At 41.3% G+C, this 140,747-nt stretch overlaps 2 protein-coding genes across 2 annotated transcripts; one reads left to right on the top strand and one right to left on the bottom strand.

Moving 5' to 3' along the window:
- Positions 1-27,128: 27,128 nt before the first annotated feature.
- On the top strand, positions 27,129-90,627 carry adgrd2 (adhesion G protein-coupled receptor D2). The gene is made up of 25 exons (XM_086030909.1): positions 27,129-27,529; positions 27,723-27,780; positions 27,876-28,115; positions 28,211-28,834; positions 36,668-36,790; positions 39,107-39,201; positions 40,579-40,866; positions 44,159-44,270; positions 60,235-60,369; positions 60,729-60,837; positions 61,586-61,691; positions 61,774-61,829; positions 62,008-62,134; positions 62,261-62,364; positions 62,607-62,709; positions 64,317-64,470; positions 68,406-68,539; positions 68,925-69,040; positions 71,084-71,204; positions 85,021-85,062; positions 85,183-85,236; positions 86,548-86,695; positions 87,185-87,243; positions 87,349-87,379; positions 89,769-90,627. Exons 1-25 carry the CDS (start codon positions 27,485-27,487, stop codon positions 89,774-89,776), a joined length of 3,192 nt encoding a protein of 1,063 aa, XP_085887035.1. The 5' UTR covers positions 27,129-27,484; the 3' UTR covers positions 89,777-90,627.
- Positions 90,628-92,716: 2,089 nt separating this feature from the next.
- Positions 92,717-116,159, bottom strand: nr5a1a (nuclear receptor subfamily 5, group A, member 1a). Its single transcript, XM_086030810.1, has 7 exons — positions 116,009-116,159; positions 114,876-114,994; positions 114,366-114,507; positions 112,995-113,647; positions 101,080-101,199; positions 99,038-99,185; positions 92,717-95,198 (listed from the first exon to the last, which is right to left on the bottom strand). The coding sequence occupies exons 1-7, from the start codon at positions 116,028-116,030 to the stop codon at positions 94,945-94,947; spliced, it is 1,458 nt and encodes a 485-aa protein (XP_085886936.1). The 5' UTR covers positions 116,031-116,159; the 3' UTR covers positions 92,717-94,944.
- Between the last annotated feature and the right edge of the window lie 24,588 nt (positions 116,160-140,747).

Below are 140,747 nucleotides of genomic sequence, written 5' to 3' on the forward strand. Positions count from 1 at the left end.
AAATGTTTTTCTGAAATAAAATACAAATTTCACACATTTTCCAGCTCTGAATTTGAACCAATTCAATAGAATGGCCCATATACAGTGCAGGTCAAACGTTTGAACACACTTCTCATTCAATACTGACAAGACAACGAGGAACACCTGGACAAGACACAAAGGGTTGGAGGGAGCTGATTGGCTAACACTAGGGACTGGAAGGAGGAGAGGTGGACACAAGCTTAACGAGAAACGAAAAAAAAAAACATGAAACGAAAATCCAACCAACAAAACAGTCAGTTCTACAAATTAAGAATTATTGATGTATCTTAATTTCAAAAGCATATACAAAAAACATGTCTGAACCTTATTGTGCTCGCCGTTTGTTCACATATTGTGATGCACAGAATGATGATCAAGCTGGCAATCAGCCAAGACAGATAAAATAAAAGAATAGGGTGTCAAATGAAATGTGGAACCCACATCATTTTTTCTTCGGCAGTCCCATTGTTTTCATTGCAGACCTCCACTTGCCATTAATTAGCCTCCTTGAGCTCATTTGCAAGTCAAACTGTGGCTTTAGGACCGGAGGCTTTGAGTAGCATCCCTGTGATCTCTGGGTCCTACAGCCCCACCACCCCTCACACACTTGTTAGGAACCTTCCTGACAATTAATACAAAAAAAGATTCATCCTCTGTATAGTCAATACATTATTCATATTTCCCCTCACTTAAATAAATCATTATGTTCTTGAGGGTTTTGCTTAAACAACATACTTTCTTTCCTCTTTCCATACTCTGTCTTTGCTCACATATCACTGTAATTTGCCTGCATTGACCTTGCACCATATTTGATTGACTTCCTAAAAGTTGGATCTCACTCTAGCAGCAAATGCTTGTGAAGGTAGTGAATGTTGGATTCGTCAACTTTCCTGATGAATGTTCACAAAAATTGGGGGGGGTGCCTCTGTTATTGGCGACATTTAGCGATACTTAGAGACAACGCGCAAATGTTTGGGAAAGTGCTTGCGAAAGACAGATGGCAACCATTAGAGACAATATTGTGAAGACTAGCAACTACTTGCCACTCCTTTGCCACTGTTTGAGAACCTTTTGGACTCTTTGCCAACTCCTGAAGTAATAAGCAAATTTCAATGATATGGATATACTTACCAGTTGGTGCAGTCTTCAGATTTCTATTTCACAAACTGCACTCTCTTTTCCTGTTGTGTACTTGAACCAACCAAACAGCGGTAATTGCTTTAAATTAACTTGTTTCTTTTAAATAGAAAGACTTCTTTGGCTCTGACTTGCTTCAGTGCCGAATCTGTCTTTGTCAGAAAATTTGCTAGCCTTCATGCATCTCATGTCCTCTGCATTTATCTGTCTGCTGTAAAAGTGAAATTTTTAGACAGGAAATAGGTGTTTTCTCAAACATTTAGCAGTCCTTTGTACCACTATTAATTGAACTAGAGGCAGTCAGTTTCTAGCTGAGGTGGGCTGTTCATTGACAAAAGTACTTAGAGTGGAATTCAAACCTTTAGAAACCCTTGATTGTGCAATAAATGAAAAGGTGTGCCCAAACCTTTGACTGGTACACTATAACCAACAGCCTGTCCCACGTCCTACTGATGTGATTGTGAACTAAATTTAAAAATAGTTTCAATGCAAAAACGCGCATGTTTTTTATTAGTCTGGTAAATCTAATCTTAAAAAAAAAAAAAAAAAAAAAAAACCTAACTGTCACATGAGACTGCAGGTAGCACAATTACCCAGTTAACATGAAGGAGAAGAAGGCAGAAAGAGTGTGGCACTGCCCCATCTGTGTACAATCTATTAGATTATTTTACAATACAGAAAGCTCTCACAAGCACAAAGGATGTGTCGCGTGTGTGTGTGACAGTCTTTCCCCCCTCACCCCCTACTCTTGCCAATTAGCAGAGGAGTCCTCCTTTTCGACATCTATTATACCCATTAAGTATTCTGTATGCTGCTATCAGTTTTCCATAACTAGCTTGCACAAAGACCAAATGCTCCGTTTGGTGTGATTTGTTGCCCCGCTTGACCGCTTCTTTGGCCCAGGCCAGACTGGCTAAGAGCTGTTCAATGGGGCACCCCTGCTGTTTATCAAGTCGACCAAATCTGTAATGAAATAAGTGGGGTTGACAATGACAGCGGAGCGGAGGTATAAGTATAATAATATACAGCCTTATTTGAATCATTTAAGCAAGATGCAATTACAGCTGCACCCGGCATGGCCGATTTAAAGGAAACACAAATCAATGCACAGTGATGGTGATGTGGGTGACAGAAGTGCCTGTTAGTGGTACACAACTGCTCTCGAGCATCATTACACTCACTGTAGACAATATATTACTGCAACAATATATTACTGCCCAAAGAAAGGAATGAAAACAAAAGACTGTGGGGGGTTAGGAGGGTCGACTGGGCCTCACGGATGGAAAATGGCAGCCAATTTCAACGTCTTCAAGGACTCAAAGCTTCAAAGTATTTCTTAAAGTTTGACTTCCTTTGGGTGTAACTTGAAGTTATTATGATGGAATATATATGGAGCCTTCATCAAAAGATATGTTATGAGTTTCATTGCAGGAGTCGTATGCCTATTTCATTGCTGGATTTGTACTGATTAAGTTTTCAGATTTGCAAACCCCAATTCCAATGAAGTCGGGATGTTGTGTAAAACCAATTAAAAACGTAATAGCCTACACTGATTTGCAAATCCTTTTCAACATATATTCAAATGAATACACGATAAGACAAGATTTGTAATGGTCAAACTGATAAACTTTACTGTTTATCACTGTGTTACATCACCATTCCTTTTAACAACAATCGCTAAGCATGTGGGAACTGAGAACACTAATTGTTGAAGTACTTTAGGTGGAATTATTTCCCATTCTTGCTTGATGTACAACTTCAATTGCTCAACATCCCAGGGTCTACGTTGTCATACTCTGTGAAAAATATTGTGAACTTTAACCTACATTTTCATAAAATGAAATGGCCAAAGGGCGGCACGGTGGTCGACCGGTTAGCACGTTCGCCACACAGTTCAGAGGTTGCATGTTCTCCCCGTGCCTGCATGGGTTTTCTCCAGGTTCTCCGGTTTCCTCCCACATTCCAAAAACATGCATGGTGAGTTGATTGGATGCTCTAAATTGCCCCAAAATGTGATTGTGAGTGCGGTTGTTTGTCTCTGTGTGCACTGCGATTGGCTAGCAACCAATTCTGGGTGTCCCCCGCCTACTGCTTGAAGACAGCTGGGATAGGCTCCAGCACGCCCCGCGACCCTTGTGAGGATAAGCGATATCAATAATGGATGGATGAAATAGCCAAAATTTTGTATTAAATTAAAGTACAGTAAGTAAAATTGTCTGTGATTTTGAATGCCTGAGGTTGCTAGATTAAAAATGGGGTCCCAAGATAAAAAAAGTTCTGGAACCACTGTTCTAGGAGCTTGCATTCTAATGGTGACATAAAATACTTCTGTCTGTACTACTGTAATACTGTCTTCACAGAACCATCACAAGTACATTTGATTTGAATTGGCATCAATATTAAAACTGTATAAATAAACGCATGCAAACATAAGAAATACCTGCAATTATTTCTGCATAGAATTGAATAGAACATAATGTTTTTAGTATGAGTTTGAAATCGATTGTTAAATGTAGTGTTTACAGGTACTCAAGTTTTTGTTTAGTTAAAAAAATAAAAATAAATAAATAAAGATTCCGGCACGGTGGTCGACTGGTTAGCACGTCCGCCTCACAGTTCAGAGGTCGTGGGTTTGATCCCGGCTCCGGCCTCCCTGTGTGGAGTTTGCATGTTCTCCCCGTGTCTGCGTGGGTTTCCTCCGGGTACTCCGGTTTCCTCCCACATTCCAAAAACATGCATGGTAAGTTGATTGGACAGCTTTAAATTGCCCCTAGGAGTGATTGTGGGTGCGGATGTTTGTTTGTCTCTGTGTGCCCTGCGATTGGCTGGCAACCAATTCAGGGTGTCCCCCGCCTACTGCCCAAAGACAGCTGGGATAGGCTCCAGTACGCCCGCGACCCTTGTGAGGATAAGCGGTATGGATAATGAATGAATGAATGAATGAATAAATAAAGATTCTCCTGACTAAAACTATACTAAAATGGTGCAGTTGTTCTTCGCTAAAACTAGAAGGATAAAATTACGTTTTCTTGGACTAAAATAATGACAAAAATGTTCAACTTAAAATCAACTAAAACTTGACTAAACAAAAACGCGATGAGGTTGACTAAATGTGATAAAAACTAACAAATGCGATTGAAACTCGACTGAGACTGAGACTAAATTTAAAGATTTGGCTGATAATATTAACGCGAGTGTGGCACAGCAGCTGCTCGGCTGCAGAAAGGAACGCTTTTCAAAGGAAAGTAAAGGCTGCCCAGATGATCATATAGGGACTTCCACCCTCACCCCCTCACCTCAGGCAGGAAGCTGCGGAGCAGCCGGAGCACCACCCTTTTTTTTATTTGTAATACTTTTCCCAAGTACAAAGACCTTGTGAATATCATGTGCAATTCAAGCCTCTTGCATTTTTATTTATGCTGCATCCACAACTTGCTGCTTTTGCACTTGTTCAAACTGTGAATAAGCATTTCCCTTATCTTTTTTCGTATTTATTTTATCTTATTTTGTTTTTGTGTTTTTATTTTCACAAGTCATGAGACGTACTGGTCTAACCTGGGACCTAGGGTATGGAGGTTTATGAAAAGTAAGACAGTATGAATAGTGTCATTCTGCCATTGCACCAAGGCCGAATTATATATGTGTTTGTTGGTCCAAAAATTGTACTCACTGTAAAATCATATTAGTTATCATTACTTTAAAAAAAAGCATGCAAACGGTTGCACTTGAAAAAAAGTAAAGTAAAAGGAAAAAATAGTTAATTTTAGTTGCACCAACTACAACTTAGTTTGTAGAGTACGCTTACAAATTAGTTTAAGCAACTAAAACAATCAAGTAGAGTATATTTGATAACTTACCTTAGAATACTCTTGATTTACTAAAGACTACTCAGAATTACTATTTTAATCTACTAAATGATTGCATGTTAAATTTACTCAGTTCTGTTCATAAATGGCAAATGGGCTGTCACTTGTAGCGCTTTTCTATCTTGAGTACTCAAAGCGCTTCACACTATTACCTCATTTACCCAATAGTGATGGGCATAACAGTTCTTTTAAGTGAACTGAATCATTAGAATCAGTTCATCAAAAAGAATCGTTCAAAAGAATCGTTCACCAAATCATTCAGCCCCGCAACCACCCACCCCCACCCCCGGCGCGGACAGGGTGGATTTATATATATATATATATATATATATATATATATATATATATATATATATAAAATTGTCCACACCTGATGTTCTACTTATTATAATTGGTGCGTTCGGATTGGTGCGTCGTTATCGTACTGTAATCACGTCAGGCAATAGTCGTATTCGTGTTTGGTGATAATGCACCGGACTTTCCAACAAAAAAAACACAGACAAAAAAAAACACTCAAATATTTAAAACCATTATCATAACCATTATAATCGTGGTTATAATAATGGTGATAAATACTAACAACAACAATAATCGCAGTAGACACTATGCCTACATATATAAACATTTGTTATTTTGGAGGACATAACACACGGCCGTCACGCGCCCGGTGTGTTTTTGTTTTCACGTGTTACGAAGTGCAGGCTTGTCAAATGGAGCGGATGACTACATGTCTGGTTAAACGTTCTGTTGCACTGAAATAAAAACAAGGATTAATAAAACACTGGAGCACCAAACAAGATTTGAAATAAAAGTACAATTTAATGGCAAACCAACATTATGATGATCGCACCACATTATAGTTGCAGTAGACAGAGAGGATAATAATATTTAAGTGCACATATGTTTATTGTAATAAATGTTTTCAAAATAAAGTTGTCCCATGTCGACAACAACGTCATTTCCTGGTTGCTGCAGACCCAGGGCGCCTCATCTCGATCTGGCGAGGGACTTTAAGTTTGTCAGAGCTCTTATTTGTTTTCATGCGCTTGCCCCGGTACTTGGATGGGCTTAACATTAGCCGTTAGCTTGGAGAAACAGATGCCAAATAAAGCTTGTCCTCGTGAGCACGAAAGGAGTGGTGTTGGTGAGCGGTTCCTTCCTTGGCGAATCGCGAATCATTCATAGCAAAACTCAGTTCACTCACTGACTGCATGGAGTTCTGATTCGCGTGAACGTGAAATGACATCACTGATCCCCGCAGCGACACGTTCACTCACCGAATCGTTGGTGAATGGAAAATGACATCACTGATTCCCGCAGCGATACGTTCACTCAGTGAATCGTTGTGAACGGGAAATGACATCACTGATTCCCGCAGCGACCCGTTCACGGACCGAATCGTTGGTGAACGGGAAATGACATCACTGATTCCTTCGTGAAGGCCAATATCGTGGCAGTAGTTCAGTAAATCCCGCTTACATCTGACGTTGGCTGCTGATTGGTCGATTGCGAAGATTGACAACATGCGCGTGGCTGAGCTCAAATGAACTGAGAAAAGAACGAAACACTTCAGGAAGTGATCCATTCACTCACGTTCACTGAAAAGATGAGTTCTTTTTGAACGAATTGTTCGCGAACGACCCAACACTATTACCCAATGATGTCACAGCATCAGGAGCAACTGAGGGGTTTCGGTAAAGGATACTTCGGCATGGTCACAACAGCCGAGGATTGAACCCACAACCTCTGGGTTGGGAAATGACCACTCTATCGCTGAGCCATTCCACCACCGCTTATAACCTACTTATCTAAGTTTCACTAACTTATATTACTTCACTTGACTTGTTTACTCGGGGAAAACAAACTGAATTGTTAAAACCATGCAAACTCGTCTTCAGCAATCTATAGTTAAGAATATAAAGGAATGAAAAGCAGAATCCAATTCACTAAAACAATCTGAATTGTAATAAGACATAATCAATCAAGATAACACAGTTGCAAGTTCAATTATAAATTGTTTATTATTTATCTTCCATTTCAACTTTTTTAAGGATTGACTTTAATGGCATCCACAAACATCTAATTTTATTAGCTTTAACATTGCACAAATAATACAGTAAACAGTTTTAAAACTATAATAACAGTTTATAGACCGCAATAAACAATATGTTAACAAGTGCACTTCAATATTCCAAAATAATAATACTCAAAAATATGTAAAAAGGTTCTTATAAAAGTATCCAAGAAAACATTTTCTTCTCCTTATAACACTAACAAAAAAAAGGTTCTGGACATCATCCATTGCAATACCTTCCTCAACAATTGTTAGCAGAGAGGGAGAATGTTTTCTCTCTACTTTGTACAGTTTAACGGCGGTTGGTCACCTTTACAACGACCATTACCGCCACCCGGGTGTGGAATAGATCAGGCCTGAATGAGAGTGTTTGCTGTTGTTGCGATAAGTCATAACCTAGTAAAGTTGCTTGCAAGTCAATGCAGCTCTTGGATTTTACAGTCCTCTATCTTAGCGATGGGCATGGCAGTTCTTTTAAGTGAACGGAATCATTTGAATCGGTTCATCAAAAAGAACCATTGAAAAGATTCGTTGACCGAATCGTTCGAATCGTGATTGGTTGTTCTCAAAGATTAACGACATGCGCGTGGCTGTACTCCAATGAACTAAGAAAAGAACGAATGACTTGAGGAAGTGATCCATTCACTCACGTTCACTGAAAAGATTCCTTCTTTTTGAACGAATCGCTCGCAAAGATACAGTCTATCTGTCAGAAAATCTCGTGTTAGTTAATTTTTGATTGATTTGGATATTTGACCAAATGATTGCTTTCTTTGATATTTATAGCTAGTATTAGTGGTCTAGTTGATGAATAGACATACACGACAAAATTCATTCAAAAAAGTGCTATTTTTAACAAAAGAGAAAAATAGGTACATGGTTTCAAGATGCATTTTAAGCTAACAATCGATTATAATGCTATACGTCCAACATTTGGTTAGTAATAGTCAAGCTTTCAAATGACTTTTTGTCAACTCTTTTATCCATTTGTTAGGCCTTCTTGCAAAGTGCTACTTTGAAGCCAGAAATACACGCTCTCACCTGTCCTGTTTTCCTGCCACTGCAGGAATAAGTGGACAGAGGGCTCTGTTTTCATGCCCAGTGCAAGTCTAGCACAAAGCGCGGTGCCATTGAGCACATGGGTGAAGTTTTGGTATTTTCGCAGACAAGCACAGTTAGAAACGGGCGTTTGCGCCATTGTGGGCGTGGACACAGCGAACAAGCTTCTCAGTCAATGGAAGCGGCTCCTTTCATTCCCTTTAAAATCCGCGTTTGAAAGGCGCAGAGTCTTTAACATTGTGGAAACAGATTTAGAAATGGAGTCCATATAAAAGATTGAAGCACGTAAAGTACTTTGTAAGGAACTGCAAGCAGACCTCTCCATGGGTGGATGATGTAAAGATGTTAAGTTGGCCAAGACAATTACAGATCACTGCTGTGAAGTGGGCACCGTCCAACAGGATTGTCGGTGTCTGTGAATCAAATCAGCCAGCAGCAGGGTGAAAATCTTCTGATCTGATAGTGGCATGTGGTTCGAGTTCTCAAAAGTCTGTCGTAACAATGAAAAAAGTCAAGATTTTACGATTTGCATTTTTGATGGACTTGCTTGAGTTGGCAAAACTGTGTAATTCTCTCACTTGCTCAACCCCTACACACTCTTAACGCAGTTTGTCTGTAACCGTAAACCATTTATTTCACCCTTAGTTGAGCATAACAGCAAATGTGGAGTAACGCCAGGAGTAATATTATCATATCAAAATACACTGTGAGGAAAAATGAGGAAGTTCAGGCACCTTGGATTGGAGAGTAATTGTGAAATATGTTTTGGGATGTTTTTTTCTCTCAGTAATCTTCACCCTGATGACCAGGGTGATTTACCCATTATTGCCTGGACCTCAGTTTCAACAAGGGTACAGTGTATTGTATTTCTCCAAGATATCCCCTATATTCTCAATCTTGTTGTTGTTGTTTTATTTCAAGGCTAGACTTGACTGTGCCTCTTGCCCCTCACTTGCTACTATGGCTCTCTGTAGAGGATTGTGCTGGTCCACCCCTCATCTATCAGTGACACAATCAGCTGACAGAGCACTTATTCATACTCACTCATGAATATTCAATTTACCCCACTTCAAGGGTACATAAGACATATCTATACACAGGAGATAAGAACACTATGTCTCCCACTGTGTTATAGCGTTTCTCTACCTCCCTCCTCTTCTTCTTTCAAGGTTTTCATAAATGCGGTAGCTACATAAACATTGGTAGCAATATGCAGGCATTAATTTCAGGCACATGTTTCACTAGGGGTGTCGACCAGGAGACATTTTTCCCTGACACTTTGTGCAAGCCAACTCAATCCTGCACAGTTTGCGCAACGGGAAAATCCCATTTGTCCTTTGTCAGCACAAACACTTTAATTTGAGGCTTTTCACTCCTGAGTAAGCAGTGAATCTCCTCCGGAGCCAAGTGAGACACAGGAAATACATGCACATGTCTCCCTCATCAACAGGGACATGTCACTCTGCACTCCCCATCCTTTATCTTTCTGGTCATAAAGGTTAAAAAGAAAATGTAATTTTATTCATGTTGTTCAACTGGATGTACAAGGCACGATATAATGATTGTCAAAAATGTCATTGTATGTGAGAAGCTCAGGACAACTTCCAGTTTCCCAAACCTGATTTAACAGTGCCAACCATACTTGGTCAGATTGTAAAATAGATTTATTAGAAACTGATGGTGAAAAGTAATTATTTGTTTACACTTTATAATAAGGGTTGTTCTCATCAAAGAATACGCTGAAAAGGGCATTTTCACATACGATAGTTTGTTTTAGGTGTAATGCGTCGTTGAGTCAGACCTTTGCGCTTCTTTTAAAGGCATTCTAGTGGAACTGCAGATTTGTGGGTTCACACAGTGTGGCACGAGAAATTTTGCATAAATCAATAGAATGGGTTTCATCGCATGTGAGTCAACAAATAAATAACAAACTTTTTTTTTCAAAGCTAACCAAATCGTTGTTTCTCTTCTACAACCAGCAATAAAATAAGTTTTGTGGTTGTGTGTGTGTGTTCACAAAATTGATTCTAGACACATGACTGATAACAAATGGCCTCTGCTACAAAATTAACTAGACAAATATTGTGAAATATTACATTACAAACTGGTAAAAAAAAATAATATATTTTTTTTAAAAACCAACCGCAAGTGAGATTTTGACTCATATTTTTATTTGTTTTAACGAGAAATAAAGTAGACCTCTCTGTGTAATGATGGTTATTGTGGAAGGCAGCAACGAGTGTGCCAATAGTACAAATCCCTGTTACCTTGATTGCACATCTGTTCCCTATTGCTTGCGCCTGTAATTTCCTCCACCTAAGGTGACTTCAGGTGAATCAGGATGAGCAAACCCGTTTGCTCTCTGATCAGTGCTGACATGCAGCGACAACTGAGGCAGATGTTGGGAAATGTCAAGCGGGTATGCACACAACACTGTGCGGAGGGTGGTGAGCTCACATAAGACTTGAACACCACCCAGTGGTCGAAATGAGAAAAGCAGACTCGCTGCAGAGTTGATGGGAGTCGCTCGAAGTTTTCAAACCACATTTGAATGTTCCACAGCACCGTAGCACATTAATAAGCAAATTCAAAAAAACACTAGTTATCATTCAATACTGTTTTTCAACATATAGTTAACTTAGCATGTATTCGTGTCCATAGAAACAATGATTTAAAATGTTCCTTTTTGGCTCCACAGAAATTTTATCTTACTATATACCATGTTTGCTGTAGTGATAAAATGAGTAATTATATTATCCACATCTTAAACTAATATTAGAGTAACACTACCGCGAAAATTATTTTATTTATTTATGTTTGTATTTAAAATAATTAACAACAGTGACATCTGTGGTGTTAGGGGTCAAAACTGACCCTAGAGTTATGGTAGGATAAAGACAAAAAGTAAATTCCTTCTCATAAAAACAACTCTATTTTAATCAGAATTGAAAAAACAAATGAAAATTAAACCATTATCTGAAGCTTAAAAAAACGTGTGTGTGTGTGTGTGTGTATATTGCAAGTGTGCGTGAGTGTGTGTGAGTGTGTGTGTTTCTGTCTCTGTGTAACCCAATAAACTGAACATTGAAAAACAATGTGTTGTGTGTGAACCATAAATTGAACTTTGTGAACAATATTTTTATGTGTGGGTGCGTATGTGTGTGTGTGTGTGTGTGTGTGTGTGTGTGCGTGTGTGTGTGGGTGTGTGTGTGTATGTGTATCTGTCTGTCTGTCTGTCTTTTTGAGTTCAAGCCATATTTGATCCACAGAGCAACCCACAGCTTTAAACAGCCAGAATTTACTGCCGGGTCATATTTGACCCATAACACCACAAATGTCACTTTTTCTTTTTGATTCCATAGCAACCAGCGGCTGCATTGATAAAGGCTGCTGGTCACCATGATCTATACATGTATGTTGAAAAAAAAAAAAAAGCTTTAGAGTACAGGAGGCGTTACATCTGCTTCAAAACATTGATGAGGATGAATTGCTTGGCAGACACATGCACGACTGTGTCCTCCTTAGGGTTGGGCACCAAAACCCCGGATTTGAGTGGAATTAGTCCCATCATTCCGGTTCACTCGGAACCGTTCAGATTTTAGAATGTCGGTGCAAAGTTTCGATTCCTAGTTAGCCGCGTGGAAGAGCTACCAACAAAGTACCACCGATTAAAAAAAAAAAATGTGTTCGCGCATGGCGTGCAGCCTCGGGCTCCTGCCCTTCACGGGGTCGGTCATCCTGCCCGGGCTGGCCCGGCCGGCTCATTCGGCCGACGCCTAGCCATAGGATGACGCGATGCGGCTTATGACCAAAAGTCAGAATCGGCTAAGTACGTCTAATTGCAACATTGAACCAACAAGTTCAACACAGAAATGCACATTTCCAGCTAATATTTAGCTTATATCATACATAACTGCAGCATATACAGAAATATTATACATACAGATACATCCTATGGTTACATAGACTGCTTAGATTAGATAGACTTTCCTTGCTTGCCCTTCAAATGCAGCGTTGTGTTTGTCATATATATTTTTTCTCTAAAGCAAGACAAGGTTAGCCAATCAATTGGTGTTCAGTACCATGCTTTTAGTAACAGCTGAAAGACTGCATATGCATGCGTGTGTGAGTGTATGTGTGTGTGTTTGAAAAGGGCTGAGGGGCTGTTGAATCCAATGCTTGTTTTTTCAATTAAAGGGAAAGTCAACCCAAACTTTTTTTTTTCAAAATTATGTTCTATGCAGGCCCCTAGTTCAAACAAGGCGTTTTGATTGATATTGTGTTTGTGGAATATGAGTTAAGTTGTAAAATCCATCCATTTTTCCCTTCTCAGGGGTCGGCCATTTTATTACTTCTGTTGACTGAAAATGACATCACAGATGCACTGAGAGCTCAAATAACGACCAATCATGGCTCAGTTTCAAAAAACAGGTGAGCTGTGATTGGTCCTTACGTGTGCCCTGAGCAACTGTGATATCATTTTCAGTTGAAAGATGTGACAAAATGGCCGCCCGCAGTGATGACTAAAAACGGGTGGATTAACTCTTATTCCACAAACGCATTATTTATCAGAATGCCTTGTTTCAACTAGTGGGCCTGCATAGAACATATTCTTGAAAAAAAAAAAGTGTGGGTTGACTATATTAGTGCTGTCAAGCGATTAAAATTTTATATATATATATATATGTATATATACATATATATATATATAAGGTCCCTGATAGTGTAGTGGTACACACGCCTGAGTTGTGTGCGGGCAGCGTGGGATCATGGTAAGTTGATTGGACTGTCTAAATTGCCCCTAGGTGTGATTGTGAGTGCGGATGTTTGTCTTTGTGTGCCCTGCGATTGGCTGGCAACCAATTCAGGGTGTCCCCCGCCTACTGCCCAAAGACAGCTGGGATAGGCTCCAGCACGCCCCGCGACCCTTGTGAGGATAAGCGGTATAGATAATGGATGGATGTATATATATATATATATATATATATATATATATATATATATATATATATATATATATATACATATATAGTGATGTGATCAAGACAGGCACCAGCATTGGATAATGAGTACATAGGAGCAGAGGCATGCAGTTTTCTTCCAGGTGGTCCACTTTCTTTTTCTCTTTTTTCAAAAGTGTAAAAATACAAAATAAGTGCAAAGTGACGAAAGTGCATTGGAGGGTTAAAATGGAGGGTGTCTTCTCCAGCAGTAGCTTCAAACTTGATGTTACTTGGTGTCTTACAGCTGAAGTTGTTGTGAAATGCGCTATATAAATAAAATTGTATTGTATTGTATTGTATAAAGCCATTACAACTCCACAGGTGTAAAACATTAAAGGGACAATGTGTAGAATGTTTTGAATTTTGCTCCTGATGCTGCATCATTAGTAGGTAAATGAGGTACAGAGTAAAACGCTTTGAGTACCAAAGGTACAAAAGTGCTATCACCACTATCACCATAAATGTCCACTTCATGTTTCAAGTGGGATTAAATTAAAGTAAAATATAAAGTCAATACTGTTACTCAAAATAACTTTGCCTCCGCCTGCCTGGAGGGCATTTTGGGCTCCGGATGACGTCAATGTTGGATATATGCGACCTGGCCGTTCAGACCGTGGTCGCACTGCAAAAAAAATCGGATACGTATCAGATTTAGGATCACATATGAAAGTGACCCAGGAAGGATTTGAAAAAAATTGAGCCGTTCAGACTGTCATAAAAAAAATCAGGTACAGGTCGCATATGGGCAGAAAAATCCGATCTGGGTCGCATTTGCCTGCGGTATGGACCTAGCTTAAGTTAAAATCCTCCAACACAAAACCATTACCCAAAACTAAAAAATGCCGACAAACTAAAGGCTATACCTCAAACCAAAACCATTTAAACAATAAACAAAACACTAAAATGTGTTCCTCCACTTAGTCAAGGCCCAGTACCTCTTAGCAGTGTCTAGTCACATGGGGAATGTTTTAGCCAGATATCGCCACCCTGAACATATAACATATATAACTTATATAAATCAAATATGCACTCACGCCATACTCTCACCAACACCAAACACTCATAACATTCACTACATGCGTGCAACACCCGAAAGAACAGCCAATTTAAAACATAGCACAAATACTGCACATTCTTGCTTGTTAAGTTGACTTCGCAGGCCAACCCATTGACACCACCATGACTGAACCTATGGGAAACAAGTTTTAATAAACAATTTTGAAAAATCATGTGCAATATCATGTTTTCTGCAAATTAGCCTTCTTTATGTGACATGTTCATTAAGTACCATGTGAAAATTAAAGTGCTAAGTCTAAGAGTGGACGTGACGAACGGAGTGTTTGTTATACTTCCACCTCTCCATGGGGACGCCGCCATCTTCCTTGCTTCTGTAAAACCCCTATCCCACTGAGGGGCGAATTGCGACTGTTGGCAAAGGTAGAAAAATGCGTGTTCACGTCAGAGTTCGTCCAAGGTCGCAAGTGTTTGAAAAACGTTCGTCAACAGTTCGTGATTTTTGTTGTCGCAAGGAAATTTTCGAAATCCTTCGTTGCCATATCTTGTGCTGGACCAACGAAGTGAAGCCTGGAGTCTCCCTAAACAGATCCGGGTCAAGCAGTGGCCGAATGGCTTTCTGCTGAGGTGGAGAGAAGTGGGAGAGTTGCAACTCTTTCCTCTCTACAAGTAGGGGAATATTTTTCTGTCACTTCTTTGTCCTGCACAGCCCGAACGAACAGCTTCTGCGCAGGCTCCTATTGCGGAAACCGTTTGAACAGCTTCACGTAAAAAACTCGATGCTTCTTTCGTCTACCCGGAAATATAAAGTCCATAAGTCACTTTTCCAACTTGCTTAAAAATCCTCATATGGTCCGTACCATCAAGCCAGCAATTTATTATTGCTTGTTGGTAACAGTAACGTTACCTTTTGGCCTGGGCTGAAGACTCTCTCTTGGATTTTGGCCAAATACTACTTTCTGATGCTTGCTTCTGATTGTTTTTAAACAATTTATTTCGATCATGCAGAAAAATAAAAGTACAGTATAAAACAGTGACTTGTGAAAAAAACTGCAAAATTAAGACGATCAAAACAGGTTTGTTTAATTGTTAAATTAAACCATACAATTTACGGTAAAATTTTCAGATATTTTGAACCTGCACCAGTCTACAAAAAACAAACAAAAAGAAAACTCCACCCATGCGTGTACAGTTGGATGGCACTTTGTGCTAGACTTGCGCTGGACGTGAAAATAGTGCTCCCCGAGTGTCTTTTTATTCAATAAACATTGCACAAAAAATAAAGGAATTTTTGTTAGGTAGATGATTTCTTGTTGTAACCATGTTTTGTGAGATTATTATACATTTGGAAATACTGTTTTTTCACCTTTTTAAATGTTGCTACATTTGCAAGGAACATGCATTTTTAGGGTGAACAGCAGAGGTGACTATGTGGAATGCGCCAACAAAAAATTGCCAAATCTTCTCTGCCAATGCCAACTGCTTATTTGACTATTGGCATTGATTCTTGTTTGGTTCTTGATGGATTGTACGTTTGAAGTTTGAAGAAAAAATGCATATTGGTCCTGAAAATTTCACAATTTATTCATTCAACAATCTGGAGCCTCAGTAGCGCGTGTGGAAAACCATCCTACATACCTTTAATCATAAACGGTAGGCGAGAGTGGGGAAATTTGTGCCAAGGGGCAAGTAGTGCCACCCCTGTTATTTAGAAAACCATAGAAGTTAGTCATGTGACCATCCATCCATCCATCCATCCATTATCGATACCACTTATCCTCACAAGGGTCGCGGGGCGTGCTGGAGCCTATCCCAGCTGTCTTTGGGCAGTAGGCGGAGGACACCCTGAATTGGTTGCCAGCCAATCGCAGGGCACACAAAGACAAACATCCGCACTCACAATCACACCGAGGGGCAATTTAGAGAGTCCAATCAACCTACCATGCATGTTTTTGGAATGTGGGAGGAAACCGGAGTACCCGGAGTAAACCCACGCAGGCACGGGGAGAACATGCAAACTCCACACAGGGAGGCCGAAGCCGGGATCAAACCCACGACCTCTGAACTGTGAGGCGGATGTGCTCACCAGTCAACCACCGTGCCGCCCGTCATGTGACCACATATTTTTTAAGAGGCATCCGTTCCGCTCGTCCTGCAAAGAAGGGATACACATGGCTTGATAGGTAAGCACAAGTTAAAAAAAAAACAACACTTTTTTTTATGCCCTCCAAAGTAAAATTTCTACGATTTTTTTTTTCTTTTTGTCTATACAGTTAGAATGATGCTGGGTCAAAACAGCTGGGGATGCATATCTTTCAAAATGGTGGGCTAGGGGCATTTTGTGCCAAAGGACCTGGGTCAAGTTGTGCCAATGGCATAACTGCCCCCAACTTGACTTGATGATTATTTACTATATGTTACATTATTGTATTTTATTGTTATTGTACATTGTATTACATTTGATCACTAAAACTATTCACCATTCTTAATCTTAGACCAAAATCCATCATGCCACGCAGATACAAAAGGAACACAGACAGGGTTTCAACTCCTCTTGAGGAGCTGGAAAGATCAGTGAAAGTAGTACAACAGGAGAAGACCGTATCAATCACAATCAATCACATTTTATTTATATAGCACTTTTCATACATAAAAATGCAACTCAAAGTGCTTTAAAACATTCAAAGCAAAACATAGAATTATCTTCAATCAAAAGAAAAGATAAATTATTTAAAAGTTGTTGAAAGCCAAACTAAAAAGGTGTGTCTTGAGCTTCCTCTTAAAAATATCAACAGTCTCTGCAGACCTGACATCCTCTGGCAGGCTATTCCAAAGGTGAGGACCAAAATGGCTGAATGCAGCCTCGCCATGCATTTTGGTCCTCACCCTTGGAATAAATAAAAGGCCGGCGCCAGAGGACCTCAGGATCCGCGAGGGCTGGTATGATAAAAGCAAATCAGATAAATAAGATGGCCCAAGACCATTAACACATTTATAAACTAATAAAAGTACTTTAAAATCGATCCTGAAACACACAGGGAGCCAATGCAGCAATTTCAAAACTGGCGTAATGTGCTCCCGCCCTCTGGTTCTCGTCAGCACCCGAGCGGCTGAATTCTGCAGTAGTTGCAGTGGTGAAATGCTCTTTTTCGGGAGGCCAGAGAGCAGGGCATTACAGTAATCTAAACGACAGGAAATAAAGGCATGCATCAGCACTTCCGTGTTAGCCTGAGAGAGAAACGGGCGGACTCTGGCGATATTCTTAAGGTGATAAAAACCAATCTTGGTTACATTTTTAATATGAGGAATAAAACTGAGCTCAGAGTCAAAAATGACGCCAAGGTTCTTCACACAGTGTGAGGGATTAAAAATGTGTAGTTTTGGTAAAAGCTTCTCTCTCTGACTTTCGGGACCGATAACTAAGACCTCAGTCTTGTCCTCATTGAGCTGTAGGAAATTATCTGCCATCCATGTCCGGTTATGTCCGGTTAGAAAGGCCGAATCCTTGAAGATATTCATATGCAGTTAGCCGCTCAATTTGGAATATTCATTTTGTTCTGACCATGTGTTTATGTGGCGCTAGGCCTTGTTGAAGCAAACTAGCCTTTTAAGATGTTGAAACTTGAAATAAACATCTAACAAGTTCTTTTGGATAGAATTTGTCTTGCTTTTATATAGCATTATCGTTTGTGAGATTAAAATGATCTTTTTTACATCAGTTTTCAACGGCAAAAATTACCCCAGTGATTTCTGACTAAAGGCACAATTCACCCCGCACTCGGGGCAAGCTGTGCCACAAATGCACAACATGTACATATATTTTAGTTGGAGGCATTCCTGTGATCCCTTAGCGTGAAAGGCACTTTAAAGAAGTCAACCCAAACAATATTTTTCAAGAATATATTCTATGCAAGCCCACTAGTTGAAACAAGGCATTCTTATAAATAATGCGTTTGTGGAATAAGAGTTAATCCACCTGTTTTAGCTACCTCTGGGGGCGGACATTTTGTGACTTCTGTCGACTGAAAATGACATCACAACTGCTTAGGGCTCAGGTAACCAATCACGACTGACCTGCTGACCTGAGCACCTAATTTTCAGTCGACAGAAGTGACAAAATGGCCTGCCCCTGAGATGGTGGAATTGCAAAGGGCTACAAAGGAGTGGATTTTGCTGCTTAACTCATATTCCACAACCACAATATTAATCAGAATGCCGTTTCAACTAGTGGGCGTGCTGGGAACATATTCTTGAAAAAAATGTGTTTGGCGTGATTTCCACTTTAAGTAAAAATTGGCACTACTTACCCCACTCTCCCCTATCAGTGTTCTTGTTAGCACTGTGTGGGATCAAAAACAAGTCCTACGGTAGACAAATGTAGTGGGTCGAATCCCGCTTTTCAAGGTGCCCTTAAGCAACTCACACTAGGATCCGACATACCTCACCCCCACAACCCACCAAACCCCACATGCAGGTCAGGGACACAATATCAGTCTAACGTCTCTGCTTGCCTGCAGTCCTGTGTGGTCTGCTTCTCTGTGTTCTGTATTGCATGTACAAAGTTTCCTTTGTGAAACAAAGTTAGAAATTAAAAACTAAAATGAATAAAACGATTACATTAAGACTGCAAATTGTATTCACGGCCAATTTCCTGAAGCTTGCAACATTACACAGGTTGGAAATGTTATTTAACAATGGCTTTTGTACGTGTTGATGGTAAAGTACCAGTAGGCATATTGGACTAAGCAGCAAACTTAACATAATATTACAGTGGATACTTAACTTTACAGAAAGGACAATATTTAAAGCATCTAAAAGTCAAATAGCCAAAATAACAGTGATTCTAAGGTGTGTATCTTTTTACAGAGCGGAGGGTTGACTCAGGTCAGTATTGTCTTACTCAAACTGAGGACTAATTCTGTCTAAAGACAGCTCACACAGGACCAGCCCAATCCCATCTCCCTCTGTCACTTTTTCTTTGTGTCATGCCAAAAGCCTAGATCATTTATATGGCCGCTTTTAAATGCGGTTTCTGTGGCGACGACGTGACCCCTGTTGCTGTCGACAGGGCCCTGAGTAGCTGAGCTGATTGATGGTGCAGAGGTAGCTATAAAGACTATCTGCTGCTGCCAGATTAGGACAGGCAAACACGGCCCCTGATTGCTGACCAGCCAAGAATGTTACTTTACAAGGCAGCATTCCGCCATTTTCTAACCTCGGATTTACTGGCATACTGTATATCGCGTGAGCGTGGAAGAAACTGCATACTGGTAGACATGCTGTCAGAGTGGAATAGGAGGCTTCAAAGAAGTGACACTGTTAACTATATGGTATACAATGTGTATCCATATGGCCACGATAAATCATGCACAGTAGTAATACAGTTCTTCCATAATGAAACAGAAGTGGAATCATACCAAAAATCCCCTTGTTTGTAGGGTGTGGGATCAAATGGAACCGAGTTCTGATGGGCTGTTTTCAATAGCGCAAGTTGAGGCTAAATTAAGTTGGAGGGGGTGATTTTCTTTCTGTTCTGGTCTAGTGCTTAGCCATTCTGGGAAAAGCCTCCATCCTTGTTCCACATGTAGGTCACTGGTCTTTTGTGTGCAACGATGCAAGCCCACCAAGTGTTTGACGTTTCCATACCATCCTTACAATCGCCAGGTTGTCATGGAAATACACTGGGTGGCAGCGGTAGCAGAGTTACAGTGGAGGAAAGAGAGAGCAAAGGGAGGGAGGTCAATTAGTCTGCTTTCCTTTGTCAGCTCTGGCTTGATGCAGCTAAGTCTGTTGATTAAATGAGCTCTGACCAAAGTTTGTTGACTTCAGGCTAAAAGCAGGACAGATTACTCAAATGGCCGGGAAAAAACACACAGGAGCCTTGTTAAAAGCGCATGTATGTGGTAAAACACATGGGTTTAAAGTTGGTAGATTTATGTGACTTTACTAAGTGTTGGGAACAGTCCCCTAATGCCTGTTAAAGGCAGTAGATCTACTGGACTTAAGTGTGCTGAAAGAAGTGTAAAAACTTAAGGCCAGCGAAAGTGCGCTGAACTGTTGAAAACACTCCAACCTCAGGGCTCATAAGCATATGGTACAAGAATCGTGTGTTAATATTATACCTGAACATATGATGGAGCAGTGCTTCTGAGTCGTGGAGCCATTTTGGGTGGGTTACGGACTCGGGCATTTACGATGGTACTTGCCATACGACATTTAGAGGTTACAGACGGCATGAGAATATGATGATTTCTTGTGTTACAAGAAAGACTCAGCACTGTATTTACTGTTTTTCATTGGATTGTGTGTTCCGTCATGTGTATGCCCTATAAGTGTTTTCCATACACGTATTTAGTATTATTATGGCTTGAATACTGCATTGGGGTAGATTACTAATAGAATATGGTGCGTTTCAACTTGCATACAAATTCGAGTTGGAATACATGCCTTTGTTACATCTCGACTGGATTACTGTAATGCACTTTATTCTGGAGTCAACCAATCCTCCATCAAGCGTCTCCATTTGGTCCAAAATGCTGCTGCTCGCCTCTTGACTGGTACTCGTAAGAGAAAGCTCATAACTCCTACTCTGGCGTCCCTTCACATTTTACATTCTAGAGTTCTCTTTATGATTCTGTTATTTGTTTTCAAATCTTTAAATGGCCTTGCCCCAGTTTACCTCTCTGAGCTCCTCCACCCCAACTCACCACACCTAATTAGGCACCGGCCTTAGGTCTGCGGACCAGATGCTATTTGATGTACCGAGGACGAAGCGAAGGCTCAGAGGGGATCGAGCCTTTTCTGTTACCGGTCCCTCTCTTTGGAATGACCCCTCGATAAACATTAGGCAAGCCCCCTTCGCTTCCCATTTTTAAAAACCGGTCTTGAAACTCATTTTCATTCTTTGGCTTTTAACTCAGCATGAGACTTGGTTTTATTGTTTTATTGTTTGTTCTTGTCTGACTTACTTTTGCTCCATATACAGCACTTTGTATACAGCAGCAGTTGTCTTAAAGTGCTTTTTAATTACAGTAGAGTTGAGTTATGATTCGTGTTTTTTTTTGGGACTTGTATTTGGTTTTGTTTCATGTTTTGTCTTGTTTTCTTGTGGTTAATGTCCTGTTCGTTAGGTATTTTGTATCCTTCTGTGCTCGTCAACCCAGTCCCTTGTATCTTCCAATCAGCTCCCTCTGCCTCTTGTCTAGCTGCTTCTCGTTGTCTCGTCAGTTTGTTTCTATTTAGTTGCCTGCCTCCATTCAGTCTTTGATGGATCATTTGCTTCTGTTGATATTGCTGCTAATTTGTGGTTTGCAACTTTGTCTGTTTTTTCTGGACTTTGTTGATTTTAAATCCCTGTTATGAGTGCAATACTAACTTTCTTCCCTGTTCACGGGTCCTCAACCACACACTCATCTGAAATAGACTTAGGCTAGGTTCACACCGCAGATCTTAATGCTCAATTCTGATTTTTTTTTTTTAATCCAATTTTTTTGTGTAAGTGTTCATATCACATTATAAATACGACCTCGGTCTTGTCTGCTCTATGAACACATGCGTCGCCAAAATGAAGAAGAGACAACATCACATTCGACGTTGTGTTTGCGGAAGTAAATGTGGTCCAGTATGTCGGGGCATTTATATAGTGAAGCGATTAGGTAGGAGGTAGAAATAAATACAGCATTTGGGGGAAATCATGAGGAGAGGCTTTAATATCTCATTTCATGGACACTATTGACTTTATATTTTAATTGAACTTAATCCCACTTGAAACATCAAGCATTAAGTGGACATGTATGGTGATGGTAGTAATTCAGCCACGGTTCGGATCGATTCATTTTTTACGCACGGTTATGACGTGATGTCATCGTTTGTGATGTCTCCATGAAATGAGATGTTAAAGCCTCGCCTCGTAATTCCCCCCAAATACTGTATTTATTTCTACCTCCTACCTAATCGCTTCACTGTAGAATGATTTTTATTTTTTCGCTTCACTGCATGAATGCTCCAACACGCTGGACCACATTTACTTCTGCAACCACAACGTCGGGAGTGACGTCGTCTCTTCTTCTGCGCATGCGGGTCACTTTGGCGACGCATGTGATCATTGAACAGACAAGACTGAGGTCGCATTTATAATGTAATATGAACGCTTACACAAAAAAAGTCGGATTTAAAAAAAAAAATCAGAATTGAGCATTAAGACCTGCGGTGTGAACCTAACCTTAGTCTCAACAATAGGAAAATGAAGGTCCTAGTATGACAGCAGTTGAAAACCAGTATGATATCCCATACATTTTTATGTACATTTTAGTTATGACAAACCCAGGCTGCATTGTTTAATTTATACATCTACAACATAAATCTTCAGATATCTTCCTAACGCTATGAATAAAGTAGGTCAGTACACGTTCACCAAGTTGCGATCCATATTGCTCATGGTTGCGTAGAGAAATGCATGTCTTGCTCTGCATTGCTCTTTTTATGAGTTGATTCACTCAACTGGTTGACTGACTAATGCCCTTTCTTGGTTTCTCCAGCTGTGTTTTGGATTTTACCACAACTGTACTTGCCACCCTTTAACCATGTTGAATGAAAGGAAAATGTCAATAGTCTGTCCTTTAAATCTCTACACGTTTTTAGTGATTGCCATGTAATTTGGGCTGATTAAACAACAAAAACAGGCAATCCTAAGTTACATCAACAAGAACACGAAGCTGGTAAATCATCAAAGGTTGAAAGAGGAGCTAAAAAATGTGTGGAAGGCAATGGCGGCACCTAGGTTACTCACGGTTACTCAAGTGAGCTGCTCCAGCCAGTGAAAGTAAATTATTTCTAAAGATACCAAGGCTGTAATTGTTAAATTGTGGTCGGAGTCATGAACAGAAAACTTGTTACATTGGTTGTAAGGCTTGATAAATACCCGACTTCTCAGAGAAACCATGTAGTGGGGTAACAAATGATGAATCCAGGTTGAAAATCCTCGCATTCAAGAATTTACGAAATAATGCTGGATGATCTTTTTTGACAATAGGTTAAATGAATATGTTAAACATGTCATGTCATGTCATTTTCCAAACCGCTTATCCTATACAGGGTCGCGGGGAGTTGCTGGAGCCTATCCCAGCCGTCAACGGGCGAAGGCAGACTACACCCCGGACTGGTCGCCAGCCAGTCGCAGGGATATGTTAAACAATAAGCAATAAAACTGTAACATAACTAAGCAAATCTGTGTATCGATACATCCAAGAGGCATATTTTAATTTTATTTGAATAACAGACTGAAGAAAAATCTTTTGGTCAAGTGAAGTGGAAACCAGCGAGCCAATCAGAAACCCGAAGGGCTGACCAATGGGCTGACCAAAGATTGACCTCTCTCACGTCCGCTGCGTTGACATATTAACAATGACCGCTGTTCAATGAAGCAGTTACATTCCAACTCTTGACTCGCTCACTTTGCCTCCTTACACACATACAACGTGTGGTGGCACCATGAAGTAAGCCGATTTGAATAGTAAATTAGCCAGATAATGAGCTCTAAATACACCTGTGCCGTTAGCATCTCCCTTGTAGCGTCATGCATGGGCACTTTTTTTTTTTTGGGTGTGGGTGGGGACGGACGTAAGGACGAAACAGCTTTAAAAGGACGAGGACGGATGGGGTTGGAGGACGATCATTTTTATGAATAAGGACGGAGGGACGAGGCCAGAAGGGTACCCAGGTCTTAGACGGAGGACCGACCGTCAAAAAAGGGTCTAGTGCCCGCTCTGGTAATAATTGTGTTGAAACTCTCCAGAGGGTTCAACAACATTTTTCTTTGTGCCTTTGATTGCAACAATAATCACAAGAGTAAAGGCAGAGAGAGTAAAGCCTTATTGCACATACAAGTTGGCCAGACCTCCAAAATTATTCATTTGTTGCATTCCACTTTTATCAGTAGCAAATAACAGCAAGTCACCCCAAAAACAAAAACAAGTGAAAGGAGCAACATCGCCACCAAGTATTGTGGAGGCAGACATACTGTATTTTGGGACAGCCGTGACTCAGAGGTAATACCGGGTGGTCCACTAACGGAAGGTCCACTGTTCAATTCCCGCTCTGTCCGACTCATATGTCGTTGTGTCCTTGGGCAAGAGACTTGCCTCCAGTGCCACACACTGGTGTACAGCTGGGTGCGAATGGTTGGTGGTGGTGGTTGAAGGGGCCGTAGGCGCGCACTGGCACTCACACGCCTGTCCCAAGCCATAGAATGTAGTTTACCGTCACCAGAGTGTGAATGCGTGGTTGTATGAATAATGTATCCACTGTGAGTGCTTTGAGTGTCCCGTTGTCCAGAAAAGCGCCATAACGTCTGATGCATTATTTTAACCAAGTGCATGTAAGCTTATAACTTACAGAGGCATAGTAAAAGGTAAACTACACATTGTGCTGTATCATAATGAAGTCATACATTTAATAAATAACATGTATGTATACATAATGTCGTATTTTGACTAGTGGAGGCTCATAGAACATATTTTTGTCAAGAATATTTTGGGATTTTTGGACTATGACTTCTTGGTTATACCAAGAAACTTAAACATTCACTTTGACAACAACATGGGAAAAAAATACCAAAGAACTCTCTGCTGTGCTGGATACTTTTACTTTTTGTCTGTTAAAACATGTAAACATCTCGAAAGATGTTGACATTTCATCTTTTGACCTTAATGAATTGGTTATCTCATATCACTTGTGTGTGTTCTTTGAATTACAAATAATGCCAAAAGTTCAAGCAAGCGCTGTCAATTAAAAAAAGGTACACACATGAGAACACAAGCACTATGTTTACAGGTATCATGGCTGTGTCACCATTTGTCAATGCAGAGATAGAAAATCTCAAGTGTGCTGGATGGTGTTGCTCCTATTAAAACTAGGACAAACTTACGATGACCTAAGACGCCGTGGAGGTGCACAATGAGGGAAATGACCTTGAAATCAAAATGCAGCAAAGCAGAGCGAAAGTAGAGAACAACTTGAATCCAAATTCACTTTGTCCTGTACAGACGATGTCTGGCTGAATCCTTCATACATATTGTCACTGAGCTGTCCAGAGCTGGGCATTTTACAAAAAAATTGTGGTCCGTTTATCGCCTACCACCTACCGTCTATCCACCCTTTTGCCCGGCCGGGAAAAATAGTAATTGCCTATAGGCCGGTCCGCCTATGATGTTAAAGGGGCTTCCATTAACATTTCAGGCTATCAACTTCGACAAACTACCACTACCACTGCAAAAACAGACAATTAAATAGATCGGTACATTTCTTATGTGCAAAACAAAATGCAATAGCGTGTGTTTTGGACTTGCAAAACACATTGTGTTTGTTTGTGAATTGTTGAGTGTGAGTAAATCATGTTTTGTGAGATTATGGCATGGTTTTAACTCCAGAGTCAACAACCTAAAATTATATATAAATATAGTTTATCTCCAATGATTTTTGTAACATTTATAACATTATTAAACATCATACAAGTCCAAATTTAAAAGAAAATACAAATTGAAGCACATCTTTTTAAAAACATTGTGCTGTAAAAGTGATGTAAAAGTTTGACTTTTTAACATTGAAATACTTTTAATTCTTCTCAAATTCTTTGGCATTTTTCTCTTTTTCAGTGCAAGAGTAGATGCAGAAAGTGTAGTCATATTAGTGCATATTTTTAGTGTATTTGAACTTACTCTAACTTCTAAATAGTTCCACTCACGTTGACTCACTCAGAAGAAAGCAATAGAGTAAAGCTAGTTTCTTTATTGTGTGAAATTCTTGGCACTGAAGGAGAACGCGTTTAGTTGCAAATGTGAGGAGCATGAAGGAGAGGGACATACCAACGTTGAATAAAACAGAAATGGGCTTTCTGTGCTGGGGCCCTGTTTAGTGTATTGAAATTCAAGTGGATACTCAATGGACTACTAATGGTTAGCTTTATTTCAATCGCTTCGTGCCTCAGTTCAGGGTATAATGATATTACAAATTTTTACTATGGCAGTGTCACGACAGTCACTCTGAAGTACATCACTACTTTTAATATCGTTGTTAGTTGTTTTTTTTTTGGTTTGTTTTTTTTCTCCTCAGATTTTGAAATACTTGGCCATGTAAAAATACACAAAGCATGAAAATCACACTAGATGTAGGCCTCTATAGAAATCACCAGGGTTGCCGTCCAATTGAAAATAACTTCTTGATCCCTGTAAAGTAAAGTAAAGTAGCCGCTAAGGACCACATGAGTAGCCTGCAGGTGTGTTCTAAAAATAGCTCACCAGTGAGGGGCCATTGCGATTTCCAATTAATGTTGTAGACATGATCATTTGATAATGTGAACACTGGCAGAGATATATAGAATTGATATTGCATATTGATACTGATATTTATCTGTTTCCATATTATTGTGAGAAATCATTAACATGATACGTGTCTTCACGTACATGCATATGATTAATTAATATTACTAAAGTTAATTGATCAAATTTGTTTTTAGAGGTGTGTCTCAAACTGTTAATCAGTACCCAATAAGTAGCTCTCAGCTTCTTTTTTAAATGCAGCCAAAACATCCCTCAAATGTTAAGTACTTATCTTCTATCGACTATGAAGCATAGCGATAAAGTAGATTTTTTTGATTAACTTGGAGTCCTATAGAAGTAATAAATAAGAGCTATGTGGTAAAAATGTCCGCTCCCCTGCTGCTCTTGATGAAGTCTCTTTGCCAAATGCTTGACACTGCTTGCGTAAGTAGGGTCCTTTGGAGAAAAAAAAATGACTGCATTTGCATGACAAAGCTAGATGGCTTCAGGGTGCGAGAGAAGGAGGGGTATGGTGTCTGGGGAGAGGGAGGAGGAAAGAGAGAAGAGGTTGAATAGATGTCCCTCCCGTCACACAGACGCTGGGATTGCTGATTGTCTGCCAGTCTTGAGACCTCTGCTGGATATGTTGGACGTAGAGGCAGAGGTTCTCAATGACCAGTCTGGATGGATTTACCTTCAGCTGTCCTACACGTGTGGATTTTGTTTCCAGATTACTTAGGGAGTGACATTCAGCTTTCTTTGCTGAAAAACCCGGGTTCAAGTCTTACCTTTCATTTGACCTGATTATTGAAATCAACCTGTTGTTCAGTGGTTTGCTTTGGTCCTGTCATGAGATGAAACATTTCGAATAGCTGTTCCAATACACTTTTTTTTTAAACAGTGTATTAAGACAGCACTTTTGCCCTTCAAGATTTGTGATCCAATACCAAGTTGGACGAGGATTTTGTTTTAACTGGACATTAGACTGATATAGAGATGACTGGAGCCTTGCATGCTGGACTAATACTGTTTTCTGTTGTGGTAATAGGATTCTCATTCTAAACTACGTTATATAAAAGCTTTATCCAAAGATTGTTTGTCTTATAGCTTGCTATGTCCATGTAATCATAAATCAAAGTATTTTGACGGCGTGAAAAAATCAGGATTTTCACATTGATAAGTGATAGCAAAACACAAATTACAAGTTTAACATCAACTTGACTTTTTCCTGTAGGTTGTGTGTGAGACTGAGCCAACGCATGTTGGGACTGACAGAGTGGGCGATTCACATGGTAAGTCACTGTTTAGCACTCCTTCCATCCAACCTCACGTCTTCTAAATCTTCTTGATATATGTGTATGCATAAGCCAAAAATCTGACTCCCCAGGACAGTCCAGATCGGTTCACTTATCCTCGCACTGGGCGTTAGTGCTGGTCAATGACTCACTAGACCTTTCCAGGGCTGAGAGCTTCTGCAGAAGTCAGTTCAGCTCACTTGCCACCTTGGACCAAGTGGAGGTCCGGGAAGGGGCATTGGAGATACTGCGTCAGGCCGGACACCAGTCACACGTCTGGATCAACAATCCCTCCAAATTGCCATCCGAGCCCTTGCCCCTGTCCAAGAAATGTGAGCGAGATCAGTTGGCATAGCACAATCAGTATACCTGCTGCAAATTTACAAACCCTGTAAAACTCAATAATTATTCATTTGCCTTTGTTTAGATTTGCAGTTCTCCGCTCTAAACTTCCCCAAAACATCCAGAGAAGGCTTTGCTCGCGTCAACAGGCCGTTCCCTGCTCTGTCATCAGTCAGTGTGTGTGTTCGCATTCAGTGGGATCCAGAATGGAATGAAGTGTCCACCATCTTCTCCTATGCTGCTCGTGTCTTTACCAATGAATTCCTACTACGAGGTCAGGGTGACATGCAGGGACGCGTCCTCCTGGCGCTCATTGTCCATGGGAAACACCTTCCTTATAAAGCACATTTCCCGAATGATGGTGGATGGCATCACATCTGTGTCACTTGGAGCAGCAGTCTCTGGGTTATCTACGTGGACGGTGAAAGGAAGGACATGGGATCAAGCTCAGACATTTCGAGAGATATCCATGCTGATGGGATACTTATTCTGGGTCAGGACCAGGACTCATTTGGAGGCAATTTCACTGAGCCCTTTTTTGGAAATATCACTGATTTAAATGTTTGGAATATTTCTCTGGAAAGCCGCCACGTCCGTGCTTTGAATGGATGTTCGGCCATGAATCAAGTCATGCTTTTCAGCTGGAACCTTGACCATCTTATCAATCACCCAGCCGTCAAGGAGGTCCAGGTCCTTCTGTTTTGTCCAGGTACGACCACATTTAGTACAGTTGAATGGATTTTCATGGGTCTTTTCATGAACTTTTTTTTTTTTTGCAATTGTCACATCTGTGTGAGCTCAGCGCTGCATTTCCCATCTCTGTGAATCTAAGAGGAAATGGTTGACGGTTTCTTTGTCGACACTAAGATTGTGTGGCGGCAGTCTACGATGACCAGTGTTAATTGGAATTAGGTTTGCCAACTCCCTGAAAAAAAAAAAAAAGGGACACCTCATCGGTAGAGACGGACGATCTGACTGCCTTCCTTGTGTGATTTATTTATTTATTTTTGTAGGTGAAACTATTTTTAACTATTTAAACCCACGTTGGCGGCACGTCCGCCTCACAGTGCAGAGGTTGTGGTTTTAAATCCGGCCCTGGCCTCCCTGTGTGGACTTTGCATGTTCTCCCCACGCCTGCCTGCGTGGGTTTTCTCCGGGTACTCCGGTTTCCTCCGGTTTCATTCCAAAAACATGCATGGTATGTTGATTGAATGCTCTAAAGTGTCCCTAGGTATGATTGTGAGCACGAATGATTTGTTTGTATTGTGTGTGCCCTGTGATTGGCTGGCAACCAGTTCAGAGTGTACACAGCTGGGATGGGCTCCAGCACGATTTGGATAATGGATGGATGAACGCATGAAAAAGTTATTATCCAGAAACATACTTTAACAAAATGTACTGATCAAAATAAATATCTCTCGAATTTCTAGAAACCTTTCCCGTTCAACTCAAAGCTGTATAAATTCATCCATCCATCCATTATCGATACCGCTTATCCTCACAAGGGTCGCGGGGCATGCTGAAGCCTATCCCAGCTGTCTTCGGGCAATAGGCAGGGGACACAGAGACAAACATTCGCACTCACAATCACACCCAGGGGCAATTTAGAGAGTCCAATCATCTTACCATGCATGTTTTTGGAATGTGGGAGGAAACCCACACAGGCACGGGGAGAACATGCAAACTCCACACAGGGAGGCCGGAGCTGGGATCGAACCCACGACCTCTGAACTGTAAGGCGGACGTGCTAACCAGTCGACTACCGTGCCACCCTGTATAAATTCATGTAAAAGAATAAATAATAAGCAGAACATTCATAACAGCTCAATGCCACATTATGTGGAGACAGCCTATTTTTTCCATTTATATTTCTTCTGAGATCTTGCTGCAGCGAGCAGCGGTTTGTCTTTGACTACTGCAGAGTAAAATTCTGAGCAAGATGTCATGTCAAGCCCAAATGAGCTCACCTTTAATAAGTTCAGCAGAATATTTGTTTCGCACATTTATCCACGTATTCTTCATAAAAGAGAACAATATTGTAAACAGGTTTTTACTGTATATATTTATAGTTAAAGTAGTATATCAACGGCCTGTACAGTAAAAATGATGCATATCTGTTTGAACTTGTAATTAATGTAAGGCTGTGTGTGAATTCTTTCATTATTCGTTGTAACTCGTCTGCAAGCGTCTGGGGGGCGTTTACGCATGTTGAATCGGCCTCGCCAGTCGTGACATTTGGTCACTCTGATTGGCTGTTAGCTAGCAAATCAGCACTCAGAGCACTAACGGGAAGTGACAAATGCGGATAAATGATGAGCACGCCTTTGCTGCCTTAATCTTCTTACGAGTACAAGAGCGAGGGTTGACAATTTAAGTATTTTACAATACTGTGTCAACAACGTGAGGGTTTACTTCGTGTGGGAGTTCATCGTGAGCGAAGAGTATAGCTGAATGCATTGTTTACGTTTTTATAATCCGTCCCCGGCCAACAGCTTTCCGGTTGGATTTTTCTAGCAATGAGAAATAGTGACTACCGTCGCCGATGGTATGGAGAGGTATTATATCCTATGCGTCTGCAGAAGGTACTTTAATGGTCAGCGTCACTGTCTGTCGTTGCGGTGTATTCCTCCAGCGTGACGTGCTGGCAGACGGCTGGACGTCACGGGGCTAAGCGTCTGTCACTATTGGCCAACGTCGGGTTGGTCTATCTAGGCCCTAAGACTTTTACTGCAACTGAAGTCATGATGATGTTTTCTGTGAATGAATCAAAACAACTTATATCAACATGAAATACAAGAGCTTTAGAGCCTGAAACCACAACTATCTTAAAATAAGTCGAAACATTTTGTTATTTTTTTCATGTAGACTCTGAAAACGCTTTATTCTGAAAGCAACACACATACACGTTTTCAGTGTTCAGTCTGGGCATGCGCGAGTCAAGTGCATTAAAACGAAAACAATAATGGCTAACCATGGCCCCATTTGTAATCAATCAATCAATCAATCACATTTTATTTATATAGCACTTTTCATACATAAAAATGCAACTCAAAGTGCTTTAAAACATTCAAAGCAAAACATAGAATTATCTTCAATCAAAAGAAAAGATAAATTATTTAAAAGTTGTTGAAAGCCAAACTAAAAAGGTGTGTCTTGAGCTTCCTCTTAAAAATATCAACAGTCTCTGCAGACCTGACGTCCTCTGGCAGGCTATTCCAAAGGTGAGGACCAAAACGGCCGAATGCAGCCTCGCCATGCATTTTGGTCCTCACCCTTGGAATAAATAAAAGGCCGGCGCCAGAGGACCTCAGGATCCGCGAGGGCTGGTATGATAAAAGCAAATCAGATAAATAAGATGGCCCAAGACCATTAACACATTTATAAACTAATAAAAGTACTTTAAAATCGATCCTGAAACACACAGGGAGCCAATGCAGCAATTTCAAAACTGGCGTAATGTGCTCCCGCCCTCTGGTTCTCGTCAGCACCCGAGCGGCTGAATTCTGCAGTAGTTGCATTGGTGAAATGCTCTTTTTCGGGAGGCCAGAGAGCAGGGCATTACAGTAATCTAAACGACAGGAAATAAAAGCATGCATCAGCACTTCCGTGTTAGCCTGAGAGAGAAACGGGCGGACTCTGGCGATATTCTTAAGGTGATAAAAACCAATCTTGGTTACATTTTTAATATGATTAATAAAACTGAGCTCAGAGTCAAAAATGACGCCAAGGTTCTTCACACAATGTGAGGGATTAAAAATGTGTAGTTTTGGTAAAAGCTTCTCTCTCTGACCTTCGGGACCGATAACTAAAACCTCAGTCTTGTCCTGATTAAGCTGTAGGAAATTATCTGCCATCCATGACTTGATATCTAAAATGCAATTTAAAAGGGTATCAATGGGTCCTGTGTCATCAGGAGACACGGCAATATACAGCTGCGTGTCATCAGCATAGCTGTGAAAGCTGATGCCGTGTCCCTTGATGACATCCCCGAGGGGAAGCATATAAAGATTAAAAAGTAGGGGGCCTAAAATCGAACCTTGAGGAACCCCACATTTAATTTCATGGGTTTTGGAGGAACAAGTATCCATACTTATAAAGAAATATCGGTCTGTGAGATAGGAATAAAACCAGTCAAAAACAGTACCAGAGATGCCCACTAGATTTTTAAGTCTATTTAATAGAATTTGGTGATCTACTGTATCAAAAGCAGCGCTTAGATCCAGTAGCACCAAGACTGTGAGTTTTCTCACGTCTGCATGTTGTTCAATAGGCAATATATAATGTTCAAAACAACTTCTTTGGCTCTCCTCCAGCTAACTGTACATGTACTGCACTACTACAGTGACCATTGGTGATGTGTTACTGACCAAAGGATATTTAAAAATCCACAAACCACAAAAGCAATTGATGTACTGTATGTACTGTGAGCATATGGATAGGAACTAATGTGAGATAATACTCGTGCCATGGGACTTATTCATGTTTGCAGACAGACATAATAGTACACTGTATATGCACATAGTGTTTTTTTTGTTGTTTTTTTTAATATTAGTTTTAGTTTCAATTTTTTGCCGGTCTGCGTACATAAGGATCATTTTAACACCTTTCTTATCAGTATTGTATATGAAACTTAAAATACACATTGCTACAAACCTCCGGAAGGTAGTGTGACCAAGAAACATGGGCCACAAGCGGGTTCCTTTTGGAATTACTTGAGGATTACCAGGATGTGACAAATTTAGATCAACAGTGAGGTATGTGGATGTTTATTGCCCCTCACTGACTTTGCCTCAGCCGATGTCTACAGTGGCTTTCCAAAAATCCAAACACGTACATGATAAATACCCTAATCTAAAAGCTGAACGTGTTATAAGTGACATCTCAGTAAATGGATGTGTGTTTTGACACCAACATGGTCAACTGAATCCTTATTGTGTAGTAATATTGTTTTTGAGGCATTACAAGCTTGTGGATATTCTCATTTATCCAGGTATTTTTTTTTCTCAGGGATTTGAATTGATCGCAACTAGACAAACAGTTGCGATCAATTCCCTGAGAAAGGCATTACAAACGTGTCACCCGTAATGCTGTATTGGAAGGGACTAATGATAATTTCTTGGTTATCTTGAAAAAAATTTACACGTTGCGCAATTTCACAAAACTTGATCGATTACAGTAGTGAACACAGACAGTAGTCGAGGGTGGTGTGGCAGTATTTTAGGCTTTGGGGGCTTTATATATAGGGTATATATCATGATATAACTACTATAATCACTTTCAAATAACATAAACTATATATTGCATATTGAAAGTAGGCTTGCCTAACACTGGAAAGAAAATAGGGCTGAACGATTTTGAAAAATAATCAGAATTGTATTCTTTATTTACTTCTTTATTTTTTGCCAGCATAATGAAATTGCGATTTAATATGGGATACAGTTTTTCAAGGTCCTCTTCCCATATATATATATATATATATTTTAAACAAATACAAGCAATACATTAATCTGTATCACAATAAACAATATTCAGATTAATTGTAAATAAATGTTTTGGTCTTACAGGTTAGGTTTATAGTAAATTAAAGAAAACTAAACCATGACTTAATATGCATACCTGTCAACCCCAGGGTGTACTGACTTTTACGAAATGTGTAATTTGCCTTTACATATCTGTATATAATCTCACACATTATTTTCGATATTTGAAACGAAAGACTCACCGTGGCCAGACTAAATGCGTCTCCTTCTAGGACCCAGAAGCTGTCAAAAAGCCTTGGCCACAGCCAATGGCACAGGGAAGCCTCGCCGCGGCCATTGAAGCCTCAAAGTGAAAAAAGACGATTACATAGATGGAAAAAAATGGGCTTCTGACTATGCTTAGTCTGTCTATTTTTTTAATGTTCCTGTCTCTCGTTTATCACCTACAAAATGAACATCCGTCGTAGGCGGATAGACGAACCGGTGCGCCATACAGGTGGAATGCCCAGCTCTGTTGGTTGCCGTTGGCTCAGTTAGTAGAGCAGGTTGCCCAGTGACCCACGCTTCGGCATTTTGAATCTTGGCTGTGTTGTTTAGCGTTACCTGCTGGTCACTAGCAAGACCAGTACAATTTTATTTTTATTTTTTAGCGGAGTCACTGACGAGTGCACTCTTTCTCCATCATCTGTGGTGAATGAAAAATGTCAAACCTATTTTTACGAAGTACACAGTAGAAAGTATAGATATCCATGCACGGGGGCTAGGGGGTGTATAGCCCCATCAGAAATCTGTCTAGCCCCCCTCCAGTCCTTCCAGCAATTATTTATTTGAGTTCAAAAACGTTTTTTCTTTCAAGTTCACAAGTAGGTAACCATTGTGTTCCAATGCAATTCTTGTTTGTGCTGCAGCTATACCCCGTGTGTTTGTGAGGGCAGGGAGGGGCAAGTGAGTCTTTCAGTTACTTGCGCATTAGGGGTGCGTTCGGAAATAAGCTTGAGTGCACACTGGCTCACTCCGACCGTTCAGAAGCTTAATGCGTGTCTCAAATTTGTCGTTCGGCAATTCAGAGTGCACCAAGCAGCTCTCGGCACTAGGCACACCGACTGGGGGACATGTGCGTCAATGCTGGCTGCGTTCAGAAATGAATGGGAGCGGAGCACACTTTACCTCTTCGAACACATACACTCTCAGAGCATTGCACAGGCGCCAGAGCGAATTTCTGAATCTCTGAAAAACACATGACACAACAAAATGTAAATTAAAAATATTTACTTTTTAGTGCAACAACAAATAAACTATGAAATACAAGAATAAACGTTTATCTTTTTTATATGTAACAAATTTAAAGTGAAACACGGGATCCCCGAATAACACACGAAAGACAATTCACTTTTAACAAATTTAGACTGAAAACACAGAACCCCTGAAAAACACCATAAAAATACAAATGAAAATGTGTAAAACAAAAAGAAAAAGATCAGCAGTCTTGAGTAGAGCCACCAATATAATTAAAATGAATCAAAATGTTGCTCCTTTTCCTGCTTTGAGTCATTTATTTTTTTTACTTTCTTTCTTTTTGTCCTCCGTGTGGTCTCTGCTCTCCTCTCTTGACCCGTTCATGTTCTCACTGTTTTGTGTTTTTTCTTGTCCCGGTACTGGTAGCTGGCCGTGTCATATAGCTCGGGATGTCCACAAACCACAACGAAAATGTTTTACTCCATTTTGCGCTCTCTACAAGACCCGCCGAGTGTACAGGACGCTGTGTCTAAACGTAGTATGCCCCGATGCTGATTGGCTGCTGCGAGGCGAAGAGGGAAAAAATTTCATTTGTTTTAGCCGCGCTGAATGGACAAAATGGGTGGCTTTTCCGTGCTTTGCTCCGCGTCCCACCACTCCAAACGCATCATCAGCGCCGCCCTGCACGCAACCGTGCCCTCCTGCCCGAACTACATCAAGTTCAATCGAATCGCGCCGTCAGAAACACCCTCAATGGATTTGGTGTGAATGCAGTATTAATCGATTACAGCGAATGGACGGTAGGGTCGAATTCTCTACCTTCAGGCAAATTCATACCTTATATTGAATACATGTCTCTACCGCGAACCTCTCAAGTAGGTGAAGTCATCCTGGCGCCATGCCTGCATATATCTGTTTTCAAATGTAAGGTGCTAACATTTTTGCTGCAGAGCAACGATCATAAATACAGCGACAACAATGGATATCGTGCCTGCTATAACAAAGCGACCTAGATGACTAGACGATGCATTTAATTGTATTGCGAAAAGGTGGCAGCGAAGGTCCTACGTGCGTGTGTAACTACTTTACACACCCACATACGTGACTTAACACCCACGCCGCAGCCAAACTAGTTTGCATCTCATCAGCAACAAATTGCGTGGGTGACATAACGGACCAATCACGAGAGAGAATGCGCGTGGCGTAGTATACGCGGCAACAGTAGTTGTCGGCTGCGCGGACGCGGGAGCACAACGAAGCCTATATATGCACAATGGGCGGTTGCTGCCGATCAAGGAGTTGCCTGGCCCACTGCAGGGAAAAAATTAGGGTCCAGTGTCTTGCCCAAGGGCGCTTTGCTAGTGGACAGTCGAAGCTAAGACTTGAACTGCCGACCCTTCGGTAATTGTAATTATTCTTAGTCACTACAATAGACAATCTGACTAGACTGAAACTGAAAGTTATGGATTGAGATTTGCAGACGTGAAAATAATTGAGTATAATTCATAATTCATTCAGAATACTCCACTATACCTTACTAAATGTAAAACCCATTTCCCGCCTTTTTTTTTTTATGAAGGACTGTTTTATTAACAATTTAATTGCAAGGTACATCATGCTGGGTCTGAGCATCCAGTCCACCATAGAATTACTCCTGAAAGAATTGTAGAAGGAATTGCATGTTTCGTTTGTCTTGTACTTCTGCGTTGAGATGAACTTGTTTCTGAACACCGACATCCCCCGCCTCCTTCAATTACTAACACATGTTGGAAACTCTTGTCTTTTCTGTCTGACTGCTAATTGGCACTTGTGTGACGTGTGATCAGCAAAACACCAGCAGATGGCGCTGCAAGGCTGCAGAGCGCTGCGGATCCAGTCGGATCAGCACCCACTAATGAGTCTGTTGGACTGCTCTGAGCCACTGCCATTTATCTGCGTGAGTAGCAGAGGTATGCCTTATTTTTTTAACATGCTATTGCAATTCCATAGGTAAATCATAAAGCATAAACTACCATTTTGTCAACAGCTAGTCCCGAATATTCCTTACTTTGGTTTGCAATTGAACCTCGGTCCCCCAGCATAACTTTTGATTAATAAGAGCCTGATTCGATTTGATTCACAATTCATTTCGATTTTCGATTCAGTTGGAGATTTCATGCAGTACCAATTTTCCTTTCATTCGGGAGCCATTCTCAGGAGAACTAATGCTGCAAATTAGCAGAAACTTGTTGCTCTAACTTGGTGCATCAGTAAAAATCTGAATTTTTACATTAAGAATTGAACAGAGTGCGGTTACATTAATCATGTATTGTATGCTATTGAGCATGACCCGATCAAAACAATAATTTAAATCAATTCCAACTACAAGGCAGGCGTGTAAAAAAGTGTCAAAAACACACTGTAAACTAATTACATAAACAGATCTGTCGCACCCTTATCCAAAGCTGATGACACTTACACTTATCTAGGTTCGGAAAGATGGAAACCCTTAATTATCAATATAACTCGCAAGAAGAGCATCATGGGAAGTTAAACAGCATGAAATGAATGCCTCTACAACACAATGTGGCAAACAAACAAAATATATGAAAACGAAAATTTAAATAGAGCTCTTCTATGAAAAGCTAAAAATTGAAAACTGTTGTTGTGCCAATGTGTGTGTACGCTGTTCATATTGTTCTACTAATAACTGGGTAGTTTTTTGTGCTCTTATCTGTTCTATAAGAAGAACAAATTTGAAGTTTGACATCCTGAGGGCAGATGCCAAGCTGGCCGCACAACAGTCCTGTCCTGTCTACTGTCTTTGTCCTGGGCTTTGGCTCGCCACTGAACCACTCCAGGTTCAAAATTCAATATCAATTCTGACCCAAAGAAAAAAACACAATCTACACACAGTGTAGAAAATACTTAATCACTATCAATTGAATATGTTCGTCATATATCCTCAAAACTCAAAGTATCTTTCTATTAAAGTATCTATTTGCAGTGCAACCATCACAGGTAATACAAAATCTAAATCATTACAAAAGGATTTGGTAGACCTACGCAAAATTGTAGTATAGCATTTCACATTCTGTATTTAAAAATTTAAATGAGTCAGTCACTGATGGTGTAGTGGTACACACGCCTGAGTTGTGTGCGGGCAGCGTGGGATCGGTTCCTGCTCAGTGACGGTGTCTGTGTGTGTGCCCTGCGACTGGCTGGCGACCAGTTCGGGGTGTAGTTTGCCTTTCGCCCATAGTCAGCTGGGATAGGCTCCAGCACCTCCCCGCGACCCTGTACAGGATAAGCGGTTTGGAAGATGACATGACAAAAATTTTAATGAATTACTTTCAATGAACTGTGTACATTTTTTTGATTTTATATAACCAAAACAAACTGACTAACATTAATAATAACACTTTAGCTTAACTACCTTCACAATTTCACATCCAACAACGTAGTAGTACATGTTGTATGTGGTGGCATAGCAGTTAGCCACTTGCGATTATCGTTAGCATCTTGCTAATGGCCAGTTAGCATCCTCGTCTACTCATTTAACACAGTGAAATATCATCTCTGTCCTGTGAAATACACAAATGTCCAATTTTGGAATCGCTTTTAATTTTGACATGAAGCCTCATGAGCTGAACGTTTTTGTGAACCAGTTGGATAGAAAGCTATCAGGGTTCAGGTTCATCTGCCTTTCACTATTCAAAAGCAGGGAAGCGGAGGCAAGGCAGGATTGCAGGATGTACTCCAAAACCAAAAGTATTTATTTTCCCAAAATACAAAACAAAAAAATGTGAACAAGACACCGAGAACAAAAAATATTAGAATAAATCCAAAAACCAAGATACAAAGTAGCGAACCAAAACTGGCAACTGACTCAGCACAACAGGCAACACAACGAGACAAGGACAACCAACTGACAAGGCCTCAAATGAAACATGGAACTAAATACAATCAAAGTGAGGAGACCATGAGCAACACCAGGACTAGGCACGAATGGCTGAATTAGCTGATTGGTACACACAAGGGACCAAGCTAAAAGTGGACACACAAACCGAACAAGACAGACACATGGGACACAAGGAAACATGACCAAACTACATCTAATCAAAACCAAATCAACAAAAACAAAGAACCTGAAATCATCTGGGATGTCGAATTAATGTATAATAATTAATTTCATTTTTAACTCCGCTTGATGTAGCCACAGTCAAAACGTTTACACAAATCACACTAACCCCATGTTTTGTTTTTGTTGTTGTTATTTGACCCAGAACGCTACCTGAAGATGAAACAGATTAGTGATTCCCAAAGCTCTCAACCCACTGCCTTTATGAATCATCTGATGAAGCTTTCCAATAGCAGCCAGGTATGCATTTTTTGTTTTCATAGTCTTTTTCCCTCCATGAGTTGATATTTTTTTCTGTTCCTAAGAGTTCCATACTAGACTACAAACCCCAATTCCAATGAAGTAGGGAAGCTGCGTAAAGCATAGTTAAAAACTTAATGCAATGATTTGCAAATCCTTTTCAAACTATATTCAATTGAATACAATACAAAGACGTATGTAATGTCCAAACAGATACATATTTGTATTGATTTGTTTGTTTGAAAATATTCTCTCATTTTGAATTTGATGCCTGCAACACATTTCAAAAGAGCTGTGACAGGGGCAACAGAATACATGGAGAGTGGAGGAAAGCTCAATAAGTCCTGCTTGGATAATTACACAAGTGAACAGGTTCATGTCATGATTGGGCATAAAAAGTGCATTCCCGAAAGGCTCAGTTGTTCACTGAGGAGTGGGTGAGGTTCATCACTTTGGGAACAACTGCGTGAGAAAATAGTCCAACAGTTGGACATCAGTGTGTTGAACAATGCTACCGTGCTGAGTTGAAAAGCCATCAAGGTTTAGAGTAGTAGGAAAAATGGATGGATGAATGGATGTACCAATGCATAAACACTGACAATTAACCTGTGTTATGTAGTCAGATTATAGTGCATCTATTGTAGATATTATTATTTGTACATATTATGCTATATCATACATACATTTGTTTGTCTGTCTACAAAGGATGTAAACTAAATAATAATAATAATGATAAACTAACAGGGGCGTTACCCCGGCAGGGCTGGGCAGAGCCCACCCACGGACACACTCTGCCGACCCAAAGAAAATTGGATGTAGTTCTGATGGCAGTTTGGGCACCGCGCATGTATGGTTGTGTTCTAAGTTTTAACCTTTGTTTGTGTTGTTAACATCGTCTTTCACCTTAAAAAAACAACAAAAAAAACATTGTCACTTGCATGTCCATACTGTTCGGTTATGGATGTCTTCTAAGTTAAATAAAATCAAATCAACTTTTATTTGTTTAGCCCAAATCACAACAACAGTTATCTCAATTAAGGAGAAAACAAAACACGTTTTAAGGTGCAGCAGCCCTACGCTGGATTTCGACCTACTTGAGCATTGGAGCACTATTGGAGCACTTTTTTGCTCCCCCCCAGGTAAGACTAATGCCCACCCACACCTGGCATCCTGGTAACACCACTGTAAACTAATAACTGCTTGTGTATACGTGTTAACATTATGTGTCGACAGAATTCAAAACCTCTAGGAGAAAAAAAACTGCATACCTGTCTGAGTGCAGTCTGTCATGTTATTCGACATTTCCCAGAACTAGCTTTGAACTGCTGTTATTGCAATTGATCTGGAAGAAAACAGCAGGCTGGTTTCTACTCTCAGGTAGTACTGGGACAGCAGTCATCAGGGCTGAGCAGCCTGGCCGAAGCTTCCGCCCTTCTGGACGTGTCTGTCCAAGCTCTGCAGGACACAAGGCAGGAGGGACTTCAGCCAACAGACATGGTTTCCCTCATCCAGTTGCTGTCTCAGGCTGCTGATGTTCCCCCACAGCTTTCTGATTCCACCAACCACACCGAGAAGAGCGTCCAGGAAATAAGCCAGCACTTCATCAGTGTGGCCGACAGTCTCATCAGCCAGGACAATGCCTTTAAGTGGCAGGCCATCAAAGAGGTAGCATAAACTGCTTTCAACCTTCTTATCGCCTCGTTGCCTCACTGCACTTTTGGCTCTCATTTGTACCATTTTAAGTGGTAATTCATATCTGGCTGCTGCCACTGTCACCAGTCAGCTGTACTGTTAGGCAAGTTACTTCCAAAATGTAATATATTTCATGTTGCCAGTTACTTGCATTTGAAAGTAATACGTTTCTTTACAATATTACGATCTGTGTTAAGCACAGGGGGCCAGATCCTGCCCGTAACATCCTTTTATGTGGCCTGTGAAGGCAAATCATGTGTTTTGACTTGACATGTTTCTTTGAAATCGTCTTCACTGTTAACATAACATACCGTATGAGATATTGCAAGCATTTGTTATCATACCCTCCTTTAACTCATTCAGTAACAGACATTTTCAGACCCTTTTTTACCCTAACGTTTGAAAAAAATATAAATACATTCCTGGGATTGAATGGCTGGATTGTGAAAAGACATAATTATGTCTTTTGGATTGAAAAATAGTTGAACAAACTATTGTATTCACTGGCTTCTGATTTCAAAAGAAATTATCCATCAATTTGTTGTGTTTATGTGATAATATAAGACAATCATACATTTATGGGGGTTCAGAGTCGTAAGGGCCCTCGGAAGGACTCCATAACTATGATGTGGCCCATGACAAAAATGAGTTTGTGTAGAGTAATAAGTTCCGTAAGTTTAAGTTACTTTTAAGTTCCTTTTTCTTATATCAGGGTTTCATTGATTTAATAATGATTTGACATTTTAAAAGTAACTTTCACTAAACTGGCACAAACAGGTCAGGCTTAGAATTTCATAAAAATTGTATTTTGGTGCCTTCAACTCAAAAAGTCACTGGCAAAATATTTGAGGCAGCACAGAAAAAATTTCCTGTGACACTGAACAGGCAAATTAAGAAATTGGAACAATACATGCATATTTCAAGTAAAAATTGGTTTGTTTTACCTTTCATTAATGTCTCGGGAACTGTAATGACACATTCCTTTACGACCGAAATGTCTCTTCATGTTCGCATATGTTACCTCCAATTAACAGTAACAGTGGTAAATCAATCCTGCAAATCTCTGAAACAAATGGTTTGATTATGGTCATGCGATCACAAGAGCTACCATAATATAGCTACGGACGGACACAAGCCAGCAGCTCGACAATCCACATCCTTTGCTTGGAGGAAGAGTTCAACCTAGCGTGGTCATCTGCCAGTCACAGAGCACATCTCAACAATTATCATCATTCACTCACATTCACAGTTCAGGTTGAACTCCCTTCTCACCCAAAGCCAGCTGGGATAGGCTGTGGTCCATCCATCCATCCATTATCTATACCGCTTATCCTCACAAGGGTCGCGGGGAATGCTGGAGCCTATCTCAGCAGTCTTCAGGCAGTAGGCGGGGGACACCCTGAATTGGTTGCCAGACAGGGCACACAAAGACAAACATCCGCACTCACAATCACAATCACACCTAGGGGCACTTTAGAGTGTCCAATTAACTTACCAAGCATGTTTTTGGAATGTGCGAGGAAACCGGAGTACCCGGAGAAAACCCACGCAGGCACGGGGAGAACATGCAAACTCCACACAGGGAGGCCGAGGCCGGTATCTAACCCTCGACCTCTGAACTGTGAGGCGGACGTGCTAACCAGTCGAGCACCGTGGTGCCTAGGCTGTGGTATTTTTATTTATTTACTTTTCATCTTCTCAAGTCTAATGATAGTTTGCAGTATGCCCTGCCAAAAGAGAAGAGAGATGTTAAACATAAAGGCAATACAATTACGTGATCATTGCAGTCACTTTTGTAGGCTATTGAAACCAGTGAGTACATTTCCGCTTCTCACCACGAGAGGGCAATGTGTTTTTATTCATGAATTTGTGTACCTTGAGGTTATCAGGGACAAGTGAACAGGGCCATCAATTGCGTTATCAAGCTGCTTATTTCTGGAATAACACATAGCTCAAATATTTTCACACGTGTAGCTTTTGCCTTTCTCTACATGAAACCTACAAGTACATTCAAAATGCCACAGAAGCTCACATTCAGACAGACTGATTGAAGGGATGATGACAGAACCATTCTTTTTTTTTTCCTCAGCATTTTTAAGTATATTGGCAAGCGTTATATAATTGTCATATATCTACTCATTTTCTACACAGCTTGTCCACATTAGTGTGGGCGGTAATTGGAGTCATCTGAGCTAACTTCGGGCAAGAGGGTACCTGGACTGGTCAGTCGCATGGCACATAAACAACTATTCACACTTATGGGCAATTTAATGTCTTCATTTGACAAAAAAAAAAAACATGCCTGAAGTGGGTGGAAGCCAGGAAAACCTGAAGAATAATTAATCTACGCCCAGGGAGAACATGCAAACTCCACACCAAGATGCTGTTTGGGCGATTTGAACCCTGATAACCTGTGAGGCTGCCATGATCAACACTATTCTGTTCAGCCTGTTATTTATAATAATAATAATAATAGTAATAATAATAATAATAATAACCATAATTATTAAAGATAATAATAATCATCATCATCATCATTCTTCTTCTTCTTATTATTATTACAGTACTCGTGCTCATAGAAGCCTAAATTGCATCTTTTTTTTAACCCCTTATTCCACTCTGCAAGTGATGTGCTTGTGGATCCATATGGAAGCAACTCATGGCAAGTGTTGTGTTCGTTTTAGCGCTCGCCTCCCTTCCCCCTGGCCTCTCAACACTCCAAGGCCATCTCAGCCCAGATTCAATGGATGAGCATCTCTTTGACAAACTGTTGCCATGCTCTTTCCCTTAACCGCCTCCTTGCCACACTGCCCCTGCTTGTATCCAAGGCTGAGCTCTCCTGAACATTGTGTTTAGAATGAGAGGTTTCAAAACTGACAATGGAAAAATGCACGATTACCCCTGCATTATAGGCTTAGCCATTGGACTCTGTGAGTGTTATTTAGCCAAACTGTATTTAGGCTCTGCAAACAGTAAACAATGCTGATAACATTTTTGTAAATACTGCGAAACATCTCTTAATACATATATTAATAAATAAGGGACTCGGCCCATCAGTTTCCTTTGGATATTAATTATTAAACTGCTAAAATGTCTTTCTTTGAAGACCGGAAGCCTTTTCAAGATGAGACCAACTTTGACTTCATGTAATTGTCTGGTGTCACAATATTTTGTGTATCTGCATGCTTTCGTATAGCTCGCTAGCTGAGCTTAGTATGCTATAGAAGGGAGTGTGGTTAACGTGCCAGTGTTGCATGTGCTATAGGTGGTGAATGGGCCCATGGACGTAGTGAAGAGTATTGACCGGATGGTGACCAGCTTGAGCTCCAGGTTGATGGCAGAGAGGGATCATCTGACCTTTCACAGCCCCAACATCAGTGAGTGTCACACTCCAGAAGTGGGGGACAGAAGTCATGCAACTTAGATGGTGTCGCCGTTTATTTTATTATTTGGGACTCGCTTGGCTAAAACGTACGAAAGACTGCACTTGAATTTGACTTGGTATTCATAAGACTCAATTAGGCTTACACATATGCCTTGATAAGTCTCTTTGTTGTTTCCAGTTGAAAAATAATTACTTTCAACAAGGTGTGTCATTACTGTATTTTTTTTTCCTGAAAGAAAGTAATATTTTGTCCATGTTAAAAAAACCAATACAGATTTTTTCTGTCTGTTCTATTAATTTGCTGTGTCCCACGCACACAGCCTCGCTGCTCTCGCTCACTCCTTCCGCTTGCGCTCGGCTCGCCCCCTGGCTTTTTCATTAAATCCATAGATGCCAACCCCTATTATCACCTGAGCTAATATACAATATATATATATATATATATATATATATATATATATATATATATATATATATATATATATATATATATATATATATATATATGAATACACTAATTATGTGTGTGTATATATAGTAATATACGCCGAGCACGCCGGGAGAAAACTAATTGTTTGATTTTTATCAAACTTCACAGAAAACAAAATAATAATAGTTCATCACATCGAACTACCTTTCAATTAGGGATGGGAATTTCGACTAATTTTCCCGCCGACTAGTCTAAAATTTTATTGTCGACTAGTCTATAAGAAAGAAAACTTGAAATTTAATACATATTGATTTCAAAGTTTATAATGCAAATGTTTTGTGTATTTACAGTAGGGGCTATTTCAGCCCAAACATTAAGGACAGTTTGTTAATTTAAATTCTATTTGTGTAACAACAAGTGACTGAATAAAAGTGAAGTGAAGAGAAATACATTTCTGATACATTTGCCAATGCAATGAATGGCATTTATTATGAATAATGTAATGAGTTATTGGTACCGACTCCCAGTCCAGCAGGGTCTCATTCGCCATATGTTAGCTGCATTATCACGCACACAGGCGACGGCTTTATTTTCTCTCTCTCTTGGTGCTCAGCTTGTTGACAGAGGCAGAGACGTGAGGAACACAATAATGTGTTCTTAATGCAGCGTTTAACCGACTAGCAAAATACTAAACATTTCATAAATCGTAGACGGTTAAACTTTACATTTTAAATATGAGGTGGTAAAGGGATTTCCCAACAACGTCATTGGCCAATAGAATCAGGGTTTCTTGTTTTGATGGGCCTCCGCTAAATCCGAGTTTGCCAAATCCGGCACAGCAAAAGGGAAAGAAAATGGCGGCTGCCGGACGGTGATCTGGATTTTATAACATTTTATAACGTACCCTCGTGCCTTCGGAAATTCACTCTGCAGCCCAAACACTATGGGCGCGTTTTGGGAATTCACTCTGGGCAATTTCAGAAACACGGTCTGAGCACACACTAGTTCAGACGGTTCGGAAACCCAGAGCGTTGTTTAAATGTGCCGTTCGGTTATTCAGTTGGTTATTCAGTTATTCATTCAGTTAATCGGTTCTTCATTCATCAAAAGTGTAGTGCTGGTGCATGGTCCAACTGGGGACACAGTGTGCCAGTGCGTCAGGCAGTCCAGATGGAAACAGTTCAAGCACGAGCTGCTGATTTGTTTAGAACATAGGCTGCGTTTGGAAATTAACAGGAGGGGAGCATGCTCTGCCTCTTTCAACACACACACACTAAGAGTAGTGCACCGTTTAGAGTGAATTTCGGAATGCGCCCTCTGATGCCGTGCATTGGTAATTGCTCCCTTCAATTAATTTCCGTAGACAGCCTATGTTGTAAACCAATCAGCAGCTTATGCTTGAACTGTTTCCATCTGAACTCCATGACGCATTGGCACACCGTGTCCCCAGTGGAGCAAGCACCGGCACTCCGTTTTTGGTGCACTCTGAATAACCAAGCGGCACATTTCAGCAATCCTCTGAGTTTCCGAACAATCACGTGAAGCAGTGCGCACTCAGAGCATATTTAAAGATAGTTTTGTACCGGTTTAACATGGCTTACTTATTTAACTTCTACTCATCCACCTTTCATCGATCAGAATTGTGGCTTATTCGCCACAATGAAGCGATGATGAGTGACTTTTAGATGGGTGGCTGCTAGCCATCACGCTAGCTAGCCAGCCAAAGCCACGCACAGCTGCCAGCACTGTAGTCACATGCTTGAAGTTGGTTTTTAACATGGCTGATGATGCCATGACATACACAAACTTTATCATAATTGATTGGTACATTTTTATGTCAGCCAATCACAAGTCACAGTACTTTCAGGACCTCGCTCCCTCACACATATTTCGCGCGGCTCTTCCTCTGCTGAACATTCTGCACAACAGCAGAACACACGGCAAATGCAACAAAATACGTCCAAGCTGGTACAGTTAGCATCTCTGCAAATCACAGATCAGGACTCTGACAATATACATCCAGACCATCATAATTTATAAAACTCTTACCACAGTTTCAAATAATGCATAACTATAACAACAGGGTCATGAACACTTTTAAAGACCATTCCTAGAGTCAACACATTAGATAAAATGTTGTAACAGCTACTCTAACTTAACTAGTTTAAAACAGCTCATTAGCTTACATTTTATGTTTGTGTTTTTTTAACGTAGTCACCACCACAGCATATGAAAATAATGTGTCATTTAATAACAAACAGCACAATTTCATTTGATTCTCTTTTAACTGAATCAGTGGTTCTAAACAAACCACCCGTTTAATTGATTGCATTAAAGTAAAGAAGACATACCGCTCACACGAGGAAGAATCAAACCCAATATATTTATAAAGCACATTTAAGTTTAGCAAAGTGCTGTACATATCAGAAGGGTAAAATTACTATTTCAGAGGTACAAGGTTTTGGCCCGACGCCAGCGACATGCACCTATATTTGACCAGAAGAAGACAAAGAAAGTGTGTACATTTTGGAAGACAAGTCTGTATTCTCTGATTTGTCTTTTCGATGTATTACTGTATATGCCATGTATATGCAATATGCTATATCATGCTAAATACATTCAAACTAGGGGTGGGAATCTATGGGTACTTCACGATTCGACCCGATTCCGATTCAGAGGCCCACGATTCAATTCAATTCCGATTCAGATGCCTATGATTCGATTCTGATTCATCACTACATTGGCTTACATTTTATAGTCCATGCAAAACACTGGTACCTTTTAAAAAACAAAAAACTCAAGGAAGAGCAATGATTTATATTTCACACTTTGACTTCGCTGTGCTCGTATGAGGTTTTGCTTGTCCTGCCATCTTGTCATATGTTAGCTTAGCCTAGCACAGACATCTGACGTACAAACGCACTTAATCACTTGCGCATGCTTTTTGTTTGTTAATTTAAACTTTAAATATCGATTATTAATACCTATGAATCGCTTCAGAATCTTTTTAATACGCCGAACGAAGCATTGAGAAAAACGATTATCGTTCCCACCCCTAATTCTAACCCTCTGTAACTTGATAAAAATGTATGAGTAGGGAAGTAAACATAGCATCACTGATGCACCTCACATATCTCAACTGTCACGTACGTATACAATGAAATAGACCCTTCAATATAATTTAGCAGTCTTCATCAAGATCTATAGGGTCAGTGCTCCTTGTCAAATAGTTTTAGATGGAGCTCAAATATCCTGCTCTCTGCGTTGTGTTATGCTGGAACTAGTGACAGGAGACGTGATGGTTGCTCAACTCGTTTACTTCCTTCTGTATAAACACACGACGTGCGGTGGTCAGTTCCAGAAAGCCTTATTGGCACGCTCGGCAGCGACACAAATGGACTGTTGTATATACATTTATATATATTCATGCAATAATAATAATAATAATAATAATAATAATAATAATAATAATATACATTCATACAAAATGTAAAATAAAAGAAATACAGTAAAAATGTACCTGTATAAACACATGACCTGGTCAGCTCCAGAAAGCCTTATCAGCACACTAAGTGGTAAATTGTTAAATTAGCATTTGTGGCTAATTGTCTACTAACAAATGCACTGTGGCACCCAACTCACCTCGGCAGCGACACAAATGGACTGGCGGCAATTGCGACACACCCAGCTATTTATATCCACCGCATGACAGAGAGGGGCGCTGTTGAGCCATTATGTCTAAACAAGTGGAATCACTCCAGTACCAAAGGAAATCTGTTACATACCCCCTCTGTCAAATTCCACACAGAGAAAAAAAAAATCTGACCAGCACACGCCATATAATCCATCCTCATCTTGAACATCACTGGTATAACCAACAGAACAACATCCATACAAAAATACTGTAAATCTCTCCTTTCTTATGAAACTGATGAGGACATACAACCTAAAATTACAGTCATGGTACCCAGTTATTACAACCATTCCAACAAGAATTAGTGTGGGAAAAGGCTGATCAAACCTCATCACCATACACAGGGTGTCAGTCACTGACGGAACAGGATCCGGTGGGACACCAGGCACCTGACTGTCATTCTCTCGCACAGAGACATCTGTCGGAAGCCTAGAGACTTCCTCAGACTGCTTCTCCTCTTCAACGTCCACCAACTCATCAATGAGCTCCAGTTCCTCTCCGGCAGTAGCTTCTGATGGTAGGGCAGACAGCCATACTCTTGTCCGATACTCCACAGAATCCACCTTGCCTTCATCATCCACCTCCGCCTCACTGGTATTCACAGAACTGGATATGGAAGACACATCTACTTCACATGAAGGAACATCTTCAGAGAGTGGAACGAAGTTCACCGGCATAATTAAGTTGCGATGCACAACTTTCTCCCGCCCAGTGTCAGTATGCTGGATCCTGAAGGTGTTCAATGCCATTCAATGCCACCACAACATAGATGGCGTTCTCCCAGCGGTCTGACAACTTCTTCCAACGCTCCCCTTTGTTGGCCAGCAGCACTCTATCTCCCACCTCCACAGATGCTCCACGCACTTTCCGGTTGTTGAGATCTGTGTGCCACTGTAACTGCCCAGAATGCAGACGTCTAGGAAAGCCATAGATACAAAAGTAATTGTGCCAAAGCTGATGTGCAACTGCTTTTGCAGACTGGTTGGGGCACAAGAAGGCCTGTGCCATCTTCGTGAAAAGGTCTGTGACTACGAGCACATCCAAGGACCGATTAGTGGAATCTTCAGCCGACCAGATGTCGATGCACACCAACTCAAGAGGCTCAGAGGTTCTGATGTTTTCCAAAGGCACCCTGGCTTCTGGTTCTGGTGCTTTGATCACTACTTACCGTCTGCAGCACCTCACATACTCCACCACATCCTTGTGTAAGTTGGGCCAGTGAAACCTCTGTCTTGCAAGGTACGATGTCCATTGTTGCCCTTGGTGGCCCGCCTCATCATGGACACCTTGCAGTACTCTGGAGGTAGAGACCACATACAGATATGTATTCTTCTTGGTGACATGGTTCTTTGCTACACGATACAGGTCACCATTCCGCACCACCAACATTGCCCAACTCTTCAACAGTCTCACTGCACCAATTGGTTCTCTGGCACGTTCCCTTCTCAATGGTCATCGGCCCCCCTCTACAAAGAATATCACTCTGATGAGAACACTGTCATCCCTCTGCTTCTCCATCAACAACTCCGGAGAGAGCACTTCTGCCCCGCTAATCTCTAACAGCCTGAGGGCAATGTGCCAGTAAAAATGCATGTGGGCAGGGCTTGGAATCCTGCAGTTCATGTGCCTGGAAAACAGCTTGTACCTCCTGTGATTTCAGAGTGTCCGTCTGAACCACTGATGCACGCTGCAAGGCAATAGGCTGGCACCCATCAGTGTCAACGTCAACTGGATGAACAGACCAGCGGAATGCTTCCTGCACTCCATGAGCACACACTGCCGCCGCCTCCGCAAGCAAATCTTCATAGGGCACTTTGGTCAACCGGTGTAATGCACTAAACTGCACAAACGGTTCCCTGCTTAAAGCATCCACAACTACATTTCTGGGACCAGGAATGTACTTTATATCAAACTGGAACGATGCCAACTTTGCAACCCATCGATCTTCACACGCATCAAGTCGAGTCTTGGACAGAATATACGTGAGAGGATTATTATCCGTCCACACGGTAAACTGATGGCCCCTCAACCAATGTTGAAACTTGTCGCATACTGCCCGCTTTAAGGTGAAAAACTCCAGCCTATGAGCAGAATATCTGGATTGTGCATAACTGAGTGATTTACTCGCAAATGCAATGGGCCTTGCCATCGATCCACCAGCCGGAACTTGAGATAGCACAGCAGCAAGACGCGTCCACTGACAACAAGAATGGCTCGTCGAAGTTTGGATGGGCCAGAGGGACCTGGTCCAACAGTGCCTGCTTCAAAAGCTGAAAAGCCTGCCCACAGATATCGGTACAGTCTTCAACACATAATTTTCTCTGCAACTGTTTGCACTACTTATACCTTCCTTTACCATGCGGACTCTTGTTGCCAGTTGTAAGACTAAACAAAGGCTTGGCAATAGAAGATAAATTTTCAATGAACTGCTGGTAAAACACCACCATTCCAAGGAATGCCCGAATTCTCCGTTGTGAGGGGATCTTCGTGCCAGGCTCCATAACATCTGTTTCAGTTAGAGAGGTTATGGCCACTACTTTGTCCGGATCAGTTTTGATGCCATCAGCGTCGATAGTATGTCCCAAAAATTTCACCCTCACGTCACCAGACTTATTCCACGCCAATACCAACGGTGAGGCAAATTCACTGCTGGAACTTCTGATGATTTCTCGTTCCTCCATATCATCTAAAGCTTGTCTCCCTTTCTCATATTGCGTTGGTGGGATGCGCCGACACGGCAGTCTGAAAGGAGTTTTGTCCACAACTCTAATTCGGTGAAGAAAACAATCGACTTTGCCGCAATCCATCTTGGCCCTGGAAAAAAAGTACTCAAACTCAGCAATAAGGTCGACCAATCGGTCTTTGCAAGCTGAGGAGACATGACAGGAGTCGATGTCAATGTCAGACAGTCCAATGTCAAGCAACACTGAGTGAGACGAATTAGTCAAAGATGGCTCTGCTTGAGGGGGAGAATCAGGTAAGCTGGAGGCTCCAGTGGTTACACTACGCAGGTCATGGTCGTTTAACAGTGCTGTAGATGGTAACTGTACATTTTGCTGGACACTCAATGGTGGATCACTGACATTCTCAAGACTGTCGAAGCATTCTACAGCCATACATGAATGCATATCAGCCAGTTTAGCATTTAGTTTTAAAGTAACAGGCTTGTCCGTGGCATTTATTACCTTTAAAGGCAACCACCCATCATCTGCAAGTAAAGCCACGGTCCTTCCCACCATGACTGATTTAGGTCTCGATCTTGCGGTTGTGGGTTCCATCATGACTATGCTGCCAGCTGGCAAAACACTCACTTGCTGCATCTTGCCCCAGACCAAGTGTTCAGTCATAGGCTCCAGCGTGACAGCTCTCTTCAATTTAACAACACCAACCTTCTTCGAGCCGTCATCAGACAGGCTGTCCATCTTGGCCACCAAACTCAACAGCTCCCTCTGTCGTCCGCCGTCACTTTGCATCTGAGTGGAACCGTCATCAAAAAGACTCCTCTCCAGCCTGAGACGGTGAACCAGATACCTCAGTAGATTTCTGCCGATGATGAAACAATCACTCTGGCCCTCAACCACAAGTATTGGCACGATTACCTTGCAAAAACGGGCCTCTACTTCCAGGTCACGCACACCTGATGGTTTAGCTTTCAAACCACCACATCCTATCAAGACAACATCAGTGGCCTTAAAGGCTGTTTAACTAATCACATTTTGCTCCAACAATTGAGGGACAACGGTGGAGCTCAGGGTACAAGCCATCGAGCCACTGTCTAACATCGCCTTGACTGGAACTTTTCCACCCAAAGTTAGATTTTCGTAAAACAATTCATCATGTGGTTTCAGCCGATGAATGTTTTGGAAAACTGGTCTATGTCCTTGTTCTCTTTCCTCACACATACTTAGATAGATTGATTCCAAATCTAAAATCCAGCCAATTGAGAGGCCTATTCGGGATGCCATCCCTGTCAAAAGTTCTTCAGCCCTATTGGTATCCTCCAATTTCAAAGTCACATGACAAGAAACATCATTATTCTCAAAAACAGGGTCTGATTTAGGAGTAGACGAACCTGGATTGAACAAAAATCCACCCCTTCCCTTGCCTGGCGCTGGCATTGGAGTAAATGGAAACAACCCTCTTCCACTCCCAAAAACATTACTATCAGCCATCATTCACAAAAAAATTAGACCCACAAGTAATGTAAAAAAAATACAAACCCACCACAAGATAAACCCTATTGAAAATACTACCAGAGAAAAAAAATACAGCATTCACCAACACACCGGCATCAATTTAAGCATACTACATAGGCAGTGAACCAGAAAACACTGTTCAATGAAGCAACACCACCACCTAGTGGTCAAAATGTCATAAATCTTACTGCGACCACAGATGATGTCATGAAGAACGCAACATTGGTGTACTGTAATCACGTCAGGCAATAGTCGTATTCGTGTTTGGTGATAATGCACCGGACTTTCGAAAAAAAAAAAAAAACCACTCAAAAAGAAGTTGTGATGTTAACATACGATAAAATTTAAATTTAAAACCATTATTATAACCATTATACAGTAACCATGGTTATAATAATGGTGATAAATACTAACAACAACAATAATCGCAGTAAACACTATGCCTACATATATAAACTTTTGTTATTTTGGAGGACATAGCACACGGCCGTCACGCGCCCGGTGTGTTTTTGTTTTCACGTGTTACGAAGTGCAGGCTTGTCAAATGAAGCGGATGACTACATGTCTGGTTAAACGTTCTGTTGCGCTGAAATAAAAACAATAATTAATAAAGCACTCAAGCACCAAACAAGTTTTGAAATAAAAGTCCAATTTAATGGCAAACCAACATTATGATGATCGCACCACATTATAGTTGCAGAAGACAGAGAGGATAATAATATTTAAGTGCACATATGTTTATTGTAATAAATGTTTTCAAAATAAAGTTGTCCCATGTCGACAACAACGTCATTTCCTAGTTGCTGCAGACCGGGGCGCCTCATCTCGATCTGGCGAGGGACTTTAAGTTTGTCAGAGCTCTTATATGTTTTCATACGCTTGCCCCTGGTACTGGGATGGGCTTAACATTAGCCGTTAGCTTGGAGAAACAGATGCCAAATAAAGCTTGTCCCCGTGAGCACGAAAGGAGTGGTGTTGGTGAGCGGTTCCTTCCTTGGCGAATCGCGAATCATTCATAGCAAAACTCAGTTCACTCACTGACTGCATGGAGTTCTCGTTCGCGTGAAGGAGAAATGGCAGCGACACGTTCACTCACTGAATCGTTGGTGAACGGGAAATGACAACACTGATCCCCGCAGCGACATGTTCACTCACAGAATCGATGGTGACCGGGAAATGACATCACTGATTCCCGCAGCGACACGTTCATTCACTGAATCGTTGGTTAACGGGAAATGAAATCACTGATTCCCGCAACGACACGTTCCCTCACTGAATCGTTGGTGAACGGGAAATGACATCACTGATTCCCGCAGCAACCCGTTCACTCACCGAATCGTTGGTGAATGGGAAATTACATCACTGATTCCTTCGTGAAGGCCAATAGCGTGGCATTATGTTCAGTAAATCCCGCTTACATTCGACGTTGGCTGCTGATTGGTCGATCGCGAAGATTGACAATATGCGCGTGGCTGAGCTCAAATGAACTGAGAAAAGAACGAATCACTTCAGGAAGTGATCCATTCACTCATGTTCACTGAAAAGATTCGTTCTTTTTGAACGAATCGTTCGCGAACGACCCAACACTACGCGGCACCAATGTAACCCTTTTTGTTTGAGATGGAGCTCAAATCTCCTGCTCTCTGCTTTGTGTTATGCTGGAATTAGTGACAGGAGACGTGATGGTTGCTCGACTCGTTTACTTCCTTCTGTATAAACACACGACGTGCGCTGGTCAGTTCCAGAAAGCCTTATCGGCACACTAAGGGGTAAATTGTTAAATTAGCATTTGTGGCTAATTTTCTACTAACAAATGCACAGCGGCACCCAACTCACCTCGGCAACGACACAAATGGACTGGCATCAATTGCGACACACCCAGCTATTTATATCCACCGCATGACAGAGAGGGGCGTTGTTGAGCCATTATATCTAAACAAGTGGAATCACTCCAGTACCAAAGTAACTCTGTTACATAAGCAGCGATGGGGGACTTGAGTCATATGACTGCTATTTTTAGGACTAGCGATTGACTTGCTTGCCAAAAACAGGGGAATGACTTGACTTGGGACTTGGTATCTAAATGACTCGACTTGACTTAGACTTGGACTTCATGACTTGACAATTGATCCTGTTTATAGTTTTACATTTGCATTTGAACAGCAAAAAAGAAAGAAATAAAATTTCTTTTTTTTTTGTTCATTCACGCCAACCTATGGCAACCCGGTCAGCGTCACTTGTTAGTGTGATGTGGCAACGTAAACACCAACAGCAATGGAGCAACTCCGAGGACTAATTTGGATTATTTTGTCCTTAATGTACATTGACGAAAATAGGATGGAAAAACGCATGGTTTACACCTCACGGGATGAAGACACAACAAAGACGTCTAACTTCATTCGTCATTATTACAAAATCCACAGAGATGTAATAGACAACCTTAGCTAGCGATATGAACGCTGGTTTTGGAAAAGTGAAAAAAATGATTTTGAACATTTAAGTACTGCTACATAACATAAATAGGGGTGGGATGATTTGTGAACTGTCCGAACCGTTCGTTTTGACTGTCGCGTTTCCGTTCGCATAAGCAAAGGCCCCCTCTCCATTTAATAACGAGGTGAAGTGCTGTGCAGTGTGCACATCGAAAGTAGCTTCTATTCATCAAAACATAGACACTAGGGGTGGGCGGATCGATCCAAATATCGATATTATCGATATTAAGCAAGTACTTGAATCAGATCGATACTATTGTCCTGGGATCTATACTTCGCTCCTCCACCAATTTCCTCCAAGCACCGCTTCTCTGGCCAAATAGCGCACCCCCCCCTCCCCTCTCTCGCCCAGCACCTCCTGCTACTCTCTCCCAGGCACACTTTTCGCCCCTCCTTGGCAGAGAGGGCGACGGGAGAGTGAGAGAGCGGCTGGAACCTAAAGCAATGGCAGAGCCAAACAAGAAGCGGAGGGAGGCTAGCGCGGTGTGGACTTTTTTTTACAACAACAGAAAAGGAAAGTGTGATTTGTGTAAGAAAGTGCTCCGCTACTGTGGTAACACCACGAATTTACACAAACATATGAAAAAAGCTCACCCTACAGAAAGCAACGAGCTGTAAGCAAAGTTGAGGGAGGAGGAGAAGGGGGGAGATCTCCAAGCCAGAACACTCCCGCGGACACAGAGACAACGTACTCTGGCAGAGGCTATTCAGCCCAAAAAAAATCAACAATAGTTGTTGTAGAAGTACTTTATTTTCTTATAGTGTTAAAGGTTTTTACATTGTATTGTTTACTCCATTTGCACTTTCTGACTTTATTTACAAAATATTGTGCAATGGAAGGTATTATAGTTGTGAACTTGACATTGTTATATTTCGTCGCAAATCAAATACAAATCGTCGCTGTCCTGTGAAAAACACTTTTCTCCATTTTTATTTCATTTTCTTATTTTTATATGAATCATGTTTCCGTGTTACAGACATCACTTTAAAGTGAAAAATAAAAAAGTTCCAAAAATTGGAGATAAGTGTTTTTCACAGGACAGCGACGATTTGTATTTTCGTTACATTGGTGCTTTTTTTGGTTTGACTCTCTTGATTTTTGTTCTGAAACAGTTGTTGTAGTAGAAGCATTTTATTTTTTTATACTGTTAAAGTTTGCATTGTAGTTATTTAAGAAAAAATTCAACATATATATTAGCGATGGGACGAGACAAAAATCCCACGAGACGAGATGTCTCACGAGATTGAGTCCGCGAGAACGAGACAAGACGAGACGAGATTTTTGCTAAATTTTCGAATATTAAAAAAAATACCTAATGTAATTTTTTTCAGTTTTCAAAATGTTTTTTATCGAACAGACTGCAAGAAAATTAATCATCTAGCTCTTAAGTGCAAATGCAAACAGGAGTCACTTTCGATACATGCTCATAAATATTGCTGCAATAACAGCTAAAGCTGAGATCTTTCCTCTTACTGAATACTTTGACAAAATCCAGCTGTGCTCGTGGGGCAGTAACTCAATTGTACATAGTGTTTTATCTTAATTTATTGGCTTTATTCATTTATATTTTTTTAAATATTTTATATGTTTGTTAATATTTATTGATATATTTATTAATAGATGTATCACTGCGTCTTATTGTTTTTTTATTTATTGTATTGTTTTGCTGTTATGAAATGCGCTATATAAATAAAATTGTATTGTATTGTAGAGTTCAACTTGTTTCTCAGTCGATCTTCAACAAGAGGAATGTCACTGCGTCTGTGTCAAGATTTCTGCAACTCGTCGTAGTTCTGGGCTCCTCAGAGCTGCAGATACGGCACCCCACTGCTCTAGATTGCGAGCCATCATGTCCAAAGAGTTGTTCTATGTTTATGTCCATAATTAGTTTGCGGGCAGTTCGAGCTGTCTTTGTTTAGACGTCAAAAGTGCTGCTGCTGTTGAGTATCGGTGAAAAAAAAGAAACTATACGCTTGACAAGTCTAAACAAACATGATACGCGGCCAACTTTGGACCAGCTGCCCTAGCGTTGCGTTCATCGCCTGCACGATAAGCACTTAATGTGTGGCTCAAAGCCAGCCTCACGTATCGCCACAACCATGTTGCGAGCGTTGTCGGTCACAAGTTCCCATTCGGTGACAGCTCCTTTTAGGACATCTGCTATATTTACCCGGACTCCAAAACACCGTCAAATAGATCTCGTGCTGTGCAGGGACGAGAAATCTCGTGGCGTTCTAATCCCGCGAGATCTCTTATATGGGCGGCACGGTGGACGACTGGTTAGCACGTCCGCCTCACAGTTTAGAGGCCGTGGGTTTTCTCCGGGTACTCCGGTTTCCTCCCACATTCCAAAAACATGCATGGTAAGTTGATTGGACTCTCTAAATTGCCCCTAGGTGTGAGTGTGGATGTTTGTTTGTCTCGGTGTGCCCTGCGATTAGCTGGCAACCAATTCATGGTGTCCCCCGCCTACTGCCAGAAGACAGCTGGGATAGGCTCCAGCACGACCGCGACCCTTGTGAGGATAAGCGGTATGGATAATGGATGGATGGATGGATATATATATATATATATATATATATATATATATATATATATATATATATATATATATATATATATATATATATATATATATATATATATATATATATATATATATATAATATACAATATACAATATACAAACTCAAGGGGGATCATAACATTTCCAAGCAAAGTATCGGTATCGTATCGGTATCGGCCGATACTACCCTGTATTTACTTAGTATCGGATCGATACCAAAATTCCCAGTATCCCCCACCCCTAATAGACACCGCTGTCACCGGCATGTTGCTAGCATAGAGCACTATAGAGTGTATGCGGAGTACTTCTCTGGTCGCAAGCGTATTGGCCATATTTGATGTGGCAGCGCCCCCCTAAACTAATGCACATCAACTTCAAAACGCGACAATCTACAAACTGCACAACGTTAATGCTTTTCGTTCACCCATTAACACACACCGATTAGATTTGGGTTACAGATTGGCACCTGAAACAAAGTACTGTATGTCGTGATGATATACAGTACACATTTACGCCCTCATTCAGCATATTTCAGTATTTAACACTGCGTGCCACTAATATCAATGTTAGTATGAAAAAATAACAATGCGTTCTTCTAAATAATTTAAGTGTAGATATTCATTTTATAAGTTCATTGTTTTTCATTTCAATTTTAGAGACATAAATGTTCATTACATTTTTAGAGATAATGTACTTTTTTTAGTAGGATCAGTCATTTCTTTTTTTGTTTGTTTTTTATCACTCCAACATGTTTTACTGAGCAAGATTTTATGACTTAACTTATGACTTGCTTGAACCAAGTAATGACTCGACTTGCTTGATTTTTTTCCACAGTGACTTGGGACTTGCTTAAGACTTGATGATTATAACTCGAGACTTACTTGTAACTTTCACATATGTGAGTTACTCCCACCTCTGGATGAAAGACGTGTGCGTCTACATCTACACGGTTACTGGCGACCATCTCTAAATCTTGCAGCACCAAAAGAGTCAGAATCAACAACAGAGTCAACAAGTGTTGACAAAAGAAACATATTAATGTTTTGGCGCTGGCTGAAATCAAGTTGACCGTGGTGCATTTTTTGGTCACAGGAGTACAATACACTGCACAGGTCGCTGCATACCTGAGGTACACATTATCAAACCTTAGATTTTCTACTTTACAAACTGGCAATTACCTTGATTTCTACAAGGAAAACAAATCTTATGAATGCTTCTTGCATTCTTACACCTCCACAGAAGTATGCTTATGTTGTCCTAGTAACATAATTCCTCCAAATGTTAATCAGTCTTGATTGCAATCCAAAGTAGTTATCTGAATGTGTTTAAACCATGGCATATTTTACTTGGAGTAACTAATTAAAAAAAAAAAAAATTGAAGTAGAAGTACAGAGACTCTGGTGAATGTAGAAGTACTGATTCAACTCTTGTACTAGACGACTTCCAACTCTTTTGAGTTAAAAAGTACAGACTCTTTCTGAAATGTATCTATGTACGAAACATGGAAAAACGTTTTCTTTGCACAAAATACTAACATTGTGCTTGTATTGTTGATCAACATGATCTTATTTAAATGATAAATTAGCTAATGATAACTGAAAAATATACCTCACTTGAATGTACTTTTTTTCCAGATTAAACAGAATTTTTTAATGCCAGAAGCTGGTGGTTTTTAGGATGGACGCAACACATAAATAAGAGCATGGACGGGGAATATCTTGCTCATCTGAATCAGTTGTCATCGGTGCTACCTGGTCCATGTTCCTCCACGTCACTGCTGTCCATATTTTCTCAATCTTAGCTCAATCTGTCAAAAGGTCAACCGGAGTTGACTTTACCTCTCTCCGTTAACATCTTTTTTACATTGTCAGCCTTCAACAGCGGTTGAAAAACGTACCACACCCATTTTGAAAAATGAAGGAGTAGAAAATATAGATACATGTTTTCTATTGTAGGGAGTACAAGTAACAAGTCTAAAGAAAAACAAATACTCAAGTAAAGTGCAGATACATTAACATGTTCCGTAATGCAGCCTCTTAAAGCGCAAGTCAACCCAAAGATATTTTTTTCAAGAATATGTTCCCAGCATGCCCACTAGTTGAAACATGGCATTCTGATTAATTTTGCGGTTGTGGAATATAAGTTAAGCAGCAAAATGCACTCGTTTTTAGCCATCTCCGGGGGCGGCCATTTTGTCTTCTGTCGACTGAAAATGACATCACATCTGCTCGAACAATCACGGCTGATTGGTCGTTGTGAGCAGTTGTGATGTCATTTTCAGTCATATATATATATATATATATATATATATATATATATATATATATATATATATATATATATATATGTCCAACAATTGGTGTATTGTCACTGATGTGGTTTTCGTTAATACATATCTAAAGAAAAATCTCAGTCTCCTGTCCACTCTCTCTTCAAGCAAAACCTAGTAGATCTTCTGTTGATTAGCCTATTGATTGTCACATTGCAATTGTGCCCTGGTTCTTTCATGAACCAGGTTGCTACATACGCAATATTCCACTGTCCAGTGAATCCGCTTTGCTCTATTGTTATTTGCAGAATTAGCCGTGCAGCAGCAGAGGCTTCAGGAATCATCCAAAGGAACCAGTTTCTGTGGGCCTGAGACTGAGAAACACTCTCACTCAGACTGTATTTCAGTCCCACATCAAAAGATCCAGGATCTCCTTAACAAGGGTAGACTGAACACTCCATCAGCCAGTCATTTTCTTTCACTTAAGTCAATCGCACCTTCAGACTTGCCGTATTAGTGACAACACAGTCACATCGCTCGCTTTGTTTGCAAATGAGACACATTCAGTCATACAGGTGAATGCACCGACTATGAACAGATTTGAGAACATGTAGTAGCATTCATATTTTCTCCTTCCAAGGTCGTGCAATAAAGTGTAGATGGAGGCACGCACTTGGGTTTTGCAACAACCATACGTCTTGAACAATAAATGATCTTAAACTAACACTTTCTGAGTATTGTTTTATTTATCTGCTGAAAGCTAGACATATCTTTTGAATCTGTTATTGTGCCTAATGAACAGGATTTCATAAACTCACCCTGGTCAACACCTGGTATGGATCTCTGCGGCCTCTTTTCAATCCTGAAGGAAACATCAGCATGGTTCCGACTGTCACGGATGGCAGCCAAAGGTAGCTATTCTACAAGAATACATTGAGTTGTTTTCTTTTCTTATGTAATCCCTTTTGAGCCGTCAACATTGCAGTCTTACTTGAACAGTTTATCTGCAAATTGAGACTTTCCTTTAATTGTATATCTTAAATCAGGTCCAATATCATTTCAGAACAGTAAAACAAAACATCTGCTTTTGTAGAGTTTACTAACAAGAGTTTAAGACCACACAATGAGGCCCAATAGGTCCTAACACAAGCAATACTTTGACAACAGGGAGAAGGAATTGCTATACAGTAGGGATGGAACGATTCACTCAAGCCCCGATTTGATTTTCGGTTCTCGATTTTCGATTTGATTAGATTTTTTAAAAATTGCTACAATCTTGTCTCTGTGCACTAGTGTGGTTCTATAGCCATCCACAAATGCAATACGCAATGGTTTTTGGCGCAAAAGCATAATTTGATCTACACATTCAAAATGTGCCATGCATCCGGAATGAAAAAAAACGTTTCAAGACATCATTTTCCAGATGAATTTAAGCAACTCGATTTTCGATGAATCGAATCGATTTATCGGGACGAATCGATTTTAAATTGATTTTCGATTAATCATTAGATCCCCACTATACAGTATACTTTATTCATAAATTATATTTATTAGTAAACATTTCCCATTTTATTTGGCAGTGATTTTATTTGTTTTTGTTTTTTCGTTTTTTAGGTGTAAGCATTGTCACAGTATTGAGAGTTGTTGTATGCGCTTTAGGTATTTGGGTACGATCCTGGGCTCCTCTGTCATATCCACCACAGTGTTGGGAGACAACCAGCACGTCAGTAGCCCAGTCCACTTTCAACTGCGTCACAAAATGCAGGTGAGAAGCTCATTTTATTACAGTGTTCACAATTCTTCTTTCAATCATCACATTTATTGTATTGGCTCTATGTATCCAATAGAATCCTGCTGGTGCTGTATATGATCCAGTGTGCGCCTTCTGGGATTTTAATCTCACGTAAGAACACTTTGGAACAAAATAGCAATTTGGAATTTTGGATGCCTTTCCAATACCAAAGTTATCTCACTATAAGATCAAAACAATGACAACGCCCCAAAGTGTTGAAGTTATTTAAATATTTCCATTCTTCCCATTCCATATGGGTTTAGATAACCACATATCTCTGTCTATCTAGTCCAGAGGCCGGTGGATGGTGGAATACCAAAGGGTGCGAGGTCATTTCCAAACAATATGGCTACACTGTGTGCTACTGCAATCACACCACCAATTTTGCATTGCTACTACAGGTCTATGAAGCCCAGGTAACCTTCACTCTGTGTTCAATCTGGCATTTTTTTAAATCAGTGTTTGCTGCTATTTACAGCTCATAGGTTTATTATGTACTGTGTGCGGGGGATGCGCTATGTGTGCGCGTGTGTGTGATTCAGCCGAGCCCAGAAAACAAAAAAGCTTTGCAGGTGCTGACGTTCATTGGCTGTGGAGTGTCTCTGTGTGGCCTCCTCTTCACCTTCATCCTCTTCATTGCTGTGGGGTGAGTCACAAATATCACAGAGCACACCCTTTTAAAGCGCAGAGGTTGAAAAGCATTTCAAAAAACCCTACCAGATTCACATCAGGGAAAAAAAATGGACAGATTTGTTGAGGAGCTTTAGAGAATTTCCTTTTTAAATACTGAACATTCCCACTCGCTGTTTCGATTAGATATTTGATGGCAATGTAATATTGTAATTATAGTCTTAAAATAATATTTATATTCTGTTTGCCTTCATATAGGGTTCCTAAATCGGACCGCACCACTGTCCATAAGAACCTGATTGTTGCTCTCAGCATTGCTGAGTTGCTGTTAATGTGCAGTGACTGGGCGTCTGCCAATGAGGTGAGAATCCACGATGAGTCGATTCTTTCAACGCAAGTAGCACAAGGTTGACAACAGTTGAAGAATACTTGGAGTTTGTTAAAAAAGAAGACAGCATGCACAAAGTACGTGAAGCATAGAAAGAAGATTAACATTTGAATGGGGTACAAATGTTTTTAAACAGGTGAATGAAGTAATCTGACGGATTGCACAGGTGACGCATAACTGGGTAGAACACAAGTGTGTGCTACAATCTTTGCCTGTCTCAAGAGATTAGGTAAAATAGAGGTGAATAGAGAATTAAACTTAAAAACAGACATCAGAATGTCGGAAAACAAGCATGTAATCAACACATTTCTAAAGGTTACTGTGTGTGTGATGGTGCGACAATACGGCAACACACTCTAATCCTGGAAGCAGCACCGTACATACTTGTGATATGAATTACAGCTACTGTATTTGAGCATTTTTCGTCAAAATATGAAAGATCAATTCCAATCATCAGTTGCTTAATGCCCACATTTTTAAGCCTAGCAGCAATGTGCCTGTTTTGAGGAGGCGGTCCTGTCTTCACAAAACGAGCCATTGCTCAGTGAAGCCACTGCCAAGTATGGCTTCTAAAAAGTGACCGCATTGCTTGTTTTTTTTCATTCATGGCAGCGGCACTTGATCACCAAGCCGCTGAATTACACTTAATCATTGAGAGTAGCTGTGCCCTGCGACTGGCTGGCGACCAGTTCGGGGTGTAGTCTGCCTTCGCCCATTGACGGCTGGGATAGGCTCCAGCAACTCCCCGCGACCCTATATAGGATAAGCGGTTTGGAAGATGACATGACATGACATGACATTGAGAGTAGCATCTAGGAACGGGACAATACAACAATGATGTGCATTGACGCTACATAACTTTAGCTGGCTTCAAAGTGCAACTCACAATAAAACGCAGTAAAATGTAAAACCACTTGCACGAGTGGAAGATTCCACAGAAAAAAACTGAAGAGCACTGGCTTCATTCAAATCTCCGTTGTGGATTCATTCCAATTTCACTTTTTAATAAGGGTGTAACGAAAACTGTTTTGAATCGGAAAATTGGTTTGATTTCTAAGATGAGAGAGCATTGAATCGACCAAAATTGTTCCACGTTAAAATATATGAAATATATGTGTGTGTGTATATATTATATATATATATATTATTGTCAGTAAATCTAAAAAAGCTTGAAACCGTTTGAAAAGTTTCAAAGTTTATCCAAATTTGCCTTGCCGGTATTTGGGGACGATAATGGTGTGCAGCTAGTCCCTCAAGTTGCAATATTGGTTTGTGCGCTTTCCTACACAATTCGATGCCAGAAGGAAAGGGCTTTACAAAAAAATAAATAAATAACTGTATGCTGTACCAAAAATAGCATGTTCGTGAGATGTTTACATGAGCTTGCTCCATTGAACAACAGACAGAATATACTGTAAATATGACATGCTCCATTTGAGGTCATGCTTTTCATTGTTTGCCTTTGGGACATTAACCCTTTGGGACTGTCTCCACAGCCAACATGGTCACCACGACATAAAAAATGTAAAAGCACCTGTTGTATTGACGTTATTATTTCTTTCCGCTTTTGATTCCTACAGAGTGCCTGTTTTGTGGTGACTGCGCTGCTCCATCTCTTCTTCATGGCCTCTTTTTCCTGGATGCTGGTTGAAGGTTTGCTATTGTGGAGCAAAGTAGTGTCTGTCAACATCAGTGAAGACCGCAGAATGAAATTGTACTACATCATTGGTTGGGGTAAGCACATAGTCATACTTAAATTCTTACTGCCCATCAGTGTAGTTAACATCAAAACAAATTGATCGTCATGATTTTGGTCGGTCCAGAAAAAAAGACAAAATAGAGGACCAACTGTGGGTAATGCATTTTCCCAAGGTTCCATGAGAGAAACTGCAGTAGTTATTGAGAGTTTAATGCCTTTATATAAAGTAGTAACTTGTATTGTTTCAATCAGCTGATGGTATTTGTTGTTACAATTAGGAAATAAAAAAAAAAAAACATGACATATGAACAGTATGTTGAATGTATATATCCGCCTTGTGTCTTTTATCTTGCCATTCCAACAAAAATTTACAGAAAAATATGGTATATTTTGGAGATATATCGAATTGCGATTAATTACGATCAATTATTTTTTAAGCTGTGATTATCCATCCATTATCGATGGGCGTGCTGGAGCCTATCCCAGCTGTCTTTGGGCAGAAGGCGGGGGAAACCCTGAATTGGTTGCCAGCCAATCGCAGGGCACACAGAGACAAACAACCGCACTCACACTCACACCTAGGGGCAATTTAGAGTGATCAATTAACCTGCCATGCATGTTTTGGGAATGTGGGAGGAAACCGGAGTACCCGGAGAAAACCCACTCAGGCACGGGGAGAACATGCAAACTCCACACAGGGAGGCCGGAGCCAGGATCGAACCCACGACCTCTGAACTGTGAGGCGGATGTGCTAACCAGTCGACCACCGCGCCGCCAAGCTGTGATTAACTTGATTAAAATTTTTGAATATATATATCGCAGTTGCTATTATGGTCCTTTTATGCTTTGTCCTTTATGATGTCATATAGGCCTTAAGTCTTACAGTTTAAAACTTTGAGTTAGACAGTGACACATTGTCAGTGCGTCAAACCATCATTAGTGAGGATGCAAACTCTCTACTAGTCCTGATCTCTGTTGTTACTTTGTATTCTTGATGAATACTTTTTACTCTTCAACTTCTGTGTCATATCTGCAAATGGGTCCAAATCCCGATCCTCACATGACAGAACGTACTGACCAGTCATGGACCCAGCAGACTCAGACACAATCCCTCAAGCCAAAGACATCACCGCCTGCTCCTAACCATCCCTCCACCTCCTATCAGGGAGTGATTGTCTCACCGGGTGCTGCTTTGCCTTTTCACTGGGAACCTCTCGTGTCGCTCCTTCACGATGGGTCGCTTAAGCCGTCGCAAGTCACGGTCTGCCTCCAACCACGCTCAGCCTGCTGACCACCCCTAAACCCTTTGTGTAAGCTCTGTCTTTTCTTCCATGTCTCTCTCATCTTTGCCACCTACTTGTCCTAATTTTTCCTAATTCCGTTGGCCATTTACACGGGGCCCCTGCGGGGTGGCCAACGTGGACGCCCGAGTAGGGGTTCTGGTTCCTCCCGTAAATCCGCTTTTTCCAAGTCGCGTCACTCCGAACCTGTACCCTTAGTATCCACCACTGAACCCTTCCCTTCAGACCCTACTTTGGGTGCCCGGTTAGCCATTTATACGGGACCCCCGCGGGGTGAGTAGAGTTTCTGGTTCCTCCTCAGCTTTTTCCAAGTCACATCATTACGAACCTTTACCCAAGCCACTACACTCCCCACCTTGTTCGACACCTCGTTCACTGTGTACTTCTTCACCTAGTCCCGTTCATCCCGTTTCTTCTAGTTTACATTCCTCACTATCTGTACTCCCAATCCCTCGTGTCTCGTGTGCGTCCCAACCTCTTCCTGGTGCCTCAGCAAATCTGGACCCTCGTCACGATGCCTCAGCAGTGCCAGACCCCCTTCCCGGCACCTCGACAACTACAGGCTCCCATGCCGGCTCCTCTGCAGTGCCAAGCCCTCTGCCCGGCACCTCGGTAACTACAGGCTGCTATGCCGGTTCCTCTGCAGTGCCAGGCCCTCTTCCCATCACCTCAGCAAATGCAGGCCCCCATCCTAGCTCCTTAGCACCACCAGACTCTGACGCTGTTCCGGCGACGCAACTTCTGCGGCTGCCCTTGTATTCTGCTACGACGGCTCCGGCAGCGCAACCTCTGAGGCTGCCCTTGGATTCTGCTACGATGGCGCAAGGCCTTCGACTGCCCTCTGATTCTGCTCCGGTGGTGCAAGGCTGTCGGCTGCCCTCCGACTCGGCTTTGGCAGCGCAACCTCTGCGGCTGCCCTTGGATTCTGCTACGACAGCTCCGGCAGCGCGACCTCTGCGGCTGCACTTGGATTCTGCTACAGCGGCGCAAGGCCTGAAGCTGCCTTCATCCCTTGTGTGGCACCCTCGACGCCCGCAGGACTGGCCCCACCAAGACCCTCTCGTCTGGCCTCTGGGTTGCCCACAAGAATTGTCCAGCCAAGACGTTCTCGTCTGGCCTCCTGGAAGCCCACCGGACTGGCCCCTCCAAGAACCTCTTGTCTGGCCTTCAGGAGGGCCACTAGATTGTCCCTGCCATGACCCTCTCGTCTGGCCTCCGGGTCGCCCACCAGATATATTTTATTTATATTTGATATATTATTTATGACTATATTTATTAATACATGTACCACAGCCTTTTATTGTTTTTGTTTTATTTATTGCATTGTAAAGTGCTTTGTTACAGCCCTAGCTGTTATGAAATGCGGTATATAAATAAAATTGTGTTGTATTGTATTGTATTAGGCGGCACGGTTGTCGACTGGTTAGCACGTCCGCCGCACAGTTCAGAGGTCGGGGGTTCGATCCCAGCTCGGCCTCCCTGTGTGGAGTTTGCATGTTCTCCCCGTGCCTGCGTGGGTTTTCTCCGGGTACTCCAGTTTTCTCCCACATTCCAAAAACATGCATGGTAAGTTGATTGGACTCTCTAAATTGCCCATAGGTGTGATTGTGAGTGTGGATGTTTGTCTCTGTGTGCCCTGCGATTGGCTGGCAACCAATTCCAGGGTGTCCCCCGCCTACTGCCCGAAGACAGCTGGGATAGGTTCCAGCACGCCCGCGACCCTTGTGAGGATAAGCGGTATCGATAATGGATGGATAGATGTATTGTATTAATTGAAGTTTGATGGGGATTAGGACCAGTCAAATTCTTGCACGCAAAACTCAAACCATGCTGAATCCGGCACTGGGCACAATCATGCAGGAACAGAAAAGGGCCTGTGGACTTGGAAAGCCCTTGTGTTGTTCTGTGGGGGTGCCCCAGGAGCGTGGCATCCAGGGGCTCACTACCACAAGCTATTCGCCCATTGTATAATAAGAGCAGAAGCTTGGTTGCCGGCATAAGGTCAAGCCTGTCCACGCTTGACTTTTGACTCCCCCAGAAGAAGAAGTGAAAAGTATTTTCTTCCTCAGCATGTTGAGGCTCGACCGACGAGAGAATGTGAGGACCTTGATCATTCAGGACGGAGTCAGAAGTACTCTTTCACATTGAGAGAAATCGGAGCTGGCTGGAGACAGAAAAGTCTGCTTCACAACTTGCTAGCGCATTAAAATAAAGAAGTGGTTGTAGCTTTTTGATCGTGCTTACGCACACACACCAAATCTATACCATAAAACGTACAATACAAAGTGAGTGTCCTATTAACATGTATTATGCTTTGCTGACCTGAAGATGCATTGCGTTTTAACCTTAACCCAGTTTGTAGCGTTAGTCAAACATCCTGCAGCTGTCCACGTTCATGTCCCTAATTGTGTCACCAAGTGTTATATCGTAGAAGGAGCTGAGAACAGAATGTGAATAAGCACAACAATATTGAGATGTTTCCTGTAGCTCTCCATGCAGATGTGCTGAGTGTTAGACAAAATAGGCTTGGCGATGAAGAACAGACTAAATAGTCCAATCATGAGAAGCCGAAGCAGTCGCTGTTCTGTAAATATGTCTTTAAACATGTTGCATGTTGTATTGTATCACCGCCGCCATTCTTAATGCACTTTTACTGAATTGTTTTGCAGGACTACCCGTTCTAATAGTTGTTGTAACACTGGCAGCGACAGTGAATGAGTACAAGGCCGATGGTCACTGCTGGCTCAATCTGAAGACTGGCACAATCTGGTCTTTTGTGGGACCTGTGATATTTGTTTTGGCGGTATGTGACTCCCATGTCATCTCCAAGAATTGGTGTGTGTGTGTGTGTGGGGGGGGGGGGGGGGGGGGGGGGCTGAAATGATTTTGAGAGGGCTTATACCTTTTCAGTGTGTTGCATTCAAGAGAGACGCTAGGGTGACAGACTGTGGTCATTGTGATGTGTGTTGCGCAACAGCACTTCAACAATTCTCTGCCTCTGACCGCTAGTGCAAAATCTTTGTAGAGTGAGCTTCAATGTCTGTTGGATATAAATTAAAAAAGTGTTCATTGCAGAAGACGAAAAAGATCTGAGAACCTTCTCATGTCTCTCAATGTTGGCTTTTGGCCAAATGGAGCTGTGCTTCCACTTTGTTTGAAACAACACTGATGCTGTCCTCCGCTTGCAGGTCAATTCAGTTGTGTTGTGTCGGGTTGTCATGGTGACTGTTTCCAGCGCCCGTCGTCGTGCTAAGATGCTCAGTCCTAGCTCAGCGTCAAAAATGCAGACCTTTGACCTCACCTGGTAAGCTACAACGCAAATGCTACTCATCCCTGACATTGTTTTCCTTGTGCCACTTTTTGTCCGCGCCGTCTATGTCTTGAGTGAAGAACAAACCCTTACACCCACAGAAATGATGTTTCCTTGTTTTTCCAGCAAACTATGTTCAATAGAGACAGTGGAGAGATTATGAGCTGTGGTTCGGGAGTCTTCTGTGGGAGTTGTTTGGCCTTATCAGTTTAGCACCTGGTCGCAGTGCAACATACTCTTGGTGCATAATGCTTAACGCTTACTTTATTATTTATATTAGGGCCAACCAGAAACACACAAACAGTGTCTTAACTCTGGGTTATGAGGCAAAGAGCGAGTAGAAAGGTCAAGTGATTGTCAGAACTTACTGAATGTTACTCATGTATTTTGTGTGTTCAGTAGTACATGAAAAACTATGGATGTAGCCACACAAAACACGTTTCAGTAGTAATTGTCGTGACGTGATATCAAGAAAAAACAACATCAAAGTACAAGTAGGAAATGTACACGTTTGCTTTGTTCATGATTGGTAGTTTTTTCCAGCTGTGTTTTAGTTAGGCTATAGAAGCTAGGTAGCAGTTTGATTACGGTCTCTCACTCATTTGTGCAATAGTGGTTATTCACAGATCTGGGCATTTTACAAAAATTTCCTGTTACATTTACCTCCTGCAGCCGTAGTACCCTTCCGCCGTCCGTCTATCCGCTTTTTTGTCTGGCTGGACCAAATAGTAATCGCCTATAGGCCGGTCCGCCTAGCCTTTTAAACGGGCTTCCGTTGGCGTTTCCGTCTACCAAGTTTGACCAACTACCCCGAGCACCACCCCCCACTCCCCTGCTGATCAATATTTGAAATGAACGACTCACCGTGGCATGGAAGCCTCACTGCGGCCGGACTAAATGAGTCTCCTTTTAGGACCCAGAAGCCTCAGCCGCGGCCAACGGGAAACGGAAACCTCGCCGCGACAATTGAAGCCTCACTGCGGAAATATACAACAGACAATTACATAGATGGGAAAAATGGGCTTCTACTATGCTTAGTCCTTTTGTTTTTTAAAGTTCCCCGTCTTACCCGTTTATCATCTAGAAAATGGGCGTCCGTCATATAGGCGGAATGCTCAACTCTGGTTATTCATATGTTTTAAAGTCACCTGTGGGAGGTAATTTCAAAACTGACCAGACTAGTTTGTTTTGGACTTAACACAAATGAGCATGTTCTCACAAGAATGAGTATGATTTGTGAATAATTTATAAAGTAGTATGTGAACCATTATTTGCTCGTACGAAACCTTTTGACTTGTATTGTTTGTGGGAACAGTTTGGGATAGCAAGACCTATAAAGGCATGCTTGGAATATTTTGATGCAGAACAACTTACCCAGAGCCCAGGATATAACCCCAATTATTTTTGCATACAACTCCGGACATATTTCTAAGTCTAATGGGTGTGGAGACATTATATTCTGTTCTCCCATTCAGCCAAATGTCCTTCAGCTCAACATGAAACATACCACACCGCCATCCCCACGATTATTGTGTCTCTTCATTCCTTCACAAACAGGCTAAAAGTCTGCCAGCGCTAGAGTGTTATGCGCACTCTGGAGATGGAAACGAATTTTGAACATAAAAGAGAGTAAAGTGAGTTCTGGCTTTGTCCTTGCAGATACAGCGCTATCTGAAAACTCAATCTTCCCCAGGTGCAGCAGCAAAACAACAATTGTGGTTTGAACAAAAGAAACAGTTTTTGCCTCATCCCTTAAAAAGGTTAGGGGATGTATAAGCTCTCCGATTATTGAAAAACTGATTGCAAAAGAAATGTTCAGAGAAGATTTTGAGGGCTTAAAGAGGCATTTCACAAGAAAACTTTCAAAACATGTGTTGTCCTGCTTTCTACAGTATACTGAGATGTGTGTAAAATGGTAAACAAACAGAAATCATCATCGGTACTGAAACATATTGAAAGGCTTTAAAGCTGCTCTTTCATTATTTCATTGTTATAATTATCTGTTCATTATCTGTTCACATTCTACTTTGTTTGCAGGGCTGTGACTCGACCTGTTCTCATTCTCCTGCCCGTCCTGGGCCTAACCTGGCTGTGTGGAGTACTGGTCCACCTGTCTGTTGTAATTGCTTATATCTTCAGTGCTCTCAATGCCTTCCAAGTAAGCAAAGTTTTTTAATTTTTTTTTATTGTTGTTGTTGTTTTGTTCCCCAATCGCAAAATTGATGACCTGTGCCTTCCCATTAAATTTGCAATATGCCTGTTCTGTGATTGTCAGGGGCCTACAAATTTAAAGGTCCATTATTCGTAACTATCCATCCATCCATTATCGATTACCGCTAATCCTCACAAGGGTCGCGGGGCGTGCTGGAGTCTATCCCAGCTGTCTTCGGGCAGTAGGCGTGGGACACCCTGAATTGGTTGCCAGCCAATTGCAGGGCACACAGAGACAAACATCCGCACTCACAATCACACCTAGGGGCAATTTAGAGAGTCCATTCAACTTACCATGCATGTTTTTGGAATGTGGGAGGAAACCGGAGTACCCGGAGAAAACCCACGCAGGCACGGGGAGAACATGCAAACTCCACACAGGGAGGCCGGAGCCGGGACCGAACCCACAACCTCTGAACTGTGAGGCGGCTGTGCTAACCAGTCGACTACCGTGCCGTCCTTTTCTTAACTAATGATACTCCAAATATATTCATGATTCTCTCGTCTATGTGGTCCGTGGCTAGTATGCAGGCAAAGTCAAAACAGGGAAGCCTTTCTATTTATGGACCAAGCCCGAGCACAAGCAATACAAGCAAAAAAAAAAAATCACAATTAAAAGATGCCCTCTCTTTTTTTAATAGCTACCTATATTGATAATTGAAACCCTAAATATACTACAATCTATGATCATGAAACACTTTAATATCATTTGAAACTCAAATAACAACATTCATTCATTCATTCATTCATTATCCATACCGCTTATCCTCACAAGGGTCGCGGGCGTGCTGGAGCCTATCCCAGCTGTCTTTGGGCAGTAGGCGGGGGACACCCTGAATTGGTTGCCAGCCAATCGCAGGGCACACAGAGACAGACATCCGCACTCACAATCACACCTAGGGGCAATTTAGACAGTCCAATCAACTTACCATGCAAATAACAACATAACCCTTCAAAATAAAGAAATTTGATTTAACGAAAACTGGAATGAAAATGTTGCGGCGTTGCAGCTAATCAAATAGCACTTAATATTTTCCTATGAGCCATTTCATTGCGTGTTGACTCAATGATACAGTACATACTGTAGAAACAGTCAACTGTTAACTTCCACCAAAGATAAACTTCAGCCAGACCTTTCTCTGCGTCATCTTTCGAAGTTTACCACCTTGCTTTCTCTTGCTGGCCTTTCAGACCTCTGCTGGAATGTTCTGTCATACATGTGTTTACTTTCAAGCTGGCAAGCTTGGCCAACTGCCTCACTGATAACATGGCACCTCAAAATGGTCAGGGTTTGGGTACCATAGGGCATTACAGGATGTGGAAGTAGGCGGGGTTTTCAGTGATTAGTTGTTGGATAGGTTCAAAAAAAAATTGCGGGTAGGTGCATTTGCGACAGTTGAATCCCCCCCAAATCACCAAGTAGCCCTACCTTATAAATGAATGAAATATAACTTCAAAATAGAGTCGAACATAACTTTTAAATATTGGAGATTTACTTTGTCCTTAAAGCGCAAGTCAACCAAAACATATTTTTTTCAAGAATATGTTCCCAGCAGGCCCACTAGTTGAAGCATTCTGATTAATTTTGCGGTTGTGGAATATAAATTAAGCAGCAAAATGCACACGTTTTTAGCCATCTCTTAGGGCGGCCATTTTGTCTTCTGTCGACTGAAAATGACATCCCAACTGCTCACAACAACCAATCACGGCTGACCTGTTTTCTGAATCTAAACCGTGATTGGTCGTTGTGAGCAGTTGTGATGTCATTTTCAGTCGATAGAAGACAAATTGGCCGCCCCCAGAGATGGCTAAAAACGAGTGGATTAACACTTATTCCACAAATGCAATATTTATCAGAATGCCCTGTTTCAACTAGTGTGCTTGCATAGAACATATTCTTGAAAAAATATGTTTGGGTTGACTTCCGTTTTAACTTCGAGTGTAGAGTCCAAAATGGCAATTTGGATAGGACACTCAGAAGGCCTTTCTTGGTTTTTATTGTTTTTCTTTGTTTTCGTGACCTTACAACAGTCACTCACACATGGAGGGATGTGCCTTCAGGACATCTGCTCTGGCCCTTTTTTGACGTTTCAGAAAACTGCTCTAAATTTTGAGGGACATAATGTCTGGGGGAGCAGCTGCACACTTCTGGGCCTGGTAGAGATTAAGACTATGCCGACGAGGGAAACATGCTGGCATCCTGTTGAAGGTTCGCCATTGGGGATTTCGAACTCCGCTTCCCTGAATTCTCCTGGTTAATCTACGCTCTAGTGTAGTTCAACAAACTAGCTGCTTCTCCTCAACGCACCAACAAGGACTTTGCACTTTCTGCCAGTCTTTGTTTTACTGAAACTTGCTTCACAATCACGGAGCTTTAAGCAAAAACAAAAGCAATGCGCTTGTACATTAACAAAAAATTAAATTTTGTGTGGATGTCACAGCGCTCAGCAAACACTGCAGTTCCGATTTGGAGACGCTGTCCCTCAATTGTAAGATGTTCTACTCACTGCAGGAGTTTTCCTCCTCCATTTGCCAGTGTTTACATTCCACCTCAGGCTAATGCGAACGACGTTCTGCAAACTCTGGCTGTCTGGGTATCTGGATTGGAGCAAAAACACAGAGACTCATTCCGTATTACTCTTGAGGGCCTACTGTAAACAGAGAAAAACTCAACCATTGATTTCCAAAATATAAGCAGGATATTATCTGTCCCAACTAGAGAGAACAACATTCTGGATCACCCTGAAAGATGCTCTGTTCTGATCACTGTATAATCTACTTAATAACAACGTACTGTACTCTACTGGCAAAAACTTGGTGGTGTGGAGTAGTACCCGCCTAGAGTATAGACCATTCCCTCTCTGATTTTAAACGGGCTTCCATCAGCGATTCCGACTGTAAACTTCAATCGCGTGGGTGGTGGCCTGTATGGTGAGCAGAGATCTTGATAGGGTGGGGCCTTGCCTATGAGTGGTCTGTAAGTAAACATGGACCAGTGAATTTGTATGTGTTAGTGAAAAGGTTGTTTGTTTGTCTATATGTGCCCTACTATCGGATGGCTACCCGTTCAGGATGTAAAACCCACCTCGCGACCAGAGTCAACTGGGAGAGGCTCCAGCACATCCATGACCCTCGTGAGGTTAAGAGAATAGATGGAATGGATTGAAGGGAAGGCCAAATAACGTACAGTTCACAGTAGGGGGCGGGGGTTGAAAGGCAGCACCGTTGAAAATGTGTCTAGTTTGTGGAGGAGAGTTTTTGAAGTTGATCAATAGTACCGGTACATCTCTATAATTTGAGATTGGGATACCAGTCATTTTAACAAGAAACAGTTTAGCAGAACAGGATTTATTTCGGTAGATATGATATAAACTGATTCTAAACTTTCAAGAGAAAAGAGTTGATGTGTGTCTCAAATGTAAGTGAACTGTCAAGCCAGATTCCTAAGTATCTGTACCATGTGATGAATTGATATTTTTAATTAATCTAGTGGTTCAAACTCCAATGTTTTGTGCAACTGTAGAGGCCCACCATTTCCCAGTCTTGCACAAATACCAACGGTATGACTTTTAGTACATTCAGTGTATGAGGTTCCTCAAAAGCCTACTCACCCAACCTTATTTTATGAAAGCTCTCTCCAGCTGCACAATAGACAAGGACTTTGTAGCATCAGGATGACTTTTAAAATAGAATATTCTGACTGACTCATAAAACGTTATTTAACATCTCTTGATCAACATAGCCAAAATCAACCAATCACATCATGTTCACAGTGAACCAGGACAAGTTCAGCTGGGAAGTTTATAAACACAAGAGCATTTTACTAAAGTTTGCCGGTCCGTCATCCGTCAGCAGCCTGGGTACCTGTCCGTCATTTGTCAATCCGTCATATTTTCAAGCCGAACCAAACTGAAATCGTCTGTCGGTCAGTCCGCCATGTTATTTTAACCGCGCTTCCGTCATTCAACATCAAAGGTCCGCCAGTCCATCAATCCTCAATCCGGGACGTCCGTCAATGATGGACTGTCAGGTCCATTCATTACACAGACGGATGAAAATCCACTTCTGTCTGTGCTTAATCCGTCTTTTTTTTTAAAGTTTCCCTTATATATCGTCTATCGTCAGCAAAACGGGTGTCTGTCATAGACGGACAGACGGGACCAGTCCGTCGGTCAGACGGAATGCCCACCTCGGAAAAACACGTTGTTTAGCAGGATAAATCTGAATTGTCAAATCAAGAATGCAATAATATTTTAACTAATAAAAATAACAATATCAATAATAAAAACTAATGAATAGTCAAGTGTAAAAATAAAGGCAAAATGCATTTTTTTAACATGGAGGGACAAAAGAAATTCATTGAACATAGAAAAAACAATAATTGGCAACACTGAAACCTGGGATGGAATAAAATCATGTCCCAGCAAGAATTAGGCTCAGCACAGTGTGTGGGCATCAAATGTTCGGACAACAATGCATTCGTGATAATTTGACAGAACATAATATTTCCTTACAGAGCTTTGTAACAGAGTACCTCACACAGGCAGCTGTGGTTGCCAAAAAGCTACCGTTAAATTACACACAAATAACACATTTTCAACATTTACATTACAAAATGTAATGCTACTGTTAATTTTACACTAAAAAAGGTACTTAATTCAAGATTTTACAGTGGCATAAAAAGGTTTTAAATTTTTAAAAAACAATGTTTTACCTGAACCAACCAGCACTTTTCTACCGTTGGTACTCAAAACGCTTCACACAATGTACCTCATTTACCTACTGATGACGCAGCATCAGGAGCAACTGGGGGTTCAGTGTCTTGCTCAAGGATACTTCAACATGATCACAATGGCCGGGGAATGAACCCACAACCTCCGGGGTGGGAAACGACAACGCTACCACTGAGCCATACCGCCCCGACAAATGATAAAATACCGCCAGCTACGGTTGCCAAAACTACGGTTAAATTACAATAAAACATTTCCTACATTTAAGGTACAAAAAGTTGGGGTTTTTTTCACAGAAATAAGTATTTCTGCATATTACCGTATTTCTACATATTAAATAATATAAAGTTTTGTATTATTTCTTGATTTACGGTAATTAAAAATATTTACTACGGTGACATACAATTTTGCATTTTATGGCTTTTGACTGTTGCTATTAGACAGTTTTTTACCGTAATTACTACGAAGTTTTTTTTTTTTTTTTTTTTTACAATGCAGCTTCTCCCTGTCTTTTCACTAACAATTTTTGCCAACCAAGCTTGAAGGGCACCTGTTATGCATACATTTTTCTCCATTTAATGTCACGACTATGCCTTCAACGTTTTTGATCCACAGCATCACTCTCATCCTCCCTTTTTTTTCTATGTATTTTATTCACTGATGTTAAATTCTATTGTCTAACTGATGGTGTAGTGGTACATTTGTCTGACTTTGTTGCAGACAGCATGGGTTCAGGTCCCTCTCTGTGATGGTGGGAATGTGAGTCTGAATGGTGGTCTTTCTCTACGAGCTCTGTGACTGACTGCTGACTAGTTCAGGGTGCAGTCCGCCTTTCCCCTGAACAGGATAAGCCGTGTAGAGAATGGATTGATGAATAAATGGTCTATACTGAAATCAATGCGGCTGGGATGTTTTCGTTACAGAAGCGCTTTGTGCATGAACATGCTGTATATTCGTCATGCATCTACTTTGTTGTGTGTTTAACATACCTTGTTGACACTCATGACACTTTTGGATTCAATGCATGGTATGGGTCCATGACATGAGTTTTATTTGACCCACCCTCACTATACATTCTTGTTGGGGTAGCTCATATAATCATATTACATCAAAATGGGCAATAATAGCGAGTTTAAAGTTTTTTTATTCTCATTAAGAAAGGCGCTTATTTGAGTATAAAAAAAAAGATGAGGATCGAGCAAATCACTGCAAGACATTTGCAGTGCATAATGTATATGTGTGTGAGTGTGTGGGAGACTCTAGTCAGCTCATACCCTATCTACCTTTATAGCTCTCCTCCCCTGATTACATAGCAAGCACTTCCTTTCTCTTCTCAATCGTTGTTTTTTTTCTTCAGTACTCCCGTTTTGCTTTTATTTTGCACAGTCTCTATCTGTCTTTGCTAGATTTTTTTCTTACCTCAACCACCCGTCCACCCTCCTCTGATCTTTAATTAATCAAAAGCTAGCCCCTGCATGACCCCCAGAGAGCTGCTTGTTAATTTAGATTTACGGCATGTGTCCAGCTGAGGGCATGTAACAAGACAGTAGGAGTTCTTCCTCATGTCAGTAGGAGGAGGATGCTAAACCAGTCTGTATTTTCCTTGGTCCAAAACTGTTTCAATCATACACCAAGAAAACAATTCATTATGTCACTACCAATATGTACTGTAGAGTTTTAAAGAGTAGACAATATCATCCAAAAAGAGGTCTAGACTTAAGAAGTTTAAAAAAAAAAAAGCTTTGTCTTTAGCTCCTTGCGACCCTAAACAGGATAAGCAGTGTAGAAAATGGATGGATGGATGGAATTTGCTGTGACAGTCTACCTGGCCGAGGCTATGTCTGCATATTACACAATACAGTATTCCAAATCATAATGCAAATAGGGTTTGTAAAGTAAATATTTGAGTCATTGTTTTGTTATGTCAAATTTGTGCAGATTATTATTTTTGTCCTGGGTATTTATCTTAGCGAGATCAATTTCAGACAGATTTGATTACAGTTTTTCTTCCCGCGATAAACCTTATTAAAGCAAACTCACTTTCAGAGGTGTGTTGAATGTTTTGATTTTTCAATGCTCATTCATTGTAAAAACCCACAATTAATTTCAATAGTACAGGAAGTCCTCAGTTTACGAATGAGTTCCGTTCCTACACTGGCGATGTAACACACATTTCTGCGTATGTCGGATTTCATCGTTAAAGTCAAAATCTACGTCAAAATACTTTGTATAAAAAGACGAAAATACATTCAAATAAAAAGCATAAGCTACTGTACTTAGCAATACTGCTGAGAAGTGGATGGAGAAGGAGGAGAGTAGGGCGAAAAAAAGGCAAAGATACTGAGCAGGTACGGGAGCAGTGCACCTCCAAACAGTAACTCTGGGAGGTAATTCTTACATCCTCAAATGGGATACAGTCAGAAACTATCTATGGAAGAACACTGGGTTAATGTAAGACCAAAAATATGATCAACGACTAATATTTTTTTGTATTACCAACCTATTTTTTTTTTTATTGTTGTGTGTATAAAAATGTGGAACCCTATATTGTGAGTAATTTAGCAAAAAAATACAGTTTTCATCATTACTGATAGCAAATTATGAGAATTTGTATGAAATAATACAATTGGGTTGTTTGCTTTCACACATTAATTTCTTCAGTTTTGGTGAGTGTAAAGTAAAAAAATGTTTTAAAAAAAAAAAGTATGTCAAGACACCAAGAAGCTTAAAGAGGAATTCAACCCAAACACATTTTTTTCAAGAATATGTTCCTAGCAGGCCCACTAGTTGAAACACTACAGTCTGATTACTATTGTGCTTTCGGAATATGAGTTAAGCAGCAACATCACCCCTTTTTGGCTATCTCAGGGGGCGGCCAGTTTGTCGCATCTGTCGACTGAAGATGACATTACAACTGCTCAGGGTTCAGGTAACAACCAATTGCGGCTCAGTTTCAGAAAACAGGTCAGCCGTGATTGGTCGTTACCTGAGCCCTGAGCAGTTGTGATGTCATCTTCAGTCAACAGAAGTGACAAAATGGCCGGCCCCAAAGATGGCTAAAAACGGGTGGATTAACTCTTATTCCAAAAATGCTATATTTATTAGAATGCTTTGTTTCAACTAGTGGTCCTGCATAGAACATATTCTTGAAAAGAATATGTGTGGGTTGAGTTCCGCTTTAATGTAGTTTTTACGTACAAGTGCCATGAGAAATCTGGAGGAAATGAAATCTTTGGGTTTTCAAACCTGACTGACTTTAATAACTTTGAACATTGAGACTGTGAACAGTCAAAGGAAAGATTCAATTGTATCACCAGAGGTGGGCATTCCGTCAGACTGACAGAAGGTCCGTTAGTCCACCACTGTTTCCATCAGTATTTCAGGACAACCCACGTGGGCCCAGTCCGTCCCTCATAGGCGACAGCCAATCTGCGTCGAGAGCGTAATTTCCACACCACACACGGGCGCCGCATAAGATGATACGCAGTCTGGTAAATACATTCTCGATGTCGTTTGGCTGCCGGCCTAAAATTCTGACGGCAGCTCACCAACGGAGGGACTCACCGGACTCACAATGCCCACCTGTGTGTATCACTCCCACCACGATATCAGGTCTCTTTTAATCCACCTATAGATACGTTTTTTCGTTAGATAAATATCCCAATATATGACAGGTTGGCGACAATATATGACAGTTTAGCTACTAACATTTTGGAATATTTACAGTATTCTATGTGCATTCAACCTGATTAAAAACAAATTCAGATATGACATAAAAGATCGCTCTGTATACACCGATGAAAACCGTGCTGTTAATGGTTGTGACTGTATGTTGTCAGTTGCTATGCAGTAGCTATGGTCCTTATGTCCTTACCTTTATTGTGTCATTTGGGATTGGGCATGTCTATCAGGATTCAAACTCTCGTGGCTGAGTGACACGTCAGAATGCTAAGCTTTCTTCCATGCCTTCTGGTTGCAGCCCGGCTCTTTGTTGTTACTTTGTATTTTTGTATATAAAGACTTTTTCCTTTGCTATTTCCATGTTCTGTCTACATTTGGGTCCAAATTCTGCTTCTCATGTGACTGTAAGGGTCCATTTCTGTTCTCCAAAATACACCTTTTTGGAATGCACCGAGTAGGGTTCACAATTTAACCTTTAGGTACAAATAAGTACTGTTCATGGCTACAAAATGTATACAAATGGTCCAAATGGGCAAGGGTACTAACAAGTGCTAGGCCTATGTGCATGCACAATGAAAGAGCCCACTGTTGTATGGAATGCAGTTTAATGAAACAGTAAGAGTAATAATCTAAACCAAGGATGGGAAATGTATTGCCTTTTGTGCACTTTAAACCAACTGACAAAGGTCCTTGTGAAGAAAAAAAATCTGTTGATTCTTTACTTTTATACTTTTCGGCTACTTTTTGTACTACTCTTCTCTTCCCAGGATGTATTGTGGCATGCGATACTGAACTTTTTCCATCATACTAATCCGGTTTAAGTGTGTTTGTTACCCATAGTTTCTTGAATGTGTGTCTTTAGTCTTGTGTTAAATTTAAATTGCACATTGTTAACATGAAACTGTGACGATGACTTGTGTGTAAAACATAAAATCACTGTTAGTTCCATTGATGCGACAATAAAGTGCTCATAATGTAGTACTAAACCTTTACACATGATTATGCACATCTTGTTACATACATAGTTCGTCCTTCACCTTCCTCTGTATGTTGGCAGGGTCTTCACTAGCTTGATTTTCATCTCCAATGCGGATAAATGGGTGCAAGTGCTACTAATTGATATGAATGATGTAATTACAACTTAAAACTAATCAGGTGGGGTAGAGGAATCATTTTTATCATGTTGCCCGGCACTGGTCTAGACAGTACCCTTGCCTATAAAGTGAACAAATATGTACCCTAAGAAACTTATAATATGTACCCTATGGTACATGTTTGCCGACAAACGGTACAAATAGTAAGGGTCCCAATATGTACTCTGCTTAAAGAGTACAATAGGCACTGACACACCCTTCAGGGTACTTACTGCTCCAGTGACAAGCTTTTGGACCCTTAAAGGTGCAAATCTAGCACCTTTTTTCTGAATGTTTAAATAGAAAATTTAACATGGTTTTGCAAATTATCTTCCACACGATCGTAGAAACCCACTTTTTACAAACTGCCAACTCCAAAGAGTCAGGTGAGCCTCCCCAAAGGCACTTCTGAGAGAGATGAATCAGAGTGCCCTCGCCAATGGTGATGGATGATTGTCAACACTGAGAACTTTTTTTGCACTCCTCACTTTTCCATCATTCTCACTGGGACAATTGCCCAATCACATCTGAGAATGAAGCGCTTTCAGCAGGCGAGGAATCGATACATGGAGGCAAGCAAACAAACCTTAGCAATCGATTTACAGGGAACCGGTTTGCCAAAAGAACCGGCTTTAAATTCCCATCCCTAGCCATCGTGGTGGTTTTGTTGAATAAAATCCACATTGTTAGAGAAAGTCATATACTGTAATTGTTGACGATGAAGAAAATGTTCGTCAATGTAAATCACATTGACCATTTAAGAAAAAATAAATAAAAAAGCGTTTTCATAAAAATGTTAAACAGTACATAATGTTCTACAATCTAAAATCTACCATCGTAACGATTGGTTGCCAGACTAGATTCAAATATGTCTTGGTGGTAGATATACTGTAGCTTTATAGATAAAAATGCTTTTAGATTAAATGTTTTTTTTTTTCCACTTGTCCAGCATTTCGACGATTGACTTTGTGGTTGTGTCATCGGACTTGCGGAAACATGTCATAGACACTTGGGTGAAGAGAAGAGCGTAGCCGTTAACCGATCATTACCTGTTGGCATGTTGGCTCTTGATGGTGGGGGAGGATGCCAGTCAGGCTTGGTCGACCCAAAAGTATTGTGAGGGCCTGCTGGGAATGTCTGACGGATCCCCTTGTCAGAATGAGTTTCTGCTCCCACCTCTGTCAGAAGTTTGGCCACGTCCTGGAGGAGGCGGGGGACATTGAGTCAGAGTGGACCATGTTCCGTGTCACCATTGAATGATGATGTGGCCAACCAGAGCTGTGGCCGTAAGGTGGTTAGTGCCTGTTGTGGTGGCAATGCCTGAACCTGTTGGTAGACAGTGACATTGTGGGGGAGTCCATCAAGCTGATTGATGAGTCCTACTGAGGTAAAAACTTGGGTGTGGGAGGAATTCGGTGAGGTCAGTAAGAAGGACTTGGAGCTTCGAGAGTTCTGGTTCACCATCTGTCGTCTCCGTCTCAGAAGGGGGGAGCAGTACACCATCACCACTAGGTAATGTGAGGATGGGGTGCTGCTGCCCTCGACCTGAGACATTGTGAGCAGGTGGGAAGAATATGTTGAAGAATCCTCAATTACATTGGCATGCCTTCCTGTGAGGAAACAGAGTCTGGGGACTCTGAGGTGGGCTCTCTTATTTCTTGGGTTGAGGTAACCAATGTGGCTAAAAAGCCCCTCACTGTCAAGGGAGTGAATGAGAATCCTAAAGGCTCATGAAGCTTCTGCAACATTGTGTGGACATCGGGCCTCTGGCTTGACAGAATGGGGTGATGGTGGTGGGGGGGGGGGTATGTTCATACTACAGGGGATCACACTCCTCAGCCTCCCTGATATGATCTAATGTCCATCAGGAGGTCAAATCTCAGATTCAGGAGAGGCAGTGAGGTTGTGGCCATTGAACAATTGACCATCTCGAAACCCTCAACAGGGTTGTGGAGTTGGCATAGGAGTTTACCCAACCAGTCTTCATGTGCTCAGTGGACTTTGAGAAGGTCTTCGACTGTGTCTTATTGGGTGTGCCCTGGGATTATGGGGTACCGGAACCTGTAATATGGGCTGTTCGGTCCCTGTGCGAAAGGTGTCAGTGTTTGGTCCGTATTGCTTACAAGTCAAAAGACAAATTTTCCAGTGATACAGCCAAGGTTGCCCTTTGTCAGCAATCCTGCTATGACCTTTATTTAAGCATGTCTCACCTGTTTTCTGAAGTTGAGCCATGATTGGTCATTACCTGAGCCCTGAGCAACTGTGTCCTTTTCAGTTGACAACAAGTGGCAAAATGGCCACCCCCTGGGATGGATAAAAACGGGTGGTTGTTGCAGCTTAACTCATATTCCACAAACACAATATTAATCAGAAGGCCGTGTTTACACTAGAGGGCCACATACAACATATTATTGTAAAAATAAATTCGGGATTGACTTCCCTTTAAGTCCAAAAATTCAAGTCAAGTTAGAAACGCAGGAACACTCGCCATCTGGCTCCTCTTGATGCAGGAAACAGCGGTTCGACTTTGGGTCCCTCCTGGATGACCTAGCTTCTCCCCTTAATTATCTCTAAGGGAGAGACCAGACAGCCTTTCGAGGAAACTCATTTCGGCCGCTTGTATCCTTTTGTTTCGGTCACAAGCCACAGCTTGTGACCATAGGTGAGGGTAGGAACGTAGATCGACCGATAAATCAAGAGCTTCACCTTCCGGCTGTGCTCCCCCTCCACCACGTCAGACCAATACAGAGTCCGCGTCAATGCAGATGCTGCACCGATCCTCATATCGACCTCACGCTCTATCCTGCCCTCACTCATGAACAAGACCCCAAAGTCTCATCCCCAACCTAAAGAGGGAACTCCACACTTTTCTGACTGAGGCCCATAGTCTCAGATTAGGAGGTGCTGATTTTCTTCCCAACCGCTTCACACTTCGCTGTGAACCACTCCAGAATCAACCGAATAACAATAAATAACATATTCAAGTGACCTTGTTAGTTTATTTTTCTGTAGTTTCTGATATGCTTCATTTCTGAGGGTCATCTTGTCTTATGTGGTCCGAGCTGGGGGAGTCACGTGAAGCGGAGGGACAACTGCCACTGCTTCCCATCAGACAAGATGGCACATCGTGGCAACATACTGTGTGTTGGTGTGAGGGACCCATGTGGCCCAATCGATTACAAAATGTCTCCTTCATTTTTATTTTCTATTTTATTTCCTTATCTATTTTCTTTTTTAAAATCGGGAGATGAATATACGATTAATGTACTTTATGTAAAAAAAAGTTAGTGGGCATAGCTTTTGTTTTTTTTTTGTTTTTTTTCATTTCTCTCAGAATTAATGTCCCGTGGGCCACTCAGCCCAGTCATCAGTGAAAATCTTGAGATGCTGTCACATCGTCACTTATGTTACTGATTTGCTCTCAACATCAACATGGTGCGTATACTAGTCTGAATTTACTATAAGAGTGAATCAAATACTTCCTTGTGTATCTGGAATATGACAAATGAGCAAAATGTCCAATAACTAATTGCTTAGGGGTCTTATAGCCATCCATCCATTATCCAATGCGCTAATCCTCACAAGGGTTGCAGGCGTGCTGTAGCCTATCCCAGCTGTCTTCGGGCAGGGTACACCTCAACTGGTTGCCTGCCAATCGCAGGGCACACAGAGACAAACTAACATTCACACTCACAATCACAACTAGGGGCAATTTAGAGTGTCAAATTAACCTACCGTGCATGCTTATGGAATGTGGGAGAACACCGAAGTACCCGGACAAAACCCACGTAGGCACGGGGAGAACATGCAAACTCCACAAAGGGAGGCCGGGGCCGGATTTGAACCCATGACCTCTACACTGTGAGACGGACGGGCTAACCAGTCATCCACCGTGCCACCCAGGGATCTTATACTTAATAAAAATTCTATCATACCAGTCAACTTTAATCATAACTCATCCAACAGTCACAGTGCTGCCTAATACTGGGCTGACCAGCCAAGACAAACCAAGGGGAAAGTAATTTTACCTAGCATCTTCTCTTTTAATCCAGCACATGATATATTGGCCACTATCTGTATCTTGCTGAAAGGGTATTATTACTACAGCACATGCACACAGCAAGCTGAACACCCGTAGCACTCCGTAATAGATGCACACTGCATGTGATATTTTTTCCCATACAGTTGCTTGCTTAACTGTGTATTTGATCTCCCACAGGGCCTGTATATTTTCTTGGTTTATGCCGTTTACAACAGTGAGGTAGGTTGATCGTCCATTCATGTTACCATCACTGTCAGTCACTACAGCAGATTACTAAATAGCATAGTTTTGATTTATGAAGGCTTGCCAACATGTGATTTAAATAGTTTTCTCATTTAGGTGAGGAATGCCATAAAGAGGATCAAGGAAAAGAGAAAAGCCTTATCTTTCACAGTAAGTGCCTTAAATGTAGCATAGTTGGGTGATCATATCATATTGACATAAATCTTTCCCTTTGTACATCTTCTAATTGTGGTACCATTAAACATACAGTAGGCTATGTGCAACATTTTTGTGACACTTCTGTTTAAGAAATGAAAAAGTTACAATAATCTCAAAAAATACGTTTTTACGGAACTAAACAAAGAATACAAATTAAGAAACTGGATCTACTGTGAAACATGGAGGAGGATCGCTTATATTTGTGGATTGCTTTGCTTCATCCAGCATAGGGTGTGCTAATTCATTGCCGGGTACGACATAAAAGTAAGCCTAGACAGGAAAACCTTGTATTAGCCGCAGGTCAGGTCAGATAAATGGGCCAAAACACACAGCTGAAAGAAACAGAATGGCTAAGAATGAAAAATCTAACTATTCTAAAGAGCCCTGATAGTAATAATACGTCTTTATATGACAGGGATAATGCAGTCAAATATCTTGCAATCTTGCAGCTGATGTGATGCATGTAGAAGTTATAGCTAATGCTAATTCTCAGCTCTGGTCCCCAGTTGGGCCTCGATAGACCAATCCGACGTCGGCCAACTGTGACTGACGCTTACGCCCTGTGGTGTCTGGCCGACTGTCGGCACATCGCTCTGGAAAAATACACCTCAATGACAGACATCGACGCTATTAAGAACCTTCTGCGCATGCGCGAGATGTCATACACCTCCTGGAGGGGCTCTCCATACCATCATCGGCGGTAGACACTATTCCTCATGGTTAGAAAAAGCCACCCGGAAAGCTATTGGCAGGGGACGGAATATAAAAGCGTAAACAATGCTTTCCGCTATATTTTTCCGTTCACGATGAACTCCCACGCGAAGCACACCCTCACGCTGTTGACACAGTATCGTGAAATACAATGTCAACCCTCACTCTTATACTTGTAAGAAGATTAAGGCAGCAAAGACTGTTTATCTGCATTTATCTTGCCCCGTGCGCTGATTCGTTAGCTAACAGCCAATCAGAGTGATATAAATATATATATATATATATATATATATATATATATATATATATATATATATATATATATATATATATATATCACTCTGATTGGCTACTCTGATTGGCTATATATATATATATATATATATATGTATATATATATGTGTGTGTGTGTTGTATGCATGTGTATATATATTTGTGTATTTACTGATTGCCTATTGGTGATTGTGATTTCACCAAACAGAAAATAATAATTGTATAATCGATTTTGTCAGTTGGAAATGGTTTGCTTTTTTGTTTCGTGTGTTAATACAGAATTGTTCCCAGCCAACCACCTTCATAACTTCTCAGAGAGCTCCCATAAGGTCTTGGGACCGCAGCCCACCCACACCTTCCAGTCCTGAAACCAGTGAAACCTCTGGACCTCCTAGTTCTAGTTCCACTTCACTTGTTATCAAGAATGGTACGTTCTCTGTTAAGTATGGTATTGACACAGCCGCCAAACTTGAAATAAATCCCTTTTCTTTTGTTTTTTTTAACCGAAACTGCAATAAATGTTGTGATTATTGAATGATGATTAATCTGTTCATGACACCTTTACTTGCTCACCCATAAACACCTGGAAATGGGGTCCCTGTTAGAGTCCTGTTAAAGACATAGAGTGATGCTGGTTGTCCCAAGAGGTGGTGGTAGTCCCCTTGAGCAATGCATTACCCTCCCACTAACCGTCTCAGCTCAGGGCCGCAGCACACTCTGTCCACGTCATCGTCTGACATCTTCCCATGCATGCCTCCACATGTGTGGTCTGCTACTCTGTGTGGTGTGCATCAAAAATACTCATTTCAGCAGAGTCAAATTGAGGATTCAAATTAAATATGTCTTAATAAAAACAGTTTTAGCTGAAAAATAAAGTTTATGAAGAAAAATTGATAGCTGAGTTTTTGCCTTTCAGAGAGTTTCAGAAAAGAAAGCTTTGTGAGTTTCTCATTGAAACCAACACCAGGAAACCAAGTAAGCAACATGTTTCCATTATAAGTGTATCATTAGTTGAGACTTATTTGTTGTTGCTGTTGTTATTTGACCCAATGCTTATCTGCTTCTGTTCTTTTGAATCAGGTGGTGCAACTCACAGCGTTCAAGCCATCAGGTACCATGTTTTTTCACCATCATTGAGGAGAAAATGTAGACAGCATTATCAAATGTACTTTTGCGGTGTCATAGTAATAAACAATCTGAGCTTTGAGTGGAAAATTAGTCCAATGCAACTAACCAGCTCTGTATTCCACAAGATTACAAGTGCACATACAACATACAATGATGGCTGCGAACATTTTTGATTGATTGATTTTTTATTTTGATTTATGGTGCTCAATACTTACAATACAACGATGCAAACAGTTGTCTGTACCTGATGGTCACAATATCCGAATTCAAGAGTTCCTCTGTGGAACGAAAACCTTCCAGAAGGATGACCAGTTTGCTGCTATCCACCAAACACTGTGTGGTAGCATGGCCAAATAGAACCCATTTTTTAGTCAAAGTCACATGACAGAGTTTACTGAAAGGCACCTGAAGGACTGCCAGACCATGAGAGACAAAATTAGCTGGTCTGATCAAGATAAAGATGGAATTGTTTGGCATGGATGCTAGACAGCAGGCACTGCTCATCACCTGGCCAAAACCATCCCTACAGTGAAGCATGGTGGTGGCAGCAAAATGCTATGGGGACGTATTCCAGTGGGAGGAGCTGGAAGACGAGTTAGGATTCAGGAAAGATGAATGCAGCAATCTACCATGACATCTCGAATGAAAACCTGCTCCAAAGCACCCTTGACCTCAGACTGGGGTGACGATTCATCTTTCAACAGGACAACGACCCCAAGCACACTGTCAAGATGTCAGCAAAGTCACTTCAGAACAACTCTGTGAATGTCCTTGAGTGGCCCAGCAAGAGCCCAGATTTGAATCCAATTGAACAGCATATCATAAACTGTCCATGCACTGACGCTCCCCATCTAAACTGATGAAGCTTGACAAGTGTTGCAAAGGGAAATGGGTGTATACTTGGAGTATGTACATGGTATTTATCTATCTATTTACTATTTATACACTATATATATATATATATATATATATATATATACACACACACTACCGTTCAAAAGTTTGGGGTCACCAAGAAATTTCCTTATTTTTGAAAGAAAAGCCGTTTTTTTTTTCAATGAAGATAACTTTACACTAATCAGGAATACACTCTATACACTATTAACGTGGTACGTGGTTTTTGGTTCAATATCTACATAGGTGTATAGAGGCTCATTTCCAGCAACTATCACGCCAGTGTTCTAATTGTAAAAGGTGTTTTGCTCATTGCTTCAGGAGGCGAAGTGGTTTGTGGACTTTGAGAAGGAATTCGACCGTGTACCTTGAGGAGTTCTGTGACGGGGACTTGGGGAGTATGGGGTACCGAAACCCCTTATACGCTCTGTTTGGTCTGTGTATGACTAGTGTCAGGAGTTTGGTTGAAGTGTGGAACAAGATCCCGGACGAAATGAGTTTCCTCTGCATCGTGTCCGGGCTTTACCTTATAGATAGAGAGTAGAACCACTGCTCTTTCAGCATTGAGAGGAGCCAGATGAAGTGGCTCGGGCATCTGATTAGGATGCCTCTTGGACACCTCCCAGGTGGGGTGCACATGCCACTGGGATGAGGCCCCGGGGATGGCCCAGGACACACTGTAGAGACTGTCTCCCTGCTGCCCTGGGAACGCCTCGGGATCCCCCAAGAAGAGCTGGATGAAGTGACTAGAGAGAGGGAAGTCTGGACTTTCCTGCTAAAGCTATTGCCCGGCGACCTGACCCTGGTTAAGCAGAAGAAAATCGATGGATGATCTGCTATTTGGTTCATAAATTTGATTGTTTACTGATTTACTGTATGTATGCCATCAAAATAATCTCTTGATGACTTGTCAATGTATATTGTAGCGTGCGGCAGAAAATCCGATTCCAACATTTTATAAAATGATACGTTTATAAAGGCTGGCAGCAAGGCCAAAGAAGGCCAAATGTAGTTTTGCATCTCCATTCACCTGTGCGGTGCACATCATTAGGCCTGTGTGAAAACTCTATTTTTGTGTTCTGAATTAGAAGGCACAGATAACAGATGGTGCAGAGGGTTAAGTCACTTTCAATGGCACCGATTTGCCCATCAGTGACAAGAAACAAGTTTGAAATTGATTCATTAAACGTTTTAGCGTCTGTGAAGAACGCCTGCTGGATGCTGGAGTGCTCCTGGGTGTTCATTATTGACTAATGAGTCAAAGAAAAAGTTCATTCCACTAATCAGCAATGGCCATGTCTGGCTATTCACAGCATTAGCCATTAACCACTCCAACACCTGCTCTCTCTCTCACTCTGCTTTTCAATTGGCCTCCCTTCTTAGCTTCTCTTTTGTATGCAAACACACTTGCACGCAATACCAAAACATCATATTCTGATATAGTCGTAGCTAATGCCCTTCTCTGTATTTCACCACAGGTTGTTGAACTGAAAATGAAGTCCCATCCTGATACTCAACAATACATTGTAACCTTGGATCACACTGGAAGAGGGTAGAACTGGACACACAATTTGAGTGCACGGCTACTACACACAAATACACAGGTCTTGCTGGTGTAGCTGAAGCTCAAAATAATGAATGAAGTGGTCCACCTTTGCCTATACACTGAAGATGTTTGGTTCTCAGATCAGATCAATGCATAAACCTACATCTTCACAAAATCCCACCCTATAATTGCATACATTCATAACACAACATGCCCATTTTCTTTTAGACTATTTAATAGTCTCTGGTCGCCATATTAATACCAATTACGTACTTGCTCAGACATTACAAATGTAAAGGGGAAGCAACAATATTGTCATGTACATCTTTTATGATTAGAAAGTATGATTGGCGTTAACAAAGTCAAGCATTCTTTTACAAAGTACTTGACGACAGACGTCTGCTCGGAAGGATATGAAGATGTCATCTTCACCAATTATTTTCAGTCTCAATGAACATGTTAAAAAATAACAACTGTGAGTGACTGTGTGTTTCAAGTGTCATAAATAAGTGGAAGCTGTGGACAGTCTGTTGTATGTGTTGATCGCATCCTAGCAGAAAGGGTCTAAGGTAGAAGCACATCTGTAAAATGTGACGTTTTTGTGATGTAAAAAAAAATATACATACATAATGCATTAGATTAGTAATCACTGAAGTAATACTTGATTTGGGAAGAGAGAAGAAGTTATATTTGTGGGTGTTTCGACCATGATCAGTTTTAACAATGAGTAAATCAATTCATTCATTCCTGATAAAGAATACATTCGGTAAATGTATGTGTGTGTGTGGGTGTGGGGGTGTGTGGGTGTGTGCGTGTGTGTATATATATATATATATATATATATATATATATGTGTATATATATATATATATATATATATATATATATATATATATATATATATATATATATATATATATATATATATATATATATATATATATATATATATATATTGATGACGTCTTCCTTGGAAAGGAAGTCGCTCCAGTTCAGTCCCGTTCAGTAGTTCAGTCATACTGATATATATATATATATATATATATATATATATATATATATATATATATATATATATATATATACTGATATATATACTGTATACTGTGCACGTGTTTTACAAACATGATATATGATTTACTTTTTTTACATGACCAAAACCTAGTATTTTACAGGGTGTGTTGTTGAGTCATATAGAAATGGCATCCGATTATGTTGTGTATAATTGAGGTTCATTTGGAAAAATATAAACTGGACTTCCTGTTCATGTACATCCAGTACAATGAGAAGATTCTGATGTCATTACAAGATTTGTCTCATTGACAATTCAATTACATTTCAACAATCAATTACATTTAAATCCATTTCGTCCTTCTGGATAATGATTCATTATTTTTGTTTTATTATGTGAGTCAGTATGGTACCATTGCAAGGATCCAACCCCCAGATTTATTTTTGGCCCCCCCTGTCTGTTTTTCATCTTCCATTAACACGGAAGTAGCCTGCAAAAACTAACAAAAAATGGACAGACAAAAGCCAAAGCTGTGTGGATTGTTTTCACTTTTAATCAGAGCTGGGAATTTTACTACAAATTTAGCGTCCATTAGTCGTCATCCGTCAGCATCGTGGGTACCCTTCCGTCGTCCGTCATTCGCCTTTTTTTTCGGCTTCGGCTTCCGACTATGCTTAGTCCGCCTATTTTAAAATGGTTCCCGTCAATCGTCAGCAAAACGGGCGTCTGTCAGTGATGGATAGACGGTCCGTCACATAGGCGGGACGCCCAGCTCTGCTTTTAATAATAGTTCAACCTTAATAGAGGCTGCAATCTACTTAATGAACGTCTAGTTATGTATATGAATAATTTAGTATTGCTAAAAGAGCAAATCTATTGGTGAAGCTGGACTTGTTCACAGTACACTCTAAAAACAGTTGGGTTAAAAATAACCCAATTCTGGGTCAAAAATGGACTCATCCACTAGTTGGGTAAATAAACTCTAACCCAAAACCAGGTTTCTGGGTTGTTTTTGCATAAACAACCCCAAAAAATTGGTAATTTTGCTCAAAACAACCTAAACAATTGGGCTATTATGTACAAAACAATGAAAGAAAGTGGGTCAAATTGACCCAATTAGTGGATCGGTCCATTTTTTATGCAAAATTGTGTTATTTTTAACCCAACTGTTTTCAGAGTGTTACCGTATAATGCGAGATTGTAAAACCTAAAATCTTACAAGCACGACAATGACAACATATGGTCCAGGAGTTTTAAACCTGACGTGTGTGAGTGTGTGGGGGGGGGGGGGGTGTGCGTGCGCGTGTGTGTGGGTGCGTGTGTGCGTGCGTGTGTGTCTTGTAACCTATCTTCTAAGCTCTCAATTTTATTCATGTTTTAAAGTCTCTGTTGGCTTCATTGCTCTTTTATAAAGATATCATTCACTCATTGACACTATCCTATCCATCTTGTGCACAAGTCAAAAGGTTGCAACACACAATACTTAGTGTTTGCATATACACTGGAGGTTCTGTCTGACCTAAAAGCTCTTGTATCTTAGTCGCTGATGTACAATGTTTCTAAAAGTCAGGTCTCTGTCTTAGCTGATATGTTTTGAAGTCCACATGCATTCCACGATTGTTTTCATTGATTGTATTTTTAGGCATCATTATTTACTTTTGACATTATGTATTTGCTGTCAGACATTTGAGGAGTCAAATTGATTTGACTTTGTCAAAATTTGTTAAAATGTTTTTTTTCTATTTTGCTGAGTCTTACTGTTTTAGACGAAGAGATGATGCCTGTTATGTATTGTAAATCATCAGACAAGGCTAAAAACTGCCACACCATGACTGCTGTAATAGTTGTAAATAATATGGACACTATACAAAGCGGCAAAAGTAGCCAACTCACAAGTGCAGTTTTATTTCATTGACTTTTATTGGTGTGATACTATTACAATAAAATTGAAACAAAACAAAATGCTTTGGTCAGTCATTGTCTGTTTTGGAAGGAAAACACTTTAACATGGGACAGACTGTCAACCTTCAAAGGAAAACAAGAGTTGAAGGACAAAAACAAAAGCAATATCAAGAGAATCTGTTTCACAACAGTAGCAAATAACCCTGATAAAAGCTGAGAACTTCTGTAGAGTTAAATGAATCATAATTTTGTCACTTCACAACATAAATATACACCATGTACACCATGTTAACAACCACCTGCCTCAATCGGGAAATCAAGGTGCTTTCTGTGTTTGTCTTTGTGTCTGTGGGTGACATTCACATTAAGGCAGACTTAATGATTGTCTAAAATATCTTCAAATTACGGACTTTATTATTTAAAGGAAAGACTTCAAATGTCTATAAGTGAGCTGCATGACGTTCCACTTTTCCATCTGTGTCTTTGTTTCACAATTAGTGAGAATTCATGCCATTTAAATTGTCGTTATCTCTGAATGTGCCCATATGTGTGCCCAGAGCATAAGTCAACTTTTTTTTTTTTAATTATATGAGCCGAGCTTACTTTTCAAAACACTAAATGCCACAGGTACCACATTGATGACTATCACTACCAAGAGCAGACATGATGTTCTCTTAGACCCATTATTCGTATTTTCAATATGGTTCAAATTGTTGATAGACCGACTGACTGGCTTTAAACTGCTTGGTAGGAAATCTGTTAAATGGAAAAATATATCAGCGGACAAACATATAAGCCAATAAATATTTAGGCAACAGGACAACGGCATTGTCTAAAACCAACTAACATGAGTCTTACCGTTTATGATATTTTAAAAAGGTGAAAATGTTCAATTTGCATGATAGTCTGGTTCTTCATAAATACTAATACATCACAGATAGAAATGGACAAAGTTAGCATTTGTAATAAAACTCACAGCGACCAAATGTTTCGTACTACAGTACTAAGACTTTCCGAATGAAAAATTAAAGCATACCCATCAGCTGCTAATTTATTAAGGAATTTCTGAATCGCCTCCTTCATTCAATACAACAGCCTTGAAGCTGACACAGAAAGTAAAAAGTTTTGTCACATTGCTGACTTGGAGTGTTTTCGTGTCACTATACTGGCTAGCGTGGTTTCTGCCACAATCCCATGCTACTGTTGGTTAAATGAGTCATAATTCACGATACATAAGAATTGCTAGGGAAATATGAGTCTCCAAAAATGTGTGTTTTTTCTTGAGGCACACTGTAGATCAGTACGTAAAACCTATTTGAAAATCTACATGAAATATTGAAATTTTGTAATCTGTTTCTTTTCCCTCCCTGTGTTGTCTGTTTGGAATGTAAGAAAGTAAAAACAACCATGACCACTGTTTTTATTTTTACTGGCTTTATCCTACTTTTCTTTCATCTGATCTTAACAGAGCTATAGAGTGGAATCAAACTGCATTGACTATAAAATGTGACCAAATAAACTGCACGTTCTATCGATAATATCCTCACCTGTAATATTGTCCATATCATTATCCCCTAATAACAGCAAAATCTTAGAATCACAAATCTGCCATTTTTGCTAATTTAAAAAAGGCTATGCTAACATTCAATTTCTTAAAAAGAGTTTATAAAATCTGTCATAAAAAGTGCACAGTTAATCACCAAGCCATCATTCGTTAGATGGTTCCAGGCTAGTGGTTCCATCCTATGTGACAGTTAAGCATCAGCCTCCTCAGCACATTTTACAATTTAACCAAATGGAAGTGTTTTCAACATCCAACAACTTTGTCATTGTCATTGAGTTTGGCTGTGGTTTGTCATTGCTTCTTTGTAAGCAAGTGGGCACATTGTGTTGGCAGTGTTTGATTCATTGGAGAAGGGGGAATGGCTATTGTTCGTTTCCACTAGATTTGATGATATCATTCAAAATGGTTAATATCCAATTCGAAGAGGTCACATAAATATACAAACATTTACGTGAAATGCTCAAAACAATCTGGAACACAGATGGGGCTCTATCAAACTCACAAGAACCTCTCCGGCTATAAAAATGCTCACAAAGCTGAGCTGGCATGTAGTTCACTTTCATTGCTGACTTTTTTGATCCCATACAGAAGAGTCTCACCAGGACACACAACATGGTGAAACTGCATTGCTCACACACATGCTTGCTTGGCATGGAGCATCTCAATCAGCAGGTTGTTGCAGGGCACCTCTCCACTCAGATGCATGTAGCACAAATAGTCCTCAGCCTGTGTGCTGAGGGAGCGAAGCTCCGGCAGTCGCACCACCAGCTGGCTGAACTTCTCCTGAAATTGAGGGTAAGTAGTCAGGGTGTACTCCAGCAGAGCTTCATTCACCTGCTCCTGGACACCCTCCACAAATGCCTGGTTCTCCAACAGCTTCACATCTGCACACAGGAGCATAAAGTAAGGCTACATGAACGTAAATGTGTGCTGTGTGTGTGTGTGTGTGTGCCTCATGTAGTAGACATGACAGAAAAAGTGAGCGCCCGGCATGTTTAATCAATGTATTTCAAATGAAGTACAAGTAAACATCCAGCTCCATATTTAGTTGAAAATGAACAGCTCTTGGCAGGCAGGCTAGGTATGGATATGGGAAGGGAATGCTCCCAAAATGCTCTGCCTGTCCCAAACATCAAGTGTTGTGACATTACCTAAAGCTAGGCAAACCCAGTTAAGCAGCAAGATGGTAAGGTCCTGGAGGATTTTTAGACGCAATCACAAAATGTAAAAGCTAAAGTGCTAATATTGTTTAACATATACCAGCGTAGATGATACATTTTCATACGATTCGAGGTTCCAGATAGAGAACTAATTCTTTAGGTCACCTGTCATAAAAACAGGAAGAGACTAGCCAGTGTAATGAAGTGCATCAATGCGATCTCTTTCAGTTAACGTTTCATTGTTTGGAATTACCAGTCAGTGGGCTTCTTCGAAAAGATAGAAATTAATCAAACCCAATGTTCAACTACAAAAACAAATTCTCTTTAGGGATTCAAGAAATAATTTATAGTTAATGTGACATCTCAATCAAAAAATTATGTTTTTTTTTTTTTCCCGATGGCAAATTGTGGGCTTCAACTTTTGGCTAGCTCGACTCCTTCTTCACCACGACAGAGTGATACAGAGTCCACATCACTGCAGTCACTGCACCGATCCACCTGTTGATCTCTCATTCCAACGTTCGCTCACTTGTGAACTAGAGCTTAACATCTTCGAACTCCTTCAGTTGGGGCGAGATCTCATCCCCAACCTTGAGAGGGCACTCCCCACTTTTGTGACTGAGTACTATAGTCTCAGATTTGGAGGTGCTGATTCTCATTCTGACCTGCTAACCGCTCCAGTGAGAGTTGACGATTGTGGCTTGATGAAACCAAAAGAACCACATCACCTGCAAAGAGCAGACATGCATTTCTGGGACCACTAAACGGAACCCCCTGAAAACCTAGGCTGCTGCGAGAAATTCTGTCCAAGGCAGCCAGTCAACCCTAACTGGAAACGAATTCGACTTTCTGCCGGCAATGCGGACCAAAATCTTGACGCTGGCCATATTGGGACCGAACAGCCCATATCAGGGGTCTGCTGTCCCTCCTGAACCTGAGAGTTGGATTCCTGACGGAGCCTCCTCTCGAGAGCCCCAAAATAGGGAGGCTGAGGAATGTGTTCCCCCTGTAGTTGGAACACACCCTCCCCTCCCCTTCTTACGAAGGAAGACCAGACTCTGGTCCGTCATTCTAGAGGTACTGTCCATCTTACAGAGGTTTGTCAATCAGGACAGCTCCACAACATGCACAGCTTTGAGCCTCTGGGCAGAACTTGTCCTTCCGCAGGGCCACACCACTCCGTAGCTTTGAAACTTACTTCAGTGCCCTCAACGCCAGTGATAGGAAATCCCACCTCAGAGTCCCCCGCCTCTGCGCCCTTATAGGAAGGCATATAAGTGGAATTGAGGAGGTATGCTGACTACTTTCCCCAGACGGTGGGCCAGACTTTCCTTGAAGCCATCCTGAAGTCCCTCTCCATAGCCTCACCGAACTCCCCCTCATCGGCCACCCAAGCTGCGTTCTGCTTGGCCTTCCACTACCCATCAGCTGCCTCTGGTGTCCGACAGACCAAAAAGACCCCTTGTCAGTCCAGTCCACGGTAGATCTTGAAGTTGGCTGGAATAGGCTCAGGCACACCCACAACCACAGTGAGGATAAGAGGTTTCGAAGAAGGATGGGCGGACAGATGGATGGATAAAACCAGCACATGTATGAAATCCACTGTTGATATATTACAGTGACCCTATACTGTGTGTGGTTTTGCTATAGACAGGTGCAAAAAAAAAAAATCAATTAATAGTATATATGTGTTTGTGTGTGTGTGTGGGGGGGGGGGATGATGGGAGGGAGAATAGCAAAGCCCTCCAGTGGACCGGCATTCAGCATCAGCTGAGCCCATCTTGTAGAATTCATTCACACAGTAATTAAATGTTTTGAATCAATGTTATGAATCATCCTTTCAAACTGCTTCGGGGCAATTAAATTACCCCTGACAAACCTGACTCTAAGGATGAGGAAAATGAGAGTGTGTGCAAAGAAGAGCCAGTAAAGAGCAAATATTTTCTACCTATGACAAGTGCTCTCCCCATTGAAAAGCTCTTTGTTCCCATCTTGCCTGCGCTAAACAGCAAACACTTGTGGGAATCTGGGCGAACCGCATCTATGCTCTTTCCATCTGCGCAAGCCGCTACATGAATGTCAGCCCTTGCATCGAATGATAGACCCATTACTCCCCTTTAGAATGCCATTAGTGGACAATAGAGGAGGTTGTCTTTGTGAACAATCGCTTTTCGCAAGACTAGGTTTTTAATTAAGTGAATTTGTTCGAGGTAAAAGGCCACTAGTGAAAGCCTGATGTACTGCACATTGTCAAGAAGTGTGGCAATATTTCAGCAAATAGAAATGCTACAATTTAAAGCCTGCTCAACAGCAGAGTCCTTATGACTTGAAAATTAACGATTTGACTTTTAATAGGCTGCACAACATACCTTGGGAACACCAATATAAAAAAAACGTTTTACAGTAAATGTGGACATTTTTTTAAAGACAATTATGTGGTTAAATAAGTACAGAAGTGACTGAGACGATATCAAGACATTCAAGTTTAGCAAGTCCTACTGCTAGTGAAAACAATCTACAGTGCTACATGTTTTGCCTCCCCTATTATGCATGTGAGCAATTGTTTTGGTTTAATGAGACCAAAGTCAAACGTTTTTTGCTGTACAGAGAGATAGGCTCTCTCAGTATCGCAGTCTGCAGACTGTCTTCTGACTGAAATCCATTCAAAGAGCATAAAACAGCTGCAGCTCATTCAGAACGCTGCAGCTTGGTTTCTGACCAGAAATAAGAGATCAGAACATATTACTCCAGTCCTAAAGCTTTACACTGGCTCCCAGTCAGCTATAGAATAGATTTTCTTTTCAATTCTCTAACTGGTATACAGTATAAATCATGTCATGGTTTGGGTCCTGAATCCGTTAACAACAACAACAACAACAACAACAACAACAACAACAAAACATTCTGATTAAATATAAACCCAGTAGGGCTGTGAGGTCTCCGGACGTGGATCAATTAGGAGCCCACTGCTTCATTTAGCCATTATGCTGCACGCAAATGAAATACACCTCCACCAAAGTGAAGTCAGCGCCGAGTGTAAATGATTTTAAATCCAGGTTAAAAACGTTGCTTTTTTTCCCCATATCTTTGATTAAGGTCCTCTAAAAAGTTTTCAATTATTGTTTTTTATTGTATTTTTTAACAAACTCTTTCTAGAGGATATGTCTGCTCGTCTTCAAACTTTGGGTGTGCCATTTACAGATGTTTAAAAAGATATTGAAAGCGTTTTATTTATATCACATGCTGTTGCCGTGGCGTTGCGTTTTTGGTTGTTGAAATTAAAAATGATGCTATTTTTGAGAATCCAAACCTGGGGCAAAAACACATCAGGCCTGGCAATAACGTTTGTATTTTAAAGGGTTATACGTGCCATACCCCAATGTGACCAGGGTTGCAAGGCTCCTTTATAACTGATAATGAGAATTATTATCATTATTATTATAGAAAATATTATCAGTGACTTAAGTGTACATTTTTATTAAAAAAAAAAAAAAAAAAACACAAAAAAAACAGTTTTATTGGCAGTATCATTATACTGTATAGAGATTATTATGTCGACTCACTGGGGTTGAATAGGAGCAGGAATTTCAGACAGGCAATCTCCCTGCGGTCCACCTGCAGGACCCTCAACCTTACGGCTAGGTCCTGTCCTCTTTGGACCAAACTTGACAGATTTGCCTCACCTTGAGACAGAACAGAAGTCAGCTCGATCTGTAAAACAGAAGTTACTGATTAATTCCTCGTTTCTCACAGTCGACAAATTCTGGGTTTGAATCTCGGCATAGACATTCCAAAAACATCGATGTCGTGTCGAAGAAAGATTCTACATTATCCATAGGCGTGAATATGAGTATGAATGGTTGTTTGTCTACATGTTCCATGCAATTTATTGCCGACTAGTCCAATGTCTACGCTACCTCTTGCCCAAATCAACTGGAGTAGGCTTTTGCTACCTCCGACCCTAAAGGGGACAAACAGTTTCGAAAAGGGATAGATGGAGGAAAGGTGTGTTATGCATGTTTAATAGAGATAGACCGATATGCTTTTTTCAGAGCCGATACCGATCCCGATTATTAGTAGTCAAGGAGGCCGATAACCTGTATTTGGGGCCGATACTCATTTTCAATGAAAAGGAAAATATTGGCATCAAAATCTAAAGAAAAATGTTGACAAAACTTTGTTGTAACATCTTTAAGCATGTTTATTGAACAATGTTTCAGGTTTGCATAATGGTGATTTTTTAAAAATATATTATTACAAGAAATTTTTGACAGTATACATACGCTGGTATAAAATTCTAACAAAAAGTTCAGGGAGCACCCAGGATTGTCAGCATGGCTTAAAAAGGATAAAGGAAAAAACTCAAACAATTGCTCCATGTAGTTTTTTACAGTAAATGAAAATTTCAAAATGACAGAAATGTTAAACTTTTACATATCTTTGTTTTGATTTCCACAGTTTTGAATTGATTTATTATCGGCCAGCAGAGTTTTAAAAAAGGCAGATGCCGATATTCGTCAAAAAGCCAAATATCGGTGCCGATAATCGGCTCTGCCGATAATCCGTCTATCCCTAATGTTTAAGACTACTATTATTGTATTATTCTACTATTATCTAATAAACATCCTTGGCCTTGCGAAAGGCGCTAAAAAAATGTGCTTCACAAATTTTATCAACAGTTGTCACTGTTGCTGTTGTTGTTAAAAATTATATTATCACTTTCATCCTGCACGCTGTATTAACAATACAGGTATGGTTTGGTTTCTAGCAAACCCATCTGTGAACTTTAAATCAGTGTCTTTGTGACCACTCACCAAAGCAGGGGATCAAACTTTTCAGGGAATGGAATTCACTGTTACAGATGTGGTTTATTTTGTAGTATCACAATGAGTATTTCTTCAAAACGCTTAACTCCTTCTATCCCAATGACATATCCATATGCCATTTTACAGAGGGTCTGAAAAAGTCTGGTACTGAATGAGTTAAGAAGGAATGGGAGGCTAGCTGTTGATCGGATTAACCTTTCGGGAATATGAGCAATTATCCAATCACCTCCCAGATTTTCCAATGCCTGTTGTTTCCAAGCAGTTGATTTTGGCTCTTTCCCAACAGACTATCAAGTGTCACATTATCATAATTTCACTCCCATACATGAGGTAAGTGCTGTAAATTTTGAAAAAACAATTCTTCTTTACTGTAAATTGACAGCATATTCAGTGGAATTAAATGTGATAAACCAGGAGCTTGTCTGGCACATTGCTTTGCATGGTTGCTTGCAGGATACACAATTTATGAATATGTTCACCCGTCACTGGCAAATTAATATTTCACAATATTAGACTATTATTCACAAGCTACAGAATTTAAGGTTTTCCAGCTTCTGAATAAGTGTGGTGGGTCAACCTGCCCCACTGATGTACTCATCCTCAAAGAATGCTGTCTTCCTTTGTTTTCATAGACCGTTAGGAATCAGGACATACATGTACTGTATGTTTTTCAAAGAAAACAATCTGACTGAGGAAATTGTGGAAGAAGTTCAGAAACACTCAGTAAAGCTATTTTTTTTATAATGTGCTGGTGGGAAGCTGTGTGGGGGAGTTGTTACCTCCTGGCCAGTCACCAGCAGGATACTGTCTCCCTTTCCATGTTGCACTTGTCTAAAAATGTGATCCAGGACCAAAAGCTCAGACCAGCAGTTGTGTAGCAGCTTCATTTGATCCCCCACCTCCAGGAAACACAAGACAAACAGAGAGAGAGAGAGAGAGAGAGAGAGAGAGAGAGAGAGAGAGAGAGAGAGAAAGAGAGAGAGAGACAAAGACAAGAAAAGAAAAAAAATGGAAAGCCAAAAATTAGTCTGTAGTTAGTTTCCTGCAGTTGAGCATATTTCTTTTCCAAAACATATATGCAGCTGTGAAAAAGATTACACGGTGCTCTTGCTGTGTTAAATTACAGTTTAATGATTCTTTTAGTCAGTTTTAATTTGTCACTTCAGTCAGACATAGTGTGCATGCCAGTCAGTTCTTATGCATTGACAACATTACAACTAACTACAACAAAATAATTCCAATAAAAGGAGAGACAACAAATGACCTATTATTGTTTATGTCTGACAAAGTATTACGAAGCAAATAGTTTATTTTTTCCTGACCCATGTTGTTACTGAAATACATATACTCACGGTATCACAGTACACTGTTTATATCATGTATTTTTGCAACCCTTTTGTTGTGTCAGTTAAACAGTACACTGAAAAAATGCTGTGCATTATTTACTCAATTTTATTTTGTCATGGTGGTTGCATGAAATAAACTCAAGTGAATCCAGACAGATTTTTTTAAGCGGACTATATATCTACGGTGCTTTAAAAAATATATCTGGATGCAGATGATTTTATATTGTGCAACCACTTGCCAAGATAAAATTGATGAAATTCAACCATTTTTTTTCAGTGCAGAATGCTTCTGTGCTGGAACGCACACCCCATATTTGTTCCTAAATTTCAAGAACACCCACTGTCACTCCATTACTAAATCACACCGAAATATGTGGACAAAATGATAGAATGAAAGATGAGTTGACCATAAAAACAAGGTGAGAAGATGCATACTTTGCAGCGGTTGTGTTACCGTTTCCAGTGTCGTATTGACATGTTTGTCTTCAAACTACTACGTAGTATCGTTCCCCAGCTCTATACGAAACGTGTGTGTATGTTTGTAAAGTGAAGGACACGGCAGTCAGTAATTCCGCCGCCGCAGCTTTCAACAGGCTCGACACACATTCATCTGACATGGAGTTGACAGAATTACTGTCCGTCTAAATCAAACAATATATTAGTGGCAGCTGAGAGGGTCCAATCTGGGCCACACACCCACCCATCTGGTATAGTGCTGCTGTGGGGGTCTGGACTTAAAGTGATGAAGGAAGGGGTTAAGGAAGTAAAAGGTCTTGGCGACCTCCTGCGCTTCCTCTACAAGAGGAGTTTGACTCTCAGCCACAGCCCAAAAAACACTGAAAATCTTCTCAAACATGCAGGATATAGAGAGCAAGAATTTGAATTGAGTGATTAATTTATGTTGGCATTAAGTGTGTTTGTATACATGTTGAGTGTCACCTTATACCACCGAGGTGATTTTCCTTTAGCAACAAGTAATTAGAATGTAAATATTTTTCAGACCAAAGCTTCAAGTATTGCATTCGCTGTCACAAATGCCTCAAAAATGCAGTTAAAATGTGACAGGGACAGCTCTGAATAAAATCTTGGGTCATGTGCAGGTTCTCCATCATTAATCCTTGTGTGTACATTATTAACTATGTTTCACTCCGCGGCTATTTCATGACGATAGCGCCTAATCAAATGTTCACAAGAATTTCGGAATTCAAACTGTTGCAATTAGGGACGTGCCCGTTACATTTTTTTCTGGTTCAAGTCGATCCGATACCTCGCCAAATGTAACCAAAAGTTAGTTTGTCACAAAACACTGTAAATTCACACTTGTTTGACTTGGTTTTGACGGTAAGTCCTTTAAATGTGTCACATTTGCAAAGTTGTCGTTCTTTGAGACACGCCAGTGTGGCCAATGTTCCCTCCTGCAGTCTGTGCGGCTTTGCAGACTCAATTTAGCTGTGGTATCTTTCGTCTTTCCTTGTGAGTAAAATGTCTACACATCTCACTCACTCTGTACCTTTCTTCCATAGTAAACTGTGGACAAGAGCAAAAATTTGTGGCCATTTCTAACACAAGTTTTGGGGACACTGGCGCTACCCACTACAAAGCACTGTGGCTGCCCGCAGACCCTTGCATGAAGCCAGCTCTGTTGAAAACAGAAAAAAAAATCCGGACCAATTAGCTGAAAATTACGTGAATCGGATCAGGACAGCTGTAGTTACAACTACTGTCTCGGTCTATGCCGAGTTTTGTGTTTCATCACACAAGGCCGAATGACTATTATGGCGTATGCCTGGCATAGACCATGAGTCACTCACAGTCACTCCAGTTCACGCCCATGGGTATTGTTGAAAGTTTGCTATGAACCTATCATAGTGTACCTTTTTTGGATTAGCCTATGGTGGTTTTAAAAAAGAAAAAAAAAGATCACACCCGAGCACTAGGAGAACTCCAACCTTAAAAGAGTGTTTTTGTTTTTTTTGGCCTCACTGGTCCTGGAGTCTCTCCCATCTGACTTTGGGCCAGAGGTAGGGCACACCTTGCACTGGTCACCAACCAATCGCAGAGTTGACGTCATTTAATAGTAATCAAGAGCTGGGCAGGGCGGCACGGTCGTCGACTGGTTGCACGTACGCCTCACAGATCGGAGGTCGTGGGTGTGATTCTGGCCCCGGCCTTCCTGTGTGGAGTTTGCATGTTCTCCCCGTGCTTGCGTGGGTTTTCTCCGGGTACTCTGGTTTCCTCCCACATTCCGAAAACATGCATGGTAGGTTAATTGAACCCTCTAAATTGCCCCTAGGTGTGATTGTGAGTGCGGATGTTTGTCTGCGATTAGCTGGCAACCAATTCGGGGTGTCCTCCGCCTACCGCCCGAAGACAGCTGGGATAGGCTCCAGCACTGCCCGCGACCCTTGTGAGGATAAGCGGAGTAGATATTGGATGGACAGAGCTGGGCGTTCCGCCTATGTGACGGATGGTCCGCCTATCCGCCGATGACAGATGCCCATTTTGTAAGCGATAAATGCGAAACTTCAAAAAATATTCGTACTAAGCATAGTCGGAAGCCCATTTTTTTCCATCTATGTAATCGTCTATTTTTGTCTATTTCACAAAACATCCATGTTAGGGTTCTTTGTTGCCCACCTCTGTGCAGCTATTTGACAAAGAAGAAAGCCAGATTCAGTAAAACCCTGGAAAAAAAAGTGCATTTGTGATGAGATGTCAACTACAGTATGTGCCAACAACTCATGGATGTAAAGTGAAAATGATGAACGGTATATATCCATACTGTGATAGTTCAAATGATTCCGATATTAGTTTTGGGAGACCAATTCTGGAAGATAGGTTACTTCCAAATTTCCTCTCTCCAGTTCATTGCACTCACGTTGCACCATTCTGATGTTCATTGTGTACACTGCATGTGCAACATCTGCCGTGCAACAGGTGAATGGAAGGTCAAACCCAAGACATGACAAAGGCCACCTTTGAGGAATTGCAGCAATCAATAGCTTACAATTTCATAACAATGTAGCCGAGTAGAGTGGAGCGCTGCGGTGGAAGGCTGACATTCCCCTGTTATCGTCCACATGGAATGTAATTATCTAGCGCAGAGAAACAGCTCTTGCTGCACAGCTTTGTTCTCACTGTGCACACTGGCTGCTGAATGGCCATATAACAGTTTGAATTTCACAAGAAATACATCTCAAACACATTTCATGTGCACCTGCGCACAACATGAAGTGCTTTTAATGGGAGGAGCTTTGGTTTGTATTCACATTTCAACTGCATTTAACATGGTAATAAATACAAAAAATAGAACATGATGCCAATCGTTATTCGCAAACTTTACAATCAATCATGCAAACATTTCGGCACTAAAACACTATTTTCATCATCCCACGTCAAGCGCCTCTCTGATATCACTTTCTATATGTCATGTATATGCTAACTCGAATTGCTGCACAAGATCGAGGCTATTTGGTTTACGTCATCAAATATTATAGTGTGTTAGTTGTCTAACACTGACAGTTCAAGGGAATTCCTGCGTCTTATGGAAAGGTCCACAGGACTTTTTTTTTTTTTAATTCTGTTGTGTAATCTTATGTACTTACATGAGCTGTTTGCAGTCTGCTGCTGTAATTTGAAGAGTTCTTTTTCCAAAACACTAGGAATACATTTTGATTACTCTGAGAAAAATCTTTTAATCAGACAAGTTTAATGTAAACTTAACAAACGTAAATGTTTGACAGCAAGTGACAAATGTCCGAGTCCAAAATTAACTAATTAACTTGTCATGTCATGTCATCTTCCAAACCGCTTATCCTATATAGGGTCGCGGGGAGTTGCTGGAGCCTATCCCAGCCGTCAATGGGCGAAGGCAGACTACACCCCGAACTGGTCGCCAGCCAGTCGCAGGGCACACATAGACACTGTCACTGAGCGGGAATCGATCCCACGCTGCCCGCACACAACTCAGGCATGTGTACCACTACACTATCAGCGGACGTACTAATTAACTTAACTTATCAAAATAAATATCTCTCAAACTGAGACCACTTAAGAACATTCACCCTGTAATTTATGAACAGCTCAATGCCACATTATGTGGAGACAGCCCATTTTTTTTCCATTTATGTGTCTTCTGAGATCTTGTTGCAGTGAGGAGCGGTTTGTCTTTGACAACTGTATCATAAAATGCTGACCAATGAGCTCACCTTTAATCAGTTCAGCAGAACATTCGTTTTACACATTTGTCCACTTACTATTCATAAATAAAAAAAAAAAAATGTAAACAATTTTTTACTGTTTTCTTTTTGACTATGTTTATGGTTAAAATGTAGTATATTGACTGCCTGTACTATAAAAATGATGCATATCTGTTGGAACTTGTAAAAATTGTAAGGATGTGTGTGTAATTCATTATCTATTATTCATCAATGTATTACTTTTATGTATTATCCATACATGCCAATCAATTTTACTTGTTTATTCCACCCCAAAATTATTATGTTTGTCCATACATTGCGGACATTCATTGCAGAATCCCATATTAACCTTGATCTTTACAGGTGTGTCACTGTCAATCATGCTGCTTTGCTGTCTTCCGCTATTTACATTGGCAAGCAACATTACCTCAACCAATAAGATAAGCGGATTCTGTATCCTCATACGTATCAATGTGCAATCAGCTCATTGGTCACAGAGCAGGGGAGGTCCTAGGACCGATATCGTAGGTTGTCATATAAAGGGAACTTGTTGTTCATCAATTCCATCGACATTTGACAGCATTTTTTTTTTTTTACTCACACTCCAAATGCGGGACGATTCCGTTTTTCAAGGGACGCTTGGCAACCCTATCAATGTAGCTGGCCATTTAGCCGTAATCATTGAAACACACTGTCACTGATACAACTTTTTTGTTTTTGTCTCGACTATTCACTGAATCAATTAATAAGAAAATTTCACACTGTGTTTATTTATTTTGAGCTAGGTAGCGAGCTAGTTCGTTTGGTTTGTTAGCTTACTGTCTAATTTGCCTGCTAGCTACGTTTACTATTTTACAACTAAATTCTGTTGTATTTTAACCAGAGCTGGGCATCGCCTAACGGCCACCGCGTTCCGTCCTGCATATTTCCAGTCCATCCCTCATTGGTGACAGCCAATCGGCGTCGAGAACATAATCTTCACATCTGAAGCAGGCGCCGCACGAGCAGACACGCTGCTAAACAAAGAAAAAATATCAAACAAAAACAGCACACACACAGTGTGGTGATTGGTGTTGGTCATTAGTCATTATGTCTGCAAGGTACACAACATTGTTTTGTTTTTTTTCCTTACTTGGCCATGTGTCAGGAGTGCGGCACCTGTGTGTGACATGGTACAGGTTAAGTCTGTTCTCCATGTTGTTTGGCCCACTGACTGGGACCTCGTAGGTCGATTAAATATGCTGACGGGAAATAGCTGATGCCCAGCTCTGATTTTAACCAATTTGGACTTGATTCTGAGGTTTACTCAAAAGAAGTCTTCTAAATCTACAAGGCACCTAGTATCTGACCACTTAACCAAGCCGCCTCGACCAGATAGGATGGACAGATAAGTGGGTCGCATGCCGTAATGACAAACCATCATTTGATTGATGCACATTTGAACTTTACTGCTATTACCGGTACTTGCTACTCTCTCACTTGTTCTTGCATTCCTTCTTTGTTTTTTTTTTTCAGTCTGGGACAAACATGGTGGAGAATTTTCATGAGGCCTACACATCGAGACACTTCCCATTAGGCCATTACCCAAAGCAGTTCCAACATATGGGTGGAATTTATGCAATCGGTTGTCTATAAAATGCCAGGAATTAAGTCCAACATGTTACGGTTTCTTAATAGTCGAATATACGCTTGTAAATTGAGCTAATATCTTTCGGAATTTACAGCATTGGCTGGTATCTCAACTTAATGCTACTGTTGATTGTTACTTATTTCGCCCTGATACTATTGCTCGTTAGTAGTTTTACACTGTTACATTGTTAATTGTTTTGTGCCGACAATGGCTTGAAGTTATTGTTCTTGACTTAAAGAGGAAGTCAACGCAAACATTTTTTTTCAGTAATATGTTCTATGCAAGCCCACTAGTTGAACCAGGGCATTCTGATAAACATTGCGTTTGTGGAATAAGTGTTAATCCACTCATTTTTAGCCATCTCCGGGGGCGGCTATTTTGTCTTCTGTCAATTGAAAATGACATCAGAACTGCTCACAACAACCAATCACGGCTCAGATTCAGAAAACAGGTCATTCGTGATTGGTCGTTGTGAGCAGTTCTGATGTCATTTTCAGTCGACAGAAGACAAAATGGCCGCCCCCGAGTGCATTTTGCTTAATTTATTTTCCACAAAAGAAAAATTAATCAGAATGCCGTGTTTCAACTAGTGGGCCTGCTGGGAACATATTCTTGAAAAAAATGTTTGGGTTGACTTCCGCTTTAAACAAAAGTTAATCAATATTTTGCATTGAATTTAGTTGAAGATTTTAGTAGTTGAACGGTTTTATAGGTATTAGTAATATATGGTAATATAATGCAATTAATATTCTTCGAGATAGAACAGCAATTTATTAAAATTACTTTTGCTTTTTTTAAAGTATAACAAGCATTTGGATTGGTTACTCAACAGTACATGTTTGTAGTTGAAACAACCCATAACTGTTGTTAATTTGACCCAACAATGAGGCAAAAGTCACCTGTTGGGTTAAATAGACCAACCCATTTTGCTGGGTCAAATCAACCTCTGTTGGGATGGCGCTACAATAACCTAGTGGCTGGGTTAAAAATAAACCAATTTGGCTTATTTTTTTACCCAACTGTTTTTACTTTGTAGGTTTATCCTGAAACCTCTTCAAGGTTGGACATCCCCTTACCAACTTACCAGGTCGATGTCTAAGAGAAATCAATTGGCTTGTCATTAAATCGTTGAAAATGTCCTTTATTGAAGTTTCCCTTCAATTCCACTTGTAAAAACAGTAACGGGGATGATGCACTGAGACAGTGACATACTGTATGTGGGATTGTAGATTCATTACGAGTGAGTGTTAAATTGAATAATTTTATATTGTAGCAATGGCACATTGAGCCTGCAATACTATATGGTGAAACAATGTCACAGATCACATTGTGTAAAATTGTGTGTTGCTTCTCTGTTTTGGTATCGAGCAAAAAAAAAAAAATCATTTAAGAAAAGTATTGATCGCTCTTTTGTTGCAGCTATTTATGCTGAGAAGTGTCGCAAGAACAATATACAGTATAACAACTGTATTGTTTAGTTATTTTAGTGGGGTTTTTTTTGCTTCAAACGTAAAATGAAAGGAAACTTATCTAAAAGGGTTTAGTGAGTACATGTACCATTTTTATTAATTTAAATGAATTATCTGAGTAGTTAAGAACAGTGATACGCATACCAAGTGGTACGCCGGCACACTCTAATGGTATGCAAAGGAATCACTGAACTGAATGTTCGAAATACAAAGTACATTATCTTATAGAAATTTTTTGATCAATTTTTGACCCAAAATTGTGGTATTTTTAACCCAACTGTTTTAGAGTTTACAGTTTATTATTTAACTGTTAAGAGGGAGTCAACCCAAACATATTTTTTCATGGAATATGTTCTATGCAGGCCCAAAAAAAGCATTCTGATAAATATTGCGTTTGTCTAAAAATAGTTAACCCACAGGTTTTTAGCCATCTCTGGGGCGGCCATTTTGTCACGTCTGTCGACTGAAAATGACATCGCAACTGCTCAGGGCTCAGGTAACGACCAATCACGGCTCATCTGTTTTCTGAAGCTGAGCTTGGTCGTATCCTGAGCCCTGAGCAGTTGTGATGTCATTTTCAGTCGACAGAAGTGACAAAATGGCCGCCCCCTGAGATGGCTAAAAAGGGGTGGATTTTGCTACTTATCTCAAATTTCATATTAATCAGAATGCTGTATTTCAACTGGTGGGCCTGCTGGGAACATATTCTTGAAAAAAATATGTTTGAGCTAACTTTCTTTTTCTTGTACATGAAAAATAATTATCACATTCAAAATGAACAAAATATGAACTTTTTACTGGTGAAAACTGTATCCCTTTAACTTTTGCATCCAGTACGCTTTAATTAATCATTTTAAGTCCGTCTTTTCCCGCCAGGGGCATGGTGGCCATCGGCCGATTCATTTCAGGGATGGTCAAATCACACCCAACCCACCCGCCACCCTCCCAAAGATGACGACAATGTTTCGGCAAATGACGGGCACCATCTGCTCGCCCCTGTCTTCAATTCCATTTAGGCGCATGCCGGCTGCTGTCCGCGAAACCTCTACTCGCCCCCAACACCCACCGCCCCGCCCCCCACACTCAGGTGTCAACAATTATGTTTTGGCACATGATGGCCGGTGTCTGCACCCCTGTTGCTGATTATGTTTACACACACCCCATCCCTCGTCAATGTATATTCCCGGGCCGGATTTTGGTCACAGTACGTCCCTATTTCCCAACTATACTTAAATGTAGTGCAAATGTTCAATTTGTGCATTATGATACATATGATACTTCCAATAATATTGATACTCCTTTTAAGAATAGAACCTCTACGTGGGCTTAATGAACACTTGGGCCTGTTGCGCGGCTGTATTTGGTGATACTTGAAGAGCCTAGTATTTTTTGAGGTGGTACATGGTGTAAAAAGGTTTGAGAACCACTGGTCTAGATATACAACTGCCAGTCACCAGAATTGTAGAAAATCACTGATGCAAAATAAGTCAAGATGTTGAAGACATGTGACATTAATTGAAGACTGCCAAAACTGCAACACTGAAAATTTTGACCAGAGGCCTAGAAGACAAAAGAATACATGCCTCTTTTCCAACATGTGGTCACAGCTGCAAAGTAACAAAGCAACAACATCGCACACCGAGCAACACAAACTGGATAATGGAGAAGCTTGAGTGCATTTTGGACATTTACACAGATATGGACATGCAGACCACATTGGTACTGTATCTCAGAGCAAGAAGAGGAACCAACTACCCACACAGGACAGCCATTCCGATAACTACCATCAACTGTGAATAACAGGACTGCTAATATCATCTACTGCTCAGAACTGAAAAAGAAAGCTTAGTGAATCAGCAACAAAAGTGTAATGGCTTCAAAATCAGCATCCTGACACTGAAAATGAGTGCGCGCAGTCTTTGAAACCAAATAGAACACGTAAGCATCAAATGACAAGATACAACAATGGTATACACTGAAGTTCAGGCTCTGAACTTCATAAGCAGATATTTAAAATTGCATCTGGATATAACAGAAGTGAATTCCTGCAATTAGATGAATATTTAATCATAATTACACATGGGGAAAAAAGGTCTAGGTACATCCCTTGTAATTGTAAAATTGAATTAATCAGTTAGGGATTACAGTAAACCGCTTAGCTCCTCATTCTTCTATTCCTCCATTTTTTATACCACATCAGGGCGGTGCTTACCTACTTGCACACCTGAATTTCGAGTCACCCATTAACCTAGCATGTATATTTGTTGAATGTAGGAGGAATCTGCTGTACTCAAACAAAACCCAAACGAGCAAGTAAATGAGAGCCCAAATCTCCTGACTATGAAGTAGAGATGCCAACTATTATTTATGCTAACCATGCAGCCCTTAAAGTCACATTGAGTTTCAATTGTTAACCTTCCAAAGACATTCTGGACAATACAATGCTTCCAATTTTGTCAGAACGCTGTGGGAATGGCCATTTTCTATACCAGCATGGCATGCTTTAATGATTTTGCTGTGGAAGAACTTGACTGCGCCCTAATCTGAACACCATCAAACAACTTCAGGATGTACTAAAATGGAGGTTGTGAGCTAGAACATTGGTGGCATCTGTCCTCACAAGTGTTTGGGGCAAATGGGCAAACATTCCCATAGACATGCTTGAAATTCATGCATAGAAAGTCTTCTCAGAAGAACATGTTTTCTTTTTGTGTAATAATTTTGTCCATACAGTGAATAATTCACAGACATGAATGTGATAGAATATAATGCCGTATTGAATAGGCTTGTTTGGTGAGAAATTATCGAATTAGCATTTGATTTTGTGTTGACGCTAAGCATGACTCAGGAGAGACCTTTTAAAAGACTAATTATATTCATTCTGTGAAGCGACACGGATTTATCACTCATAATTTCTGTTGTAGTTATAATAGGACACCATTTAATTAACTGCCTTGTGGCAATTTTGACAAATTATGAGAATTCTATCAAGGCAAATTCAGAAGAATGTGACAAGGCCTTTTGATATTGAAATGGATATTTTCTACTTTGCAAAATGCATTTTGGACCAGCCAAGCAGCTTTGAGAGGGTCAGCCCATCACACTGAGTCCATTCGGAAGCAATTCTGGTTCTGAGCAAACAGAACTTTAGGTCAATGAAATGTTAGTGAAAGTATTTTTTTTGTTTTTACAGATAGGCGAGTTGTGCAAAGTAATTCTCTTTTTACTGAATCAATTTATATTTTTGTTTAATTAAAACATTGTCAAAAGCCTTGTGTTTTTAACACAAGGCAACAACTGACTTCATTTGGATTGGAGCAAAATAATTTATCCTTTTTATTAGCGTGAATACTGTACTAATTTTCATTTAATTATAGCTACGTTCCTTTAGTTACCGTATATGTATCCACAATTGCAAGTCAACAATAACAAGTGTAAAAGTGGTGGTTATTAAACCAACAGTTATCTATTTTACCAAATATTATTATTATTAGATGTAGTAGTGGTATAATAATAATAATAATAATAATAATAATAATAATAATAACATTCTATATATCTTCTCAGTTATTATTGCTATTGTTATTTTTGTTTTATTCGTGTTTTGTTCAATACTACCTGCTGCCTGTATGAGGTATCCTGGTTGCTAGGCGACCTCAAATGGGCTCGCTAAAGTAAAGTTCAGTTCAGCCGATCGGCTTTTTTAAAGGCTTCGACATCCAACGATAGTGATGAAATTCTCGGCAAATAGCCATATTCGTTCCACGAAACAGGACTCTAAAATTTACGATGAATTAGCGATTGTTGTCTTTTATTTTAAGCATACACGCCAATTACAATAAATGGGCTTGATTCAAAACTAGTTTGTTCACCGTTTCCGTTTTAAAGGACGCTTGACTGATGTGCCTTAACCGCAAATGTGTGGTACAATATTGTGGAGTGCATGTGTTCGTTCTGATGGCTTTTCCACTTGCACGCTTGCCTTTATGAGCGACAAATGTCTGAAGCAAACTGCACGTGACTACAACCACTGCAGGCCTGTGTACTCACCCCGAGCTCCTTGAAAAAGATGCAGCTGCGAGCCCACTCCACGATGGAGAAGAGGGTCTGGTCTGCCATGCGACACATGAGGCTGAAGGCGCTGCTTGGCTTCTCCAGCCGGCCTCGGCTGCTCTGCTCCTGCTGCAGATGAGCGACGATCTTGTTCCGGACCACCAGCTCGTCCGGATCACAGCGCAGCATCTCCAGCACCAGCGGCGGCAGGCTGGGGGGCTGCGGCGAGGCCGAGGGGTACATTTCGGGGTAGGCGTATCCCGTGAGAGACTCCGGCGAGCTAGTGTAGTCGGGGCACTCTGCTTTGATGACCCTGCTGGGGAAGGCTGCGTACTGGTACTGGCCGCTAAGGGGGACGTGGGACTGCATACCCAGGGAAGGGGGGGCGTAAAGGTTTGCCTCGTAGTCTGTGGGGGTGATGGAGCCAGGGGTGGAGGGGAGGATGCTTTTGGGGATGGCGGGCATGGCGTTCAGAGTGCCGCTGAAGCCGTAGTCAGTGTGCAGGGGAGAGGCGGACGGAGGGGCCGCACTCTCCAGTTTGAAACCGTTGGAGCGTATCAAAGCCTTCTTCTGCTGCTTCAAGGCCCTGTCCCTCTTGTACATGGGCCCGAATTTATTCCTCCCCCCACGCATGCGGTCTGCACGCACGGCTGTCAAAAAAGAGCCCAGCAAGAAATGAAACAGAATTGTACCGCACAGCAACTATATCAAATGCAAACCACCAGTTGTTTATCGTGACTTTTCCACGTCAAATACCCACTTCCATTGTACCCGAGTGCTCCATTTATACATGGAATGAATAACAAGTGTGCGCGCGTACGCTCACACGCGCGATTTTTTTTTTTTTTGCTTCCCTTTTTAGGGCTGAGAAGATTCCCCAGTCTTCACTCCTCCTTGTAGCCTAAATAGAGCTTTTGATTTAAAACACGGGAGTCTCCGCAGTTTTATCAGTAAGTCCAGAATGTGTCCTTTTTTCGAGCTTGCAAGAAGCAGGTGCTTTCTTGCATGGCTGTCTGGCGATTAATCCTCTCGTGTGAATAGGAAGTCATGACAGAGCTACAGCCAACAAATCAAGTTTTGGGTCGAATTGGAATTTAGTCGTTTAATTTGTTTCGTATAGTTGAACAAACACAAATGTGTTACAAAAACGCCACATAATCATGGACATAAATATGTAATCCAACAATAAAGAGCTAGAATTATGTTATTTTGAAACTTTAATGTAAATCATTTTTTATGATAGGCCGACATGAAAAGTCATTTTTTCTTATATTGCACTTTAAATCCGTCTTGTAGCCTAATGACCTGTTTATTAGTTTACTTTTTAGTGTGAGTTACAAAAAAAAAAAAAAAAAACGTCAAACGTACCTTCTAGTCGCATGCCGACGTTGAGACATTTTTGAAAGCGGCAGAAAGGGCATCTCTTCCTCTGAGTCTTGTCAATTTTACACTCCTGATTTTCAGCACACGTGTATCTTTTGTTGTTCTGCACTGTCCTTTTGAAGAAGCCCTGAAACAACAGGAAACGGTTTTCATTTTGTTTTCAAGCGAAACAACAACAAATTTGCATGGCATTTATTTTCAATTACATAAAAAATTGAAATAAACCTACTGGAATTTTGGCTTGGCTGATTATATTCAAAATATTTACATTATTTTACTTTCTCAACTAATATTACAGTATGCGAATTTATGGAAATGTATTTGAATAAACATTGTTTCACAGCGTGCTTAAAAAACGTTGCAAAGCATAATTTCTGAATATTTAGGTCAACATTAACGTTGACAAAGTAAAAAAACGAAACTTTTAACCGCAGCCTCTGCTTTCACGAAATAAATGGTGTTCACATTTTCTGCAGCACTTGAGTGGCTGTTTACCTTGCAGCTTTCACAGGTGAGCAGCCCGTAGTGATACCCGGACACCTTGTCTCCACATACAGGACACAACTCTTCCAGATCGTCATCATACGTGTATTCCATAACCTTCAAAGTCACACCTGTACATGCACATGCACAAACGCACGCACGCACAAATACCAAGGACATTCAGCATGAGAGTATAATATCAAGGCTGCGGACGCGACACCACATTTTAATTGTTTGCGTGGGCTATTTATGTCTGGAGTCATTCATTCGTTTGTTTTTCATACATTTGATATGCATTTAAATCAACAAGTATTATAATTACAATGTTAAAAAACAATTCTAGTAATTATTCATATTCGCTTTTGGAAAGGCCGATTATATATATTCATTCTTAAAATGTGATATGATAAATGCCTTTAATGAAGTCCTAAACGTAATCATATGTGTGCTAAATGATGATAATAATAATAATAATAATAATAATAATAATAACAATAATAATAAATAACGTTTATCGCATAGACGCTTTTGCACAATGGCGGTAGTAGTTGACCAGTGCAATTAGCGTAATACCACATGACGTGTAGTAGTTAACGAATGAACGAATACCAAAAAAATTCACAGTACAATTTCTAACATGAACGCGTGCATTTTATTTACATGAATTTATGACTTCAAGATCACTGTTTCGTATCACAAATCGTTTTTCAAACAGGAACACGCATTTTATTTGCATTGATTTATGGTCTCAAGACCAGTATTTTTATTGTGTGTGTATATATATATATATATATATATATATATATATATATATATATATATATATATATATATATATATATATATATATATATATATATATATATATATATATATATATATCTGTGTGTCTTGATGGAATTTTAAAGAAGTGGTCGTTGCATTACCACGCACTTCTTGATGTGTTGAACTATTTTTGTTTTAGCAAACTAAAGCCGTTTTCGTCTCTTTTCCCAGAGCGCACTCGATGCCGTTGAAGAACTGTAACAAGATTGGCAATAAAAGATCCTTCAGTCTTTTGGATAGAATTTGACGGCCTGCATGTACAGTTGTGGCCCGAAGCACATCACCTCTGAGAGAATTCGGGGAAAAGTCGAGAGCCTTACCGTGAGCCTTGTCTCCCAGCATCTGAAGAGCAGGCTGCAGTCAGTCACTGATGATTGTCTGATTATGAAAATGCGGACGGAGGCGTTGCTGTAGCCTTGCATATGCAGCTGAGGACAACAGCAGGAGGAGACAAAAAAAAAAAGGGTGAAAAAAAATCGTCTGTAACGGGATTGGCTTGGGTGTCTCCCTCAGTCTCCTCGCCCTTCACTGTCTTTCCCTTATCGCAAACTTATGCTGCTCTGCTGCTATTGGTTGACAGAGAGGCACGTGACCGTCGCATAGTTGCCTCCTGAAAAATGCCTGGACAGGCGAATGGTGCTGATTTATATGACTCACACCATGAAAGGGGCTTTATTCAATCTCTCTCTATTTTTTTCCATTACATATACATCAAAATATCAATTTAATTAGACCAGAGAGACATTCATGAAAATGCTAATTGCATCTGATAATATTGCAATTAATAAGCACACACATTTCAGAAATGCAACCCCTGCGTGTATTATGATATTGAAGCTCCTATATCGTTGGTGAGGTTGTATGCATGCATGCGTATGTATGTATGTACAGGTATGTATGTATGTATGTACTGTACATATGCATGTATGTATATATGTATGTGTGTATGGATGAATGAATGAATGATGTACTGTATATATGTGTGTGTGTGCGTGTGGGCGTGCGTATTTATGTGTGTATTTATGTATATGCAAGTAGGTACGTTTACGTACCGTACGTACAGGACATACATACAGTATATACAGTATATAGCCTTCTACAACTAGTCGTAAGTCGTAGTAGTAGCAGTAGTAGCAGCAGAAAAGTTAGAAGCATTAATAAATGTTATCACCTACCTAAAATAACGTTTTTTTTGGGGGGGGAGGGCAAATCCTCTCCTCGTGATGCTGGCTAACCCCGCTAAAATTGCCCACACCCTCAGTTAAACAGGTAATACAATTCCATCCTGAAATTATTTTTTTTTATTAAATATAATATCTTCAGTATTTGATTCAGGTTTTTTTTTGTGTGTTTTCTGGAAAAAAACTCGCAATAAATGCCTTAACTATACCACTTTAGGAAGGTGACATTTATTTTTCAAACACTTCTCTTGCTCTTTAAGATCTACGTTTGTATGTAAACCATACTCTTTAATTAATCATAGTAAAACAAATCAGGAAAATAACAAACCTTTTTACTCAAAAAGTCCAGATGTCTATTGTTAGCTGGGACAGGAAGTTGTGGTTGGTTTGCGCAGAATCTGCTAGCTACTGAGGGTCACTATGTGGAAATATGGACAAAATGGAGAGTCCTTAACAATTGAGAGTGCTCCGTGTATAAATTTGGGGAAAACACAGGATACTACAATCCGACACAAAATGATTTTCTCCTCATGATGTCATGTTACCCATTCTATTGTCATTCTGGTTTGGTCTCTGTCTTAAAGAGAATGGCTCGCAACCCTAACCATTAAAGTGGATATCGGAGAAATTAACTTTCTAATTGCCTTTATACAAACAGTTGGGTCACCGGAGTGTGGTGAAAATAAAATCGCATTAAGTCCACTTTAATAAAGAAGTCCCACTCAACATGCTTGTAACGAAGAACATGACATTCACCAAATGCTTCCTAAACAATACGAACACACATTTAAATGTGACATGACTGAGCAAAATAATCGCCCCAAAATTTCCGGGTTCGAGTCTCGGCTTGGGCCTTTCTGTGTCTGCTGTGTGTTCTCCTCTTGCGTTGTTTTTTTTCAGGTATTCTGGTTTCCTCCCCATTCCAAAGGCACACATGGAAGAATTGAAACCAAAACTGTCTAAAATTGAAATTGAACACAGCTGTCTTTTTAAAGTTTGCTGTTAATGTGTTTTTCATTTTTGTAAGCTACTTTCATTTTCTCGGCTTTGCTTCTGAATATTTCTTAACGGTTGTGTTAGTAAATGCTTATACAGTAGGTGTTGTGTCTTGTTGAGTTGCCTTGAGTATGAAAGGTGTTACAGTATAGAAATAAAGCTTCCTTGCCTTGCCTAAATAAAAATCTACTGTAACTTGCTTAATGGCATAAAGATGAATGTGGTTAACTGGCAGAGGTGGGGATTTGACTAAATTTTGCTGGGCCGTCATACGTCATTTTCCATGATGAATACAATTGTAATCATCAGTTTGTCAGTCAGTCCGTCAGTTAAGTCCGTCAGTTACTCTGTCAGAAGTCCATCAGTCCGTCTCCCCACCTCCCCCCAAAAAAGTCAGCAAAACGGGCATCCATCAGTACACAACACGGTTAGTGATGATTACATTGATGGACTAAAACCCACTTACGTCAGTGCCTAGTCAGTCATTTTAAAAAATGGTCCCATCATTCGTCAATCGTCAGAAAAATGGCATCCATCAGTGACGGACTGACGGACCGTTCCGTCAGTCTGAAGGACCGCCCACCTCTGTTAACTGGTGACCAGTCCAGGCTGTGCACCACCTCATCACTGCCCAAACATAGTTGGGAAGTGCTCCAGCTAACCTGTCTCTCTGAACAGAATAAGCTGTGATACATGAAATGGATGAATTTCTGCTCATTGCACAGTTGTATTATATCATAACATTTACAATTGCTACGAACTTAGATGAGCTTGCAAGTCTCGCAATTGTTATTGAATTATACTGTCGGAAAAAAAGGCAAATGGCCGACGACGAAATGGCACCCACGCTGCAGACTTATGCTGAATAACGGACACTCAATTTTTAGTAAAATGCCCAGGTCTTATTTTTAGTGCTGACATCCTTTTTTACATACCTATATTATAAATGCCAATGTTCATCCCAATCAAGTGTGTCTTTAAGGGGTGGGAAAGTAAAACTCGTTAAGGTTAAACAGAAAGAAACAACTTGGTGGTTACATTTAGGAGAGTAGAATAACCTTGGTTAGGTTATGTTTGCATCTATATGGAAGAGAAAAAAATGTCTAAGTCACGACATATTGTGCCTAAGTCACTTTTATTTGTTAAGCAATTAATGAACAGTTTTTCCTTTTGGTTACTTTGTAAAACATCTGCTTTAGTGTTTTGTTAAGTGTTTCCTAAAAAATGTGTTTTTTCTTGTTTTCCCAAAACATTGAAGTATGACTTTGGCTTTGTGGTCGACGATATCCAGAATGGGTGACACAGTCGTTCACGTTTGGTGTTTGGACAGCAGATGTCAATGATTAATGCGTCGATAAGATCATTAAAATTTAGCAGAGCCAGGTCTAGTAGCAAGTATTCAGAACAACAGCACTCTCAATGTTTTGGTGTCGTTAAATGGTAACATACCCTGTTATTGTTCAGAAAGCCCTGGGAATTTTTATACTGTTTGTTCCAACACTGATGTTAATACATGGTTCATTTATGCACCAGAAAACCCTATCCCATGTCTTGTATTGGGGGGGAAAAAAATCAATAAAGACGAGTTTGGTTGAATGCACATATGAAACTGGTAGGGTTCAGTACCTCCACCAAGGTTAGGAACCAATGATCTAACTGAACCATGTAAAATGGCTCTATGTATGACCTCTGAGGGGCATATTTGGAGCTAGTATATGTTTAAAAAAAGTTAAATACCCAAATCTGACCTTTGCATCAAACTATAATCATGTAAGTCCACCTATTACCATTAGAATTTAGTACATCATTTTTCAAAAAGTGAACATGATAAAGAACAATGTTTCAACGGTTGCTCTGTAAAATTTAGTTGGACTCGCTGACGGACGCCCGTTCAAAATTAGAGGGGGACCAGTCTATAGACGGGTACTGTTTTTTACCCCCGGAAAAAAAGGCGAATGACGGACAATGGAAGGGGACCTGCGCTGCTGACGGATGACGAATAACGGACGCTCAATTTTTTGTAAAATGTCCAGCTCTGATTGACTTATTCTCAGCAACGAGCAGCCAATGTTATTAACATGATACTTTAAAGAGAAAAAGTCAACGCAAACAATTTTTTTTCAAGAATACGTTCTATGCAAGCCCACTAGTTGAAAAAGGGCATTTTGATAAATTTTGCGTTTGTGGAATAAGTGTTAATCCAATTAATTGTTTTTAGTCATCTCTAGGGGCGGCCATTTTGTCTTCTGTGGACTGAAAATGACATCACAACTGCTCACAACGACCAATCAGGGCTCAGATTCGGAAAACAGGTCAGCCGTGGTTGGTCGTTGTGAGCATTTGTGATGTCATTTTCAGTCGACAGAAGACAAAATGGCTGGCCCTGGAGATGGCTAAAAACGAGTGCATTTTGATGCTTAACTTACATTCCACAAACGCAAAATGACTCCGAATGCCGTGTTTCAACTAGTGGGCCTGCTGGGAACAAATTCTAGAAAAAAATAGGTTTGGATCGACTTCCGCTTTAAAATCTCAGAAAGGTCAACTGGCTGCTGCAACAAATTGGATTGAGAATCATGTGTATTGCATTAAAAAGCTGTGTGAATCATAGTAATGGTGCCATAACGATAAGCAATATGTTTGAGGTCTATTTTTGAAATAACTAAATGTTATATGACCACTAATAAAGTTATTATAGCTGATGTAATAGTGCTGTTGTTTCCTTAGTTATGGTAAACACAAAGCGTAATGACAGCTTAAGCCCACCACAAAGATGGCATGTCTTCTTTTAGATTCAATATTCCTCTCCTATGTAAGATTATGTATTCAAACTGCAGATATCTTTTTTCGTCATCACATTGACACGAGCACATTGAAATTTGTTATTATCGCATATTCAAACAAAGAATTCTCATTGGTTGAATCTTTACAACACGTTATCCTGCCCCCACTCCCAACACCTGGCATTAAGACTGCTTGCTCATCTGAGCTATCAGACTGTTGGCTCAGCAGATGTTACCTAAAGGGAGATGAGGGAGAGAAGTTGCATCTATCAATCCAGCTCACCCCTGACCTCGCGGAGTCACAACAAGGTCCTCGTTTAGTCTGAATCTGCACCTCCAGTTAATAGCGATCACAGGCCAGAAAACAAGCCTGGCTGACCAGAGGAGGGGGCCTCATGCTAAGTCGAGCCCTCTGTCACTGGGGCCAAGAATTATGGCCTATCTGTTGTTTGTCTCGAGCATGATTTTGTTTTGCAAGTGTGCTGTGGCTAGGTCAGTGGAGCCTCTGCATCAGACAAGCTCTGTCTCTGTCTCCGAGATATATTTGTACAATAAATAAAGGGAAGGGATAAGGCCAAGCTCATATTTTGACTGTCATTTGTATTTTGTTCAATGTAAACCTCCCAACAACCCCTCCTCCCCTCGCCCCCACCCTCTCACTAACCAACCATCCCACACCCCAACTGCTCATAGCCATCTCCTGGTGGAAAAGTTTGATGTTTGCGGATAAAAGATAATGTAGTGTCTATCACAGTGGGTGAAAGCTACAGCCAAATGAGTTGATATCTAGTCAAAGATAATTCACTAGATCACAAATATTAAAAGTCTTTCATGTGATTTATATGCGAAGATGCATAAGCCTGAACAGTGCTTAATAAAAGAAATGCATACAAAAGTTTAATACACCCACAAAAAATTACAGCCTAATATAAATGTAGACTCATTATTTACAGCATTGCGATTACTAATTGATTTCCTTTGTTTTGTAACAATAAATAATACATTTGGATATTTATTGAAATTTGTGCAGAGAAAAACATTTAAACCAAATGGCCTCATCTCATTAAATCACATTCCGTCACTCAGTTTTTAACCTTCCCTACATCTTGATATGTTCCTCACTAAAGTTGCTGCGTGATATGGCTGACAAGATGAGCACTTCAAGCTTCACTTTGCTCTATGAATTCATCTCTGTCATGGGCCCAGCAGACTCAGACACAATTTCCCAAGCAGTCCACCCTCAGGGAGCACTGCTCGGCGGACATGAGCAACTCCTGGGGGAGATTATGGAATCGATTCAGCCTTTCCACCGCCGTCAACACGACGGCCGTCCAGCGAATATCCAGCGATTTGCCGCAGATGTTACCACCCGCTCCAAGCCATCCCTCCACCTCCAATAAGGGAGCGATCGTCTCAGCGGCTGCTGCTTCGCCTTTTCACCGGGAACCCAACATTCTGTCACCTGAACATTACTCTGGAGAGGAAGGAGCTTGTGGCCGATTCCTGCTGAACTGTTCCTTGGTCTTCGAGCAGCAACTTAGCGTGTATTCGGACGATCGTTATCAACTTGCTTCGGCGAAGAGCAGGGAGGTGGGCCAATTCCTTGTGGATTCAAGTTAAAGATGTTCAAATCGTTTGCCTCTTTTTCTGTCTTCAGTCAGCCCTTTCTTAATCAGTCATTCGGCAACGGCTAATGACATTATGTCAGGGCTCTCAGTCAGCTACAGACTATGCCATTGCATTCAGAATTTTAGATACTGGGAGTGGATGGAATGAAGCTGGACAAAACACAGCTTTTGTTTGGAGTCTGTCTGAGGAGCTCCAAGATCAGCTGTCCACTTGAGATGACCCCAAGTCTCTCGAGCTGCGATTCGGATTGACAATCACACCCAAGAACGTCGCCGTAGAGCTAAACCTGCCCGCCCTTCATGCCCTTGTGCCGCTGCTCCTCGACGGGTCGCCCAGCCCTTTACAAGCCCCGAAACACCTGCTGCCAAAGAACCAAAGAACCAAAGAACCCGCCTCTCCCAGGAGCACCGCACCTGGCTTGTTGCGCAGGGTCTTTGCATTTTTTGTCGAAACTCCAGGAATTTCATGCCCACTCCGACCCAAGAGAGCCCGTGCGACCACAGGAGCCAGTCTCTTGACTCGCCCTGACCAGTGAGTGCCATTGACGGCATCCCCGAGAGACTGTGACACATCAAATGTTTCACTTTCCCTCACCACTTCCTGTTCACGTCCTGCAGCACAACCATCACTGTTCCGGCGGCGCACGTTCTCCGGCCGCTACAGGATCCTGCGATGGCAACTCAAGCCCTTGCGGCCGCCCTCCGACCCTATTCAAGCGGCATAAATCCTGCGGCCCTTTCTTCCATGCCTTCTGGTTCCCGCCCTGCTCTGGGTTGTTACTTTGTATTTTGGTGTTCTGCATCCAGCCCTGTTCTCTGGTGTTACTTTGTATTTTTGCATATAAGGACCTTTTACTTTTCCACTTCCGTCTGCATCTGAGTCCAAATTCAGCTCTTCACATGACAATCTCATTTCAATCACCTTCTTTTAAAAAGAAAAAAAAATGGCTTGCCAATGTGGTGGTGCACCCATTCAGAGTTGGAATGTTAACTATTGGTTCATGTGTGTCACATTGCCACATGGTTATTGGCATTGCTGAATTTTGACACTATTGTTCACACAGACAATACATATCATACATTTTTTTTAGTTATTGAATTAAATTTCAGAGATGAATTAGTGTACATTCATTACCCATTATATTGTCTAAAGATTACTTCATTATTTTATCATTTTAAACTACATTTTACCAAAAGAATATTCCGATTTGCATTTATTTATCTTTAGAACGCAAATGAAGTTAACCATGTAAAGTAACACATTTTTTCTAATAGAACACAATAGAAATTGAATTAATCTCTGTTTACATATAATATATGAAGTAACATTTTACCATTTTTAATTTCCAGTTCGTGATGGGCCAACAGGACACAGCAGAAATTGCATGCGCACTGCTTTCCGACAATGCATCAAGTTCCATGTATATTAGTTCTATAGTCATCATTTTTCCACTTTACCATCCCCGATTCCTTCAGTAGTTTATCTTTTTTGAGTAATTGATGATGATTATAATCCCTCAAGGGAAAATTCAGTTTACACTCAGATAGAGTGCATAGTTCTTGCGTTGCACACCAGACAAAGAACCAAATCACACACATGCAGACATGCAAGGAGAGATGTCAACGTGAATGGTCTTGGTCTACAGATCTTAAGCTTGGGGGCAGAGGAACACTGCCTCGGTCAAGGGCACATCCACGGTTGCCAGGAAGCAGACTAGCATCTCTCCTAAAACTAGTTGCCATTTTTACAACTTTGTCCACAACACGACTTGAACTGTCATCCACAAGTTCCAAAGCACAAGTCCTTACAGATGAGCTGTAATAATAGTTTTTAAAAATCTTGTAAAGTCAACACCTTAGTTTCTAATTGAGTTGAATTGAGATTACCTGAGGTCAGAAGAGTCATTCAAAAAGTTGGAACCGAAACTGATATTTGGCGTTTGTGCTTTCGAGATTTGGCTTGAGCTTCAACTGTACGGCTACTGGGGCATCCAAACATGGAGGGTCCACTGGACACATAGAGGGTCCATATCGTACACTCCAAATGAGTGACCAAACTCTGCAATATTGTGTGAATACCGACAGATCATTCACGCAAATGTTTTATATATTTTGTCAACAGTATTGAGAGCCATGAGAACCAACACGATGTATGGGGGTCAATGACACAAATAAGGAAATAATGCTCTGGATATCTCATACACATGTTTTTTTTTACAGTCACAACCAAAACATTTACATTATTGGCTGATCCATATCAGCGAAAGCCATAAACAGTTAGGAGAACAACATTACTCATACTATGGTAGCAGAAATTATTTGATCAACAGCCATCATTTACTGTGCTTTGGTCTGCCTTTGACCAAACAGGGCCTCAACGTGGACAAAGCACTTGCAATAAAGAAATTAGGTGGAATACCCATACAATAGCATGGGGAGAAAGCATGTATGGTAGGCATATTTCTTAGAACAATTAAGCAAAGTCAAAATATAACCTTAATCTATCTCTGGGATCCCTACAACACACAACTGCCCTATCTCTAATTCTCTTTCTTTAAAACAATGAACTGCATTGGCTGCGCTTTGGAAGTAGATTGACTGAGCAGGGTTATAAATCAAAGCTTGTCTGATGGACTCATGCCCCCTGCTGGTATATTGTTACTCGTGACTGATGTAAGTTTGACCGCGTGGGAGTGCGTGCGCGTGTGCCTGTATTGTAAAGCCTGTGAAGAGCTCTTTTTCTAAACGCTTTGATTCCGTTTTGAAATTATTCTGAGAAAAAAATGTATCTATTTACCCAAACATTCAATTGAATCAGCATCATTTTAAAGTGCAAAATATAAATATTGAATGTATATAAATAGTGTGTGTATCCTGTTCCTCAGAATGTTCAATATTTTTTTTTCTTCTCAAACTGTAATCATAAATCTATTTCAAACATATCATTAAAATGAAACCACAATTGACCTTAACAAACAAGCTTCATCAAAAGTGGGTGTATTGGAACAATAGTAAAACGGCTTTATTAAGTTAGTCAGCCTTGGTCTTTAAAAAAACATATTCAAAGACACAGTTTTATGCATATTAATGCCCAAATAATTCTTTCAAATGTCCCACAGTCACTAATATCAAGTATGGCCACCCCAGTCTTTAAACATTGTTGCATATTGTCCGCAAGCTTGTTGATGTTGTCTTGTGTCGTATACACTCCGCATTGGTGTAGTGGTTCACTTGCTTGACTTCTGTGCAGGCAGCAAAGACTCAGTTCCCACTCAGTGAAGTATAATACTGGACTTTCCAGGGAGTAAGTCTGCCCTTTGCCCCAAGTCAGCTGGGATAGGCTGCAGCTCCCCATGACCCTGAACAGGATAAGCAGTGTCGAACATTCATGGCAGGATGGATTGTAATCTGTTTTTCAGGTACATATGATTCAAACACACATGAGATAACGGACTAAAAAAATATCTATTTTGTTATTCACAGTATGTTCTGCTTTTTGGTAATACCAGATGACTGTACTGTGAGCATTTGGATTGGAACTAATGTGATGGTCTAGAATAGATAAGGGGTGTGTTGGAACAGGGTTACATATACAAAACAGGCTGGATAGGGGCTCACGAGGACAGGATTTGGAGGCCCCTGCTATAGATCCAGTGGGGACACATTAAGAGGTTGGACAGTCCCATAAATGTATGGTGTGGATATGAAATGTTAAAAAAGCCTCAGCCAAAAGCCTACAAGTGCCTCCCGACTTTTTCATGTACGCAGGCTTGCAAATTTAGGGATGGTCTTCATGGTATATTCTCAGGAGAACCACATTGCATGAATTCACACAACAGAGTTATGATCGGTCAATGTCAGCTTTCATTATTTCATAAATACAGTTTCATCATTCTATAATAAGGATCCCTAAATTCCTGCTTTATAATACAATGAACTGGTATTTTAAGCACCTGTCTATGTTTATTTCTCCAATGTAGATAGGGTGCATGCAGTATTTCAGGCATCTTACAGTATTAATATCGCAACAAAGCATGCCTAATATCTGTCCCTGAAACAGTCCTTGACCGTCACACCCCTGGCAAAAACTTGGAGCAAGATCTTAAAAGTATTTCTATACATTTCAGAACAATTTGAATTGGGAGGAACAACTGTCTTGCCCGTTTCCAGTCCAACCAGGTACTCGCCAGGCTTATCACCATTTTTGCTCGCTATAAATTTGTTTCAGCGTGGGTCTGGTGCTAAGAATGTTTTTATTGTGCAGACACCAGATGTTCAAGTATAGATTTATGCCAAAATCCCATTCACTCTCAAGGCTACAGGAGGCGAGTTGATAATTAGGTGTTATAAAAGGAGCCTTTACAAAACCGTGAACAACACACGAGAGAATGAAAAACAGAGAGGAAAATGGCTGAAAGCATTAACTTTCAAAACATGGTGGCAAAATGTGAAATCAATTAAAGTAATCGTTGTACCATTTCTTGGCCCGGTTGGTCATAAAATGAATGTGGTGTCAATGGTTTTCAAAATTACCACATGACAGTGTGGTATCGCTGCCAAGTTGTCCGACACATTTGTCCATTTTGTGTAAGTCATCTTGTGTCAGTCATTCAGACTTTTGCTTTTTAATGAGACTATTCTGAAAGGTTTCAAGAAATCCATTTTGGAAATGTACTGTGCCGATAAAGCAAATGTACTGACAATCCCATGTCAGACGCTTACGTTCGTTGTCATCGACGCTTTCAGAAAACAGGTGCTAAAGTTGTACCTTTAAGGGCCCAACGGCTTGTCACTGGTGCAGTACCCTCAAAGGTTCACATATTTTACTGGATACATATTGGGAACCGTATGATGGGGATACATATGGGAACCTCCTACCTTTATAGGCAAATCGGTACCCTTAGGTACAGTCTAGACTGGTGTAGGGATGGGTAACATTATAAAAATGATTCCCTTACCACACCTGATTGATTTTTAATTTGTAATTACATCATCCCTATCAATTAGTAGCACTTGGACCTGTTCATCTCCTTTAGAAAAGAACTGAGCTGAAGATGAAGCTGAGGACAACCATGGCACCACACTAAAGAAGTGAAGGCTCAACTACCATGCATGTACCAAGATGTGCACAATCACATGTACCGACGTAGTGCTAGATCATGAGCACTTTTTTCAGCCTCAATAGATTCAACGGGGATTTTATGTTTCACACACAAGTCAAAGTCACGGGTTCACGTCAACAATGTGCAACTTAATGTTAGCACGACAGCTACTTAAGATGCACTTTTGATGAACTATGAGCAACATAAACACACTTAAACATAACATAAACACACTTAAACGAGTGACCTTATAATGGAAAAAGTTCAGTATTACATACCGCAATGCATCAATTAGTAGCACTTGCATCTGTTCACTTCCATTGGAGGAAAAAGAAATTAAGCTCATGACAAACCTGCCAACATGTACCATGCATGTACTTGGATGTGCACAATCACGTGTACAGGTGTCGTCCTAGATGGTGAGCAAATTAATTTAACACAACAGTTAATTAAGATGCACATTCAATGAACTACGGCTAACATAAACATACTTAAAGCAGAAGTCAACCGCATAAAATTGTTGTCAGGTACTTGACTCGGACTACTTGGCATTTGACTCGGACTTGTCTCAGACTCTGCCATTGGACTCGCAAAATATTTTTTATCGACTCGACCGAGTCCAACTATATTTTTATTCCTGAAAATTAACACCCTCCTTAAAAGAAACTTGAAATAAAGTTTTTCAGATGATCAAATTAGCCATCTGATTGGTTAACCTGACTGACCGCATGGGAATCGGGGGGCGGCAAACTCTGCCGCAGTGATATGTTCATGTTCATTCATTAGCTCTGCATTCGTCGCTGTTTTGTAGCCGCCTCTAATTGCTCGGTGCAGTTTGCTGCTCCCCGATGACCAATCTCCTCATCTCTCCGCCCAGGTTGACCACCATTAATAAAGCAACATTGATTTTAAAATTGTTTATGTTGTTTAAATGCACACACTCTTAAGCCAGTATCTCAATGAGCGACGAGGGTTGGCGAGTGTTTGTGCACGGCCGGAATGTTGATTTTTCTTTCAAAGCCATGTGCTAGGGTAGCGGATACAGATTTTTCGTCAGCGTTTGTTCAAGGTCGCAAAGATGTTCGCCAACAGTTTTAATGGTCGGCGACAGTTTTTCTTGTCCTGTCGGCAAGAAAAAAACATTAAAACTGTTGGCAAACGCCTGACAGACATTTGTGACCTTGAATGAACCCTGATGAACACTGATTAGAAATCAACATTTTTTACCTTTGCAAACGTTCACCCCTGAGTGGGATAAGGGCTTAAAAAAGAAGAGTGTTGAGCATAATGACATTTCTCTCATTTTGTGGTTGTTTTTCTGTTTTAAAGTTTACTCTTGATCTCATCTGGACTTGGACTCTGACTTTTGTAAACTGGGCTTGATTTGGAATCGATAAAGATGGACTTGACTACAGCCGTCTAGATTAGCATTAGATAAGAGTGTTAGTTTTTGATAACCAGAAGTATACTGTACTTCAGTGATCAGTGAGGTTGTCAATGTGGGGGTGGAGGTATTTGTGTTCTGAGATGTGTCTGCTCCATGTCGCACATGCATGAATCAGCTCCACTAATTGACAATTGTAATTTGGCGGGTAGAGTTAAAATACATGTTGTTATTGTCTCTATTTTTTTCTTGATGTCGGCTTGGCAAACTGGGTTGGCTGACCAGGTACTTGAGATACCTCGTAGTTCCTGATAGAATCTTTTTTTCTCAGTGAAAAACTATATAAAAAGTATACAAATAGTGCTGAAGTGATACAAAATGGAAAATAATTTAAAAATAAATGCGGCAAAAGGTAGGCCGCATACCAGGAACACATTACTGTGTGGTATTGATTTTTTTTTAACTTGGTTTAAAAGTTATGTACTAAATCCATCCATCCATGCATTATCCATGCGGGCATGCCGGAGCCTATCCCAGCTGTCTTGGGGCAGTAGGCGGGGTACACCCTGAACTAGTTGCCAGCCAATCGCAGGTCACACAGAGACAAACGAACAACCGCACACATAATCACACCTAGGGGCAATTTAGAGTATCCAATCAACTTACCATGCATGTTTTTGGAATGTGGGAGGAAACCGGAGTACCCGGAGAAAACCCACGCAGGCACGGGGATAACATGCAAACTCCACACAGGGAGGCCGGAGCCACAATCGAACCCACGGCCCCTGAACTTTGAGGCGGACGTGCTAACCAGTCGGTCACCATGATGCCCTTTGCTAAATCCCACAACTGAAATAATTCGTAATTAATCACTTCACGACCGAAATACCAAATCTAGGCGGAACAATACATTTGCCCTTATACCTCTTCATGGCATTCTTATGAAAGTACTTACTGTAAACAGCAATATTAGGATCAACAAATGTAGTCAAATAAACAAGTTGGTTACTCGGTGTAGCTTAGTAAAAGACCCCCTCTTGAATTGACCATTGCAATAATGACAGCATTGTCAACTCCAACTGCAAAGTGGACTTCTGTAAAGTGTCATGGATTAGCAATTAAAAATGAGTCGAAGCAGTCTGAAAGAGTCAGGCAGAGAGCACTCCAAAAAAATGGCCAAACAGGCATCAGAGAAATATAAGGGAACAAGGTCTTCCCCCTTCTGGAAGTGTGTCAGTTGGCAAGGGGTGAGGAATGGTGGGCTGTTATCAGCAGTTAGGTCGCAGCGTGTCAGGGTCAAGGGGAACGAGATGAGAGGGATGAGGAGCGGAAGAGGTGGGGGTGTCAGGAGGGAGGAGGACCACACCAGGTGAAGGCACGCTTTTGGAGCGTGCTGAGTGCACTCTCTTGCAAGCATGAGCCAGCAAAAGCCAAAGAGGAAGGGTTTCGGCACAGAGCACTGCCAATTGCGTCCTTGACAGATGTCCCCGCTGACGTTAGCACAGTAGACCAAAACCAAAGCAAGCGCAGTCGACTGGCTAGAAGAGGTTGGAGGAGGCGGAAGAAGAATATAACAAAGGTTTGTTTGGATGTGTATCAGCTGCAGTCGCAAATAGCTGACAGTATGTACGATATTTAGAGATTCAGGGTGCCCTGTTTGCTATGCAGTGGCATAGTTGTCAGCAAGATAACACTTCTGCCACACAGTCAGGAGATTGATTTCACTTCTCCATTGGAATTTTGGCTCCATTTCTGTGTGGAGCTGCTTTTCTCGTTTTTTTGCGGCTACTTTGGCTTTTTCCCGTATTACAAAATGAAGTTAATACAGGGTGTCCAAAATACGCCCGTGGGCCATTTACGGCCCACCGTCCATTTTTTTCCCTTACCCCGCAGCATATACTAAAAATAACAGCTTGAAAAGCGGAGTGTGTTGAAAAAGACGGTAATGTGAAATGGAGTTAAAAATTGTTTTAAAGACCTTAACCAGAGGTTTGGGAAAAGCAACGTTTTTAACAAAAATAATGGCTTGCTCCAGTTTTTGCTCCATGTCAAGGTCTGATTAGTGATCAAATTGCATTAATGATCCGCAAGTAACTGCTTTAAAAAGTGTCAGATTACACCAGATTTATCTTGTTTCCGCTTTGGATGTGATTTGGGCTGTGGCTCAGAGCAGGGTAGTGTTCTAGTCAAGACCACACCATCCAAGACTAAGACATTCTCAGGACTAGAGAGTGTCAAGACGGAGAAAAGACTTTTGGAGGTTGACACACTCTTAAAACAGTTGGGTTATTTCATTAACCCAATTTTTGGATTGTTTGTGTTGAGTCAAAATTCTGGGTCATTTCTTATAAATTAACCCAATTGTTGGTTCAAATTAACTATATATTGGGTTATATGCCAGTAATGTTGGGTCAAAAATCAACCTTACACAGGTGCCGGATGTACACTTTAATGAAGTATGACTGCCGGCCATGACAGCCACCGACATACGTCTACACACGCAGCATCGTGGTCAAGTCAACGACACTTTTGACATTTGGATTTCTTCATTTATCACACTGTTTTGGTAAGTACTTCACACATTATAATCTTTTGAAAACGAGTTGCTTGTAACTGAGCATGCGTGTTGGACAGGACGAGTGCTGGGAAAAAAACCCCAAAAAAACAAAAAGGCAATGGTCTGCTGCCATTGTGGGATGTGACACTTCACAAGAACTGTGCGTTCTCCAAATAATGTTCCATATGAACTTTATGTGTTTACTGTATTCCACAGGAACATTTCTATGATTACCAGAGTGGTTCTGTTTACCTTGCTTGGAGAGGAAACTGTTGAGCGCATCTCTCCTCAAGAGGTCAATATATCTCAACACACTTTTCAAGATGGACCCACAACTCATCACAGCCGGTGTGAAAGTGTGAGGCAGTTGTTTGGTGATGACCGCAAGGAAGAGATGCTTGGGTTAAAGAAATGAAATAAATTGTATACCATTTTACACATTTATCTATCTAATGCACTGATTTGCATTTCCTGGCTGACAGCCAATCGGAGTGATTGTCACTGACACCACTTTGCAGACTGCCGTTGGTGTCTTATTCATTCAATTCATATAACACCATGACACAAAATATATGACTTTGCCATAATTATAAACACTACTTTTTCATTTAGATTTGTTCTCACTTCCACCATGAATGTGCTGAACAAAATTCTTGAAACGTATGCATTCTACTTGAAACCATGACTGAGGACCGCACAACAAACAATGACCTCCCTGCAACGTTAACATAAGTGTTGCACTGAGTAAGCTGAGATGAAATTTGGCTGCCTCGTTACCATGGCACATGCATAAGGGACGATTAGTGTGCCCGACCAAATTCTGCTTCTGCCCTTGCTATATTGAGCCCTTTTTTTCCAAATGTGTCACCCCTAAAAATGGGTGCCTGACCAATTTTTTTTAAAACTTTCACTTGATGTTATTAATACATTTTTGGGAAAGGCCCAGTATCCTTAGTATTATAGTAAAATGAATAAATAGTGCCATCCATCCATCCATTATCTCCCGCTTATCCGAAGTCGGGTCGCGGAGGCAGCAGCTTCAGCAGGGAAGCCCAGACTTCCCTCTCCCCAGCAACATCCTCCAGCTCTTCCGGAAGGATCCCAAGGCGTTCCCAGGCAAGCCGGGAGACATAGTCTCTCCAGCGTGTTCTGGGTCGTCCTCGGGGTCTCCTGCCGGTGGGACATGCCCGGAACACCTCACCAGGGAGGCGTCCAGGAGGCATCCTAATCAGATGCCCGAGCCACCTCAACTGGCTCCTCTCGACGCGGAGGAGCAGCGGCTCGACTCTGAGTCCCTCCCGGATGGCCGAACTTCTCACCCTATCTCTAAGGGAGAGCCCAGACACCCTGCGAAGGAAACCCATTTCGGCCGCTTGTATCCGAGATCTTGTTCTTTCGGTCATGACCCACAGCTCATGACCATAGGTGAGAGTAGGAACGTAGATCGACCGGTAAATTGAGAGCTTCGCCTTTCGGCTAAGCTCCTTCTTCACCACGACAGACCGATACAGGGTCCGCATCACAGCAGACGCTGCACCGATCCGCCTGTCGATCTCCCGTTCCATCTTACCCTCACTCGTGAACAAGACCCCAAGATACTTGAACTCCTCCACTTGGGGCAGAATCTCATCCCCGACCTGGAGAGGGCACGCCACCCTTTTCCGACTGAGGACCATGGTCTCAGATTTGGAGGTGCTGATCTTCATTCCGACCGTTTCACACTCGGCTGCGAACCGCTCCAGCGAGAGTTGGAGATCGCGGCTTGAAGAAGCCAACAGTACTACATCATCTGCAAAAAGCAGAGATGCAATACTGAGGCCACCAAACCGGACCCCCTCGACACCTCGGCTGCGCCTAGAAATTCTGTCCATAAAGGTTATGAACAGAATCGGTGACAAAGGGCAGCCTTGGCGGAGTCCAACGCCCACAGGAAACGAATCCGACTTACTGCCGGCAATTCGGACCAAACTCTGGCATCGGTGGTACAGGGACCGGACAGCCCTTATCAGGGGGCTCGGTACCCCGTACTCCCGAAGCACCCCCCACAGAACTCCCCGAGGGACACGGTCGAACGCCTTCTCCAAGTCCACAAAACACATGTAGACCGGTTGGGCAAACTCCCATGCACCCTCGAGGACCCTGCTGAGGGTGTAGAGCTGGTCCACTGTTCCACGGCCAGGACGAAAACCACATTGCTCCTCCTGAATCCGGGATTCGACCTTCCGACGGACCCTCCTCTCCAGCACCCCTGAATAGACCTTGCCGGGGAGGCTGAGGAGTGTGATCCCTCTGTAATTGGAGCACACCCTCCGGTCCCCCTTCTTAAAAAGGGGGACCACCACCCCGGTCTGCCAATCCAGAGGCACTGTCCCCGATGTCCACGCGATGTTGAAGAGACGTGTCAACCATGACAGCCCCTCAACATCCAGAGCCTTTATGAACTCCGGGCGGATCTCATCCACCCCTGGGGCTTTGCCACCGAGGAGCTTTTTGACTACCTCGGTGACTTCAACCCCAGAGATAGGAGAGCCCACCTCAGAGTCTCCAGGCTCTGCTTCCTCAGTGGAAGGCGTGTCGGTGGAATTGAGGAGGTCTTCGAAGTACTCTCCCCACCGACCCACAACGTCCCGAGTTGAGGTCAGCAGCACCCCATCTCCACTATAAACAGTGTTAATGGTGCACTGCTTCCCCCTCCTGAGACGCCGGATGGTGGACCAGAATTTCCTCGAAGCCGTCCGGAAGTCATTTTCCATGGCCTCCCCGAACTCCTCCCACACCCGGGTTTTTGCCTCAGCAACCGCCAGAGCCGCATTCCGCTTGGCCTGCCGGTACCCGTCAGCTGCCTCCGGGGTCCCGCAGGCCAAAAAGGCCCGATAGGACTCCTTCTTCAGCTGGACAGCATCCCTTACCGCTGGTGTCCACCAGCGGGTTCGGGGATTGCCGCCGCGACAGGCACCGACCACCTTGCGGCCGCAGCTCCGATCGGCCGCCTCAACAATGGAGGCACGAAACATGGTCCACTCGGACTCGATGTCCCCCGCCTCCCCCGGGACGTGGGAAAAGTTCTGCCGGAGGTGGGAGTTGAAACTCCTTCTGACAGGGGATTCTGCCAGACGTTCCCAGCAAACCCTCACAATACGTTTGGGTCTGCCAGGTCGGACCGGCATCTTCCCCCACCATCGGAGCCAACTCACCACCAGATGGTGATCAGTTGACAGCTCCGCCCCTCTCTTCACCCGAGTGTCCAAAACATGCGGCCGCAAGTCTGATGATACGACTACAAAGTCGATCATCGAACTGCGGCCTAGGGTATCCTGGTGCCAAGTGCACATATGGACACCCTTATGCTTGAACATGGTGTTCGTTATGGACAATCCGTGATGAGCACAGAAGTCCAGTAACCGAACACCGCTCGGGTTCAGATCGGGGGGGCCGTTCCTCCCAATCACACCTCTCCAGGTCTCACTGTCATTGCCCACATGAGCATTGAAGTCCCCCAGCAGAACGATGGAGTCCCCAGGTGGAGCGCCCTCCAGCACACCCTCCAAGGACTCCAAAAAGGGTGGGTACTCTGCGCTGCCGTTTGGTGCATAAGCACAAACAACAGTCAGGACCCGTCCCCCCACCCTCAGGCGGAGGGAGGCTACCCTCTCGCCCACCGGGGTAAACCCCAATGTACAGGCGCCAAGCCGGGGGGCAATAAGTATGCCCACACCTGCTCGGCGCCTCTCACCCTGGGCAACTCCAGAGTGGAAGACTGTCCAACCCCTCTCGAGAGGACTGGGACCAGAACCCAAGCTGTGCGTGGAGGTGAGCCCGACTATATCTAATCGGAACCTCTCAGCCTCACACACCAGCTCAGGCTCCTTCCCTGCCAGAGAGGTGACATTCCATGTCCCAAGAGCTAGTTTTTGCTGCCGGGGATCGGACCGCCAAGGTCCCCGTCTTCCGCCGCCGCCCAGCTCACACGGCACCCGACCCCTTTGGCCCCTCCCACCAGTGGTGAGCCCATGGGAAGGGGGACCCACGTATCCTTTTCGGGCTGAGCCCGGCCGGGCCCCATGGGTGCAGGCCCGGCCACCAGGCGCTCGCCGTCGAGCCCCACCTCCAGGCCTGGCTCCAGAAGGGGGCCCCGGTGACCCGCGTCCGGGCGAGGGAAAACGTGGTCCATTAATTTTTCTCATCATAAGGGGTCATTTTGAGCCGTGCTTAGTCTGGTCCCTCACCTAGGACCTGTTTGCCATGGGTGACCCTACCAGGGGCATAAAGCCCCAGACAACGTAGCTCCTAGGATCATTGGGGCGCGCAAACCCCTCCACCACGATAAGGTGACGGCTCACGGGGGGTGAATAAATAGTGGAATAACTCAATTATTTGCATTGTTTTGACCCAATTTGTTGTGTTCATTTAATCCTTAAAGTTGGGTCAAAACTGAATAACCCAATTTTTTGGTTCAAATTGACCCAAGTCTGGGTCGGTCCTTTTTAACACAACAATTGGGTCAAATTTAACCCCAAAATTGTTATTTTTGACCCAACTGTTTTAAGAATTCACTAAGACAAGACCCGGGGGCTTCTGTTTTTTGTCAAGGAAATTTCCTTCCCTATCCTATCCGAGTGAGATGACCCGGAAGTATTTGGAGGACAGGATCATTCAAGATAGCCGGATGCAACCTTTACGCCCCCTTTAGCATAGCTTACTCCTGGCCAGCCTTTATGATAGGATATTACCCACAATTCTTTACAGCAGAAACAGGACACCGACATAGTTGACAGACGATTGAGTTTCACGTTCAGACATTAGAAAATATTGTTAAAAAAATACTCATTTAAAAAACTAGTAATAAAACTTTTTGTTTTTGTCACAAGTGGGTCGTCAACGAGGCCAAGAAATATACGTCCAATGCAAAAGGAAAGGTGTGGTTCCACACGAACAGAAATAAAATGATAAACACCTTTCCATAATTAATGGTCGGATGAGAATGGTCAAATCCCAAATCAATGAAAAACGTCATCAGTGATCCTTCACAAAAACAACAATTAGTATCTGTAGATTTGACATTTTACTATTAATCTAATATTTTGCAGGTAAAGTCTGCACGCTAGAAACTTGCATCAGCAATACTCGCTGGTGCGATGTCGTCAGTTAGGAAAAGTGGAGTTGAATTCACTTGAACCCGTGCTGTCCTTTACTTTGTTGGAAAGGAAGCATCTTATCATCTTTCCTTGACCTGATGACATAATGCAACGAGGGTGAAAGAAAGGTGGCATAAAGGAGAGTGGACTTTAAGAGGCCCCAGAACTGTATAATATATACCAAAAGAAAAATCACACACACATGCACCCCCCCACCCCCACGCACGCACACAAACCTGAACAAAATGACCAGTATCTTTTTCATTACGTTTGGAACAAAAACAAATGGTCAATTGTTTCTGAAATAGTATAATGAAACAAATCCCAATTCTAAGAAAATTTGTTGTTTCATTTTTTCTACAAATTATGCAATCATATTTATTTAAACTGAATTTTCCTGACAAGCCAAGATGAGTGCCATTTTAGAAAGCTAAAAATTAAAGACAAAGTCATGAATAAAATGCTTAAATTAAATTATCACTGATCTCAGTAGTACCGGCCTGTACTTGACCAGTCTTGATCAAAAATCCAGAGTCTGCCCTGTCCGAGATCGACACAAGACGAGAAAAAAATGCCTTCAATTCCAAGGCGAGACCGGGACCCTTCATCCCAACACCAAGACCAATCTTGATGACTTCAACACTGGTGCAGGGGAATCGCCATATATAAACTATTTGCCTCATCACCTTAAACCTTAAATCATGTATACAGAAGATACAAGTTGGTTTTAGCATTTTAACAGATTAATTTAAAGGAATTTCAACGTGGCCCCTGCATCCTTCTCTTTTTCTCAGTGATGGGCAATCCGTCAATACCAACGTAAGGTCCGTCAGACCATCACTAACCCAAAAAGCAAAGATGACCTTGGGCAAATAATGTTTTGCGGCACACGTTGCCGCGTTAGCCTTGTCGACAACATGACAGAAATGTCTGCGTGACTGCGACACGTCATATCAGAAGCTTGCTGGCTTTTGTAATGAAAGGTTGTCTGTCGTGAGCTCTCTGCCTCTGCGGTGCTGAGGGCCAGCATACAGGACTGGAAGCCCCAGCGGGAAGCCCTCCCCTGGGCCCTCTTCACCAAGGAACACAGTGTGGCGTTTGCAGACTTGTTCATTAAGTACCACACCCACCGCCGTAGCTCCGCTGCCGTGAAGAGGATGTTCTCCACAGCCGGCGACATCCTGATGCCGAAGAGATCCAACCTGGCCAGCGCCAACTTCCAGAAGCTTGTGTGAGGAGAAGCAGGAGAAGGAGCAGTAATAGTATAAGAATTTATCAGTTTCTAAATGAATATCATTGTGTGCTCTTACCCTTGTAAACAGTTATTTTTTTACTGACGGCCCTAAAGTGGTGACAAATTTTAATTTAGCGATGACGTAAGCGCGTTAAAATAACGATGACGGAGTGACAGACTGGGCCGGCCTGAAGTAATCAGAGCTTGGCATTTTACCAAAAATTCACGGTCCTTTTATCACCTTCCGCCTACAGCCGTGGCGCCTTTCCGCCATCCATTTATCCGCCATTTTTTCCGGCTGGCCCAAATAGTAATCGCCTATAGGCCGGTCCGACTATCATTTTAAACTTCCGTTAGTGTTTCCGATTACCAACTTCGACATGCTACCACTATCACCCCCCATGCCCCACTGGGCGATATTTGAAACGAAAGACTCACCGCAGCCGGACTAAATGTGTCTCCTTTTAGCACCTTCTAGCACCTTTTCTGTTTTATGTACCTGTACCTTCCACGAACTACGAAGCCTCGCCGCATTTAGAGGAGACGCATTTAGGCTTCCATGCCACAGTGAGTCTTTCGTTTCAGATATCGCTCAGCGAGGCTGGGAGGGATATGGGGGCAATAGATGATTACATAGATGGGAAAAACATTGGCTTCCGACTATGCTTAGTCCGACTATTTTTTAAGTTTCCTGTCTATCATTTATCACCTACAAAATTTGCGGCCATCATAGGCGGATAGGCGGACCAGTCCGTCACAAAGGCTGTATTCCCAGCTCTAGAAATAGTGATGGACTGAAGATGATAGACTGGCGGGCCAACCGTTACCGAATGACGGACCATCAAATTTACAGACTCGCCCACTTCTCATTTTTTTGCGAGCTGCCCTCAGAGTTAAACGTTTGGACACCCCTGTCCTAATAGGTGTGAATATGAGTGTGAGTGGTTAGTCTATATTCACCCTATGATTAACTGGCGCCTGATCAAGTGTGTAACTCACATCTCTGTGGAAGTCAACTGGGATACGTCTCGGACAGTTACCCCTTACCCAAATGAACACTAGTGGTATAGAGAAAGGATGAATGGATGGATGGATGGTCCTCTGCAACATTTTAATTTGGCTTAACCCATTAAGGACGCGAGTGCATTACTGCGTTTCTACCACTAGAGCCGGGAGCGTTGCTGCATCTTTCTACCCTTAAAGCCGGGAAAGCGTATACATCATTTTCTATTAATTATTTAATTCTCGGTCTCTTAACCCACAAAATGCATCAGAATATCCACATGATGGTGTCGTAAGCCTGCGGAGGATGTTCAGGAATTCTTTCGAGTGATAATGGCGGACCCCGCAGTCGCAGGAGCTCTTAAACGAGTAACGGCAGTGATATAGATGACGCGGTTGTGGACTTTGAACCATTACAACCAGTCGAACATGATATATGGTTAACATATATATTTGTAGACAATGACAATATCGACGTCCTTGTAACAGTATAGAGGTTTGTAGTTACCACTCGATTTTTTTAAATTAAAAATTGTGCTTCTCTTACACTGACAGTTTATTTTTACCTCTTCGATTGAAATAGTGAAGATTAATAAACTTGGGTCTGTATGAAAGCCACGTCTAAGCTCTCAAATTCTTTTGGAATTATGTTTCTGTCTGCTACAGGGGCTGAGATATTAATCATTTTGTAGGTGTTGAATTTCTGGGAAAACATTTCAAGAGTAATTCCAAACACGACCTTAGGTTTTGGGGAGCTGTTGAGCTAGGCGCTTTAAGCCTTAATGGGTTAAAGCACGGGTGTCCAAACTTGGTCCTCAAGGGCCGGTGTCCTGCCTCTTTTTCATCTCTCCTTGCTGCAACGCACCTGATGATCGTTATCAAGCTTCTTCAGAGCTTGCTAACGATCATCGGGTGCGTTGCAGCAAATCAAGCTTCTTCAGAGCTTGCTAACGATTATCAGGTGCGTTGCAGCAAGGAGGGATGGAAAACAAGCAGGAAAGCGGCCCTTGAGGACCGGAGCTGGACACCCCTGGGTTAAAGAGAAGTTAACCCCCAAAAATTCTTTACAAGAATATGTTCTATGCAGGCCCACTATTCGAAACATGGCATTCTGATTAATATTGCGTTTGTGGAATATGAGGTAAGCGGTAAAATCCACCCGTTTTTGTCCATCTCAGGGTGCGGCCATTTTGCCACTTGTTGTCAACTGAAAATGACATCACAGATGCTCAGGGCTCAGGTATTGACTTTCTGAAGCCCAGCTTCAGAAAACAGGTGAGCCAGGTGAGTGATTGGTCCTTACCTGAGCCTTGAGCAACTGTGATGTCATTTTCAGTTGACAGAAATTACAAAATGGCCACCCCCTGAGATGGCTAAAAATGGGTGGACTTTGCCGATTAACTCATATTCCACAAACGCAATATTAATCAGAATGTCGTGTTTAGACAATTGAAGGCACATAGAACATATTATTACAAATATTTTTTTTTGGGGGGGGTGACTTCCTCTTCAAGCACATTCAAACAAAAAGACATGAACGATGTGAATTAAGCAAAGTCACACCAGGTTGTATCTTTGTACTGTGGTACAAATTATTCTGTAAACAAACCACTAAACTCGAGGTCTTAATCCGCTGTTTGAGTCAACTTTGTAAATATGATGTCAGAACTGTTCCATTACACACGAGTGATAACATATATTTTCTCTGAACCTATTCAAGGTCATTTGTTGAAGTACAATATTGACATAGTCTTCTCACATTGTAATGCTAAACAGAAAAATGAACAGATAAACATCATTAATTGTTGGGCCATGTCATAAATGAGCAGAGCTCGTGCTTAGACATAGGACAAACTAGGAATATTATGGGACCAGTCCGGGTGTTGTCATCGAGAAATGTTTTGAGGCTCCGCATATGCTGCACAGGCACTGTCACATTTGACACACGGCCGGAGCCGGGATCGAACCCACGACTTCTGATCTGTGAGGCGGACGTGCTAACCAGTCGATGTATGTATATATATATATATATATATATATATATATATATATATATA

Source organism: Filicampus tigris, chromosome 5 (assembly GCF_054856515.1).
Source record: "Filicampus tigris isolate MCC_2025a chromosome 5, RoL_Ftig_1.0, whole genome shotgun sequence".
NCBI lineage: Eukaryota > Metazoa > Chordata > Actinopteri > Syngnathiformes > Syngnathidae > Filicampus > Filicampus tigris.

Coding starts and splice junctions, on each gene's coding strand:
- adgrd2 (XM_086030909.1), top strand. CDS start 27,485: ATGACTGGAGCCTTGCATGCTGGACTAATACTGTTTTCTGTTGTG. Junction 61,692..61,773: donor AACTGCGTCACAAAATGCAG/GTGAGAAGCTCA, acceptor TGTATCCAATAG/AATCCTGCTGGTGCTGTATA. Junction 64,471..68,405: donor GTACTACATCATTGGTTGGG/GTAAGCACATAG, acceptor ATTGTTTTGCAG/GACTACCCGTTCTAATAGTT.
- nr5a1a (XM_086030810.1), bottom strand. CDS start 116,030: ATGCTGGGAGACAAGGCTCACG. Junction 114,995..116,008: donor GCTGGGAGACAAGGCTCACG/GTAAGGCTCTCG, acceptor GTGCATGTACAG/GTGTGACTTTGAAGGTTATG. Junction 99,186..101,079: donor TGCTGGTGACTGGCCAGGAG/GTAACAACTCCC, acceptor TCTGTTTTACAG/ATCGAGCTGACTTCTGTTCT.